The following is a 139,228-nucleotide window of genomic DNA, read 5'->3' as shown; positions in this document are numbered from 1 at the left end:
AAAATCAAAGCTAGGGCGATAGACGTCAGAGCCCCCCGGCGTCCCCTGCCCCCACGGTGTACCCTGCGTCCCCTACATCCCCGCCATCCCCGGCGTCCCCTGTATCGCCGGGTACCCCGGCGTCGCCTGCATCCCGGGTGCCCACCCCGACATCATCGGCATCCCAAAATGCATCCCCGGTCCCCCCTGACCCCCCGGCATCATCGTCATCCCGCGATGCATCCCCGGTCCTCCCTGACCCCCCGGTGTCCCCTGTCATCCAGGCATACCACCACCAGATGTCATCCCGGGTATCATCTGTTGCCAATGGTACATGTTGTAGTACCCGGGCATCTGATTCCATCCACCTCCCACGGAAACCGTGGGAGTTTGCGACCCGCTCGACCCTGAATTTGGCTCGTTGTTGAGATCCATTTCACGTTGTTGATCCTGTACAGAAATTTAGATAGAGAGATTACTCGTTAAAACAAGTGGTGCGAATGAAAATGTCGCGCAAATCACGTATATATAGTGTTTCGAAAATTAAAAAAAATTAAAAAAATTTGGCTCGCCGGTTCCTCGCCGATCGGGAGGCTGCAATAGCGGCGAGCCGATCGGCGAGAGAATCGGCGAGAGCCAGGGAATCGACGTTCCCTCACCGAAATTCTCGCCGATTTGGCGCTCGCCGGCTGCAATAGTTCGGCGAGCCGCTCGCTAGCCGACCACTGGAGATGCTCTTATAGTCCGCGATATTATGTTGGACAGGCAGCATCTGATTAGAATTGTTCTTTAACGGATGCAGTAATTATACTGAATATTTATGGTAAAAAAATTTGTATCAATCGGCACTAACTTCAGAAATCATTATTAAACAATTTTTCAAATACTAATTCGGTCCAAAAAAATAGTCTTCATTGCGGCAAGAGAGAAATAAAGTGAAAAAGTGGTTTAAGTGTTAGTAAAATATGGATTTTACCTCATTATAGAACTATTTTTGTGGATGGTCTAAAATGGAAAAACATGACTATTTTTTGTGAACGGGTTAGTATACAAATTCAGTATCTTCTCATAAATTATGTTTAGGAAGACCTTGTTTTCCATCGAAGTTTTTCTTTATTCTTGGCACTTATAATTATCACATCTCTATTCGAAGAATTTGTTTTATTTTGCAATATGAGCATCAATTGTATTTTTTTTAATGTACAACAACCTCTATAACTTGACTTTGTTGCGAGACGATGATGTTTTTTTTTCCTCAAACACCATCACGGCGGGGGGTTAAGGCTGACCCCCAACCTGTCTATATCAAAAATCATCAAAAGAACATACATCAACCAAGTCCAAAAGTGACTGGTCCGCACGAGAGATACAAATCACAAGAGCTACCAAAGCTACTATTGTATCCCCACAGACCGGTTACTAACCATCTAACTAACGAAAAAACAAACATAACAAAGATATACATCAAAATAATGACAAGGATGAAGGCCAAAAGTTGGCCAAATCCAAAGGAAAACAAAAACCATAAATCAAAACCACGAACCATGTGAAGTAGTCATCCATCTCGATATCTGAATCTGAAGTTCGGATAGCCCAACTGGTCCATCCTGATGAGCGACTTCAAATATCGAGGCGCTGAATCCGCATCAAAGAAGGTGATGGCAGGGGTCTGGACCCCCTACCTGCCAGAAAATCGGTCGGTCGGTTGCCCTCTCGATAGATGTGAGAGCGAGATGATGATGTTTGTTATCTAGTAGTTAGTTTTTTGCCGTTTGTTACGTTACTTTTGATGTTGCTATTATTTATATTATCACCCCTTTATGGTGGATGATGCTCGGCAATTTCAAACTTTCAGCATTTTTTTACTGTAAAGAAATTAGTAAAATCGATGAATTAGGCCTTCAAATTCTAAAAGGAGGGTGAAGATGTTCATGAATTTTGAGTCATTAGACGATTTTGCTCAATTTTATGATACTATAATATGTGGGGAACTTCTCGGAATGAAATAATTAGTAAAATTATAAACTTTTATATAAGGATAAATTTGCATTCGTATTTTTGTACTAGTATAATATGTATGAAACTTTTGTGAATGAAATAATTAATGTTATAAACTAGTTTATTCGTTTGGGCAATTTCTAGATTAGGCAGGTTTTGATTTAGGTAAAAGTGCCAAAGTTCCATTGCTAAAAAATCATTGATCTGTTACAAAAAAAAAAACTACTTTTTATTTGGTTATAAACAAAATGACTATACTACACGCAGATTAGTGTTATTATAATTTTATATATAAATGATAATTTTGGTATTGTTCAAATGGAAATTAATGGCATAATTGAAAATAAGAAATAATGCATGAATTATAAGAGCATCCGCAATGGGAACGGATGTCCCGACGGACACAAAAAAACACATTCTGCCACGTCATAAGGACATCTCACTGCACTGCCACGTCATAAGGACATCCCACTGCACAATAGCGGACATCCTCAAGGACATCCCGACGGACATTCACAATAATAAAAATTCACAAATTCACAAATATGCAATTTACGGAATTAAAATTTCGACACGAACATGGAGAAAATGCATCGATTTTATTTAAATAGTAAAAAACATACATAATTATTTTTTAAAAAAATACATAGTTAAAAAAATCAAAAATCTGAACGTCCGCCGGGACGACCGCCGTGGCACTGCAATGGCCGCAGATATTTGGCATCCGCCGGGGACGTCAAAAATTATCATACCGAATTTCCGGTATACCGGAAATTCGGTACGATATCGGTATGGAATTTTGACATACCGTAATTTCCGGTACGGTATGCGGTATGACACGGTCGGTACGGTATACCGTACCGACCCACCACTAGATTGGATTGCTACTCTAGCAAGAAGTAAATGAAGTTTAATGCTTGGCAGGGTTAATAAAGACTCAAATCTCGAAAAATTAAAAATTCAGAGATAAGAAAATGAACCACACATTAGGTAAATTGCATTTAACTAAAAGAACCCTCATTTAATTGACAAAATTAACAATAATTGATGTAGAATTGATGCTAAATATACACTTTTCATCAGGTCGGCACATGTATTACATGGTGCAGAAATGTTTAGAAAAAGGTTGGGATATGTTAATTTTTAAATATATATAGAGAGAGTTGGGATCATACATTATAATAGTAATATTATTCTTCCACCTACGCTATTATGGATTTATTTCAAGAAAGTCAATGATCCACCCTATATATATAATTGTTTTTTGGGGTTATTTGTCAGTTTTTTATAATTTCATTCACTAATCTATAGTCGAGCTAGATAAGATCATTTAGGGGGATATAAATATATTATATGTATGTATAAAATCCGTGACATCAGATGAAGTCCAAAGAATATTTATTTTTGTTTTTGATAAATTGCAATAAAATAATGTTACACATTAAAAAGATTAGGCTAATCTGTTTATTAAATTAAATTATTTTTCCTCTAGAAGATAAACTATTTTTCCCTAGTTCTAAATTTTCTGTTAGTGTTAGGATATAGCTGGTCAATTAGCATGAGCTATGTCTATTATTTTCCTCATAATTTATACGTCTTTGCTTTGCTTAAATATTAGACTAAATGTTTATGCTTTAAATATGGTCAAAGATTAGCCGCCTCATGCAAGTATTTTCTTCACAGCCATCTATTACTTTTATTTGTCAAAAAAAGATAGTACTATAACTACTATTCAAATATTGACGAATTTATCGCATAGATTTAAGATAAGAGTGATGATATTCGATCATATTGTCGCTGTTCACACAAAATATTTTTAGATAATTATTTTAAAAGTAATCAATTTTAAAAAAATTGAAATGTAAAATTTTAGGTTTTAACTTATTAAAATTAACAATTACATGAATAAGAATTACTACTATCAATTTATGTATATCTACTAAAATATCTAGCTATGGCTCCATAATTTTATTGTTAGGATATATACTGCTATGTTATTTATTCTAGCTATGGCTCCATATATATACTACTCTCAAATTATTAAAAATGTTCAATATATATATTTTCTATTCTGCCCCTATTTTGAGTTGCCATAGATGTTTTTTTGGAATTGATTTTTTAGTATAATTAAATTAAATTTTAAGTGTAATGAGACATCACTTAATAAATGAGCTCTTAACTTAATCTAACATATTAATTAAATACATTAATTCTAACTTAAACTATAAATATTGTAAGTAGTTTGTGACGAGCCGAAATGGAAGAGTGCAAGTAACATGAGATTAAGGGAGTATGCTAAATTAACTATTCCTACTTCAATAGAGAACATATGTTTTGTATATTTAATGATGCGAATATTTCTGAAATTACTAATGGATAAGTAAAATTCCAATTGATTGGTAATTATTATTTTAAATAAAATTATAAATAAGTAAAGTTTTGGTAGCTCTAGTTAGGCTATCGATTTGGTTAGAGGATACATCCCCATCAGTCTACGTATTACTACCGAAAGATGCGTCACATTTTCCCAATATTTTCAGTCATCTTCAACTTTATTTTATGGCGTTTTATATAATCAATCAACTATTACACCAGAAAAGAATAAACAAAATCAAATTACTACTATTATTTTATTTTATCATGGCAATGGGGTCGCCATGGAAAAAGTAGTTGCAATTATCTTGTCCATGATCATAATAATAATAAAAACAATAATATAATAATTATGTACCATGTATTTGTATGAGTCATCTCCATGTGATTATATTGTTACTTTGTAGCTTGGTTTTGGAATCCCAAAACCCTTTATTTTTTTTAAAAAAATCATCGAAATGGATCTCGACTTACAAATTAAAGGACCTACGTCTGCCCAAATTCTTCAATGCCCTCAACAATCCCTACAAAATTTCTTCACCTACACATCCCCACTTTATTTTGTTTTCTTTTTATTGTCACTTTTAATAAATAATTAACGATTTTTTCGCATCCTATGACTAAATTTCAATATTTATATTTTTATTATTAATTCTAACATGGGATAGATTTGTTGGGATCGCCATGATCGATTATGGGATGTGAGTTCATCATTCACTATCGGTCCGTAGTGTAGAGAGTGTGTGTCTTATTTCAAGATTTTAATTCGAATATTTGATGTTAGTTAACTTTAGCATGTGCATTAAGAATATAATTCTGATGTTGATTTTCTTTCATATTATGCATATAGCTTTTATAGAGGATCGAGTTTATGTTTTAAACAATTTATCGATATTTATTAATATTTGATTATTGCATGATAGATTATGTATTTTTTTTTATAAATTTGGAATTTTTTTTCTTTTCTTTACCATAAAATATAATTAATGTATTTATAAATAATTACTATAGTACAAGAAAAAATTTGACATGTTGAAATGTGGAACTTGAATGTATTAATTAAATACATCAAGTCTCAAAATATTGAAGTACTACCCTTTTGGCTTTTGTCAATTTTAATTTATTTCTCTATAGAAATGGAAAAGAGGGAAGTTTTTTGGAAAGTGTTATTTATAAATTCTATTTACAGTGATAATATAATACTATGGGACATTCATATTTCATCATTTGATTGTTGAACTTTGCATGACACACATTAAGGTAAGCCACTCAAACTCAAGCACTTTCATATTCATCACATATAATTTTTCCTTCCATACTTAAATTCTACTCAATTCATTCTTTGAAATTTGGCACTTTCGAGAATGGAATAGAAGGAAAATGGAATAAAAAAAAGATGACTTGGTTTGGAAATTCCACTCATCACGTGCTTGTTGACACGATTAATTTTAATATGGAACGTCTATCATAATTCTGCACATAAAAATATACTGAAAAAGTGGAAAGTTAATGGCGAAGCTTAATTGGATCGATTAAAAGTAATGATTTGTAAGAATAATAAAAGGGTAAATTCTCATAAAACATCTAATTTCTCCAAATTCTGATATTTCCTGTATTATTTCATAAAAAAAGTTGGTAGAGTTATATTTGATATAGCTACAGGTGAATTATATGTGAATATCTTCGACGATGATATGTTAAACGATATTATCTATTTATAAAAAAAATTATTTTATTAAAACATTAATAATATTACATGTCAATGATCTTATTTTTTCCCCTGAGAAGACAAATCCAAAGTAGCTAGTAATTTTTAATATTGTAGTATACACCAGAATTTAACTAAATTTTATGATTTTTAACTATCAGCCTTAATGAAACATAGTGCTTTTTCATCATTTAAGCCACTTAATTAATTACAATCTATTTGTTTCATTGGTGGGGTATTGTTTATTTCACCGGTTTAATTACCTAATTAACTGCTCAATGAAAAGACCTAAACCGAATATCCACCTTTTTCTCATCTTGTCTGCAATTTCCCCTTTAAAGATTCACTATGATATGATGTTAGTGGTGATGGCACTAATTTCACACCATTTGAGTTAATTCTTGATTTAGCGCCCTATTTATTGACTAAATCCTACTCTCTATGAAACATATAATGATAGTGATAAAAACTTAAGATAAGATTAAGACTAGAATTTGACTGGTGCACTTATATTGGCTTTACCTCAAAAAGGCCCAACACTACTTTTCAAGACATAAAATCAATAAAATTTCATCTCTTATTATTGTGAAATTAGAATAATCGATCACCTACACTAATAAAGGTAATTTTTTCCCAATGGGTCCAACCAGCTGGCCTTTATTTAGGTCGGTTACTTCTCTGCTTCAATCTTTTCTGGATTTTTTTTATTGAAAAGATATAATTTTAATGTATTTTTCTTATATCAACAAAAAATAATTCAAGCAATTAAATTCTGACGCAATTATAGATTGAATTTGGTAGTAAAAAAAGGATTAATAGTCATTTAAGTAGTTAAATTCTAGTATGTCCCACGAATTTTAAAATTGGAATATTAAATCACAAAGTTTTAATTTTTCTCAATTGTCTCATCTATGCATAAAATGTTGTCTTTTAACGATATTCAAAACGACACGTTTAATTAAATAAGTATTTTTTTCTTTTTTTTGTATTCGTTTATTTCTTATTTCGTTTTTTATTGAAATATTGTCGTTTTTAACATCACAAAAATATGTCGATTGTGCACAAACTTCGTGATTTAATATTCCCATTTCAAAGCTAATAGGTCAGACTAGAATTTGACCTAATTTCGTGATTTAAATGGATATTATCCCTTTTAAAAATGTCGTTTGTTCGGAACTAATTGATCTGATATAATCCTAGATTACATGTCATATAACTTGATCAAGATTGGCAAGACAATACTAATTTTGTGTGACAGTATTAGCATATTTTTTTCTTTATAATTATTTGTTTGTAAATACATTAATATTTCGATATTTTATAGTTTTTAAAGATTCATAAGACAATACTAATTTTGTGTGACAGTATTAGCATATTTTTTTTCTTTGTAATTATTTGTTTTACATGAATATTTCGATATTTTTTAATTTTTTTTTCTCTTGAAATTTTATTTAAAATCTTAGTACATGAATTATTGAGGTTTATTAAATTTTCTTGCGAACTTTTGAGAGTTTCAATTTTCCCCACTACAATAGATTTTTCTCTATAATCATTTATTTTTTCGCACTTTCTTTGAAATTTGGGTATATGTGTATTAATTTGTATTTATCTAAATTCCGTGATAATGAATTTGATGCAATTTTAGGAATAATTTAGGTATGTGCATTAATTTATATTTATCTAAATTTAAAAATAATGAAAAGTATGTAACTTGATGCCAATTTTTACTAATAATTCTTAATCATGTCAAATCACAAAAGTTAAGTCTGAGTAATTATTGTAACCAAATGCAATTTTAAAATCACAAATATATGAATAAATTTAAATATCTAAATATACAATATTTCATACAAACTGTCATTCATTCGTGACATTAGTCACAGTCTATATAATTCACAAAATAGTTGTTGTCCACAAAGTGACAAAACAACTATAATTTGATTGAAATTGTTCGCTTGAAAAAAATTAGAATATCTCAAAGTCCATCCATTTAGAATGAAAAAAATAAAAATTCAAAAAAAAATCAGAAAATATAGAAAATTCATGTATTTACATACAAATAGCTTGTAACTGCGTATTAATTTTAATTTATTTGAATTTTTATCTCAAAAAATATATAAAATCTTAAAATTTATATATTTAAATAAAAAACTAGAGGGAAAACTAAAAAATAATATTTATATTTATATACAAATAACCATTTCTTTGTACATTATAGGGTAGAAATACTAACTCACACAACTCAATGGCAAATAGGGATTGCAGAAGAACTTATATAGGATCTCCAAATATCACAGTTTTCCACTACATATTTATTTAAACGAACGTGACAATTATGAGTGTAACATGCGGTCTTAGTTCCCAGATTTGGATGTATAAAAAATAAATATTACACTTAAAGAAATGAATAATTAAAACTTATAAGAACCTTACATAAAATTGAACCCAACACTCTCCCATCCCAAATAAGAAAAGGGAAAAAATAGAAAAACACAACAAATAATTCTTTCCATTTAAAAAGATTAAAATGTGATGGCTGCAGAGTGATTGTATCCCCTGATTGGGGTTGAGGAGAAAAAGAATGAAGCACCAAACATTTTACACTTTTAAGCATTAAGTCAAGAATTATTCATCCAGTTAGATTATTTAACTTCCAAAATAAATATGTAAATATAACATTTAATAGTCGCTAAAGGGAAATTCATGACACCAAAGTTTTTAATAGTCGCTTTTATTTCTGTATTTTTATTTGAAAATTATAAAGAAAAAATCTAGGTTGACACAGTACTTAAACTAGCATTACTTCTAATTAGTGTTATCAAAAGCGCGCCCGAAGCACAACCTATATTGCCTAGGTGAGTGGGATGAGCAAGATCTCGGGCGAGGGAGGGGCGACTTCTTTAGTTTTAAAATTATACGTTCTTCTGTTTTGAGATTCGAGACACAACGGTCTTTTGTTGTATTTTCAGGTGACTTTATATCTCTTTATATTCTGTTGGTGATTTTATATCTCCTTATACCTATCCTATGTGATCTTATATCACTTTGTTGGATTTATAATTATTAATTTAAATTTACAACTTGCAATTTTATGTTTTTTATGACGTTCTTATTAATTTTAAATTTAATTTTTGGTAATGCTACCTAAGGATGAATATAAACAGCTTCGTCTAACTACGTCCCAGTTTGTGGGGCGCCCCACGCTTCTAACAACGCTCGTTACTGTCAATGAATAGAGAATATTACCGTAGTTGTGTGTGTGAGTTGACCAAACGATAGAGTAATGACTGAGGCCAAAGGTCTCGGGTTTGAATACACTATGATGTACCTTTAAATTTACATTAATACTAATTTACACATATAAATAAAGAATAGTATTACTGTAGTTTTCGGCTTTTTACTAGTTGGTACATGTATCATGTTTATTTGTACAAATGAATCTTGTACTAATTGTCAAACAAAATTCTTAAATTTTCTATATTTTGAGTATAGATTAGGTAAAGATAGTGTCTATGTTATTTGAATGAACTATAAATAAAAACCTACCAGAGATTTGACTTTCAAGTAATACACTACTTTATTGACTTTGAAAATGGGCCTCATTTTGGGCCCATTGTTACATTGGAGTATATAGGATTAGGGAGTAGTAATAAGCTAAAAAAATGTTTTTTTAGTTTATATGCATCAAGTTCTTAATATACATCTCATGACGTTTATTATAAATTGTAGTATGAAATACATGAGATACAACACAAATGAAAAGTTACCAATATTTATACCCTCTCAATAAAATCCTTTTATTTATTGTTTGTTACGTGCTAGCTAGTTTAAGACTGAGCAAGAAATCGATAATCTCTTATGTAAAATACATTCACAAGCCACAGGTTAGAAAAACCCATCATTTCTGGAATTTTCATAATCTTATCAAAGTATAGGAAAATCTTAAAAGAAAGTTTTAGGAAAAAAAAATCGGTGATTTGTTAGGTTTGGGCTTTTGGGAATAGGCCAGTGGGCTTTATACATTTCCGAATCTCTAGCCTATATAAAGAAGAAATTATAGGCCCAAAACAAAAAAAAGGAGTACTACAAATTTTCACCAAACAAAAATAAACTACTAGTAATAATAATTAACTCCTTTAAAGTATTTGATTGTACAGATTAACATTTTTAATCGTTAAAGCGTCATCACTAAATATATGGCCCACATCTAAAATAATTATAGAGAATTAAGTCCATCAAAACCTTTTTCATTAAAAAGAGAGAGATTTCATGGATTTATAGAATTCCACACAAGGAATATAACGCCGAAAACATTACTTATAATCATACTTTACAAACAACGGTTAAGATTAAATTGTCGGATTTGAATTGAGACAACAATAATGTACTGTTTAACTAAGAATCTTCCGGTTAAAGTCCCTATCCACAAATAGATGAGCACTATCTTTTAATATATTTAATATAAAAACTGTCCAGTTTCTAGTGTGAATCGACAAAATTAGTCGCTTTTGATGTTTTATGACAAAAAATAAAACAGTTCCTTTTGAATGAGAAAAATGCTAAAATTAAAGTCAATAAGAGTTCACTAAGAATAGTGATAATAAAAATAGTATCCGAGGAGTGTGGTCCAATGCTATGAGACTCGTCCACCCTTAATTAAATAGTCAGGGGATCGATTCCTACCTTTGGATATGGAACAACTTTCAATCCTTGGGCCAACTGTCTCACTCATTGAAGTGCCTACAAATCAGCACACAGATTAGTCATTGGGCTCCATGCGGACACCCTCAGTAATTACAAAAAAAATAGTACTCCCTCCATCCCACTTTAGGAGTTCTGGTTAGAATATTCCATAAATGATATTAGGCCCCACATTTCACTAACCTTTAATTTTATGTCCCATAAATGTTTTGAAGGTCTTCAAAACTACAAATATTTCACAAAGTTGCAACCCCTTTTGAAGTTTTGCTACATTTTAAATTCGAATTTATAGTTATATTTTTAATATTTTGTACTCCACAAAAGCTGGTCAATGGTATTAGTTGATTGTTTTTATTTGAACTCATATTTTATTTTCTGTTTGATTCGGCAAATGTTTTACCCAAAAATTGTAGGAGTACTAACACTTCAACAATGCATCACCACACAAAATAACAATTCACCACCTAGCTCAAAAGAGAAATCAACAAGGAACATGGTCGAATCACTTGATCCATCTATCACATGGGTGGGCCTACATGTAAAGGAGGAGGGGATTCAGCCACTAACAAATCCAATTTTAAAATTTTTTTATATTATAAAGTCAAAATATTTATATATATTTTTATTATATAAAAGTTTCTATTAATAATCTAAATTACTTGAAAATTTATTTTTAATTAAAATTTTGAAAATTTAGCATCTACTTTATTTCTGCATCTGCCAATGATTCTAACGTCTGACGAATCTTTAGTAATCAGTCTTGTAAAGGACGGGGACCAACTTTTAATCCACAAACAAATGCGTAAAGTTTTTTCTTCTCAATCATCAAATTCGACTGTAAACGTGACAGTGTAAGTTTATTCTTAATACTCCCTCCGTCCCGCACTACTTGCACTTATTTCCTTTTTGGGCGTCCCAAGTTATTTGCACTCTTTCCATTTTTAGTAACAATTTATACCTACAGCCGTAATTGTTGACTTTGTCTATCACTCATTCCTTAATCTCCGTGCCTAAAAGGAAAGGTGCGAGTAGTGCGGGACGGAGGGAGTAGTATTTCAGATTGACCAAGCTAATCGATGTCGTAAATATGGAGTTTCACAACTTCTTATCAAACTTGCGAAAATGAGCATCAGCCAAGAAAGGAAGCACATCGTCATCCTTTTAAGTAGACAAATTTTATAAGAAGTAGTATTAGTATATACTACAACTTTACTATGTATTTTATATCATTTTTACTAGTGTGAAACCAATATTCGATGTAGAATTCCGTCTTTCACAGAAGGAACATTCCTATAAATAATTCATAAAGATTCCACATATGTTGAAATAATTCACCTATTGAAACTTAACTTTAAATAAATTAATTGAAACGTGCAATAAGATTTGATTTGATTTGATTTGATTTTATAACACAAAAGAATAGGCTCAGCCTACCATTTAACATATACTCCCTCCCTCTATCCCATTAGAAATGAAACGTTTTCCCTTTTAGTCCGTCTCATTAAAAATGAAACGTTTCTAAAAATGGAAACAATGCTCTCTCTACTTTTTCTTCTCTCTTACTTTACTCTCTCTTCATTAACTCACAAAACAACACTACATAAAATCCCGTGCCGAAAAGCAAATGTTGCATATTTAATGGGACGGAGGGAATATTATTAATCACATTGTCGAATCTGCACGACCGAAGGAAAGGGTCCACCACCAATAAAGATGTCAAAATATGTACTCCATATACAACAATTTTTTCCCAGATCAATCTAATTCTAATAAACTCAATTTTCCTGGAGTAAGTTAAGTCATTATTGAGTCATGTCTTATTGCACTTATTTTATTTTATTTTTCATAACTGGATTTTGCTTACCGGTTGTAGTCGCACTACAATAAAAAAGGGCTAAAAACGCTTTTTAATACTATTAAAGATGCTAATTTGTGTGTCTAATTATACCACCAATGTTTCATAAGTGTCCTTATTGTTGGCGTCCCAACTAAAATCAGGCGATACAAATAGAAGCGTCCTTAAAATGCAAAAAATTATGATAATTTGTCCTCAATGTACTTTCTTTTGCGGCCTTAATTATTGTTATTTAAGAAAATTTTCAAATGCTAGTAATAGCGTGTCAATTTTGTATCCTTAAAAGATAAGATTTTTTTGATGCAATCACACTTCATTATATAATAAACATTTCCTTTGTTTTAAGTTAATCAATGCATATATTTTTGACATCATAAGTTAAATGAGTCATTATTAAAGACAAAATCAATTCTTTTAATTTCTCTTGTGTTTTATTCTCTTTTTGCTTATCTAGTTATTTCTCTTCATTTAACACATTAAATACTATTTTTTTAAATTTCTTATCAATAAAGAATGTTTAATTAATTTGGGATGGAAGAAGTATATAAAAGTGATATTAATGTTCTAATTACTATTCTTACTGATATTTTTTTCAAATTTTTAAAATCGTGTCAAATCAAAGTGAAATATCATAGACCAAGATCTTAATTATTTGAACATTCGTCTCACAAAATGCAAAAAGAAATAAGTTGGCATTGATTTGGCTCCATATGGTGGTTGGTGAAATTTGGCATTAAAATGGTTTGGTAGACAAATTTTAGGGTAGTTGGCTACTTGGCTTCTCCCTCCCCCATATAGCATCTTGCAAATTATGCTTAATAATAATAACTGGTCACTAAGTTCAATGGTCCCACATTTAATATAATTTACTCTTTACTAATAAATAATGTCCATCCTATTAATTATAATACCAATTTGCCCTTGCCCATGCCCATGCCCATGCCATATTCCCTAATTTTAATTGACAAATTAACTAATCTCTCATCTCATGTTACTTGAACTCTCATATATAATATGGGGAGCGTTATTCTTCTATTCATCCCTTAGATCCTTTATTCTTCTTAATATGAGCCGTTAGATCTCATTCATCAACGGTCCAGATGATCTGCATTATTACACTATAATGGTGCATTATTAGCCGGTGTGCATTATTCAACTGAAAATCTGCATTATTACACGATAATGGTGCATTATTAGTCGGTGTGCATTATTTAACTGAAAATCTGCATTATTAAATTACACGTGGCACCAATCTAACCGTAAGATGACAAAATCGTGGGGCTGAGATTAAGAAGGAAATAGGAGAAAAGATACAAAAAGGAAATGAATACATCCCTATATATATATATATAGGGTCTTGTTAGGTTGAGATTTTTTAGCTTAATTGAGAATTGAGATGCATTTTCAGCCACTCATTTTGAAATGTCAACTGCAAGTAGATTATGTCAACTAAGGGGTATTATCGTCATTTCATTTCAATAGCCAGAATATCAAATGTCAACAACTCGTATTAAAATGTCAACAACTAAAAAAAATTTAATTTTTTTATTTTTTTTAATTTTTTTTTATTTTTTTTTTAAATTTTTTTAAATTTTTCGCGCGATGTCAACTACTGAGACATTATGTCAACTACGATGTGTAGTCTGCACATCAAATGTCAATAGCTCTGCACATCAAATGTCAACAGCTTATAATTGACATTATATATGTGTAGTTGACATGAATTGTATATGTAGTTGACATTATATGTGTGTAGTTGACATGAATTGTATATGTAGTTGACATTACATGTGTGTAGTTGACATGAATTGTATATGTAGTTGACAAAAAATAAAAAAAAATTAAATAAATAAAATAAATAAAAAAATAAAAAATCAAAAAAAAAATAATTTTTTTTAAAAAAATAAAAAAAATATTTATTAAATAAAATATATGATGAAATTACAAATATGCCCTTTCACAATTAATTAATGTAAAAATATTTTCCATGTGGCAAATTCTGGACCACTCATTTAATAAAAATGAGTGGCTTATAATGCATCTCAATTCTCAATTAGGCTAAAAAATCTCAATTGATCACAACCCTATATATATATATATATTCTGTGTTTTCTACGGTGCTAACATGCAATTATAAGTCCAGGTGCGTGAATTATCTGCCAAACTCAAGAACGAAGAACAGTTACTAGGGCAGAGGAATAGAAGAGAAAAAGTGAAGAAAAAGGAGCGAAATCCTCAGGGCACAATCGTCAAATCAAGAAGACTGTTGCCCTAGGGATCCGAGCCACGCCTATAAATACCAGGAAGATTGCGTAAAAGAGGGAGACACTTAGTTAGAAAATTTCCTTGGTTATTTCGGCTCTCTCTCGAAATTCACTCACTTAGCTCACGCACTTGGTTCAATGGGAGATCTGGGGTAGTTAGTTGGTGTTTTGTTTTGATCATTTGGAAGGTGTAATACCACTCCGAGAATGAGTGAAGAAATAATTTATTTTCTGCACGTACTCTTATCTCGCTGATTTCCCTGCCGGAAATTTGGCTATTGTTTGTGACTCGTTTACAGTTTATGGTTAATCCAGTTTCATTTTCAGTTCTCGTTTGATTCTGATGTTTACTGCTCTGATTTACTGTGTTGGATGCTTTTCGCAATTGGTTTTTTGATCGGAGTTGAGATCGGTGTTGATCGGAGTTAATCTATTGAATTGAGATTGAAGCGGAGTTGGAATGATGTTGAAAGTTGTGGATTTGGTTTGTTTGGTGATGATTCTAGTAGATCTAGCTTAGATTTCTGTTAATTGTTCGAATCTGAAGTACGTGTGTTTGGATCAGCATGGAAAACTATGTTGCTGCTTATTTACTTAGTCTAGTAGATTAGATCTGATAGCTGATAGTTTAATTGAAGTGTTTATAGTTCAATCTGAAGTATGCTCTGTTTTCATGTTCTGTTCTGTTTATTTTCGTGCTTGCTTGTTGGAGAAGATGAAGTCGATCGGTAGTTATAGTCGAGACGCTTTAGTTTGTTAATTGCAGCGTTATGTCAGTAGCCAAATAGAGAAATCTGATATTGTCGTTTACTTTGCGTGCTGTGTGTCTAACTGTTTTAGGAAACTCTTTTACTTGACCCAGGAATTTGGTGAATACTCTCGAGTTGCTTTTGGATACGAATCATGCATGCATTTATGTTTTACGTACTTTCAGTTCTTCAGATCTGGTAGTTAGAATATACTAGATTTCAATTCCCAAGCCTAGTAGTTAAAACTCAATCCTCGTGTTGCGTGGCAGTAGCCAACCATCCAAAAGTTCTCTCTATGCATTCTAACGCTTCCATCCTCGTGGATTCGATCCCGACTTCCCTATACTAGCCAATAGTGTGGAGGGTTGAGGTTTTAAAGCGGGATTTGCTGTGACAACGACTGCATTCTGAAAGTTCACGATCTCCTAGACCCTGTGCTCTAGCGAATCATCTGGACCTAAGAATTTGCATTAAAGAAAGAGCTCTTAAAACACACATCCGATCATCAAATCCCTCGCTTCAGCTATTGACGATAATACCCCCGAGTTGACATAATCTACTTGCAGTTGACATTTCAAAAATATCGTGGATGAGTGACTGAAAAATGCATCTCAATTCTCAATTAAACTAAAAAATCTCAACCTAATAGGACCTTGGGGTATATATATAACTGATACAGAGATATGCCTTAAAATTTCAATTGAAAGCCATTTATGGTTCGATACAATAAATGTATGATAAAATTATGGATGGTGCCCACTCTGCTATTTGTCGCTTGTCAATGAGCCAAGTAATTGCAGTAGTTGTCGATTGACTAAAGGCTCATTTTGGTCCTTAACATATTGCGATTTTTTGATTTTGGTAAAAAATATTATCTTTTGAATTATTCGGTTCCTCACAAATAAAAACGGGTCACATTTGGTCCATTTTGGACGGTTCCGTAAAAAATTTGACAGTCAACGAATTTAAACCTATTTTGACCGGTTTAAGTTAATAAATATATTTTAATATGCATGCTTTGACTGGATTAATTAAAATGAATTAATTTACCAAAAATTTAAATATATTATTTACCAAAAAAATCTCATTCCTATCACTGCTCTCTCCCTCAAATTGAAAATAGGGTATTCCAAAAATTGATACTCCCTCAAGTCAGCACGCAAGTTTGGGGATCCCCCGTCGCTAAGAACGAACCTTTAATCGAAGTTTGGGGGCTATCGGACCAAGATGCGAGCCTGCTGTTCGAATAGCAGCGGCTATGGCGAGAGAACCAGCGAGGAGTTAGGGACTGACGGTAGGCAGCACCCCACAGCTGAAGCACGAAGGACACGACGGCGTTGGCTGAACTGCCACAGTCGAGCTTCATCTCCGATTCGCGATGAGGAATGTGACCACACTGCGTGCCGCCGCTCACCGAAGACGGGGGTGGTTTCGACTAGGCTGTCCGAGAGGCGCTGCGGTGAGGTTGAGAGAGAGAGGGATAGAGTGAGGGCAACTGGGAAAAGAGGAGGGAGGCGCCTCACTGCCACACGCCGGCGATGGACCAGACAAGAAGAAAGGCGAAGTAGCGGCTGTGGTGAAACAGAGAGAGTTTTGGCTCACACGCCGGCCACGGTTAGTGCCCCATTGGAGTCGGTATGAGGGCAGCGAACGACGGTCGGCAAAATTGACAGAAAGGGGTAGAGGAGGAGCGCTGACTTGAGGGATGAGAGATGCTTCATTAATTTCAGATCTATTTTAAGAAAAACAACGAGAATAATATTTTTTTGTTGAATAATAATATATTTTATTTTCTGGTAAATTAAATAAATTAATTATAACTTGTTAATTCAGTCAAAATAGGTTTAAAATTTGTTGACTGTCAAATTTTTGATGGAACCATCCACAATGGACCAAATGTGACCCGTTTTATTTGTGAGGGACCGAATAATTCAAAAGATAATGTTTTTAACCAAAATAAAAAAATCACAATATGTTAAGGACCAAAATAAGCCTGTAGTCTTATCAATTCATAACAACGACATTCAACAATTTTCCCTCAATAGATCATTTATGGATTCAAATTCATAATCTTTTATTTACGTGGTTATCCCTTTAATTTAAATATCAAATAATTTTACTTGGAAACTTTCTAATTCTTTCTAAGAGTATTAGCAACGCATGAGTTGGGTTGACTTGTTCCTAAAAGGGACGGGACAAGAGACAACTGCGAGCTGCGTTGCGGAGAGGTGGAGGAACGAGCAAGGTCACATGTGAGAGTTGTCTTGTCCCTTGTCCAACTTGTGTTCGATATCCGGTGCTAATATTTCTTTTACATTTTATGTTCCTTATTGATTTTTTTAAATTTTATTATTTCGTTTATTTTCACTTTCTCATTTTTTAATATTTTTGTTCTTTTTTATTCTATTGGAGCCAAATTTAAATCAATTCGCATACAAATTAAAATTTCAATTAAATTTAATTTGCTTGTGAACATAATTAGAAATTGAATTTAATTGGGAACTAAATTTAATTTAAAAGTATAAATGATATATAATTGAAAATTGTATGAAATAAAAAATGATTAAATGATAAAGGCCACGAATAATACAAGAGATGATATGAATATGAAGTAGAGTTGTGAGTGTTAATCTAGGTTATATGTCATCAAATTTGGATCCTAGATTGGATTATGATTCATTTCAAGATGGTGAAGTATTATTCTTATCAAACATCTTTCACATCAATTGTTGATATTTTGATATAAGTATGTTCTTTCTTTCCAATAACTGAAAATTAATACTCCCAATTAGAAAATTTGGCGAGTCAAAAACAAAAAATAATTACACAACACCCTTTATCATACTCCATATCAAGACTCAACAACATAACAAAAGATACAGACAAGCCCAAACATAGATTAAATCAATAAAAGAGGCATATAGTTCTTATTAGTTTGTAAAAGCTTTAAAATTTTAAAATGAATTAGTCCTTCCAATTTAATTTGGCAAGCAGGGACCATGATCATGTTACTACGTTTTCATCAATATTTTAAGCACACACTACACACTGCGTGCGTGTCCAAACTTTCTATTTTAGTGCTTTGTCTTTTCAATACTATTTGTATTTAACTGAATCCATACATCTCATCAAGTTGTGTCGTCTAAATTAAGAAAAAAGTAGGTGGTCTGTTATATCGTTTTAACATGATAAATTATAGTGTAAATTTTATAAAAATATATTAATGATTACTCATAAATTGAAAAATATAGTACTATATAATATGTAAATCTAGCTAATTTTTCAATTAAGATTTTAAATTAATTATATAATAAGATCTAATATGCAAAATGATTTTCCATTGGAACAACCGTGGTAGGTATTTGTTGGATTTATCAGAATGAAAATTTTATTTTTCATATTCATCTCATAAATTCATGAATTTCACTCTGGACTGCTAGGCCAGTGCAGTTGGTTCCGGAGGGGCAGAATTGCAAGAATGAGCAATGATCATTCCCACTACTGTCGTATAGTTGCAACATCTTTGAGGCACAAGTTTAAGGCCTTGGGAGGTGAGCAAGACAGTACGTTACAACCCTCCTTCTTAGCGGGTTCCTGTGTACCTTGATTGAACACCCCTTATAATACTGTCTGCCCGGGTTATGGATGGCCCTTGGAATTGAGGTTTCAACCATGGTGCAAGAATGGAATTCACTCCGGAATTTCTCGTACAATGATGATACACAAAATTCCAAAACAATATTCACATATAAATATCTATCTATATATTCATTAATTACAAGACGTACTCCCAAATGTAGTGATTGGTCGAGGTGTTCCGAAAAAATGATTAATTTAAAATAATATAATAATAAATGCATACTATGACATAAAATCAATCAAACCGAATATTTAATTAATTATCATATGCTATTTTTTAAAAATGGGACAGAAATTATTTGTGGAAGGTGGAGATTTAGAAGCCATTTTGAAATCTCACCAGTCAGTCAAACCTTTTCTGCTCTCACGAGCCAACTGTTTACAAACTTTATATTATAATTTTTATAATTTTAAAATTTACCTTTAAATTCTGGTTGATAGTCCAGCATTATGAAATTCGGTCTCAAGCCTCAACCTCTCTCTACATTCCCATTTCTACCTCTCATGTTCATCAAATTAGTCTCTTTAAACATCGCTGATTACTTCGCGATCGAATGGCTGAAAAATAGAAATCCACATCGGAGGAGGCGACCGTCGGGAAATGAAATGCGGTGAGTGGTTTCCATGCAATGTTTTGTCAAGTTAGCAGTCTGGCTTCTACTTTGCCTTTGCTTCATTGTCTGTTCGACCTTGAACGTCTTTAATGTTACTCTAAAACCCTAATTTAAGTTAGATAATTTTCCTCTTATACTATTTTTTTTATAAATGGATTTTTAATCTTTTAATTTGCCGATTATATTATGATTATTGTCACAAAAACTGATTATCTTTTCGCTTCTCCATTTTTGAGTCGATTTCAGTTTTCACCTACCTTTTCAAGAGTTAATTAAACGTTGCCAAATATTTAAATTTCCTCGAATTTTCTCTCGAATTAATTAAATGTATGTTCATGACTTCATGACTTATTCTTCTTCAAAAATAGTTTGTAATGATTTAAATTGTTATTGTTATATATATACCCCAATTTTTGTCGAACATATTTCAAGGTCGAGCAGCCTTCGAATCTAAGGTATAGCAAGCAATGACTGATAATTTGCCAAGGATTTGGCATGGACACCAACGCCTTATGCAACTGCATACAGAGACGGAGCTAAGAAATTATCTCAGCGAGAAAAATAAATATGAGAAAAATTTGAGAATTCAAGAAAGAGCATTCAATGCATAGATAAAAATAAATAAATTTTAGAAGGAGTTGGGGAAATTAATATGTGGGGGCATATGTCCCTCCTAACGATATGCTAGCTCCGCCCCTGACTATATACGTCTCACTAGTCACATCCCCCACCCGAAAATAGGAGCAAACGACCCCTTAATTTTAGCAACTTCGATTAACACTATATCATTGTTTGTTCTATGATCCTCGTTTTAAATACTGCAAAAGGTAATAGTACTAAGAAGAATTATATATGTTCTTTTGTTAGCATATGGTATTTTTCTTTTTTAAAAGTTCATGAATAAATTTTAAAATGATGCCACGATCTGACAAGGATGTAATATATTCTCCGTGTAAAGTTTGTACGTTATTCTTCATGCTCCATTCAAAATTGGGGTTCACAAAATCCCAGGTTCCATACTTTAAATTGAAAGAGACTCATTTTAATCAATTATAATATTCTTTGAGAAACCTCTTTTTTCAATCAAAATGAAGGACTTAATTAACCAAACTAAGTAAAATCAATATCAATTACAATAAATATGGGGAAATTTCGCATAAAAGAGACTTATTATTAGATCAATTTATGTTGTGGATGAACTTATAGTAAAATATGTTAATTTTGGAACTTATTATAATTCCCCATTTTTTCTAATATAAGGATACTTATTGAATATAACGGAGTAGCATCATTTATCACATACAACATCATTTCCTCGAATTAAATATGCAAAGCTATCTCATAGATATCACACCTGTAAATAACCAACACGTCACTTCCTCAATAAATATTTTTGGTGGGGGGATATTTGTACCTAAATATTGCTTATAAAAGAAGAATGCGTACTACCTCAACATAAATAGTCAGATTTTTTTATAGAAATTATAAATCTTGAACCTTGATTAAATTCATGCTTAGGTTAAAGAAGTGCGCCGCACACATGAAAACGAAACATAGATTATTTCGTTTGAAATTGTAATAGATTTAGAGGTAGAAATGAATGGGTTGGTGAAAATATTGTGAAAATTACAAATGCACAATCTTCACCGGTCGGTCAAACATTGCATCGATTTTAACCATTAGATTATTTCCACCCAACCCAAATATCTTTGGAGCTTTATATGTGTCCCTATAAATTCAACTCATCTACAATCAACATGCTTCCATGACTTTCTCTCTTTCTCACACACACATCTTATCTTGGACAAGGTTTGTAACTTCCTTCAATATCTCAGTTTTGACTTTTTTTTATCGAATTTTAATTTATCTAAGGTTTGTACTTGTTTTTTTTATTGGATTAGGGGTTTTCTCGGATGATCGGTCGGAAGTTTGAGGTGATCGAACGATCATGACGTGTATTGATGGCGTGAAACATGTAAGCGATTCCCGTATTATTCTTGTCAAGTCAGCCATCGCCTTAATTTTGCAGTTAGCCTTTGCTTCATTGTCTGTTCGACCTTGAAATTGATAGAAAACCCTAATTGTGACCTTATATTATGCACAAGATTTCTTCAATTGTTGAAATTTGGATCATGTATAGATTAACTAGTTCACATGAATGAATTTAAGGTTATGAAATTCTTCTAAGTATCGATCGAATATCAAATTAGGAATCAACGATCGATTTGGAGACTATAAAATCATAGAAATTTCAATCAATATATATATGCACTACATATAACACTATATATAAGTAGAACACTTAAATTGTGATATATATATATGAATGGATGTGGATGCTATATATTGAATCATAAGAGGAAATATATATTTATAAAGATGAAGAAATAAACATAGAATATTTAGGAACTTGTATTTTCTGACATGGCTGATCATACAGATTTTGCTTGGATCCTTCTAGTATTGAAACTGCTGTATTTTTGTCATCTACATAATAAAGCCAACTGTAATTCTCACCTTTTTATAATTTCAACTTTCGGCCTTAATCCACAAGCCCGGTCGAGCAGGATTAGTCGAATTCCGCCAAAAGGCGGATTCGGTACACCTGTGGTTAAACCAAAAAAAAAACTAAATATCTCTACTAAATAATGATATGAATACATAGGTTGATTGGTGTTGGTGTAGGGTATGGGTAAAAGTGATTCATTTACTATAGTTTTAAATAGGGGGACCATGGAAGCCCATTGCATATTAATGTGTTTCAATTAAAGGTACCAAACTCTTTGGAATTGAATTTGATGAATAAATCAAGAATTGGGAGTGTTGGTGCATGTATCTTGAAATATAAATAAATAAAAATTGGTGATGATTTAAATCTCTGTATAAAGTTTTTATATGAAATGAGAGATGAGATTGAAATATGAGTATGTGGTAGATAGTTTGTAACAATTAGGGAATTAAAAAGGGTGTTTAATTAAGATTAGTTTAAGGTTGAACAGCAATGAAGCTAAGTTATAACTTGCAATTGACTGCTGACTTTGCCAAGGTTATGTATGGAAATCGATTAATCAATCGAATAATCAATTGCAGCAGAAAAGGGTAAGAAATTTTGCAGTTTCAGATTGTTGTATATTATGTTTTTAATTAATTATTTATTTATTTATAGGGTATGTATGTACTAGAGTAATAATTTAAAAATATGAAATTATATATATGGTATTTCGTTATACTTAGTTTCTATATCATTGTGTGCATGTAATGTCTATATCATGTACATATTGTGGATGACCCTCGATCGATCGATTTTGTTGTTAATGGTGCACGACTTGTCGCTTTTGGGGGCGATTTTTTTTATTTCATTTCGTTTTTTTTATATTTTAAAGAGTAGATCTGAGCTATGAGTTGTACAAAATGTGGTACTCTCTACTCTATTTATATGTACAATAGTTTGTCAATTATAAATGAATTAATAGGCAATTACTACTAAAGATGTTAGAACTTTGACCAAAAGAGCCATGCCTAAAAAAATCTAAAACTCGTGTTTCATTTTGTTAGAAGGGCTTTATTGTAAATCCACATTTATTAGTTAATTTGGATATATTGGGAATATTAGGAACTTTCTTTTGAATAGTAGTATGAATTATGAACTACATTGGGTGAAAGATTTTGACTAAATGATATATCCATGATATTTTTTTCCCGTGGAATAATGCATATGTATATGTATACTATGCAGACTTCATGATAATGTGTTATAGGCTGCAATAGGGTTTTGGTTATGATCTCTAATATTTCACATTGATTATGAATGATAACTTGTGTAAGTTTATAGATCAAATGAGCTTTCTCTTAAGTCTTAAGATACTAGTCTTTTGAAACAAATTATCTTGTTTGCCAGTGGGGATGAGATCTAGTAACCAAAACTAAGCTCCATGATCTTGAGTAAATGTTCAAACACATTTTGTATATGATTTGTCTTTATGCAAATTATTGATTTATTTACAATATCAATTAAAATGAACATATATTACCAGAAAAATAATGAACTTTAATCAAATTTCAGTCCGTCCTGCAACTTTATAAAAACCACGAACTTGAACATTTTTTTTCAATTAATGTTTCATGACGAAATATTCAGATTTTATTTTTGTAATATGTTGATGATTTGACGCACATATATTTATTTCCTAAGTTCGTTGAGAACAATGATAAAATTCCACAGGCGATCTATTCCTTGTAGACCTTTTCGGATGCCAAATTAGATACTCCCAATTTTCACCCAAATTAGACCATGTGGGAAAATTGACAAAAATTTTAAATTTATGATTTTTATTGACGATTATTAAAGTTGACAATCATTAAAGTTGCGGGACCGAACCAAAATTTTATCAAAATTCAAGATTTTTTTGAAATTTTGACCTTAAAGTAATCAATTTTTGTATATATAGCAATAGTGTTTGTTTTAATAACCACCATATATCGATTATACAAGATCTATACATATATATTGTATAATTGGTTTTATATCTTCTATGAGGCACCGTACTTTCTTTGTATTGTGTCATTACACTAGTATCATTTTTTTCATATATTGATGTAGAAAACTAATAAGCTAATTGAGAGTAAAAACTAAAAACCCTAAGTTTACATCACCTTCCGACGTAGGCACACATGGTAATAAACTTGTAAGCAGTATTCTTAGATTGTCTAATGTTTTTTCTTGATTGTTTCTTTTTAACTCAACACGAAATTAATGTGTGAATGAAGATATTTTTTTGCAGCGGTGGCTTCGTGACAAGTGGAATGCAATGGGTGAATTTAAACTAAGCGAAGAGAAGAAGAGATGATTTACTGATTTAGATGTTGAATAATCATTTGGTTTAATTCCTTTGTGTGCAAACTAATTAAGTGGAGATCTCAATTCTCAATACACTGATGTTGATGATCTTAACACCGCAATTGCATCTGCTCCATTTCCAGCCATAACTCTATTTGACAATTATATCATTTTAAAGAGAGTGTAAGAAAAGTAGGTGTAAGAAGTAGGTTGAAAATTAGTATATTTATAAATAAAACTAGAATATTAAAAGTAAAATTAAATAAAATAAATAAAAAATTGCATGTCGTCTAACGCTACTCTATTGCTAATGCTCTAAAAGACAATTACATCTTCAAGAATACACACACTCACAATCCACCAAATAGATCACAACCCCACAAGCTATTATTGTGTTTTTGGAAACAAATATAACAATTACATCTTCAAGAATACACACACTCACAATCCACCAAATAGATCACAACCCCACAAGCTATTATTGTGCTTTTGGAAACAAATATAGTACATATCAATAGGTGGTTTAGTCAAGTGATGTGAACTTTTATGGTTAGAATTTCACTAATAATTACAGGTTATTTTCTTTATGACACTTGAGTAGGGGTCCTATAGTGATAGTGGGTCTGAGCATCTTTGAAAAGTATGAAAAATAGAAAAAAAAAAAGTTTTTTTATACTCCCTCTGTCCCGGACTACTCGCACATTTCCTTTTCGGCACGGAGATTAAGGAATGAGTGTATAGCAAAGTCAACACTTGCGGCTGTAGGTGATAATTTTTACTAAAAATGGAAATAGTGCAAAATAACTTGGGACACCCAGAAAGGAAATAAGTGCAAGTAGTCCGGGACGGAGGGAGTAATATATATGCCTATTGGGCTGGACTTTTTTGGTCAGGCTTTAAATTGGACCTTTTAAGAACTGGAGGCTTTAAATTGGACCTTTTAAGAACTGGGCCTTAATATTCATGGGCTTTTTAGTCTCAAAATCTATTGGTTTATGGCCTGAATTAATATGCCAAATAATAATTATTGTTTTATTTATTTTCCCATATCAATGAAGATACTTTGCTCTTGCGATCAGTAAAAGATATCGGTCAAGAATTTTAGTTGTAATTAGCTGTCTTATCAGAATTACGTGCAATTTATTTTTCCTTCTTTAAATTGTTTTTGAAAAATCATATTTAAAAGTCGTTAATTACCTAATTTCCACTTCCTTAATTACGTATGATTAGAAATGACAGTGACAGTTTGAAGTGGGCCGGGGAAATTTTTAAAGCCCGTTTCCAAATACTTCGGATCTATGATCATAGCTTTTTCCCACCATCCCTAACTCAATTATCATTACTCCCATCTTTTTTTGTTTTGGTAAATAGTAAAAAATGGCACATAGTTGATTAAATTCTGATCTATTTCCTAACTTTCAAAAATGACCAATGAATTGATTAGATTCTGTTGGCAATTGAAACTAAAAATATAACATATAACTGTTCCACATCGGTGTCAAGATAAAACTGAAACTAGTATATAAGTCTCACGGGCCCCTCCTCCTATCACCAATTGGTTTTAGGATGGAACCCATGGATTTCTATCAGATTCTGTAACTTTCAAAAATGACCAATGAAATCATAACTTTGACGTTTTTCTGAATTGTCCCAATGAGTTGAATTTGGGGAGAATTGAGCATGAGTGGAGGCGGACGCCGGGAACATATGATGTGGTTACCAGAATCGAGCATGCTTTTTGAGATTTTGGAATATTGATGTATTACGTTCACGCCTTCAAGTTCAATTCAGAAAATCATCAAAGTTATGATTTAATTGGTCATTTTTTAAAGTTACATGATAGACTAGAATTTGACCAAACTTTGTGTATTTTTGAATATTTGCCCTTTGTTGTTGGGTATATAACTAATTCCGACTATATAAGACGACATATATGAAGTTTATAGATTAAATAAACTCTCCGTCTTAATAATTTAGCTATTCTTTTGAGAGAATTTGTTTTCTAATAGCATCTATATAATAAGTTCTCATGTTTAATCTGCCATATATTCAATTCTAAGGCATTTGTGAATGTATATCAAAATCTCATTTGCTTTTTTTTCGGAAATAAAATGTGGATGTTACATTCGAGTGGAATGTTGATGCCACAAAACATTGCCAAAAATAATTTGCATATGAAAAAATATTTTTGATCCCTTTCTCTACTTTATCATCTGGACTAGGCAATTTTACAACAAAGATGGGGTTGTCCAAATTTTCTTTTAGAGAATAAAGGAATTTAACTTTATTCCATCTTCATTTGCAGATTCCGTTGAAGTGTGCTTTCCGTCAACTTTCCTCTTTCATTTATTTGTCATGCAAAACACTTTATTCTCGTAGACTCAATATATACATATATATAGAAAAGTTGAATGTATATACAACAACTGCAATCGACAAATAAGAAACCATCTTAATCATTGATCTGCTTTAATACCGTAACGTTATTGTGCATGATTATCTACATTTTCACAAATTAATGTCATCTATATATAATCAGTGGCAGAATCAGGAATTTAGCACTGAAACCAAGAATAATTTTAAATATCTAGGGGGCGTTCGGTTTGCAAGATTGTATCGGGGATTAAATTTATAGTGTGTTTGGTTCATGAGATTCAACCCCACAACTCAATCCTAGATGAATAATCATGGGATAATTAGTCATAACTAACCCCCTGTGACTAAAATAATCTCACAACTCAATCCTAGATTGTATCTTGCTATTATTTTATCTTGGAAACCGAACACCACCTTACTGTACTAATTAATCTCCATAATAGATGTAATATTAATAAAAAAAGTTACTCCATTAGTTTTTAATCAGTCCAATAATAACTAAAAATATACTTTTGTCTCATCGAGGAACTTCTGTGTATTTTGTATATCTAGGCTAAAAAATTGGACCACTATTTTTATAATGGGATTCGAAATTCATGTTCTTTTTGAAGTACCATGCTACCATTCACCTTTATTCCCCAACTTTTCCATAAATATATGCACTAAATCAGAATAGGACTTAAGTTCAATTTGAAAAAAACTAAAGTTCAATAAACTTAACTCAAATAATTGTTGTAATATCAATTTATGAAATTCAATAAATTTTGATTATATTATATTATATTATAGGAGTATTAATTATAAATAAATTATCTGGTTATTCGATTCACACAAACTAAAATATGAAAATAACACCCCATTCGTTCCATAAAAATAGATAATTTTTTGCCATTTTGAGTTGTCCCATAAAAATAACAACTTCTATTTTATGCAAACTTTTTTCTTTCTAATGATCAAATGAGCCTCATTTTCGACTAATAATACTATAACCAATATTTTCTCTATTTCTCTCTTATGTTACCAGCTAAAACTCGTGTTGTTCCAAAAGCAATTTTTTTTATCGAAAGAGGTAGCATATGTAAAACTCAATGCCCTCATAAGGAACATGCACAAAAAAATTCCCTCACCTCTTTAATCAAACATTCCCACATTTATATGTAGTAACATTGCAAGGAGCAAACACACATTGTCACACTCCTCCACCAAACCTCCAAAAACACTCAAATTCTCCCAAAATTAAAGAAATTGATCACCCCAAAAACATTGATCAATCATGTCTACTCTCAAACTCTTGCAAATCACAATCTTTCTTGCTCTACTTTCATCTCTAATCCAAGCTGATGAAAAACCATCAAGAAAGCTAGATGAAAATCCACCTGACCTAGAAAACAAGTGTGGAGATTGCCCTTGCGACAGCCCTTGTAAACCTCAGCCATCGCCGCCGCCTCCATCTCCAAAGTATCCACCGCCGAGCAACGACTGTCCGCCGCCACCCGCCGCCAAGAAACCGCCCAAGGGAACTAACCCTCCCTACATATACATAAATGGGCCGCCGGGAAATGTTTATCCGGTTTATCCGTATTATTCCGGCGCCCTCCGCAGCGTTTTGGTCGGAAAAATTCCGTTCTTGATTATAAGCTGTTTATTGTGGGTGGTAGCTTTTTGAAGATTTTTTTTGGACAAAAAAAGAATAATATTTCATGATCAATATTTTCATTTTGGATGAATAAGTTTGTTGGGTTCATGTTTGATGGAGTAAATTGAATTATTGTCTTAAATTGATGTTTAATAACTCATGTTTAGTTTGGTTTACTGCTTTATTTATAACTTTTTATGCTAGTAATTAATAAATATTAACGATATTTAAGAGATTATGTTACTACGGTTGTGATAGATAAAACATATCCATATTCATGCCTTTTTGTGGATTCTATTCCACAAATTTGATAAGAAGATGTGGATCTCTACGTTTCATATCATTTCTTGGGCAATCTAGAACATCCGAATAAAATGACACTCCAAAGGAGAGCTGAAAAGAAAAGACTTAGGTTGAGGATTGGATACCAACATCCAAATTTCCCCCTACAACAGCATTGTCGATTGATCAAATGAGAGATATCACAGATTGGAGTGAAGATCGACACTACTTTTGTTGTCCCCGATCCCTGATCAAATTGGACCACTATTTCTATTATGGGAATCGAAATTGATGTTATTTTTGAATAAATTAGATTTGGATAGATATCAATTAAATTGTATAAATGTTCACTTAACTTGAATGAATTAAAAAAAATACAGAACTATCAGAATGATGCCACAAACTACATGATTATTCATTCGTAACTAAGATAAACTAATCAATGGATTGAAAATTCGAAATAAAACTCAAGGATGAACTAAAATTCACAATTTGACTAATAGTAATATAGTTCAGGGTTTAGATCTTGAAACATAAGAAAAATATAAAACTAAAAGAAAACCCTAAAGGTAGGAAAACAATCAAATCGTTTATTAATATTGATCAATAATTTTCCATCTACTTGTTTTATTAAAAAGAAAATCTAACCGATAGAAAGAAAGCAAATCAAGTTATTAATATTAATCAGTCATTTTCCATATACTTATTTTATTAACGAGGAAAGCAATAATGGTAAAAAAATAAAAACTTTCAACCATCACCGTGAATACAAAACAAATATTCAATACATTTTGATTATACTATATAAATTAATTCTCGTTTAGTAGTTAGATTCACTCAATCTAAATTGGAAATACTATAGTACATTTAATCAAAATTTCCCACCTTTATACTATATAGGGAGTACTATTGAAAAGGGCAAACACACATTGTCACACTCTTCCGAAATTCAAGAAATTGAGAGATTGATCAATCATGACCACTCTCAAATTCATGCAAATCACAATTTTTCTAGCTTTATTTTCATCTAAAATCCTTGCTTATGAAACTAATCCACTTGATCTTGAAAACAAGTGTGGAAATTGCCCCTGCCACAAGCCTTGTAACCCGCAGCCATCTCCTCCGCCGCCTCCGCCGCCATCGAGTAAGAACTGTCCGCCGTCCCCCGCCGGCCCAAATCTTTATCCGGTTGTTATGTATTTTTCTGGCGGCCGCCGCAGCGTTTTGGTCGGAAAATTTACGTTCTTGATCATTAGCTTTTTATTGTGGGTGTGACCAATATTTTAATTCTAGTTAAATTAATTGATAGGTTTGTTTGAGTTCATGTTGGATGGAGTAAATCAATTCATTGCTTAAATTGCTCTTTAATTAATAACCCTTGTTTAGTTCGGTTTATTGCTTTAGTTATGCTGTTTTGGGTTAATCCGGTCTTTGATATTTAATTAATAAAGATTAATGATATTTCAATTGTGTTCTAGCTAGTTGTTGTCTTTATTGTTTGAATTTTTTTTATAAATTTAATTATCTTCATTGGATGATATGGTATATGAGTATTTAATTGTATGATTTTGTTGCAAATGAATTACATCGCATATCTTGAATGAATTGTGATGAAAAGAATAACTAAATCTTAATCATATATAGAGATTAAATCTGATCCATAAATCGAAGGCTAAATATCTCATAGTATATGATTTTATAGTATGTTAATATTAATTTAGGTCATTAAAGAATCATGATAATTTTTATTAATTAATTCATTTAAAGAAAACTAAAAACTAACGATTATGATAAGATGTGCTGATTTATTTTCCAAAAATAATTTGATTCTTGCGTATAACTATATAAGTGCAGTCATTACAAATTTTGATGTGTGTTTGATTTAATTCGAAATTTACTAATTTTGTTATTAATTTCTTTTATACAGTGCTTTATTAATTTTGATATATGTCTTCAAGAATCATGCCATTCATGAATAGGATATGGTTTTATTTTAGAACCGGATAATACTTTGAAATTTGAAATATTAGTCAGAAGGAAGAAATTAAATTAAATGCGAATTTTTTCATGAGAGAAGCGGAATTAAATTTGTGCTATAATCTCATGACAAAATTGACAATTTAGAAGTATATAGATATAAATATAATAGGTCCAATATCTCGTGGCAACTAGAATTTACATCATTAATTTTGCATCAAAAAGTATTTAACTCTGAGAGAGCATTGCACTAAACAGTTTGTAATCTTGTTAGATCTTATGGCCCTTTGAAGGCATTTTTATCTCTTTCTGTATTTCTTCCCACCAACCTACCTAGCTACTTACGGCCGGGGACGGCGGGCTGCTATCCGACGTCACTGTCGAATGGCAGCTCGACGACCGTGATTCATCAACATTCGTCTTTCGACCTCCACACCCTTTCTCCGTGCCTGCCTTCGAGCTTGCTCTCGACCTCTCAGAGATGCTGCTACGGCTCAAGCATTTTGTCGTTGGTTTCGCGTTTCTAGCTACGCGTCGCTGCGATGTCTAATAAACACAATCATCAGCCATATAAAAACCCTGATCAAGACTCGATTTTTATGAAATTTGTCAAGGGAGGAGTTGGTGAAGGCGAGGCTTGTTATTTACCTTGGTTTGATGTGGCTCGCGCTCGACTCTATGGTAAAACGAGGGCAGCGGTCTAGCATTGAAGTTCAAGGTTTTCCTCAGCTGCTTGATTTCAGCTTCTGCTTTTTGCTACAAACAGAAAAAGTCATAAATCTTGAGCTCATAAAGATATATAAATGTACATACACATCAAAGGTTCATTACCTGAATTTTTGCCTGAATTTTGCGTCTCTCGTCTTCTCTTGCACGAATATTCTTGTCTATCTTCATATCAAACTGCAAGAGAGAGTTCTCAACAACAGAACTATCTTTACATATCACTCGAATGAAGGAGAAACAACAACTTTTACGTCTCTCTGCAAGTTCGTTGCATTTGAAACTAAATCTAGAAGTATCCTGCTTTACATTTCGTTCAGGCACAGCACCTGCAGGCTTCACTCTACTGGAAACTTCCGTCAGAGCAGAGGGCCGAGGGACCTGAGTTCATTTGTTTCTTGATTCTTTATCACCCCTACAAAAAATGCAAGGCAACGAAAAAATGCTTTAGTTATGAGGCATCCACACTTAGATAACGAAGAATCTTAATATATCTATACCTTTTGATATCATTGACAACTTTTGCTTTTGATTCAGGCTGCGGATAAAAGGGAAAGACATTGATTAACAGCAAGATCAGAATCCAACTATTCCATTTCAAGATGGAAATGTTCAGATAATCAACAAACATGATTTACGAAAGTCAAGCCAACCTCGTGTTTTGGGGATTTCTGCTTTGACTCTTTGCCCTGAGCAGTAGCTTCTTTGATCTTCTTCTCAGCTTCCAATATCTCGTTGGCCTTCGAGGCTCCCATCTTCATTCTCCTCAACTCCATGATTATCACTAAGCAGGGCAGTGGACGGACTTGATACATCAGCCACATCTGAATTAGCAGCATCAAGATCAAGAGCTTCGTCCACTGAAAGCACACTTCCCGGATTGTCACAATCCTCCTCCTCCACCATCCCACGTTCAGAACAACAGTCGAAATCTCTGGCATCATCACATGAATATTCAATCTGAGCATCTAAACTCGATGAATCAGACACTTCTCCTTGTACCCTCATTCCATGCTCACTTCCACACACACAACTATCCATCCCTTCATCAGGTTTTGGCGAATGTGTACGCGCAAACTCACCATCATAAAACCTCTTCTCCGAGGCTTCATTCAAATAGTTTTGATACTTCATTTCAGTGGTTAACTACTTCATTACATGTGGTTATAACTTCATCCAGTACGTTATTTAGTTCATTACAAATATAATTTTTCGCAAACTATGCATACAACACGGTTCAATTCATATTACTTCATTACTTGATGTTATTACTCCATCAAATGCGTTATTTAGTTCATTAAAATTATAATTCTTCACAAACTATGCATATAATACAATTATGTTCATATCACTTCATTATTTGAGGTTATAACTTCATCAAGTGCGTTATTTAGTTCATTACAATATTAATTCTTCGCAAACTATACATACAACACAGTTCTCCAACTGTTCTTCTCCACTCCCCAAATTCCTTCAATCTACAGCGACGATTTCCTCCAGAAATCCTTCAAAATCAAACCGGATGACGATAAATTGTTCTCGAAGCTTCTCTACCCCGAATCAAGCAATATATGCATTTCTTTTTTGAATAATTCTCCCAAGTAGTATTTTTATTTTGCACTGCATGCTCGCCAGTAATATGCATCACAACTAAACAATTATCTCCTTTTGCATCTCCTTATTCACCACCTTCCCTATGTTGAACAACAAGTGCAGCACCATGTTATCCACCATCCTCCCCGTAACCACCTCCCAATACGCCGACATCCTCATCTTCACGCCCCATAAATGCGCGATGTTGAATTCCCCAAACCTGCTCACCGCCGCCAACGGGAAATTGCAGCGAATCTGTTCCATGAATCTGTTTTGCTCCCCCATTAGCTTGTTTCACAATGTTGTGTATGCCTCGCTGCACGTGTAATGGGAGAGCTTCTCCATCTCCACCAGATCGGAGATCCACTCCGCAGAGTGGCGCTTCTTCCTCAACTCCGATGTAGTGGGGCGGGGATACAGCACGAAGGAGGTAGTTGGTGCCGAGGACAGGTGAGAGAGAATTGTAGAGAGAGAGAAAATTAGATTGGATTTGGGAAGGGAAGAAGAGGTGTATACACGTAACTGCATTATTTTTTGTTCCAAAACTACCCTTTTCTCAATTTAATTAATAATCATTAGATGTGAATAATGGGTGGATGAGATTTGGTCTCTAGTTCGGTCTTTAAGATTGGTTCGACATTGATCACAACTCTCGAGTTAGGGATGTTACAGACATAATTTCACACATCCTAGAACTTTTGAGTTATAGCGAAAATCTTAGTGTTGAAGATAATATATTAGTCGAAGTGTCAAGTGTCACATTATAGTTATAAATAAGACTACAAGAGTGAGGTGGTTGTAGGCTAAGACAAGTCCACGTTTCTACTTTTTTACCAACTTTACTTCTTCCTAGAATTCTTAAGCTCAAAGCTTATCACTATTCCGAATTTCTTAATATTTTGAACCTTGTGCAGCTAAGTTTTGTTGATCTTGCTAGATATGAACAAGTGATGGCTGGTTCTTCTAGTGGTCGGTTGAAAGAAATTCAGAGCATAAACACATCGCTTTTTGCCCTCAGATGAGTTATTAGTGATTTATCTTCCAGCAATTCACACATTCGTTACAGACAAAAACATTGATGCTTGTCAACGTATCCCTGGCACAATCTGATATGGACGAGACCTGCAACTCTTTAGTATAAGCTAGCTTTCCTCTTACTTAACTAGGACTAAATTATTAAGTAAAGAAACCAATCTACAAATTTACATCCTCATATTTTGTTGTGGTTATAATGGTTTGTGGTTTGCGCAAGATTAATGCAGTTAGTTAAAGGCTTAGTTAAATTTTATGTTTATAACTTAAGTCTTTATAATGCAATGTCCTAAGGTTTTGGTCTTAGGTAGACTTCAAAGCTCAACTAATACTGATAGTTTTAGGTATAATGCATGTGTAGATGCACTTAAGACGACAGAAATGGTGGAAATTTGTGAAGGATTACGCAAGCCGATGGAGGATGATCATTTGGTTCTGGTGCATTGACCAAAATTTCTTGAATTTTATGGATCTATTGCATCTCTAGCCAGTCTTCATTTTTTACAATTATCAAATTGATGGTAGTCCTAATAATTCAATCTCTTTTCCCTGGCTACACATATTGGCTTAAGAAATAGACAACAATTATTTACTATCCCATGTGGAATCAACACATTTTTTTGTCGATATACTCCCCCCGCCCCATTAAATATGCAACATTTCGTAATCGACACGAGTTTTTATGTAGTGTTATTATGTGAGTTAATGAAGAGGAAGGAAAGTAATAGAGATGAAAAAGTAGAGATATAAATGTTTCTATTTTAAGAAATGTTTCATTTTTAATGGGACAATCCAAAAAGGAAATCGTTTTATTTTTAATGGGACAGAGGGAGTACAATTTTAAGGAGTCTTATTTTATTTTAAGGAGTATTCCCTCCGTCCGCGAATAGGAGTCATGTTTTTCCATTTTAGTCCGTCCACTAATAGGAGTCCCAGTTCACTTTTACTATAAATGGTAATAGGGTCCCACCTTCCACTAACTCATTCTACTCACATTTTATTTAAAACTAATATATACAACTGAGACCCTTATTCCATTAACTTTTTTCCACCCACTTTTCTTAACATTTCTTAAAACCCGTGCCGCCCATAAATGAGACTCCTATTGGCGGACGGAGGGAGTATGTTTTTTTTTTCAGAAACCATGTGATCTTAAGTTCGAGTGTCGAACATATAATTAATTTAGCTACAAGTTGATATCCTTCAAACGGTACGAAGTAATTTGACAATATAACAATCTTTTATTACATATCAAATAATACAGCACATTCCTATAAATATAATATATAGTTTTAGTAAGAAGATGGTCTTTCCAACTTGAATAATATGGCTGCATCTAATCTCTAACACTCATAAATCATTGGTTAAGAACGAAGATGATCACACTGGATGAAACTTGACATCGGCCTACCAAACCCTAGAAGCACTCTTGACAAAATTTGCAGGTACTTTAGCAACTTCTTTAAGTGGTTTGTCCGTGAATCTGATCAAATTGTACACAAATCCGCCCAATACTGTTCCCAAAATTGGGCCAATTATATATACCCAGAGATCTGTATATTTGTGTAAGATCAAAGCTGGTCCAATTGTTCTTGCAGGATTCATTGAACCCCCTGAGATCGGCCTATACCAACAATAATTAATTAAAATATTTAGAATAATTATCCTAATTAGTTATTGCGTTATTAAACTATTATTACGTACCCAGCAATAAGAACTCCGATTAGTAGAGTCATTCCAATGGCAATTCCTGCCATTTCTCCGATCTGAAAAAGGGCATAAAAATTGGATGAAATTGTTAGTTAATTACATGGTTTAAATTTCCGGGGTTAGATTCTTACAGCTCTGTTATCGGTTGCAACACCAGAAATAACAAACATCAAGAGAAATGATGCAATAAACTCCATTGCAAGGGATTGCATGGCGGAACCCGTCGGTGCAGTATCAAAGGAAGTTAGATCAGTCACATCTAGCAATAGGTACAATGTCCCACTTGCAAGAAGTGCCCCCAACAATTGTGCTAGCATGTACAATGGTACCTACCAAATCATTTATTAAAAAAAATAGACAACTTTCTAGAATTGCCCTAATGAATCCTAGTATGATAATACGATAGGATAACAATGTTGTTGTATCAAGAAGGAAATCCAAACAGACTCAAAATTTTTGGGCAATACTAACGAAAATGACACTATCAAACTTTACTACTAATTTTTGAGATATTCATAGCTTGTGCTTCACACATATATATCTTGAAAATGTTATATTCATAATCCATTAAAAAAGAAAAATATATTAATAACAATTAAATTAAATCAAAACAACTCAGGTTTAACTATGCACCCCTAATGCAATTCAATAAGATTATTCGAAATACGTACTTGTTTGATGGGGAACTGCCGAAAAAGGGCCATCGTGATGGTGACGGCCGGGTTGAAATGAGCCCCGGAGATATGGCCAACCGAATAGATCATGACCATAACAGTCACCCCAAATGCCAAACATACTCCTGGAAACGTTATCGTACCATACATTTTATTCAAAACAACCGAACCACACCCTACAAATATCAAGAAATATGTCCCAACCGCTTCCGCAATCACCTAATTAATTCCCACATTAAATTAGTAAAGTTATTTCTCATTTAATTGAGTTAATATAAATAGTTTAAATAAAATCATACTTTTTGAATCAAAGCAACAACAACAGCTGAGGACCAGAAGCCGGTGCTTTCCTCATCGTTTAGACTTTTTCTGTATTGTTCTTCTGCTGATCGAACGCCGCCCTCTTCAAGACTGTCGTGCGCAGCCATTTTCTACTTCTTTTTTTTTAATCTCAAAATTTCCTTTTTTTTATTTTTTATTTGAAAATTTGGGTTAGGTTTATTGGAAAAGCTTAAGAAAAAAGAAAGAATTTGAGAAGAGCTTTTAGTTGGGATATAAATTAATAATGTAGTGTAATCGAACAAATCGGAGATGCATGGATGGTAATGCTGATTTGAGGAATGGCTAAGGACGATAGTGTTTTGCTAATTTGTTTTGTGGTTAATATTCCAACATTTAGTAGTGCTTGAATGTAATGTGATAAAATATCACTTTTGGATTATGTTTTAATACCCAATTTTTCCATACATATAAACCAGTGATAAACTAAGAGCATCTCCAATGCCGGCGTCAAAATCGCGACGCCGATTTTTCGCCGACGCCGGTTCTGACGCCGAACCATTGGAACCGGCGTCGGCGAAATCGGCGTCAAAATCGGCGTGGCCATGCCGATTCGCGCGATGACGCAGGTTCCGACGCCGATCCTCACGGCGCCATTGTGGGTCCCGGATCGGCGTCAAACCGGCGTCAGATTTTATTTTTTATTTTTTTTTTCTTTTGAAAACACTATATATACGCGCTTTGAACGTCATTTTCATTCGCACCACTTGTTTTAACGAGTACTCTCTCTCTACCTTACTTTCTGTACAAGATCAATTTAAGAAATGAGTAATGCCGGTGGTAGTGGTGGGGATGCGGATGAGTACGAGCGTATGCTGAACGAAGAGCTAGATGCCTATACGACAAAAACTTGATGCACTATTTATTAGCACTAAAAATACCTGCAAGCATACAGGGTAGATCTAGTATAGCTAAAGGTCAGTACCGGATATCGAACACAGGGAATAAGATTGCAACTGGCTATCATATACTAAGCGTCATATACTATTTAGAGACACGGAGAATTTTGTTTTTGTTTTTATAAACTAGACATAAATATGAACAAATATAAAAATAAAATAAAATAGACAAAGCAGGCTAAAGAATGTAGAGTTTTAGGATACGACTACTACGACCTAGTGATGATTGATCTCACAAAACCTTTACCTATAAGTGTCTCCATGATTATTAGGAAAGTCGTGATTCTAAGATAAGCCCTCTCTCGAGTGCACTTATCCAGTAGATTAGACTCTAACTATCAAAGTCTCCTTCCAATAGATTAGATTCTAACTCCTTATGGTTCCTAAGACTCAAGCCCTCACAAAGGGTCCCCTCTCTCGAGTGCAGATAAACCTATGTGTTGTACTCGTTCCTTTTACCACGTAAAACTAGCTATCTCTCGATTAATCTAGTTAACGAACATAGTTCTAAAGTTGGCCAGACAAAAGAACAATAAAAGCACAAGAACAAGCAAAATAATCACAAGAGCTAGGAAAAGGTTCAATTCAATCAATCAAAACATATTCATAATAATTTTCACCAAACAAATCTACAAATGATGTTTAACTACTCATAGACAAGTAGTAAAAACAAGAATAATAGCACTAGATATGAAAGAAATCGATAGAACCCAAGGTTGAATCTTCAATCTTCAATCGTTTCTTGCCTGGATCTGCAGAGCTCCGCTCCAATGGAAGATGGATGAGTTATGTGTGAGAGATGGAGTGGAAGAATGTGTAGAGGGAGGAGGATTGGGGCTCTGAGATGTGGGAGACGAAAACCCTCGGTCTCTTTTATACCCGGGGCGGAAATACAGACGTAAAGCCTCGCAGAACACATCGCCCGGTCGGGCGATTTTAAGTCGCCAAAATGCCCGGTCGGGCAAATTTTCTGGAGTTCGCGACTAAAACGCCCGGTCGGGCGTTTTCCCCATAAAAATCGCCCGGTCGGGCGTTTCCTCTGAAATCCTCCAAAAGCATGATCTTCGTCTTCGAAAGGGCTTCGCGTGAGTATCTTGCACGCCCCCATCGGAGTCCGGATGAGAGAGTTATGGCTATTATACGAAAGTCGCGCATTGAAGCGCGGATGACTTGAATAATATAGTGGGCGATTCTTCCTTCAAGCTCGTTTTCAAGTCATTTTCACCTGTTTTAGCTCCAAACACTCGACAAACTCGTCAAAACACTAATTAGTGTATGTGTGGATAAAAACCTAAATTAAACACCTTAAATCATCAAAATCACCATCTCATTACCCACAACACCATCCTAAATTATGAGTTTGTCAACTCCCCCAAACTTGCATATTTGTTTGTCCTCAAACAAAACAAGAGAAAAACTAATAAAGAAACACGGATGCTAAGAACTAGACTTCATAGTTGCCTCAAAAATTGTAACAAGAAATAAAGAGTTTGACAAGAATACAAATCAAATCAAGCAAAGCTTATTAGTGCATTTTCATTACTAGCTCGTTGATCACCTTGAAGTACATGCGCTCACAAGTGTTTAGAAGTGTGTTTATCACTCACTCACAAAGTGTATATTGGAAAAAGTATATGCTCTCAGATCATGCAACATGCAAAGTTTACCATAGGTTTGCTCGAAGTCTAATCTCTCCTCTACTTTATGTGATTAAAATCAAAAATCCGAAAGGTCTTTATTTAAGGTTATAATGTAGGCTTTTTGGTAAGGTGAGGAAATATGGCTAAAAAGTGACTAAACCCAAACATAGCAAAAGTGATCAATTTCTACTACATCAAACTTAGCACCCCACCAACAATTCATATCTCAGTAAATTCTAGACTTAGTCTAAATTTCTTCTCACTTCCCAAATTCCTTTGATTTTTTTTTTATTTTCCCTTTTTTTTTCTTTTGCACATCCTCTCTTTTTTTTTTCTTGTGCACGGCCAATTATCTTATTCAAACCACAGATGTCTATGCACTTTTCACAAGTAAGCACACTACTTTTCTTTCTACCTTATCTCTCCGACTCTTTTCACTAGATATGAACTAACTTTCTTCAAGAGTGTATGAATATTCCCCTTTATTTAGCTTTCAAAGAAAAAGGCTTTAAAGGCTCAAAATGGTTAGCTAGGAAAAATATTTTGAGTAAGGTCAATAATTTGGATATATAAAGTAGCTAAGAAGGATGGCCTAACGTCCTCTTTTATCATTTAAACACTTTGCAGACTTAAGCAGACTATGAGCAAATTCTAGAAACAAATACATGAATACAGATAAATCACACAAGAAAGAAATCTATGGCTCAAGTCTCACAAGGTTTATGCAAGATTCAAGGCAAACAAGCAATTCATTATTTATGCACATTTTCACTAAACCTTCAAATCAATGCATCAAGTCAACTCAATCAACACAAACATTTAATCGTAGGCAACTCGGTCTGATGTTCCTAAACATGAGTATTTCTAAATTTTCTTTGTTATGCTCATGACAAGATTCACCCCGGGATTATTAAAAAAAATTAACAAAAACAAGCAAAAACAACTAAACTCATGGTCCACCACTTCATCCCCCCAAACTTATTCAAAATTAAATTAAGAATAAGTTTGTAAAGTCGGTATGGACATGAGTAAACTAAGAAAACACATTAAACTAAATCAAAAAAGATAAAAATGATACCGATGTTGGGTTGCCTCCCAACAAGCGCTTGGTTAACGTCTTTAGCTTGACGTTCTTTGAAGCTCAAAAGTTAACCCCCATTCTCGGGATTTCCTTTAGGATGCCTTTTGTACAGGAGCGGAGGGTAATCCATTATTGTGCTCCGTGCTCTCCTCAAATAGCAACCCTTGTAAAAACAGATAAAGAGAAAAAAAAATCACAATAAAACTATACAAGATATTAAACTCTAAATTAGTATTATCAACCGTTCTACAATATCAGCTTAAAGCAATAATATTCCCCGGCAACGGCGCCAAAAACTTGATGCACTATTTATTAGCACTAAAAATACCTGCAAGCATACAGGGTAGATCTAGTATAGCTAAAGGTCAGTACCGGATATCGAACACAGGGAATAAGATTGCAACTGGCTATCATATACTAAGCGTCATATACTATTTAGAGACACGGAGAATTTTGTTTTTGTTTTTATAAACTAGACATAAATATGAACAAATATAAAAATAAAATAAAATAGACAAAGCAGGCTAAAGAATGTAGAGTTTTAGGATACGACTACTACGACCTAGTGATGATTGATCTCACAAAACCTTTACCTATAAGTGTCTCCATGATTATTAGGAAAGTCGTGATTCTAAGATAAGCCCTCTCTCGAGTGCACTTATCCAGTAGATTAGACTCTAACTATCAAAGTCTCCTTCCAATAGATTAGATTCTAACTCCTTATGGTTCCTAAGACTCAAGCCCTCACAAAGGGTCCCCTCTCTCGAGTGCAGATAAACCTATGTGTTGTACTCGTTCCTTTTACCACGTAAAACTAGCTATCTCTCGATTAATCTAGTTAACGAACATAGTTCTAAAGTTGGCCAGACAAAAGAACAATAAAAGCACAAGAACAAGCAAAATAATCACAAGAGCTAGGAAAAGGTTCAATTCAATCAATCAAAACATATTCATAATAATTTTCACCAAACAAATCTACAAATGATGTTTAACTACTCATAGACAAGTAGTAAAAACAAGAATAATAGCACTAGATATGAAAGAAATCGATAGAACCCAAGGTTGAATCTTCAATCTTCAATCGTTTCTTGCCTGGATCTGCAGAGCTCCGCTCCAATGGAAGATGGATGAGTTATGTGTGAGAGATGGAGTGGAAGAATGTGTAGAGGGAGGAGGATTGGGGCTCTGAGATGTGGGAGACGAAAACCCTCGGTCTCTTTTATACCCGGGGCGGAAATACAGACGTAAAGCCTCGCAGAACACATCGCCCGGTCGGGCGATTTTAAGTCGCCAAAATGCCCGGTCGGGCAAATTTTCTGGAGTTCGCGACTAAAACGCCCGGTCGGGCGTTTTCCCCATAAAAATCGCCCGGTCGGGCGTTTCCTCTGAAATCCTCCAAAAGCATGATCTTCGTCTTCGAAAGGGCTTCGCGTGAGTATCTTGCACGCCCCCATCGGAGTCCGGATGAGAGAGTTATGGCTATTATACGAAAGTCGCGCATTGAAGCGCGGATGACTTGAATAATATAGTGGGCGATTCTTCCTTCAAGCTCGTTTTCAAGTCATTTTCACCTGTTTTAGCTCCAAACACTCGACAAACTCGTCAAAACACTAATTAGTGTATGTGTGGATAAAAACCTAAATTAAACACCTTAAATCATCAAAATCACCATCTCATTACCCACAACACCATCCTAAATTATGAGTTTGTCAGCCGTGAGGTTGATCGATGGATGCAGAGTTATATGCAGCCGGAGGCACCTCGCCCACGACCAGTTATCCACCGTCGACAAGTGGTTGATCGTGATCATGAAGCTGCACATCAGCGTACGAGGTGGGGTACCTCACGATGAAGAAGCCCTCCTCCAAGCACATGCCGACATGCGTCAGACGGAGGCTCATATTCGACTCCAAAAGGATTTAGTTGAAGAGTTGTGGGCGCGGAGGATTGCAAGGCGTTAGTTTTTATGTAAATTTATGTAATTTTTTTAAATGTAATTTTTTTAAATGTATTTTTTTTAAATTATTGTACTTTTTGAAATTTTAATAGTATTATTCAATTTAAATGTATTTGTCTCGTAAATTAAATTTCGTATGTTGATACGATTGTAAATTAAATTATATAATTGTTATTAGTGATATATAATTGGATATGTAGTGTAAAGGCTATGTGAGGGCTATTTGATGTCCAGTTGATGTGGCAAGCTGATGTGGCAGGAGAATTGTAGTGCTGATGATGTGGCAGTGTGAAGGCTATGTGAGGGCTATTTGACGTCCAGTCTTACTGGAGATGCTCTAAAGTGTTTGTCGAGACGATGAAGCGCAGTTTTTCCTCCAATCAATAGATTGAGGGTCCCACGTAGATAGATGAAGAACCATTATTAATTAATCCTCTTTAAAGTGAAACAAATAGTAATCGTCCAAACTCCAAATGCACCTAATTATGCTTCATATTACTAAGAAAGTAAATCCAGAATTTTGAAAATTTAACATGTTGGATTGATTGTTTTTTTGAATTACTTTATTGAATTTGGGCTTATTTGGACTTATAAGCCCAAAAGCTATCAATGATCCATTTAGACTTGTCTTGAGCCGTTACGAATGATAATTTTATTCCAAATTAACATGCACTTGTATCACGGCAAAATTAATTTTGGGGATGTTTTATTATTTGAAATCAAGCTATAGCACCATTTAAATTTCAAGAGTTTGTATGTATATGATTGTATCAATTCTTATTGTGATTAAATTGTAGTATTATCTGAATTTGCTCAGAGCATTTTTTTCGTGTATCAGTTCCAGTTCTTAATCAAGAAGTTGATACAGTTATAGTAACAATAGCAAAATGGAATATTAATAGTTGGAAAAACTATTAAGTTTAGTCAAATTTTGGCCTAGCCTGTTATTTTAAAAATTAGTTGAAAAACTATAAAGTTTGGTTTTGTTCTTAACTATACCATAGTGGGAAAAAAAATGGTCACCTACATGTCATATACTAGTATTGATGTTTTCAACAAAACAATATCATGCTCTTATATGAATAGAGACATTGTTTAACTCATCAAGGCTGACGTCCAAGTATGATTTTTCAAATACCTATCATATATAATCTCACTAATTAATAAATTTCAATATGAGATATTAATTGTGAAACAAATCCAACCTTTATAGTTTTCCCGCGATTCGCCTATAGCAAAATCCCATAAAAGTATCAGAAAATAATATGGGAACTTTACTACAGTTATAATATTTAAGAAAAGATGAAGTAATTATATACAAATAAGTTTGATTAGAACATGAGTTAAGGTGCACCATGTAAGTAATTAATACAATTATGGGACATAATTAAAGCGGGAAAAAAGATAGTAGCTTCTATACAATATGATATCAACACTACTTGAGCATATATATGTTTCCATTAATTCTTGCTATCATAAGATAATTAGTGCCTCACTAATTAGAAATTAAATCAAAGCTAATTACTTAATTATGTATTACTAAATGGAGGCGTGGCGGTTGTGACACGCTCACAGCGAGGACACATAGTGAGGGCGGAAGGCAGCGGCGGTTGACGGCCGCCGGGAGGCGGCGCTGCCTTGATGAGACGGAGCTCCTCCACCTCCTTTTGCAGCTTCCTGTTCTGCTCTGTTAGTGCTCCAAGCCATCTTTTTAGGTATTCACACTCTATTTCTGTTTGCTTTGTCTTGCTCCTATTTCAATTAATTAATTATATAAGATAATTAAGATGAGCTAAATAAAAAAAATATAGGATTATCACTTCACAAATATAATTATCGTGTCAAGTTAAATAGAATTGATTTTTCAAACAATGTATTTCCGATTTTTGGCAAAACTTTAAGTGTACACAGAAAAACGGATAAGGACATTTTTTATTCAATTAAGAATGCTAATTCTGTGTTTCTAATTACACTATCCATGCTGAAGAAATGTCTTCATTCTTGGTATTTCAACTAAAATTAAGAGATATAAATGGAAGTGTCACAAGCAAAACATTAAGATGCAGTTGACAAACTTATCTTAATTAACATAAGAACTTTTTCTTTATGCCAAAATTTTAGCCACTTTAATAGCTTTGCATTTTCAATTTTGTATCGTTATAAGATGAGTTTGAGCATGCGTTTTACATTCAATTATCAGCCAATTAAAACTATGTGAAAGTGTAATTTACTTCGATTTTTTTTTTTACTTTTGAAAACCCTAGCATATTTCCAGTCCTCACATTCTAAAAGTTACCAAAAAGAAAAACAATTTACTTTAGATTAATTCTCGACTCATTTCCATTTCTCAATCTGAACATTATTGACACGTCCTAATTAAATTATTGGTGATTGAGATTTCTTCATGTAGAAATTAATCACTTTCACCCTATGATTTTGACCCAACAACATGTGCTGCAGAATCTGATTCAGGTTACAATACTAGACCTACTTGGCTATATTCCCATAATTATTAACATTTCCACAAATATTATTTTCATTTTCCCAAATTATGTAGTAAAGTAAATAATTGAATACCTTGCTCTACGATTCTGAAACCACACCTCCACTTGCCTTGGATTCAATCTCAACTCCATTGCCAAAGTCTCCTTCTCTTTCTGCAGTGTCAAATTAAACATACTTAATTAATTTAATTAAACTCTACAAACACACACACACACACACACACACAAGATTAATAGACATACAGGGTTTAAGGTTTGATTTTGTAAGAAGCTTTGTTCGAGGAGACGAGACTGGTCTTTTGCAAGCCGGAGTTTCTTCCTCCGAACCGGGCCACCTCCAACTTCATCTTCGTCTACCACACATTCTTCTTCTGATCTTGATGGTGCTTCATTTATGTCTAGTAATTTGATTTCACCTTTTGCCTCTATATATATCGTATTTCTTGTTAAATTTGGCAATTTATTTATATATATAAAAATTCTCGTGACAAAATTTATATATTATTGATTTATTCAAGAAAAGTAGTGAATCAAGCCATCTAATTTATTATTTTATAGATATGGTATAGGAGAATATTAATAATTTTGTGGAATAAGAATAGGAGAATAATAGAAGGGTTTCACTCGTTTGTGATTGGCTTCCACCATGCAAGAAATTAAACCAACTAAAATATGTGTCACCTCCTTAGAAAAAAAAATTTTATCACCAACAAAAAAGAAAAAAGAAGAAGAAGAAATTAACATCAAGAGGGAAAAGGGGAAACTTGTAGTAAATGTTTAGTTTCAAGAAACCCTATTTTATGTCAATAGGATCCAAAAACATAGTTACAATGAAAAATATAAGTATTTTTTTAAGATTTACACACATGATATCTAAAAACCCTAATTCATTGATTGGGAGGTAAGCATCTAACTAATTGAGCTGCGATTCATCGTCTGAACAATCAAAGTCTTAAAACTTCAAGAAATCGAGAGAGAGAGACTCACCGGAAGATGGGAAAGAGGATAAGCCAGGCATGGCTATGGATAGTTCCAAGCTAGTAGAATTAGGAGGCAAAATCTCCATGAAATCTGCAAATAATAATTAGGAGATATTGGAGGAGGAAGACACAATAATGGGTGAATTTATATTGTGTAGAGAGAGACAAGAAGAATTTGTGGGATCTTGAATGATATATATTCAGACAAAAGCATAAAAATAAAAGGAGAATGGAGACAGGAAATGCATAAAGGTAAGTAAGTGTCAAAGGGTCAAAATTATAATAAGGGAGTTGTTGAAAGAGAAATAGATTGGAATGATTAATTTACATAAATACTATATGATCAATTCAACACTTGATCATAAACCGGTTTTCTTGATTTGATCGCTTTAATTTGCCTGCCCAATTAGCTCATGGGGCACTATTTAATAATTATTGCAACTTTTTTTATTTTCAATTTGGATATTAAAGTTGGGTGTGACATAGCATGAGGGTCCCCTTGTTTAAACCCGATTTGTCGGTCCATTAGTCAGCTGATGAAATGATTTGCAAGACACCATACAAATCTCCAACTTCAGTTTTGCCTCTTGTGTGTGTTGAGGTTGATATAATTGATGATATTTTATATGTTAGTGGTGGTGTGTACACTTTTAATATCATTATCTAGGTATATATTTTTGACTTGTTTAGGTGACTACTGATTAATAGGTTTTTATAATTTATGTCTAGCTTCGTTATCGAATCAGCATGGTAAAATCGTATACACACTCGGTCGGTTAAGAATTTGCTCGACATGAACACAAACACAACACGAACATAGCAATATTGTTCAAGTCGTGTTAACACGACATCGCAGTTATTAATAGAGTTTGGAGCCTGAAAGGAAGTAAATCAATCCACTATCATAGCAGTCCAACGACAATTTGAACTTTCGAACAATATATATTTAGGCTCAAACTCAATTCTTATTATCACTCTGACTAGGGTTCACTGCTTTTCTTGTAGTAGTATATATTTGTTCTCTCATTGTATATTATAACAAAAAATTATATAGTGAGATATCTAGTGCGACATCGTTCACGAACGTAAATACATATTGTATCGAAGTTGATAAACAATTTATGTGTTTATTTGTGATAAGTTCTATGATTATTTTCTAGCAGCATGAAATAATATTGTATAATACTCCATTCATCCCAAGAAACATGTCTCATTCATTAAATAACACGAAATTTTATTAAATACAAAAAGAATAATATATATTTTAAAAAGTGTTTCATTTTAGAAATGAATCATTTTATCTGGAACACACATGGGAGTATAATATATAAAGATTAAATATTCGAATGGTGCGTTATAGAAAAACTGATTCAAATTTTGAATGGCATGTTGACAATTTCAAAAGAAAGAAAATTCAGCTAGTTTGACGCTCGAACCTATAAACTTGTGACCTCTAAAAAGTAAAAAAATACACTTCTCTACGACCAATTTATAAGAGGCCACATATATAAGTTACTCATGTTCATATTGAAAATGCATGTAACTAGCTCTAAACAATATTTTCTTATAAGACTTTGAATTCCAATGATTTCTTTCTTCTTAATTTTGGTCAAACAAATAAATATTTTCATTCGTTTTTCTGAAGGCAGCCTTGGGAACCAGTCAAACAACCATATCTCAGTTTCTTGACCTCACATTATTTAATTCATGAATGTGGTATTTTGATCAACTTAATTTCGATCAAACTAATTTTTGATTAAATTTTCAAGTGGAAATTAAGTTACAAAAAGAAATTACCACGGTTGTAATATATAATTACTGCTGTCACGGCAAAATTATTTTCCTAGCTAAAGTCCAAGTAAATATGAATTGATATCATTTTGTAGATATCAATCGGTCACGAAAAGTGGTTGTAATTTTGTTTATTTCTCAACAAAAATATCGTTTCCCTTTGAACTTTAGTAGTACTTTTTTAAAAGAATAATTACACTTAAATTTAAAAGGATATGTTCATATAGAATTATTCACACACATATTTATCATATCACGTATTTATCTCAATTTTATTTTTAGTAGTATACCACGTATGTTGTTTCAATTTTTTTTAAGTATTATATCACATATATGTGTCGTCTCAATTTTATATTTAGGAAATCTCAACAAATGAACTTTACTATATGCAGATGATTATTGTTGTAAGACTCAACTTCCGCTTTTGAAGGTGCTTTTCGAGTCACTAAACATAATAATATGCGTACCCTGATTGAAACCCCTCACATGATGTCGTGCCGGAGTGTAGGGGCCGCCAAGGCGACGGAATCGCCTTTTTTGCTGCGATGTTTGCCGGCATTTCAGAAATATAGTAAATCATTAAATCCAATCTGCATGCACATGAATAACATCTATATATATCATGAATAGTGACATAAATTAACCAATATAATGCCCACAAATTTTAAATTTGATTGAATCGTATCGAATCTCATGCGGTACAAAAAATTTAATGTATTTCGAATGCAATGACTTACTCGGTGCATTTTTTTTAATAGCTGTAATAACTACGAAACAATAATCGTTAAATTAACCTAACCCCATAATCTTACTTAGATTATCTACAATAAATATACCTCACATTCCATTAATTAATCCAGCTCATATAATACCACTCCCTCGTCCGTCAATTAAAGATATATCCTGACTCAGCATAGATTTTAAGAAATTATTTGACTTTATAAAGAAAGTGAATAAAAAAGTTGATTTAATGTAGGCCCACTTTTATTACTAGTATTCATTTTATAGTAGAATGTGAGTATAATGAGTTACTGAGTATGAATTCCATTTATTAAAAGTGGAAAAAAAAGGTAAATAAATTTCTTTAAACGGCGGATAACTCAAAATAGCAAAACGTGTTAAATTTTGGCAAATGAAGGAAGTCGTATATAGAAATGGAACTCAGATTTTATCAACTTTTTCGATTCATTTTTCTTATGACTCCTATTCCTGGAAGATGAGAAGAAAGCATTGATTATAGTTTTTGGTAAATGTGTGAAACTATCAACAAAATAGGATGGTATTTTATATTTAGGCGCACCAATTATGTAATGATTAGTTTGACATGAGATAGTGGGCCAATCACATAAAATTAGGGAAATGGGGCCCACGAATTGCTCTTGCTTTACATGGCAGTCGGCAGCCCACAGTAGGCCCAACAATGCAGCATCAGTGGATAACAACTGGGCCCACTTCAACCCTCCCTTGTATTTATATTCTATTTCTAATCACTAAAATTTTGTGTTAAACATACTTGCATATAAAAACTGAGAGATAACCTTAAACACTCTTTCAAAAAAAAAAGAACCTTAAACACCTTAATAACTAACTAAGATTCACCTTTTTCACACCATTAGATTTTCACAGCAGTTTCATACGTCAGCACTAGGTGAATATGACGTCATACATAATTTGTACCCTCTGCTTCTGAATTTGTACCTACAATGCACTTTGCTGCCATTGATTTAGTCCCCAAGAAGACAAAGCGGCTGTCTGATGCTAAGCTCAGCTTTAAGGTCTGGGAATTTCTTCAGATCATTAGAACTCTCTAGAACTTTCTGCAACCACCAACAAACATAGTAGCTTTGTTGAGTATTTTTCAAGAATTTAGTTAGAAATTCACTCAGTCACTCACCAATGCTGCAAGATGAGCTTCCTGAAGAATGTTTCCGTCGATCTCGAGCCTCGTAACGGGGAACTCGGGAAGGTGGCCCGACTGTTTCTTCCCGAGCAAGTCGCCGGGCCCGCGGAGAACAAGGTCCATGTTTGCGAGGTAGAATCCGTCGGAGGATTCCTCGAGAACCTTCAACCGTTTGAGGCTGGAGTTTGTGGACGGCATTAGGATGCATTTCGACTTCCTCTCTCCGCGTCCGACTCTGCCTCGGAGCTGATGCAGCTGCGCTATTCCGAATCTCTCTGCATTCATCACCACCATCATGGATGCGTCGGGTACATCGACGCCCACTTCAATGACTTGTGTGGAGAGTAGGATTTTCGTCTCGCCGGATCTGAACTGCCTCAGTGCTTCGTCCTTTTCGTCGCTTTTCATTCTACCGTGTAGCAGCCCGCAGTTGTAGCCGCAGAACTTGTTGGAGATAGCTTCGAAATCAGCTGAAGCTGCGCGGAGTTGAGGCAGTTGTTCGGATTGATCGATTACAGGATACACGAGATACACTTTCCCTCCTCCTCCTAGCTCCTCCATCATCATCTGCAATAATCAATGCAGAGAATTCTTAACACATTCATTAGTCATCATTTGAAGTAGAGTGCAGGGAATTGAGGTGTTTCTGCTACAATGTTTACCTGGTAAGCCTTATCATATCCAACTTCGTTTCCTTCGATAACATACGTCTCAATGGGCGTTCTTCCGGGAGGTAAATCTGTGATCTTCATTTAAGAACATGGAAAGATAAATGTCAAACTACAAGAGTACAAGATATGAGAAGATCAATTCACCGACGAAACGTTCAGATTTTGAAAAAAAGATAGCTTGGGATTTTAGAGGCTTGTGAAATTTTGCAGCAACTAATTGATAATTTAAAATGGAAGAGCATATACCTGTGTCAAGGACATGTCGCCATACAATGCCAGAGCAAGCGACCTTGGTATCGGTGTGGCTGACATCGCAAGAACATGGGGTGCCATGTTGACATCATTTTTTGCAGTGTCACTCGAACTAGTTGACTTCAGTTGGGAGGTTAAATTGTTGAAATATAACTGCAAAAACACGAACTTTTTTCAGAATTGCAGTTGCATATTCATGAACAAAATATGAGTATTTGACATGATCAATGGTCTAAGAATTTCTATAGAAGCATTCAAAACTATTTCAGCAAGTTTTGAAGCAAAGAGATACCTTGCTGTTGAAGAGTCCTCTCTGAACAACACCAAAGCGATGTTGCTCGTCTACCACAGCTATGCGCAAAGACGAAAATTCCACCTTTTCAGCTATTAAAGAATGAGTCCCAATGACCATGGAGATATCCCCAGTTTGGAGACCCTAACAAAATCATTGCAAAATATGAAATGATATGTTATGCAATGCCAGTGAATAAACGAGGATGGTCCGCAATTACCTGTCGAATTAATCTTGCTTGCTTCGTTGAGGTTGATCCTGTCAATAGAGCAACTGAGGGCTTTCCATTGGAATCTTCAATTTTCTCAAGCAAGCCAAGGAGGTGTTCGTAATGCTGGACGGCCAGTAGCTCTGTTGGAACCATAAATGCTGCCTGGAGATAATTTAATACAATCATACAAGGCACTTCGCAACGTAAAACAAAAAATTAAAAGTAGAAGTCATGATCACTCACCTGGTATCCAGAGGCAATTACCTCCATGCATGATAAAAACGCTACCACAGTCTTCCCACATCCAACATCACCCTATGAAGGCTCCAAAAAGAATGAGGCAAAAACAAGGATGAGAAAACAGAAGAGGCTTATGAGGGTCGAAGCCTCCTTTACAAATTCTATACAGGGAATTCAGAGGTCAGAAAGGTCATCTTGGTTAAACCCCCCTTGAGATGCACATGGTATCTTCAGAAAATGAAAAATATTTTTTCAAGAGAAATAGAAAGAAGAGTTTAGATGAGTTTAGATGAATAAGACAAAACCAAACCTGTAGCAGCCTATTCATGGGAACTGGTCGTTTTAGATCCCATATGATTTCTGAAGTTGCTTGTAGCTGACTGGTCGTAAGCGTATATGGAAGAACCTTCATAAAGTTTTTCGTAAGACCGGCCCATTCTTCCACAAGTCTAGTGTTGAGTTCTGGCTTCGTGTACCTCTCAAGCAACCCATCTTTCTCTAACTTCGTACCAAGACCCTCAAGCATTTGGAATAACTTTCCCAACTGGAACAAAAAAAATCAGAAAGTACTATCATTGAAACAACAAATATATTTGTATTTTTCAGTGATAGCAGGAGGGAACATGGTCTCTGGAACACCAGGTGAAGGATAATTTCATATGTATATAAACTTAGACAGTAGCCATGGCTTGATATTGTTAATCCAATATGAATCTCGGTTTGATATTAATCAGATGTCCACAGGAAAACGAAAAATAATAATAAAAAAACATTAAAGAAGGACAATGGAGTAAATGCTAACAGAAAAATGTTACAAATACCTGAAGATAGAAAAACTCATCAAATATAAGCCTTCTACGAGCTAAGTCGGCCATTCTAAAGCTAGTCGGCTGGTGGATCCCAATATATGCCTGCATCATATACCAATAGATGCAGATGGCATAAATTCAAAATGGACAACCGATGATGCAGGATTGCAAAGTAAAGCAGTATCTGCGAGCTTAGTCCTAGGTAGTTTCCAAAGAAAAGAAATATAAAATGGAATTTAAAGCCAATCAACATACATCAGAGAGTGTTGGTAGCTGAAATTCCTGAATAATGTCCTTGGGAAGAGGATCAAGATAAGCCGGCAACATCTTTAAAGCTCTGAAAAATTATACATGTTCACTGCATTAGAGAAAGAATACAAGCTTCAACCAGATAGCATTAAAAAAGGAAACATAATTGATAATAGATTATGCATGCAAATACCGACTCTGCAAATGCTTAAGAAGTGAAAAACAATGGTAGGTATTTCTAGGTCCCAATTATTTATTATCTAATGCTATAGGTGGGTTTAAATGAGAAATGGATGAGAAATAATATGCAAGGAAAACAGAAGATGGGGCATAAATAGATCATAGAGGACCAACTTCAGCTGACCAACTGGTTTCTGGAAATATACATAACCAAGAGTATCTAAGAAACATAAATAGTTTAAAATGAGATAAAGATGCAAAAGACATACCTTGAAATAATGTCCCTAAAAACATCAGGGTTAAAACCTTTTTTGGAAGGATAAATGGGATAAGGCCTCCCTTTGGCAATATCACATGAATCTCCTTCGTTGTTAACCACATCGATACTGTACTCCCTCACTTCAAAGTGATCCTTACTTCGCATTGTGCGGACCTTCATAAAGTCAACATGTTATGGACAACTTTTTATGCACAAGAAGCAATTTGAAACTCATATGTTACTCATATAAACCAGTCCACCTTGCCACTAACGCACACAAGATCGCCCTCCTTGTGCTTTCCCTGAATACTTCTAAGGAAAGGCATGCATGTAAAACGAGCTCCACGGAAAAATTTCTTCAAATGCAAATATATAGTCCGTGCGCTCCTTTGAACTCCATCATCTGTTCCATTAGCATTGGGCTCAATATCTGCAACATCAGAAGCCACAATAACCTCCAGATATGAGAATGAACTACTAGCCCGGATACCCCTGCATGAAAAAGGTTGCTTTGTTAGAATCTAAATCAGATGTTCAACACTATGCTTTGGAGAACTTCAAAGGAACCATTTCAGTATCGACATAAATACATATGCGTGCAGAACTATATAAAGCTTACCTAGAAGATATTATTTTCCCAACAAAAATCATGTACTGACCATCGTCAATGTCCACCTCAGCATTCTGTAAATCAACATATGTCCTAGGAAAGTGATGGAACAGTTTCCGCAACTACAGGTAGATAAAAGAAGTATCAGGCTGTGATCTTAAACACTATTCAGCTGTAACGATCGCTGGACAACTCACTGTGTAAAAACCACAATTTTCTAGCTGACTGCACTGGCGTTTGCTAAGCCCAATGCAACTGATGCTTTCATCAAGAATTTCTGCCACAGAGACAGCAGGTAACTGGGTCTCAGAGCCAGCAGAGATGCAGGGTTCATCCACAGTCAACTGCAAAGTATTTATGGGTTCTGTGACTTCCACGATTTGCAGTTTATTTGCAGTCAACTGTGTCTCGTGATCAAGTGGCTGAGAGTCTGCAGTTGATTTGCTGAAGTCATCTTCCACGATTTGATTCCTATTTATATTTGAAACCTCTGCATATAACATTTCCAGGTTTTGGTAGATGAAATTTGGATCCAACAAATTTGCATCAATATGACTAGGAATGCATCCTTCATGAACTTGAGGCACCAGTGATTCTGTGGCTTGAGTATCGTATGCAGGCCCATCATACAATTCCACAGTTGGGAAGCAACCCAAAGAGATGGAAGGGAACTTCTTGCATGTCAAGGTGACATCAAATTCAGCACTTCCAGCTTTTAAAGTCTCTCTGAACTTCTCTCTAGATATATTATTCCCAATTAAGCCAACAAGACCATTGTAACCAATGAACACTGATTCCTAAAAGAAAAACAAGTAGTACCACCATATCAAAGTTCCAACACAGGAGTAAAAATTTCAAAATAAATTACACAACCAGCAGTTGACACTACTAAAATAAGAAATAATGATAAATATTCAAAAACAAAATGTCATCACTTTTTCACTGTTGACACAAGAAAACAATGGGAATCTAGAACTGGGAAGAGATTCAAGAGAGTAAGTCAGTTACTTGAGTAATTCATGCATAAAGCAAAAAAAACAAAGATGTGTTAGTTCAATTGAAAGGTAAGTAACTGAGTCAACTTTGCATTCAAGTATGTTAACCCAGAACTCCCGTCATGAGGTATGCAACCTTTGCAAGCGTCATACCTTTTCAGATCCATCTAAACTCTTCAACAACTTTTCAGGAAACTTATGCTTTGACCGAAAGCATGAAGTTAAATTATTCGGTGCAAGCAAATTGTTAAACCTGCATAGAAATGAAGTATCTTCATAAGATATTCCACCACAAGTCACAACACGAACTGCAGTAGTTTAAAGCCACTAACCTAAGACATCTGCCAAAGATACTCCTGCCTGCTCTCTCAGCTTCAAAATTCACAGCATGCCGCAAGCATTTATCACTGAGACCCTATCAGACAAAATTTAATTGTATAAGTTGCCAAAGCCTATCAAAAAGCATGAGTGGCCAACTAAGTTGCCAAACAAATTGAATCTTGGAATTATGATAAACGTTCAATGCTAATACAAGGCGGAACGATTTGAGGTTTGTTCAAGGCAAATCAGTTAGTTTCCTACTCCGGCTACAAAAAAAAGGGCATACTAGATTAGGCTCCGTGCATATGGTTTCACTAGAAGAAAATTGTGACACATTTTTGCATAGTTAAACAACATCATAATTAGGAGCATATAAAACAATGAGAGATTTGGTTAGCGTAGCAACTCCAACAAAACATGAGAAATGAACTCTTTTGGCACAAGAAGTTGACTACTCATAGACAGGAAGATGCTGTGTTGGTATTCAAGCGACAACACAGCTTTTTCGAAGTTGAAACCAAAGGGGAAAATGTAGGAAATACCATGTTGCACAATTTGTAAGCCAATGGTGTCACTGCCATAAATAAAAGGACAACAGACTGAAACAGAGCTGCCTAGATGATGCAGCCATTGAACCTGTAAATCCATTGAGTCACTTTAGATAGACAAAACTTAACCTATATGGAATAAATTAAACACAAATTAAAAACAAATTGTTATTGAATTAAGCTCAAACTAAGCATAGAAGCTGCTAATTGTGAACATATCTACTGAGACAACTGATTGCGAGGAAAAAAGTGAAGCGAAAAATGAATTCAACACTTCTTCAGATAAACAAATAAAGCTAAGGATTAAGCAAGACATGCAGAATGAGGCACATACAAAATACCAGGAGTTGAAATTGTGAAAATAAATTAAAAAATAAAGAATAAAATCACAAGCGCCATTGCCATCGCAGCCGTAATTTAAGAAAGATACTAACTTTGGGGAAGCTGGAGGGCTACTGAGAAATGAGAGCCATGGCTGGCGGATAAATGCTTCGGTAATTGCAAAGAAATTGGGAAATCCGTTCAAATTGAATCAATTGATAACAAGCAGGCTAATTAAAGGTTTCATACAAAATATTTTAACTTTGTTTCAATTTAATACAAAAAGTATTAAGTTTATATATTTCATACAAAAAATTTACTTAGTGTTACAAAATAATACATTCCGTTAAGTCCTTACTAACACCGTTACTTCCAATTATGTCATACATACAAAACGTTTCATTAATGTTTCAATTTTGTACCAAAAAATTTAAAATTAAAACTTTCCATTAATTATTTCAAACACAGTTAAAAAAAAATCACCACTCTTCACCATTAAATTAGCGAATTGCATTTTATTGTCGTGGTTTTCTCATGTAACAATGGAGAATACAACAAAAAAGATATTGAATCTTTTTTGAAAAAAATTAAATATTGACTTATTGACTATTTGAAGCTCAAATTAGTCATTTTGTAAAGATGAAATATGGACTTATTTTATATTGTGTTCTATAAAGAATACAATAAAAATAGAGTATATTGAGAGACATTTTTTTAAACCACGATCAATTGCTGGAAGAATTGATATTGAATGTTATTTTTTTAGAGTGATTAATTGTATTAAATCTCTAATTATTCTTTTATTATGATGATAAGTTGGACAAATTATAAACTAATTAACAGTGTTTAAAATATTTAACGGAATGTATTAATTTAAAACACTAATGTAACTTTTTGTATGAAATATGCAAACTTAATACTTTTTATATTAAATTAAAACAAAGGTTAAACATTTTGTATGAAACATGTAATTATCCCTAGCAAGCAAACACTATAAATAAATTTATTAAATATATATGTCTTCCAAAATTGAAAACTAGTCCCTACTATTTTAAATGATAGCTAAAGAGCCATTGAAATAATATTTTTATGCAAAAAGAGCATGACTATATTTTCCAATTTCGTCATTCGTGATTTTAGGGCTGGCAATCTTTTATCCGGCACGATAATCCGACACAAATCCTCACGAAGTTAACTCGACACGAACACGCACGTTTACGATTTGGGTCCTTATAGGGTCGACCCAATAAGAACCCGAAAATTTTAGAATGGGTTGGGTCGGGTTAGGTTATCCGTTAAGAAAAATAATAATTATTTTGATTATTTTTATTAATTAAAATAATATATTACACTTTAATTTTAATTATTTTTATTAATTAAAAAATATTATATTTTAATTTTATTAGTAAAAATATGATTAATACTATTATTAATTATTTTTTACAGTATGATAAAAATATATTACTGCATACTTAAATTTTATAAAAAAATAATTATTTTAACTTTATTATTTAGATTTAATTTTAATATACTTTAATTTATACCTTAATTTTATTATTTAAATTAATTATTTTAATTTTATAATATTTTATTTTATCGTGTAATATCAAATTTTAATTATATAATATCATATGTCGGTCGTTATCGTATAGCGTTAAGCTATATTGTATAGTAATAACTTACTATCACATAAGGTATATAGCATGTCATTGCTCGTATGCAAAATATTAATAAAATCATAATTTATCACTTACTAAAATTATCGTATTTTTAATTATGAAAACTTATTCACTATTTTCCTTAGTTTCTGTCCTTAGAGCATCCGCAATAGAAGCGAGCGCACCGGCTCGTCGATTTTTGGCGCTCGCCGGTCTGCTTGCCGAACTATTGCAGCCGGCGAGCGCACGCCGATTCCCTGACGCTCGCCGATTCGCTCACCCCTATTGCAGCCTCCCGATCGGCGAGCGACCGACGAGCGCAATTTTGTTTTTTTTTCGAAACTCTATATATACGCGATTTGAACTTCATTTTCATTCGCACCACTTGTTTTAACGAGTACTCCCTCTATCTTAATTTCTGTACAAGAGCAACAACGAGAAATGGATCTCAACAACGAGCCTACTCCAGGGACGAGCGGGTCTCAAACTCCCACGGTCCCCGTGGGAGGTGGATGGGGTCAGATGCCCGGGTACTACAACAACATGTATCATTGGCAGCAGATGATGCTCGGGATGGCATCGGGGGGTGGTATGCCGGGATGACAGGGGATGCCGGGGGTTCCGGCGATGCAGGGCGGGCCGGCGGTTCTGGGCGGGCAGGGGGTACCGGGGATGCAACCCGGGATGCCGATGATGCTGGGGTGGGCACCCGGGATGCAGATGGCGTCGGGGTAACCGGGGATGCAGATGGCGTCGGGGTAACCGGGGATGCAGGGGACGCCGGGGGGAACAACGTCTATCGCCCCACACTTGATTTTGTTACTGCTTCTTCGCACACATCGACCCCTACGGCGACGCAGTTCACTAGCTTTGAGACCTTCTCCTTAGAGGAGTTGGGACTAGATCTCGGGGATGCGGGCACTCCCGTTCAAACGGGGGGAGTATGGCGGGGTCGGGGCGCGCCCAAGAAGAAGAAGGGGAAGAGGATGGTCGGCGAGTCATCGCAGCCAGCTGGTGACGACAGCCAGCCACGGAGGAAGTGGGCGGACGCGGAGAACTTCGCGTTGTCCAAGGCGTGGGTGAGTGTTTGCGATGACCCCCTCGCCTCGAACAATCAGAGGATCCTCAACTTGTGGGCTAAAATAGCAGCAGCCTACAAGGCATTTTGCCCGGAGGGGAGGATACGCAGCGGGGAGGAGTGCCGGAAGGCGTGGGACCGAATCCGGTCTGGGGTCTCCCGATTTTTGGGGTTGTACACCAACGCCCTCCGAATGAAGTCCAACGGCCAAACTGACGAAGACTGCAGGAGGGAGACGGAGAAAGAGTTCCCCGTGCCAGGGCTTTACAAGGACTTCACCTACTGGAACTGCTACGAGGTGCTAATAGATTCCGAGAAGTTTCGGGCAGGTGTCGATGGGGGCTGGCCGAAGAAGCAGCGCCTGAACTATTCAGGTGATTACGCCGGCGGTAGCAGCGGCGGTTCCCACGACCTCCCCGAATATGCTCAGGAGACACCGTCCCCTCCCGCGTTTACTCGCCACACTCGCCCAGAGGTCCTAGGAGGTCCAGTCGGCATCTCCCCTGTTGGCAGCTCGACAGCCGACCTCGTCTTCTTGGCGCGTCAACAAGCGCAGGCTCAGATGATCAAGATCATAGATCAATGGAAGAATGCCCCGAGGAGAAGAGTTTTTTTCACACTGTGCTCGTGAGTATGCGAGAGGGTTTGAATCCCGGCGCAGCACAGGTGGGGGGCTCCGACGCAGGCTCAGATGCCGCAGATTTGGGGGTCCCGGATAGCGGCGACAACGGTGACGACGGCGAGGAGTGAGGCGGCAGCGGAGGCGAGGGGGCTCGTGCATGGATTTGGAGTTTTTTTAAGTAATGTAATTTTTTGTATTTGACTTTTTTTAATTAATGTACTTTTAAAAATTTTAATATTATTATTGAATTTTCCCGTATATATGTCGTAAATTTAATTCCGTATTTTGTGTGATTGTTTATCTATTTTAGCCCACAAGTTGAGGATCCTTCGATTGTTCGAGGCGAGGGGGTCATCGCAAACACTCACCCACGCCTTGGACAACACGACGTTCTCCGCGTCCGTCCACTTCCTCCGTGGCTGGCTGTCGTCACCAGCGGCTGCGACAACTCGCCGACTCGCCGACCACCCTCTTCCCCTTCTTCTTGGGCGCGCTCCGACCCCGCCCTACTCCCCCCGTTTGAACGGGAGTGGCCGCATCCCCGAGATCTAGTCCCAACTCCTCTAAGGAGAAGGTCTCAAAGCTAGTGAACTGCGTCGCCGTAGGGGTCGATGTGTGCGAAGAAGCAGTAACAAAATCAAGTGTGGGGCGATAGACGTTGTCCCCCCCGGCGTCCCCTGCATCCCCGGGTACCCCAGCGTCATCTGCATCCCGGGTGCCCACCCCGGAATCATCGGCATCCCGGGTTGCATCCCCGGTACCCCCTGCCCTCCCAGAACCGCCGGCCCGCCCTGCATCGTCGGACCCCCCGGCATCCCCTGCCATCCCGGGCATCATTTGCTGCCAAGGGTACATGTTGTTGTAGTACCCGGGCATCTGACCCCATCCACCTCCCATGGGGACCGTGGGAGTTTGAGACCCGCTCGTCCCTGGAGTAGGCTCGTTGTTGAGATCCATTTCTTGTTGTTGCTCTTGTATATAAATTAAGATAGAGAGAGTACTCGTTAAAACAAGTGGTGCGAATGAAAATGAAGTTTAAATCGCTTATATATAGAGTTTCGAAAAAAAAAAAAAAACAAAAAAACAAAATTGCGCTCGCCGATCGGGAGGCTGCAATAGGGGCGAGCCGATCGGCGAGCGCCCGGAAATCGGCGTGCACTAGCCGAAATTCTCGCCGATTTGGCGCTCGCCGGCTGCAATAGTTAGGCGAGCGGACCGGCGAGCGCCAAAAATCGGCGAGCCGGTGCGCTCGCCTCTATTGCGGATGCTCTTATTTATCTATTTTTTTCTTATTTGATCACAAATGAAACTAATTTTTGTAAACAGACTTATTTTTCTTATTTAATTATAAATGAAACTAATTGAGGCAGTAGTAATTTTTGCCCGATACATAGTATTATTTCTGGATAATTATTTTTTGGACGATCAATGATATTCATCGACAAGAGAGAATTCATGCATCAAAGACTAAAAGGGAAACTATATTCATAAATAAAGATTAAAAGCCAAGAAATAAAAACAAGTGCAAATCTATTTCATGACAGCATCTCATCAATCATCAGATGTCTAGACGAATTGTTCAATCGTTACAATGCAAATTACCCAAACAAATTTAAAATGATACACACACTTTGTTGATGTAACAACAATAACAAAACGTCCATAAATTAACAATCTTGCACTCCTCATCAACCAACTTATACATAATAGAAACGCTGTCACTATCAAACCTACGCCCCGTTTGCTCGATAATCGAACCTACGTTGATAAGGAGGCGACACGGGAGGCGATTGCACCTGATCGAAGAAACAAGATGTGTGGATGATCAAGGCTGATTTCACTCAGGCATGTATAGTAGCAAGTAATATAACAAGACACTAACCTCATAGGTAGTCTTCTCCTTGCACTCCGATACATTTTGAAGCGCTGATGCTATCGCTTCTTAGCAAGCAACGGGCGCTGTAGCACAATGTCTTATGATCATTTGTCGGCCTAGCTTTTGCACTCGCGTTCGGAGCTTCTGATCTTTTGATATCCAATGAATTCTTGGGACTCCTTAGGGCGGGGCGTGGAACTGGCACCACTGCTCGGCTTCTGGAATCACTTTGGTCAGGTTCATCGTCAATGAGCCCACACACGCGTTCTCTGCCACCAACACCAAATCAAATCAGGGCGTTAATTGGGGTTTTAAACGAAACATGATGGACACCATATTCAGGCAAGGCGCTTTACCTGGGCAAGGAAGCGTAGCGCCTCCTCATTGGCAGCCTGCCTGCTTTCCCGGCTTGTCCCTCCAGTCGGAAGAATTGTTGCTTAAATTGATCGACTCCACTGAAAAACCATAGACTCTCAAGTTTAGAGGATAATATTAACGTAACCACAACGGTGATCTCCTAATCATACATTCACTTCAGCATATACTTCACATACGGACACAGAAATCAATTTATACTAACATTTAACGTTTGAAATGACTCGTTGCAGGAGGAAGAAAGAAAATCGAGAGAGATGTATATGACTGGTAATTAATTAGGAACGATAAAGCGCTTGGAATTCTCTTGTGTCAAACCAGAGTTAACACAGATTCCTTTTAATAGCCCGACCTTGGATACATAAAGTGAATCTGATCCACGCCACGGAGGTACTCCTGGAGCATCTGGGGATGATACTCCAAGATCTGTTTGCTTAATTAAGATACAGCGTAAGTAACAGCTAACGCAAGTACAATATCATTCACACTTCACTAGTAATGCTCGTACCTCGCGGTAGATCAGTTCCCTCACGTCTTCTTTTGTCAACTTTCTTCTTTCAAACTCAAACTCGAATTTTGAGATGTGTTGAGTTGACGGTTCTTCTTCCACATTTGCCAGCCCGTAAAAATATGGATCTGACAATGCCTGTACAAATATGGTGTTTTTTTACCAATGCCAATGCAAACACATCCGTCCTCATGATGAAAAATTATTATAGCAATACTTACTTCTTCAGCAGATGGACGATCTTTGGGATCAAATGCAATTAGACGCTGAAGTAAACGAAGAGCCAGGGGATCAACATCTGGGAACCTTTGCGACAGAGGTATGGGTGCTTTCCTTCTCATGCCACTCAAAAATCTCCGGGCCTTCTCATTTCGAATCTATGTGTGAGAAAAAGGATTCAACTTGTCAAATGATAAGTTTTGTCAATTTCAATTTGTCTACCATGATTTCATTTTTCAAGCAAAGAGAGAAGTTTAGTCATGACGAAGGAACAAACCCTCGAGATGGCTTCAGTAGAAGGTGTGCCAAGAAGATCGGTTATGAGTTCCAACTGGTGGACTACGTTCTTCCCAGGAAACAATGGTTTTCCAGTTATCATTTCTGCAAATATGCATCCTATGCTCCAGATATCAATAGCCGGGGTATACTGTAATAGGAAACAACATTAAGGAAATCGAACACACGGATATCTCAACATCTTGTATGCTTTCAATGAATTAACCTTTCTTGTAATTCAGTAACTAGTCTACACAATCACTTTATAGAGAGATTTTCATAGACAGCACAAAGTAATTTCCAGACACGGGAACTTACTTTGGAAAAGAAAGAACCACAAAGTTCAGGAGCACGATACCACCGGGTAGCCACATAATCCTTCAGATAAACAACATTTCAACAAAATTAAAATATTAATAATTAAATAATCTTGACCTCCATGAAATCACAGCATAATTACTTACAGTCCAGAAAACAGCAGATGGGGCATCACCAAATGATGCACGAGCTAGCCCAAAGTCGCATATCTTCAACTTGCAGTCAGCGTTAGCAAGGATGTTTTTGGGCTTCAAATCCCGGTGGAAAACGTTTGCTGTCGAAAATAAAAAACGGATTTATTATTGACTGCAGAAGTGCAACGAACTGAAGGAACTTAAGTAGATAAAACGCCTACCCGAATGGATATATTTTAAAGCTCGAAGCAACTGATACAAAAAGAATTGATGATGCCCAGGAGTAAGGTCATCATTTGTCTTGATAACATGATGAAGATCTGTTTCCATCAACTCAAAAACGACATATATATCCTTGAATTCTCTCCGACACGGAGGCAACATGATATGCTTAATCTCAACAATGTCCGGGTGCCGAAGCAGCCTGAGGAGCTTGATCTCCCTAAGAATGCGAGTAGCTTCACAGACATGCTCAAAAATGTCATTTATCTTCTTTATAGCCACCTTTTCTCCAGTGTGGGTATCGACTGCAGCGGCCACAACACCGTAACTTCCCTTACCAACAACCTCTTGGATTTCGTACAAATTCGCTTCACCATACTCGGTGAAGAAGTCCTTGAAAGGCATGTTCTGACAAGCCAAAAACAAACATCAGGCACTTACTATAACATACATGACAAATTCAAATGGGAGAATAATAAGAACTTTATCAAATGAACAGAAATTGTAGTGATGTTGTGACAATACCCAAAAAATAAATTGACTACAATTATCAGTAGTATAATTTATAATTTAAAGTTTAATAAGGTTGGTTGCGTTCATTCATCCTAGACTTGCAAAAAGTTTACACTATCAGCAGAATTCAAGAAGATGAGAGAGCAAGTTTATACTGTTGAGCTCTTGAGCGAAGACAGAGGCCATAATCATTGCAAAGGACATCACAAATAATCATATTAACTTGCAGCCAATACAGCATTCCCTACATCCAACTCCAAAGAAGTGAACGATATAATTTCATAAAATGTAATTATACATCAAAACATTAAAAAAACAAACTCCCCTATTTGTGCTACACAAAATTCAAAATAACCCCAAACTTCAAAGGGGGGGAATCACACACCCACAAAAACAAAGATTTAAAAAAATCTCTTTTCTCAGATGGCTAAGCAAGATCCTAATCATAACACAACGGGCTATTGATTGAATCATGAAAGATAAAATTACCAGAATTTTTTTAAATTTCTTTTGGAACACAAAAACCAGATCTGCAATCACACATACTTACCTGAATCATTAGTTTCCAAGAGGAGAATAAGAGAGATAATGAGGTTTCCTTCCGGAGAATGGCAGCTCAAATTCACAGGCAATCACAATTCCATTCAAGTAGGATACTTATATTTATACAACCTACACATAAAAATGAGTTGACATCTTAGGAAATACAGTTATTAAATGCAATTGAAAGGGCAAATTTGAATACCTTATTAGGAGTATATAATATCAGAGATAAGATACACCATGTGAAAAATTATGCTTTCTCAGCTACAGAGCGGTGGGGCTCTTTAATTTATACTACTACAATTAAACACACGTCGCAGTTAAACTAATTCAAGATTTGATTTTTTCCCCCAACCAGTCGAAATTGAGATCTACTACAACACAAGAAATGCCAATATTCGAGGTCCATATAAAATATAATGGCTATTTAATTTATACAGTATACGATTAAACACATGTCGCAGTTAAACTAATTCAAGATTTGATTTTTTCCCCCCAACCAGTCGAAATTGTGATCTACAACACAAAAAAAATAATAAAAAAAATTTGAGGTCCATATAAAAGAAAATGAAGCGCCTTCCACAAATTGTGTGTGAACTGGAATCAACTAGAGCGAGTGAAAGAGATGGAGATATCAATCAACCAATTACCAATAAAATTCACCCCAATTTGTGAAGTTGATAAAAAAGAAGCCCAGGATTGGGGAATTGAGAAATGATTAAATAGAGCCAATTAGGTAAGAGCTGGTGAAAGGAAACCGTCAATGAAGAAAATGGCCAAGAAATTCAATGTACATACAACCTCCCCCGCGTCCATTCGGCCGTGGAAAAGGACAAAACTCAGTTAATCAAATATAAAATAATAATGAAATCATGCTTTGAATTGCGAGCCTTATCTATCTCGTGCGCGTGAAATTCACTCCGGAAAAACGCACACACCCGTGTGGGTGCGTGTGTGTTTGGCGGCAAGTGGTGAGCTTTACTTTTCGTCGGTGGATTGCGTGAAGATTGAAACGGCGGCGAATTTGGATATATGACTTGATCATATGACAGACAATCTACGCAACCAAATTGCAGAATTTTTATTTTCTTTCAAACAGATGTGATTGGGTTTAGCTATCCTGTTTCTTTACACGCAAAATGGTCGATGCATGTTTGAGGTTTTGATGATTACTGTTTGATTTCGTTTTATTCAATGTTTAGGAGCTAATAAATTGGGGTTTTGCTTTAAATATTCAACTACTTCCTCCATTATACTACAATAAGTGGAGATGTTTTATTTTTGAATTATGTTAAATGAATTAATTAAAAAAAGAATAAAGTAAAAAATAAAAAATATAAAAAAATGAAATTAAATAGAACAAAGTAAGATTAAGTAAAGTAAGAGAAAACAATGTGTAGAAAAGGAAATGACTCCTCTATTATAGAACGGAAAACATAGGAAGTAATAATATACGATCATTCAGAATTTTGAGACATAGAGTTTGATGACTACTTAGCTTTTATCATCATCAATCAAAACAATTTTACGTTTTTTAATATTTTTTGAAAATGTATAATTTTATTTTTAAAATTATAATTTATATAAATTTATATTAAAGCTAAAATCTTGATTTGTTGCAAAATATAATAAATTAATAGATTGGTAATTTACAAATAAATTTTAAAATTAGTATATAAAATTAAAATTTGAATTAATTACAAGCAAATACATCATTTTTACTCCCTAGGTCGCCAAAAAGCTAAAGGTTTCCTGTTTTGAATTTTAATAAGTTATTTATTTATTAAGTGGAGTGAATAAAGTAAAGAGATTAATATTTTTATTTTATGAAATATGTCACTTTTAAGTGCAAAGTTCCTCCTTGCAAGGATCATCACGTCCCGTAGCACAAGCACGTTCTCCACCCCGTTTCACCTTGGGACGAGCTATACTTCCTTGGCTCCTTTTCCCGCGATTACACTTGTTCGTTCCTCTCCTCTTGAGTTCGGAACTCCAGCTAGAGTCGGAAGTGTCACACGTTGGACTAGAACTAGCGGTGGGGCTAAGGCTGGTCGTACGAGCAATCCTCTGCTCGTACCAACCATCATAGTTCTTAGTAATGGTGCCATTTATAGAAAGCCTATTCAAATGGTGGTTAAGGAAAGCATCATGAGCCCAAGCCAAATCCTTATGTTCCTTCAAAATAAACCTACTTATTCCCCCCTCATCACAACAACCCCCTTCCTCTTTCAACTTCTTTATTGCATCCTCAATCATCTACACAAAATATACATAATTTCATGTTGCAATTACCCAATAAATACATTTAAAAAAATGCACATGCAATTAATTCATAGTAACATCATAATTAATTAACCATCATCATCATCATCAAAATGCATGATTGAAACAAGATTTGTAGAAAATGGGGAAGCAAAGTAGTACCCATTGATCAGGAGTGTGGATAGTGGGGACTGATTCTTGAAAGCGCTTCTTGACGAAGGTGGTGTGTTGGAGGGAGAGCGATTTAGATGAAGATGAAGCGATGGCGCATTTCAGCACTAGCGATTTCAGATTTTCAAGAATAGATAGGGATATCTATTTAAATAATGTAATTTTAGAAAACATTTAACTATGTAATATTTGATATTTAATTAATGTAATTTTGAGTTAGTTAATTTAATTTTATAAATAGTAATAATTAAAATTGGATGATGAAAAGCATGAAACTACAAAAATCAAGTTGTGGTGTGGAATTACTAGAGTGGTATATCAGAATTTGAAGAAAATAATGATGTGACAAAATTATGGCCTGGTCTGAGGTATGAGTTAAGAATGCTCTTTCATAATTGAATAGATGATAAATAAAACACTATAAACTCTTAATAACTCAATTAGTTAAAACTAATTAAATTTTTGGGTTGGCCAATGGAGACTTTTTGACAATAACCCACTAACAAAAAATCCATTTTGCAGCACATGAAAACACAAGTAGAGAGCATAAATCTAATTATATGAAACACATAAAAACAATAGTAGTTTATTGAGGAATCATTTTTCTTAGAAACCAAACAGCAGCCTAATCTGGAAGTTGATGCCCCATATACATTTACAATGAGTCCATGCTGTAATAATTATAACAAATTTAAATACAAACAACAACAACAACAACAGCCACAAGAAAAAAGAAGAGGAAAATAAGGTGCAAAACAGACAAGTGTAATTTTCACCATTTACTTGAGTAGCATTTTGTAGCTTTTCCAGCAGTGAAATAAGGCAGGAAATGTTTCACAACTTCCTCGTACGTCGGCCTCTTGTAGTCGACTGCCTGCTCAACGACGTCCTCGGGTGTAGCCCATTTCCATTCTGAGAATTCTGGATCTGTATCACCATTTGCTAAATTGATCTCACTCTCTTCCGCTGTGAATCTCATCAGAAACCTGTCCATTACAACGAGACGAGGTAACTTTTATCAACTAAGTCATTGGTGAGGATGTACACTATATCACCATAGTGATAACATATCATTCAGTCGCACGCTAGTGCTCCAAATTTGCAACGAGACGAGGTAACTTTTTCGTGCAGATAGACATCTCATTAGTGACACCACATAACTAAACATAGCCTAGGCCGTTTTGCATCAATAAGAACTCAGAAAATCAAGATTTCTTGTTTGTTGGTGCGTGAAATCTAAACGAGACGTGCTTGTTTAAGTAGAACAAACCATCCCAAAATCGACTCTTCAACGTTTGAACTCCACAAAACCAGACATAAACAAATTGGGAGATACTACACTTGTTAACCAAATGCAACGAGTCGTGAACTTACCATTTTTGTGCCTGTCCGTGCCATTCTCCACCCCATAGTCGATTCACTTTTGACTTTACAGCCGGAGGGAAGTCATACGTTAGCCATTCTGGAACCTGATGATTCATTCACAAGACTTGAGAAACGAGCAACAAACTTGTTCACACTTTTTAAGCCAAGAATTAGCTTCAGTAGCTCGTTTCTTCAATAGTTATCGCATATTGAGAATGAACGAAAGACACGCTACTAATAGGCCTTCAACTCACAACTTGGAAAAAAAACTTGCAGAAACATTCAATAATCGAAGCAAACATCACAGTAACATGACATCGACTCTAACAAACCTCGTCTACTACTTCAGCAGACACGACTCCAGTTTCTTCCCTCAATTCTCTGATTGCTGCGGACCTCGGTTCCTCTCCTTCTTCAATACCACCCTATGAAAGTTATGCACAAATTCTTCAATTGATAATGCATATTCAGATAACAAATCAATGTATTTCGAAGAGATTTTAGTCATATAATTCGACTACTGGTGCCTTCCACACAAGCAAGCTCAACAAACAGAAACAAGCTGACACTCTCAGTGAAAGATTATAGCAACTATCGTTAAATTGAAATTTAAGTGAAAAAACAAAAGCAGTCACAAATAATGCTCTATTTTAAAGTTCAAACTAACTGTGGCTTTACCTGAGGCATCTGCCATGCTCCAGGAACATTAAGTCTAGAAGCCACAAACACCTGAAAATAATTAGATATTCATTTAGATATCAATTTGAGTTTGTATTTACAAAATGTTAAAAGGGGATTTCCTATTAAACATGGGCCTAAATAAAAATCATGAGTAAGAGAAAGAAAATACTCCAAAAAGCATATAAAATCATATAAAACCCCTACTATAAGAGGGTTTTGGGATAAATCAAATAACTTCAGAAACTATCACAACCAGTCAACCACAAAAACAAACAATTTTTCCCTCAAATTGTTAGCAAAAGAGCTTCCAACCATTGAAAACTATTTCATCTTTTGAGCTATCAAATGAAAATCACAAGAAATCTCTCCACACCCTCATTATTCCAAATCAAACAGGATAAAAAGATTGCATTTTGATGACATGAAACAACAAAACAAACTGAAAACCAACCACCCATTATCAAATCACTCAAAAACTGCACAGACACCAACACCAAAACTAAATCAAGAACGCATTTTTTTCCCATGACAGCAACAAAGATTGTGTTTTTCTTCTTTAGCCCTTTTCTACTTACCATATTATCATCATTGATGAGACAAACTCCAACGTTAGGGCGATAGCCAGAGGGCAGACCCTCCATTGTTTCTCTCTCCTTAGCTGAATTTCACCTGTGTCCAGGGGCGTAGCCACATGGGCCTTTGGTGGGGCATTTGCCCCTCCTCAAAAATTTGTATATATACTAATATTTCTTCAAATTTGTATATTTGTTTAAATTCCTTCTTAAATTCCCCTGCTCAATTATTTAATTATTTACTTATACGTGATTTTGCCCCTCTTAATTTTAATTCTTGCCTCTGTCTCCAAATTTGAGAGAGAGAATCTCTGGAAAAATACAGATCACTATCAGAATATCACTTTAGCAGAAAGTCAAACACCCTCTTTTCCACTGTTTTGAATGTGTAAGAATGAGCTGATGATGACGTGGAGTGCGTTGAGATCAGAAGACTTTTTCGTGCGCATCCAATTCTTGAAAGTTTTTTATTTAATCCCAAAAATTTATCCCACATTGACCCGGCACGAGTTTTAAGAAATGTAATGAAAAGTGAATTGGAAAAATTAGTAGATTATGAGACCTACTTTTATATATTACTTTTATAATAAAATGTGAGTATGAATGAGTTGGTGGAATATGAGGTCCACTACAAAAATGGTAAAAAGTGAAATGAGACAAATTTTGAGGGACGGATGAAAATGAAAAACTGAGATAAATTTTCAGAGGTAGTAATTAACTTCAATATTATTATTACTACTAATTTAGTGGAAGAAAGATATGGTGATGAACATCCAATATAATCTAATCTTATCCTATCTCTCATACATTAGGTCTACTTCATAATTGCTGATTTTCAACCATTCATTCCCACTGTTAATATTAAATTTCAAGAGCCGTTTCCCCTCAAAAAATTGATACTATGATTCTTATTTATAGTCACTTTTTATATATAATGTTTTTGTATTTTAATACTATAAATAGTTTGGTGGGAATCTCACATTTCCTATGGGTTTTATAGATATTGAATATCAACATAAAATTGTGATGGAGAAAATGAAAAGGATTAAAAGAATAAAATTTCAATACTCTAATTAAAATTGCAAGTTGCCGTTGAATATATTGGTATATTTAAAGATTTGGTTTGAAGTGGAATAAATAAAGGTGAAAAGTGGTGGTGGGGGAAAAGGGTGGCGTTGACATTTGAAAAGTTAATGGAATGAAGAATCTTTATATTCATGGAATTTCTGTTCAGTTGCATTGTAATTTATTAGTATTAATTACTTATGATAAGGTTATTAGTATATTTTGTTTAATAGAAATGTATAAAAGTAAAAAGTTATGATAGTCTTCTTCAGGGGCCATATCTGAAGAGTCATCTTTTTTCTCCTTTGACATTTTTTTGAGATAAAGCTCCACTATTTTTATAAAATAATCTATTTCTCCATACAAGTAGAACCCAATTTTGAATTGAACATCAGTATGTTTTTAAGATTATTTCTCATCAAGATATTGAAATACTTATCTTCTAATTCAAAAAATTCCCAAGAAATATGAAAAAACCTTTTTCCAAGGGACTGAATTTGGGCCTCTTGGCCCAACTTAATTTGGGCTTAGCCCATGTATCAAAACATTTTACTATGAAACATTGTGTGTAAATTAAAGGTGAATCTTTTTATTTTGTACTATGATGTGATTAAAAGAGTAATCTTTTTAATTCATTAACATATATAGATAGGTAAAGAGCCCAACTTTTGACAAGTCGGCTGTGGAATTCTGCCTTCAATAAGAGAAGATGACAACATAAATGCTACATTGAAAAACAAAGGAAAGGAAGAGATTTATAATGCATTGGCCTCTCAAGATTCATGATACAATCATACACAATTGGATGAATTGCTCTTGGTTGATAAAAGAAGGGAACCTACTGCTTCCCCAACTGTCAAGAACAGACCATCAGGCCTCGTCAACTCTTTCGTCTCGTCGGATCTCTGGAGTTTCTCCATCACCTCCCCTAATGGATTCACCAACACAAGCTGTGTACAAGAAGAAGCAAAAGTTACACAAAAATTATACTAAAATCATATCAAATTACAATGATGAATGGACACAAAAATGTAGCTCACCTCCAAGTTTTTCTTGTCCAATGCCATCCTCAAATCCTTGAAAAATGAGACCCCATTTGTGTCCAATGCACTCACAGCTGAAAGAGGAGGAAAGAGTGGCTAAGCAAGTGAAGAAGATGATTAAAAATTGTGATCAAAACTGACCTGATAAATCAAGAATCACATATTTGAGTTGGGATTTGTTTTTGGTGTCATCATTTTCTGCATCATAGTCTTGAATCCATCTTGTGATCCTGAGAAATGATGGTGAAATGTGATGTGTTTTTGTCATGAAATGTTTGATCATTTGAATTTGAGTTAAAGGCAACCTTTCTTTAAGGTAAGTTGTGTTGGCAAAATTTATAGGAGCATCAATGCTGAGAATCAAGAAGCCGGGGACGTTGACAGCCTCTTTATAATGCTGAAGATCGCGGTATATATCGGTTCCCGGTATGTTCCCCAGCATCATTGTTTTGGGCCTTGTGATCTGCATCAGAATCTTGAAGATAGACAATCCAACCTACACATACATATGTTACTACTTTTTTTTGTAATTTGGTTAATTTTCACAAAGTTATATGATGATTGTGAGAGAGTTGAGTAGTAACTGCTATGGCAAGGCCTTGCTCAACAGAGATGAAGAGGACACCGAAGAAGGCACAGAGCATGACTAGGAAGTCGAATTTGTCGATCCTCCATATCTCACAGGCAGCCGGGACGTCTATTAGGCCTATGACAGCCGTGACGATGATGGCCCCCAAGATGACATTGGGAGTGTACTGGAAGAGTGGCATCAGGAAGAGGAGTGTCACCATCACTGTCACTGCCATTACAATGTTAGACACCGCGCTCTTGCAGCCCGCGTTGTGGTTCACTGCTGATCTCGAAAATGCACCTATTGGAAATGTTGGATTGATGAATTAGTACAAGTTGAAGATGATTGAACTAAATTGGATTTAATTGAAGTAATTACCTGTTGTGACATAGCAAGAAGTGGAGGAGCCAACAATGTTCATCAATCCAATAGCAATCATTTCTTTGTTTCCATCAACTTGGTAATTCTTCAATGCTGCAAAAGTTCTCCCAACTGCAATTCCTTCCTGTTTTCACACTCCCATTTCAAGATTTGATTTTTAATATTGAAAGTTACTAGTATAAATTATAACAACATGGCACTTACTGTGAGTGATATGATGCCTGTGACAAGGCCGGTTTTTGCCACGAGGGACAAGTAGCTACCGTGTAAACGCAACATGTTCCACGAAGGCGGATTCAGTCCTTCTTGGAGCTTCCCAATCTACAAAGCAAACGATTGATTCGTGTAACGAGGAACGTATAATAGGTCACTTGTACTGAACCTATATCGCGAATTCGAGGTTTTTATTTTATTTAAATAAAATGTAAAATGTGGATGAATACTTACTATAGTGATGCCATGGCTTTGAGCTTTCATTGCAAAAACCAGCAATGTTGCAATTATTACAGAGACTAGAGGGGCTCCAGCTGACACCCAAAATAGTTTAGGTTTCCTCATGCTCTGCATAATCAATCACCGTCACTTATTGTATAATTTCGAGATAATAGTAATTTATATCATGAGAAAACGAAATATTAAATAACAAAATTTGAAATATTCTCTATTGTCTGATCCGTGTACAAAATGATGTATTTTGGTAATGCTCAAAGCAATATTGTTTCATTAAGTATACCTTTTTATGTTTTTTTTCTTATTATAATTAAACAACGCTCATTTGGTACATGCATGTGTGACAATTGAGAAATATTAAAACTTCATAATTTGATATTTGGTATGGAACTAATCATAATTTGACCAAACTCTGTAATTCAAATATTATTATTCCTATAATTTTAAAACTCAATAAATTCCAAAATTCAAATATTATTATTCCTATAATTTTAAAACTCCATAAATTCCAAAAATACATAAGGGTTTAGTTTAGATACCAAATATTTTATTAAACAAACATTAAATATTTTCACAACTAGGTCAAGTGACTGTTTACAATGATTGATTAGAGATAATTCTGTTTTGTAGGTTTGCTCACTTTATTAGAGACTAGGATTAGACTAGACTGTATACAAAACGACATATGATAAAACAAAAATATTCCTAACTTATTTAATGGCCTTCATTGCTTGGACAAATGACTTACAATTATATCTGAAAAAAGCGATTTCTAAAAGCTATATATAGTCCAAAATTAAAGGTCTACACCTTTTGACATAGCTTTCCTTTTTCACTCTCACATCTAATCTACAAAACTCATTATTTTTATTCAGTTACCACATCCTCCACCCTCTTTAATATATTATCCAAAGTCACAAGAAGAAGAAAAAAATTCATAATGGAGAGAGAAAAAGAGATATTATACTCACAATATGTCTTGCCATAAGCAGCAAGACTAGGAAGCAAAATCCCATTAATATAGTTTGCCATGACCACTGCAACCAAAATCAAAACCACAAAAATGAGTTCAAACTAGTAAGAAAATGATACAAATTTCTCTCGTAGCCCCATCGTGCTATTGAGATTTGAGTCGTATTCATCTTTTGATCGTCTCAATGTAGTTCAGCCATTTTCCACAAAAAGTTAACACACTTAATTCTCTTATTTTATCATCTCTTATGTTTTACTACCTCTTCATTTATTTATTTTATTCTTTATTCACTTATCTACTTTATTATTTTACATCTGTTTAACTTATTGAATAGAACAATTTTATTAAATCTCGTGCGTAAAAGAAACGACCCAACTAAGGTGAGACAGAGCGAATAATATTCCAGACAGGAACAAAAATATGATACTAGTATTTGAGACAAAATGACGTGCCAACATGTGCAAAATTTTCTTTACACCCTTTAATTTGTTTTGTTACGTTTGTTTATTAGTAAAGGAAAACATATCAACTTTCATAGGCATGAGAACATTGACTGACGACTACTTGGTTCACTTAATCAATCTATTCTAACTTTTAAGCAAAAAATATATTTTCTTATAGTTTAGTAACTTATATACTCCACAAAATAAAAGTTCAATAGCTTAAATTTCATACTACAAAATACTATAACTTTCAAATAAAAGTTAACCTCATGTATGTTGTGAAACACAGAGCTCATGACAGGAACTATGCCCATTTTCTTGGTGAAATTCTTGATTCCAAGAAGGCTCTTGAGCTGCTGAAGGGAGACAATAATGGCAGCTCCCGCCATAAATCCAATCAGAGTTGCTTTCGATAGAAAATCGATGATAAATCCAAGCCTGCAAAAAGGAAAAAAGAAAAAAGAAAAAAATGTCATTTATTTATGTAGTTGAATTAATTTTGTCTGTTTCTTTCACCAGAAGCATATTAATGACTGAGCTGCACTTATTCATGTAGTTGAATTTAATTTAATGTTGTAAGAGAAGACAATCAATCCCACCTTAAAAATCCCAAAGAAGCCTGAAAAAGTCCAGCAAAAAAAGTAGAAGAGAATGCAAGTTGAAGAAACAAAATGGGGTCTTGAGATGGTGAAACTTCTCTTCTCAACATATCTCCCATGATCAACGAAGCAATCGAAACTGGGCCCACCGCTAGATCCCTTGAGCTCCCAAGAACAGCATATATCAATGGCGGCACAAAGCTTGAATCTGCAAATCACACCAAACCCCTAGAACTCATGAATGCATGCACACGCATGAGATGAATGAAGCTTTTTATTTATTTATTTTTACTTTAACCAGGGGTAGAATTGTAATTTCATAATAATCAAACTTAGATTACTAAATGAGAAAATCGTGGTATTTTCCGACTCGACTCTAAAGAAAGGAGGAAAGTACTACCAAAGTCCTACAATTGTAATTTCATATGAACAAGGGAGGAATGAAACGAAACCTTTTTAACCATGGAAAATTTGCAATTTCATAATAATCGAACCAAATTACAAAATGGAAAAGAGTGAACTAAAAAAAATGTACATGGTGAATGTCATTTGCATATTTGGAATACCATCTAATGAAAGACTTTATTGCACTTGATGTACTTTTGCAATATTTTTAGACATTTTTGCCCTCCGGTGCAAAAATGTCTAAAAATAGTGCAAATGATATTGACCAGATACCTTTTTTTTAAGTAATTCATGGTATTTTCTGACTCGACTTTAAAGAAAGAAAGGAGGAAAGTACTGACAAAGTCCAACGATCGGGGGGAGATTGGCGAGCTTGGCGTAGCTGATGCCCTGGGGGATGGCGAGGCTGGCGATGGTGAGGCCGGAGACGACGTCGGATTTGAGGAGGTGGAGGCTGTACTTGGGGCCCCACTCGAGGATGGGGAAGACGTATTGGGCGCCGAGGATGAGCTGATTCCGGGAGGACTGGCCCTTGAATTGGCGGAGGGGGTCGTCGGAGAAGAAGGTCTCCTTGAGGCGGCTCCTCACCTTGTCGAGGGTGGTGCGGGGGGGCGGTGGCGCCACGCGGTGGAGCTCCGTGGCCATGGGGATTTCGATGGAAGAGGGGTTTGGTTCCATGTTGGTTTAATATTAGCTAGTGTACAAAACTACCCTCCCAACTTGGCTATGTATAAAATGAAGAAAGAGAGTTTTCTACAATTTGCATGGATGAGAACTGTGACTCTGTGTCAGTGCATGCTTTGCTTCTATATAGAGAGGGAATAGACAGGGAAATACATATTAGGTTAGACTCATTTTCCACTAACATATTGTTCTTACTATCTCTCTCTTATTTTACCTATTTTGCATTAGAATATGTGTCATTTCAAAAGTTTATATTTTGGGGGGACTGAGGTAGTATGTAATACTCCCTCCGTCCGCCATTAGGAGTCCCGATTCACTTTTACTATAAATGGTAGATACACATCACTTTCCACTAACTTATTCCACTCACATTTTATTAAAAAACTCATATATAAAACCCGTGTCGAACTCAAATGGGACTCCTAATGGCGGACGAATGGAGTACTTTTGTGCAAGATTTAATGTCTGATTTTAATTAGGTACATGTTTTAATAAATGTGATGGAATGTGGATGAAAAAATTAGTGGTATTTGATAATAGAATATGAGTATAATGAGTTAGCGGAAAGTCGGTACACTTACCAAAAGTTGTTAAAAAAAACAAATGTAGACTTATCCAAAATGACAAATGTTGACATTATTTCATGGACATATACACTTTCTTTTACCGTACGTCCTATAAAAATATCACATTTTGTTTATGGAAAATTACCATTTTTATGGATGGAAAAAAAATAAATACAAGTTTTGATTGTAGACGAAAGTAATGACATATTTTAGGTGACATGTGGAGCATATAAGGTATGAATTAATTAATGGTTGAGTTAGACAAAGTAAATGGCAGTATAATTTCTTAGTAATATGCAAGTCAATTTAGCTATTTAGTGTTATACACTCCACAGCATAATAGTATTATACCAATGGCAATTCCCTGCTGAATTACGATGTGACTGATTATAATCAGCTACCTAATGCTACTAGTATATACTGTACTTACCAAATTACTATACACGGTTAAAAAATAGACATAAGTTAGTACTGCGTCAATATTGATGGGACGCATTGGTCATGAATATGTAATTATAAGCTAAATCGACTTATCTCATTTCAATTATTGAAATTAAATTGGAGCTTTTTCCACCAAACAATTATCATCATCACGCTTTTACTCAGAATAGAAAAACTAATTATTATTCCGATAAATTATAAATATATCAATACTCTAAATTAATCTGATACAATAACGTAGACATAAAACAATATTGATCAAAATGAAACAATCTAATTATTTACTACGATTTTCATACAATTATTAACGATTTTGGCTACTATGCCTCGCCTCATCCGATTATTTACGATTTTCATCTGTTTGATTTTCAAGGGATTTATTGTACGTAACAAAAGATTACTTTTTTATGATGTGCAGAAATCAGAATCGTATCCATATGTGGAAGATAATATATATATATATATATATATATATATATATATATATAGAGAGAGAGAGAGAGAGAGAGAGAGAGAGAGTGTCACTATGTGTGTGTGATTGTTTTGTAATTAAGCAATAATTAATTTGTTCACGTGCCTTACCAAATAATATTCCCTGCAAATAATTTGGCATGATTTTGGATTGATTTGCTGCTATAGTTTATTGGACGGTGCATTACTATTGTTTTCAGCATTCGATGAATATATGCTCTAATTAGGCAAAATTTTAGAAATTTTATGGGACAGTAACTTGACCTTAATTTTGAATGTTGCTAATATATTCAACGGACTCTACGAGAGAGAAGATTGCAAGTTAAATATTTTTCTCACATAGGAAAGAATCAATGACCAAACATACATATTTTATTTGATTAACATCCTTTCTACTTATAAAAAAAAAGTCTAGTAAGTAGAAATATTTTGAGGTGAAATAAGAATATGACTCAACGGACAGATGGAATATCATTTTTCTTCTTAAAAAAAGAAAAAAATATACGATGGAGTATCATTTTTCTTTTTAAAAAAAGAAAAAAAATAGGAAAAGGAGAAAAAGAATATCATTTTTCTTCTTAAAAAAAGAAAAAAATATACGATGGAGTATCATTTTTCTTTTTAAAAAAGAAAAAAATAGGAAAAGGAGAAAAAGAGCGTGGTCGGCAGGATTCGAACCTGCGCGGGCAAAGCCCACATGATTTCTAGTCATGCCCGATAACCACTCCGGCACGACCACCATCTTATGCATCTTTTTGGGCAATAACAAGTTAGTCATTAAGTGTTGTGAATAGTGGTTAAAACAAAATGAACAATGTAGGGTCCAAAAGCACGTGAATAATTTAGTGCTCGAGAGTTGTAGATGATAGATATTCACAAGGTTCTACCCTAAAATCAGTTGGTGATAGGAGGAGTGACTTATGAGACTTATATAGTGGTATCAGACTCCAATCCTCTCTTTACAGTTTACACTGACGTGAGATATTTTTATAATTATATTCGATTCATTTGGCACATGATATATTATAATAGTAGTAATAACCTAGCATAATACAATGTAGTTTTTACATTTTCAGTTTTTTATCTTCTGTATTAGTCTTTTATTTTTCGTATTGTATTTTCTAATAGTGGATGTTGTAAAGAAAAGCATGGCACTTGAATATTCTGGGGCATGAAATAAAGGGTCCATTGAAAAAAAGATTCTAGTTTGCCAATTTGAAGATTAGGTTTCACAATCACATAAAACAATATAGCATGTATCTCAAAGCCTAGTGGATCACTTGACCTTTCAATTTTTTACCTCCATCTTTCATATCCATCTTTAAGGACCATGAAACCGCACTAAAATGACATCTCCATCTTTCATATCTATCTTCATAGGTATATTACACTGTGTGCATGTTTGTGTGGGGATGGGGCAGGAACACTTGGGCTTTACTTTCTTTCATCCTCTTCTTGTCTTTAATTTGAATGTTTTCTTCTTTGTTGGGGTTGAAAATTTGAAATATTAAAAGTAATATGTACACAATCTTTTGTATCTATCTTGAATGATTGGCCTACTATTTAGGCAATCCCATCCCTAATTTAACTTCCCATAATGGCATGACAGACTATTTGGTTGGATTCGGTAAAGAATATGTATCATGAAGGTTTCAATAGATAACTATATAAAAGTCTTGTTTACTAGATAACTAATAAGATAATAGCATCATAATTCATATCCCTCTCCTTCTCTTATTCTCCTACTTTAATTCGAATTCTTCCATTAAATATATATTATTAATGGACTTTGAATCTATTACGTTTGCTCCCATCGCATGTGACTATGTATATGCATCACATGAAGACAAATGTGAATGATTTCTTTTTTTGTAACACGATTTGGCTCCACTAAAAATGATTTGAACCCATATTATTTGGTAGGCGATCTTATCACTATGGCCAATCAAGGCAAAATTTGTAGAATTTCCTCAAGAGTTATAGGAAATGATTTCATCTTAGAATTTGCTTTGAAAAATCATATCGTGGTTGTCCTTACAAATGCCTTGATATGAATGTAAGTACATCTTATTTCTGCACCACTCTTATTGCATATTCTTGGACCGTCCAAAAGCAAAAGGTTTTTAACTTTTTTGTTTGCTTTTTTGCTTTGGTTCGAGTAACTGGTCCTCTATTCTTGGCATGGAAACAATCTTTATAATGATTACCACACATATTAGTGGGAGAAGATTCGAGAATATGGTGTGGATGACTCGAATCTCAGACCTGTTGATTGGAGTACAGACGTGTTGTGTATGCTGTTAATTTGTAAGTTTTGTATTTAAACTATAAGAAGGAAAGAGGGTTGCCAATTGCCATAGTCGTTACAATATTGTGGTACATGTGTTTGATATAGAAATCTATTTTGATGTATAAACAAAATACAAGTGTGGGGTTTGTAGAAAGCATGCTGCAGGTGCACCTATAGACAAGTAAAACTTTGGTGGTCGCAATTGTATTGTGATGTCAAGTCCTAATTATCCATAAAGAAACTTTGGGAAAAAGAAAAAGAAAATAAAACTGTCTGAAATGGACTATATTATTAAGTTATTAACTCATGCGAGTTTAGTTAGTACTTAGTAGTGAGTTAATTTTGCAGAGTTATTTTATTGTTTCATGACACTTATCACTAGAATAGTGGAACTAATAAGTATTTTCTGAATTCCACTCAAATGGCCACAATTTTCAATGACATGAGGAAAAAGTAATTAGTTAATATTTTAATGATAAAAGTATGTTTTATTTGATAGAAAGAATATCTATGTTGGAACAAACTAAAAAAAAGTTGATATCTTAAGGGAGACGAAAGAGTTCCAACATAAAAAAAAAGTTGATATCTTAAGAGAGACGAAGAAGTATTTATTTGAATCAACCACATCAATCATATCCAAATTCATATACAAATACACAAAGACATGAGGATTTAATATCCTTGTTAATTATATATCAATAGTATGTAGCAATTTCCGCATTCCAATTTGAATTATCGAAAAAGCTCTAGCTTCGGCTGATTTATCCATTTCTTCTCACTATCTTCTTCTTCTTCGAGGCGACACTAGCGACATTAATGGAGGGGGTGACCGTAATGGTTTTCCGATGGGTAAGGGGAAATCACCCGTCGAAGGGGTCGGACGCCCCCTCCTGCCCGTACTAGAGGACAATTATTCAAAAGAAATCTCAACTTATTTGAATCTACATTGGGCCGACGCTTATGGACTTTGATTTGTCTTGGACCTCAGACGGCCCAAAACACATAAGTTGGCCCAATATAAAATTTCTAAAACCCTTGTGTAACCTATACCTGCTGCTGTTAGTCACTTTTTTTTTATTATTCCAATAAGCAACGGAATAGTATTTCATTTTTAGCTGCTGTTTTAATGATTATGTTCTGCTAGTTTATCTCTTCAAGAAATCAGTCATATCATTATCAATTTATCATATTGAAATTAATTATAGTGTGTATAGAAATAGAAAGCTAAGAAAAAGACTAACAACCGAACACATCGGGAGGAGATAAATAAATGGAGCAGTCAATGACATTTTCTACATTTTTTAAACACTTTTATATTCTTTTAAATATTAAAATAAACTATAAATTAGTATATGTTCTCTCTAATATTTACTCAAATAAATGAAATCAATTTTATAGTATTAATTATTCACACTAAACATTTTTTATTACTAATGAATGATGATAAAATCATTTTTAGGACTAATTTACAAGCATGTAACTCCTAGAAAATCAGTAGGTAATCACTATATATGTTAATTTATATAGTACTTATATTGATTTTATGGTAATAGGCTATGGAATTGTCAAATACTCCATGCTACTATAAAATGGTTTGATCATTAGATTGTGCACAAGGGTGGTGAGCGAGAAACATCATTTACTAAATTCACAATTAATTCATTAAATATATTTAATATAGTTCAATGTGAATAATAAATACAAATAGAGATGCATTAAAAAAGAAATAAGAGAAGTAAAAGGAAACTAAAGAAAAGGATTAAGCTTGACTAAAAAAAAGTGCATGCAAAATAAACAAAAGAAAATGATTGAAACGACGTCGTAATGCATTCCATTTGAAGTCTGTAGACTATTTGCATTTTGATGGCTCAAACATTTAATCAACTCATTCAATCTTGTGTAAAATGATGATAGTGACTCTGTGAGTGCATTGATGATCTTTCGTTGAGATGTAGAAATGAGGAAATTGCAGAATTTTCGAAAAATGTCAGCATCAACCTCGCCTTCTTCTTCTTCTTCCAACGTCTGCATGAACTCATTTTGAGATAAACGTCTGCATCAACCCCTTTCTCTCTCTCTCTGTCATTTCCATCTCCGAACAAACTACCGGAAATCGGAATGTCGTTACTGCTCAAGCTCCACCGCCTCTGCCTCTTTGCTCCTCTGCTTTACGTTTTAGTCTTGTTGATCTACATTGAAACGGTGTCGTATGATGTTGTCCCTGTAGTTGAGCTTAGAGTATCCACAGTGGGGCGGATGATAGTCCGCCCGATGCATCGGGCATGCTATTGTCCGCCACTGTAGCCATGCGGATGATGCCCGACGCATCGTCCACGGACGTTGGCGTCGGAATGCGCATCGTCCGCGGTATCGTCCGCCCAATTGCGAACGATGCAACGCATTTTCACTTTTTTTTTAAAAAAAATTAATTTCTTTTATCTATATATACCTCACTTTTCATTCTATTTTTTTACACTTTTCCCTCTCATCAATTATTTTTTCCCCATACACCAATCTTTCTCTCACTAAAAAAATAAGACCCGGCGACGATTGGAGTACCTCAGAGGGCATTACTAGGGCCTTGACTCGGGCCTTGTTCGATTGCGTTCATGAGGTTGCGACGGAATGCTCGGCCGAAATGGAGTGCGAGCGGGAAGCGGCGAAGCAGGTCCAAGCGGAGCAGATCCAGAGGCCGATTCGCTGTCAGACGTTTGTCCGCCCGCGAGCACGACATAGTTCACCAACGTCTGTTCGCAGAATATTTTGCGGAGGAACCACGGTGGGGCCCGACGGTTTTTCACCGCCGATTTAGGATGAGGCAAGATCTTTTTCTCAGCATTGTCCACACGTTGGAGGCACGTGATCCTTACTTCCATTATCGGGAAGATGGCATCGGCAGATCCAGACTTACGCCGTTGCAGAAGTGCACGGTTGCGCTCCGGCAGTTGGCCTACCGCACCACGACAGACATGTTCGACGAGTACCTTCACGTCGGGGAGACAACTGACCGCGAGTGCCTGAAGAAATTTTGTAGGGGAGTTGTGGAGACTTACAGCGACACATATTTGCGAAGGCCGACTACTGACGATTGCCAGACCCTGATGAAGATGCACGAGACGGTGAACGACTTTCCTAGAATGCTAGGGAGCATAGATTGTATGCATTGGGAGTGGAAAAATTGTCCGACGGCGTGGAGAGACCAATTTACTAGTGGATACGAGGGCAGCCACCCGACGGCTATGGGAAAAGCACTTCTATCTATCTTGCATCTGGAAAGATATACAACTCTGAGAAGTATATGGCTCCTCTCCTGGAAATGTTTCCATTATTACAAACCAAAGAGGTCATGATTCAACAGCTAACTTTTTTTTCATTGAACTTATCATAATCGCAACCAATATATGTTTCTGAACTTATCTACATATTTCCAGAATTACTCTTCCAGAATGGCAGCTATAGACTACACTGTTTGCCTTGACAGTGAAGTTTTTGTACCAACTCAAGGTGGGAACTTTCTGCAATTACTGCTTGGCCATCGAAGATACTTGTATGGTGGACATTCGACGACAATCAGGCCAGACAAGCGGAAGTTGGCATTGTTATTTGACAATCCAAATATTGGGTAATCAAGTGTCTTATTTTCTGGCTGCCTGATTTCATCAAACTCATTTACTTGGTTGGTTGTTTTCCCAGGTGCCAAAACTTCAAGAGGCAGATGGTAAATATGCGTGTATATACTGTCTCGAAAGGCTTGCAGTTGAAGAGACCGAAGGATTCAATATACTCGTTCCCCTGCCCGGTTTGCATGTGCAAAGCAGACAAGAGCGGAGATGCAAGAGGGCCACCGGTAAGGCGATTCCTCTAGGTGGTAGTACTAGTACACGGTAGCTACAGAAGCAGAGAGTTTATATTTGTGCTGGTTTTTCTTCGATTTTGGCGTGGCTATAGGTATTCTTTGACTGGTTAAAGCAAGGGATGTGATGATTACCCCTAATTTTAATGGAGGATTTAGCTGATCTACACAGACAAACACTAGAAGTTGAATACATCTACTTGTACAATCAACACTTGTATCTAATTGAGGTCCATTGGCTTCATCCAACTCCTAATGTTAGTTCTTGTTTAAAATGTATTGCTAATATTCGTGCTTGGTCTACAGTTTCGAGAACAAGTCTTCAATGTCTCGATGACAACTGATGAGCCTCGATGTATTGATGATATAATTTCCTCTTCCGATTTTCCATTAATCTTCTTGTTTATATTTCAGGATAACTGGATAATTAAGAAGAAAGGTAGAAGCTGAGCCTCTGTATGTTTTCTAGGTTTTATAATAGGCTGAGTTACTAAAATTATATGTACTAAATTGCTTATGATAGTAAAAGAAGTGGAGACTTAATTTTCTTTCATCCAAATAATCCTCCTTACTTCTTCTAATTCTGTACTGTTCCTCACTTTGTAGTTTGTCTTATATGTTGCTATTTTCATTCATTCAAAATGCACAAACAGTGAAAAATACAAAAAAGAAAATACAGTGAACCAAAATATAGACATAATGCTGCACACAAGGGAGCATGTCAAAGAAATATGACAGATTTCAAATTTGGTGAAAATGAATAACAAAAGCAGTGCTGCAAGAAAATAGACAAGTCTTTATGGTGGTGTCATGCTTTTTGTCTAGGTGAGACATGGCAGCACAACACGTGCAACTTACCACCAAATCACTATAACTACTACTCTTTCCGTCTCAGCCTAATTGAGACGTTTCTATTTTGGCACATGAATTTAGGTAATGATGTTTAGATAATTAAATCATTAATAGTAAAGCACATGATAAACCAAAATTTTTAAAATTTTGTGATTTGTTATTTAAATTTTAAAAAGCACAGGATAAACCAAAATTTGAGGTGATTTTACATGCAATTAACCATATTATGGAATCCAAAAAAAGGATGACAAAAACAGTTTCCCCACTTTTTATGTGGTCCAGAAACCCTAAATACTGAAAAGGAAAAAATAGTAAAGTTCAAAAATTAAAAGAAATTCGAAAAAACAAGTAAAATGCAATTCCATTCCTCAACACACAACAAAGTGTTGGTTTTGAAACCTTAGCCCGTTCCACAAGTTTCGTGTGACTTTCAAGTCATTTCAAAACTGCGATCTTTTCAACTTCGTCGATAAGATAAGATAAGATAGATAGATAGATAGATAGAAACACAAAGTAGATGTAAGTAAATGGTAGGTAATTAATCAACATGGTACATATATATTGAGTGACTAACAATAACATTAATATTGTTACATCTATAACACTAGAGTAGAATGAAAGTTTCAATTCTTGATTGGAAGAAACTCAAAGAAGCTAGTAGGTGTAAAGGTATGATGAATGTGACTGTCTTCTAGTTGTGGGCTGGGAAATAGGTGAAGAGTTGTTTGATTTTGATGGCTGATGCCATAAAAATAGGGTTTGGTATTCTCTTGTCCTTTTGAAGAAGAAGAAGATAAGTCCAAATCCGACTGCCATTCATTCCCTACAGTTACAACCTTAGCCTTAGCTTCCAATTCCTCCTTGTGATTCCATCCATCTGCTGCAATCACTGCACCTTGCATTGATGCAGAATCCTGTAAATTTTTCACATAATTAATGAAAAGCTGAGTGATTTTTTCACCTAAATCGAGGAATTCTCTAACAAAAAGTACTTTTATTCAATTTCTTGACCTTATGCTTATGTCACATATCCAAAATTAATTATCTAAGTGAAAATAAATAATCTTATTGCAGTGTACCTTTGAAGGTGTGCAGCAGTTTAAGACCTTATGTTGTTCAATTTCCAAATATCCCCTGATCAGTCCTGCAAAACCATATCAATTTTATTTTTAATTTATTGTAGCATATACAAATAGGCAAATTGCCGGAAAAATAACAAGGTTAGATCGATTTCTGGTTAATCTCACAACTTACAAAAATACTAGTACTATCTTTAACATTTTTTGTAATTGTACCATGATTTCGGATATAGAGGAAATAATGTATATAATGTGGCAAAATATTTAGCTACTTAAATGGCGTTGTTTAATACACTTAATCAGTTACGTCTTTAATTTTTACACATGTATATATGTGCCATGTCAATAAATTCAAAGTGTCGACGTTGACAAGAAATTAGCAAATTTGATCATTTTCCGGCAATTTACCATTATAATACAAATTAATGAATGTTAATAAAATAAAGTTAATTAACGTATGTTTGCATCATTGCATGTAGCATCTTTATCAAACAAGTTAATCAACACTGATTTAATCATTAATGGATATTCATTAGTGAATAATGAATTAATTACCAGGTGGCGTAGGGTGGATTGTTCTGGCGGCGAGCTGACGACGTTTCTTCTGCCTCTCTCTTGCCTTGTGGTTTTGAAACCAGTAGAAAACGTTCTTCCCTCCGATTTTCCCAAACCGCCGCAATTTCGCCGCAATATGCTGAATCTGCTCCGCCGACGGAGTTCTGATCCCGCGTCTGTACATTTCCTCAAGTGCTTGCAGTTGCTCCGGCGTAGGGTTCCACCTCGTGCTCACCAACGGCGCCGCCACTATCTCTCTCTCATGATCACCTGGTGACAACTTTTTTAAACTGAGAACTTTGATAATTGAATATTAATTGATACATTAATATCAGTTGACATCATAAAATATTAATCAGTTTTAGCGAGCTGATATATTTTATGATGCCGACTGATATTAGTATCTTTGCAAACTGATATAGTTCTATAGAATTGAAGCAAAAAATGGAAGAAACTAAGCAAGCTTGTGAGAGGGCTTACTTATTGAAACAAAATTAGGGTTTCGTAGGCCGTAAGGTGGAAAAATTGGGCGTCGCATCGGAGGTCGGAGCGGCTTCAATTCTTGGGCTTCGTTGCGGTTACTATCCATCATCGCCGTCGTCATCCTCATTGATTTTGGTTATTAGTATATAGTACTTAGAAATGTAGACAAATAGGTTATTGAGAGAATGGAGTTTTGCAAAGAAGAAAGAATAGGTTGACTATGCTACTTACTAGTAGTATATATTAGTGGTGAAAATATAGCTGCAGTTTGGAATTGAGGCTTGAAAATTGGAAGTTGTTTTTTGGGAGATGGAAACATAAAAGCGACTTGACAATGATGAGGTTATGAGGACTGTGTCATTGGGACTTCAATGTCTTGCTTCACCTTTTTTCACATTCCATTCTGCCTCTGTGTGTGTTTTTGTAGAATTGAGTTAATTAATTCTTTGGTTAATGCTCAACTAATTTTCATACCTGCCACAGTTTAATTATCTTTTGTCTCTTCAATACTTATCTCCAACCCTATTAATGGCCTCTTCTTCAATAGTAATTAGTAAGTACATTTTGTGGATGAATTATTGGTACTGTCTACTACACTTGTTCTAGCTACATTTATGCTTTTGTGCATGCAAAACCATAGGTATATTATCCACATTATTAATTTTTTCATCTCCCAGTTTTATTGCTAGCAATGTTTCCAACTACCTATTATTTCTAGCTAGCATGCATGATTTTGTGATGGGCTGTGCGTCTGTGACTTAACATAATTGTGGCATTTAGTGATGGGTTGTGTCACAAAAATTATAAATATTGTAACAAAATTAGACAAATTCATATGTTTGGTGTAATTAAATATTGTTATTGTTAGTGGTGTCAATAAAATCATATCAATATCAAAGATTAGTTTGGCTGTAGTGATATATACTAGTATACTAGTAGGAATATGATCTCAAATGCTATTTATCTTGAATTTGCTAACTTCTCAATTATACATATTACCAATGTCAACACGATGCTATTAATATGTCAACAGAAAATTAAGTGACATACTTATGTTTCTGTGTTGACAGAAATATATGTCAATTTAATTTCTGGTGACATATTAATAGCATGATAATATTGACATTGATAATATATATATGGTTGACAAGTTTGTAGAGTTAGGAATTTAAGATAGTAATTAGCAACCTAATAGGATATAGTTATAGTACTATACATATGTGATTATCCAAAATTAGAATTAGAAATAGTATTATTGCAAGTTTCTTTGTGATTAATCTTTTGGCACCGGCCTAGCCCCCTCAACATGAATGTAGCTGGAGCTAGGTAGTCAGTAAGTCATTTTTAATAAATATTGAATTTATTAGTGATGTTGTAGTGCAGTAAAGAATCTTGATGTGGAAACCACTCAAATAAATACTAAAAATTTATAGTTGAAAAGTATGTATCATATGGTTAGCTAGCCAGTATTTGAATACATATATATGCACCTCTACATATACACTTTGACAGTTAAAGATATAAAGATGCAATTTATGTGAATTGATCCTCAGGTTGTTAGCATTTATACATGTTCCCATTATTATGAAGATTATGATTCTTGCTAATTCAATCTTGTGTCTCATTTGGTATCCATGTGTATAATACTAGTAACTATACTATACCTACAATTATTGGCATGGCCTAAGCATACATATATTTTTTTTAATTGTGTCTACTTAAGCTATTAGTAGTGATTAAATAACTGGACTGCATCAAGTTATATCTAAAATACTGTTATTCCATTTGGAACTAAATAAAATACACTTGAGATTGATTGTGATATTATTCAATTCTACCAAGCTTATTTAGCTAAAATTAAGCAACAAATGAATGCAGGTGATGTTTACATTAGTCTAACTGTCTAAGAGCTTGTTGCAAGTGGTGACTCCAACAGCAGCAGCAAGGTGCCAAGCAGCATGCAGAAACGGAGTCCGGGGGAGCAGATCGTCTGCCACGAAAAACGCCCCTCCTAACAACGACGACATCTTATGCACATTATGAGCCACCCTCAAATCTGGATCCTCAAATGCCCTCTTAGCAAATGCAACCTGGTACATGTATAATTATCCTAAATGCAATGTTTTAAGCTCAAACCTCCTTTCACACCGCGTATATCAAGAGAAGTTAGAAATGGAAAAACTACCTCCATAATCCCTGTGTGGACTGCTGAAACCATGAGGGGTTGTATAGGCAGAAACAAAGCAGATGCTGTCATCAACAGCTTGGGATTCTCGTTCCTCAGAGCTCTCGATAAACACTGTCGAATTGAACCAAAACACACCACAATCACAAGCCAAGTTAACAACAAGATGAGCATTCTGTTAGAGTCCAATTTCACTAGCTAAGAACAATCTTCGTCCAATTAACAAACCGAAGAAACTAGTTTCGTTCGAGAATATCAGCTTAGTTTTGGGACTTACGACGGTGGCTGTTGCGATCATGGTGTAGTCAGCCCATCTGAGATACTTCCTCAACCTGCCTCTCGAAGAATGGTACAAACTCGATGCAAGTCCTACTCCAATCAATGAATTCGCGTATATTTTACAGTTGGCATTCTTCCTGCAGGAGAAGCTATGAATATGGCAAGCAAGACACATATGCAATGCAACTCAACTTATCGAGTTATATATCACACCTTGGGGCTTGGAGCCCAATGGCAATAAAGGGGAGTGAAGTAAGTACATTAGCCACTGTTTCGGCTAAATGTTGATCACCTGAAAGAGCAATTGGTTCAATATTACTACAACAACAACAACAACAACAACGAAGAAAAGCCACAGTTACGAGGAGCTAGTTGGATAGTGTGAAGTACCAGTATGAGTACAATGGATGGGCCTCAAACAAGCAGGTCTTTCTTGCCAAACTTTCCTAATCAACATATAATTAGTATCATAATTAGACACCTAACCTTGACAACATTTTGGTGAAAAGAATCAAGCTATAGGCACCTTCAAAATCTCTTCACTTACTGCACGATTCGTCGTTGGTGGTTGCTGCTGCCGGTGTTAGAGGCTCCACAAGCTATGTCACCATGTTTGGTTATTTCTTGAAATGAAAATGGTGAGTGAGAAACCAATTGCACTCCATGAACTCCAGCCAAGGCTTGATTAGACTTCTCATGACTCATTTTATTTTGAAATTAATCAGTCAATCAATGTCTGCCAAAAGGATGAACAATTCTAGAATCACTTAGATTGATTATTTTACAACTTCATTAAGATCATACCAACAAGCAACAATAATACTTCATCCATCCCAAGTTAATTGATTCGCATTCCTTTTCAAAAGATCCCGAACTAAATGACCCATTTCCTCTTTGACAAAAATTAACTCTTATTTTCTCTCCTACTTGATTATCTTCCATTTAACTCACTAAATCGAAGGGACTATATACTCATGATAAATTAGTACTACTACACCATTAATCACTCCCATTTCAGTAACATACATAATTAATTTCTTATATCATCGTCTCATTCCAAGATACATTCCAATCATATACAGAATTCTCAATAGAGGTATAACTATTCCCTAACAAGACAGACACTTTTTTCAGAGGCAAAAAAATTCAATCTTTTTAGTAGAGAACATGCCAATTTGCTGTTTTGCAGCAGTATAGAATCCGTGACTTTTTTGTAGCTTATACAATAAGATTAAATCCATATAATTAAAAGCGACATCACCTTAAATGCGACAGAACAACAAACCCATAATTAAAATTTGGAAATTTAAACCGTCACATAGATTTAAAAAAACGATCTTTGCAACACGAATTATACCTGGATTAATATTTAATGGCAAATGCAATGCGCAGGAGAGAATTTAGTGAAGTGGTGGAACGAAAATGGAGGAATTAAATTGAGGAAAATATGCGAATTTGAAAATAGGAATCTTCCTTAAAAAATGCGAAATGCATCGAATATTCTCTTCGTTTGCGTATATAGTACATATACCAATATCAAATTTGGCTCATTTTTGTTTATATTTATTGGACTTAGTAGTAATCGGCTAATAAATAAATGTTTAAAAATTGAGGATATTGGAGTTTAATTTTGAGGCCCAAAGCCTCTATAAAGTAATATAGGCCTAAAAAATTACCAAGCCTTATCTAAGTGTCAAATATGGCCCAAAACCTCCTACTCCGGCCCACAAATATTTTGAACCTTGTCCTAAAGTCGTTGGATTGAATTGCCTAGAGTAAATACTCCATCTATCCCATTAAAAATAAAATATTTTTTTTTTAGTTGGTCTATTAAAAATGAAATATTTCCTGGAATGGAAACAACATTATCTCTACGTTTTCATCTCTCTTATTTTTTCTCTCCTCATTAACTCACAAAACAACATTACATAAAATTTCGTGCCAAAAAAAATGTTTCAATTCTAATGAGACGGAGGAAGTGTTAAACTTATACACTCTCCGTCACCTAAAAATAAGGACGACACGGGTTCTAATAACAAGGAATTAATAGGATAGATGATTCATCTATTTATTAGAGTTATTGACCGAAAATAAACTAAAATATGTATTATTTTTATGTTTTGTTTATTTATTTTCCCTATTAATCTGCCTTTATATTTTTGCTATAAAATGATTCTCATTTTCACAATATTTACATGCTACCATTTGGACCATCCTTAACAAAAGAATAATTACTAGTATATGTTGTGCAAATCACATTCACAAAGCCCACTATATTTCGTTAAATTTGAGAAAATATAATAGAAATAATTTATTTATATATATTGTCCGTAGACAGCGGCTATTAATACTTTTGTCCGACCAACCACAATACATGACTTTCTACATATATAGACAACAACCACATTCCCAAAACCTAATCACCATTACAAGCAAAACCCCAAAACTATTGCATTTAAAAACACAACATATTCAAGAAGAGTTGGAGAAAGTAAGATATTATGCATAAGAAGCTTCCATGATTCAAGGGTCAAGATCATGTGCCTAAACCCTTAAGATAAGGACTCACCCCTCTCTCCCTTACTCTCTCTCATCAATAGGGTTTAGAATATTCCATGATACACAAATATAGCATCACTAGTGAAGAAGTAAAAGTTGGTGGTCAAAAAAATGTCAAGTGAAATTGGGAATAAGAGAAGGAGGAATAGCAATTCTAGGGCAAGGATTGTGCTAGCTTTTTCATTAACATTCCTCTTCTTGTTACTCTCACCACTCGCGGCGGCGGAGTTGTCTCCGGCGAGAAAGATGCGGCTCCACCACCACCATGCAAGAGGCTCAACTCCATCATCACAAAAAGTGTATGAAGAAGACAAGAGATTGATACACACAGGGCCAAATCCTCTTCACAACTAATGTGGTTAGTTAACTTCAACCAAAAAAAAAAAGAGGGGCTATTTCTGCATTGTCTTCTTTTATTCTTTTTTTTTCTTCTGAATTAGAATTGAATATGGCAAGCCCCCTTTTTTTAATAGCTTTCTCAGTGATTGTTAAATGAGGGGGAGGAAGAAACAAGGCTAGAAGCCTAGCTACATGATGTTAATGCCATTGTTTCTTCCTTTTGCAGTTTATTTTTTTAATTTTTCTGCACCTTCTGTTGAACATTAATGCTGCTATATTAATTGCTGAAATTACTTTTCTCCATCTACTCAGCCTTTTTTAGTATTTTACTACTATTATTTGCCTTGTGCTTATTTTTTTGTTTCACCTCATTATTATTTACTGATTACATTTCGAATCAATCAATTAACAAAATGAAAAAATGCCATGGTTAATTTGAAAAAGTTGGGGTCGTGGATGATAATTTAAGAAGGTTTTGGGGCGAATTTGCAATGTTTGTAATATAAACATTGAATAATAGAGGGATTGATTATTCCTAGAAGTGTAGTAGATGTTTTTATTGACTTGAATGCTTCCAATTTCTCCAAATGTTAACATATTAGATTAAACATAATCAATAAAATATTAGTAGTCAATATTTTATGCATTCACCTTTTCGTAGAAGAGGGTTGATATATGTTCTCTAGGAGTGATCTTAATTAAAAATAAGGTATTGAAATCTCAACTTTCTTGAAATTGGAAGGTTCTTACCAAACCCATAAGCGATGGTTTTGAGGAGGAAAGATTCTTTCTTGAAGCTCGAAAACTGTTAAATATTAGTATGAATGTTTGGCTAGATACTAAGACATATGTTGATCATAAATATGAGTGGAACATAACACAGGGTGGAGATGATGAACAGGCAATTAATGAGAGATAAGCTAAAGCACCCAACACCCAACAATGTTTATATTAACATGATGATGTTATATATGTATGGTTGGTGGTTGGTTATTTTGAATAATTTGAATTATATTTTTTTCTATCAAATTTAAAGAAACTTGCCAACTCAAGAAACAAGAGTTTGAGAAATATATATCTTATTTTTAAATTAAAGGAATTTTTATAGCCTCGAGTTAATTACCCCCTCCGTCCACGAATAGGAGTTCCGTTTTGTCATTTTAGACTGTCCGCGAATAGAAGTTCCGATTCACTTTTACCATAAATAGTAATAGGATTCCACCTTCCACTAACTCATTCCACTCACATTTCATTTCATTTAAAACTAGTAATATATACAAGTGAGACTCTTATTCCACTAACTTTTTTTCACATACTTTTCTTAATATTTCTTAAAACTCATACCGCCAAGAAATGAGACTCCTAATAGCAGATGGAGGGAGTATATCGAAACAAGCCTATATATTTGGGACATCCAAAAAATTAAATTTATGTAAACGGAAAGGGGACGAAAGGAGTAAAAATAATACTCCAGTGTGACAGAAATCAGTTTACCCTTATACTCACACCCTTTGTATATTTTTATCCATGATTATGTTTATTGCTTTTACCATAACGTGCTCCAGCCAATATTAGGTCATAAATTAAATTTGCATTGCTTGGATGATTGCTACTACAAAATATAACAAAATACAAGCTCACATTCTAAAATTAAACTGCAGATATAAAAGAGATTTTTTTTTCACAAAGTCAACGCTCCAGATTTACAATCAATTCCTGAAAATATGAGTAAAATATTGGTGGTTCGAACACATTATAATATGATGATGTCTAATTGGCTAGACACGTCATATAGCAATATGTCCGGTCGACAAAATTATTATTCATTTGTGATTCTACTTGTAGGTGGGAATCTAAATGTGCAGATAATGGGAGCAATGCCACATTTTGCGACGAGAATTGTTTTATTTCAAATACCAAGAATAATACAATTAAGTGAGGTTGATGAATCACATCGAAATCGAAATTGGTGAAACGGTTCATTTTCAATCATAGATTAGAGATTTGGGTCATAAAGCAAAGAGGTTAAATTGAATATTACTATCTTTTTCCGCGAATAGGAGTCCTGGTTCACTTTTATCATAAATGGTAGTAATATGGTCTCACATTCCACTAACCCATTTCACTCACATTTCATTTAAACTATACAGGTGTAATCCATATTTCACAAACTCTTTCCACCCATTTTTCTTAACAGTTCTTAAAATCGGTGCCGCCAAGAAATGTGACTTAGACGAAGGGAGTATTAGGCCATTAGCAATGGGGCGCCCTAAGGCGCGCCACGTCATCGGTTTTATCCTCCTACCCCCACTTGCAATGTGACGCCATAAGGCGCGCCCTATGCATTTTCATTTTATTTGAATATTTAAATAACTACAAAAATTGAGAAAAAACTTCATTTCATTTATAGAAATTAATACATTACAATACAAATTAAAAAAATACGCTAACTCGGCGACGGCGGTTACGGGCCCACACTTCTTCAATCATGTCGTTCATTAGCTGAACATGGTCATGTTGGTTGCGCATTGAGGTCTGTCTAGCTAGAACCTCATTGAAGCCCAACGGTAATCCTCTAGCGGGGGGCTCGGTCGCCGTGCCGGATGAGCTAGATGCACCGTCATCATCGTTCCAGTCGGTGATGCTCCCACCCTCATGCTCGACTATCATATTGTGCATGATTATGCACGCATACATGACATCGGCGATGACTTCCTTAAACCAGAGACGAGCCGGCCCTTTCAAAATTGCCCACCGTGCTTAGAGCACACCAAATGCCCGCTCGACATCCTTCCGCGCCGACTCCTGCTTTTGCGCAAAAAAGCCCTCTTCTCACCAATTGGGCAGCTGATCGTCTTCACAAAAACAGGCCACCGTGGGTATATGTCATCGGCCAAGTAGTACCTCATGCGGTATTGGCGCCTGTTGGCAGTGAACTCGATGGTCGGGCTGTTGCCATTGCATTGCTCGGTGAAGAGGGTGGATGAGTTGAGGACGTTAATGTCGTTGTTCGACCCGGCTACGCCGAAGTAAGCATGCCAGATCCAGAGCCGATGGTCAGCGACGGCTTTGAGGATCATCGTCGGGTGGCTGCCCTTGTATCCACTAGTGAATTGGCCTCTCCACGCCGTCGGACAATTCTTCCACTGCCAGTGCATACAGTCGATGCTCCCTAGCATCCCAAGAAAGTCGTGTGCCGTCTCGTGCATCTTCATCAGGCCCTGGCAATCAGCGACAGTCGGCTTGTGCAAATATGTGTCGCCGTAGGCCTCCACAACTCCCCTACAAAATCTCTTCAGGCACTCCCGGCCTGTTGTCTCCCAGACGTGGAGATACTCGTCGAAAATGTCCGCCGTGGTGCCGTAGGCCAACTGACGGAGTGCAGTCGTGCACTTTTGCAACGGTGTAAGGCCGGGTCTGCCGACGCCGTCTTCCCGATACGTGAAGTATTCATCACGTGATGACAACGTCCGGATGCCGCCGCCGCCGCCGCAGCCTCCTCGCGCTGCATTTGGGCTAAGCATTCCGTCATGGCCTCTTCAACGGCTGCATCTAAGGCTTCCGAGGTGGCCGAGGTCGAACTACCCGACTCCGAGGAGCTAGAACTAGTGGCGTCATCGTCGTGGTTCATTATGGTATTTGAGAGAGTCAGAAATGTGAGAGATGAGCGAAATGAGAGAGGTGAGATGTTCGTACGAACAAGTGAATGAGAAACGAGGTTTAAATAGCCATAAAAAACGCGTGCCATCGTTCGCCGAACCCGCAATGGGGCGCCCTACGTCGCGGACGATGGCCTATCGTCCGCGCCATTGTCCGCCGAGCCCACAATGGCGCGGACGATGGCGGGCACCCACAATGTGCGCATCGTCTGCGCCCGAGGACGATGGACGCCATCGGGCGCCCCATTGCAGGTGCCCTTAGTGATCATTTTAGAAAAATAGTAGGAGTACTATTCCTAACATTATGATTTAGTTTAATTAGTGTCCAACAATGACAATAATAGATCGATTTGCTTTAGCGTCATGGGCCTGAGGATTGAAATTTGAAACTGAGTGGATTTAACAATTCATTTGATTTTTATGATAAATAAAAGTGTTAAAAGCTAATTTACTTACTAAAAGTCAGTAGTTATAATATAAGTCGTGTCACTATTTATACACGTCTTTAAACTCATATATGTGTGTCAACTCAACATCGCATTTGTTCAAAAAAATAATCTTGGACAAATTTCTAAAACTTCTCAATTTATTGTTGACTAAAGTCTTTTTTTGTCCTTAACATATATCGATTTTTTTATTTTGGTCCATAACATTATCTTTTGAATTATTCGGTCCCTCACAAATAAAAACGGGTCACATTTGGTCCATTTTGGACGGAACCGTCAAATTTTTTACGGTTTTAATTACCGGGTCACAAATCCGTCACTAATCCGTCACTAAATAAAAACATTAAAATCAATAATATTTAAATTTAAAGCAGAATCCTCCATCTCCATCGCCGATTCCCACCTCGCCTCAACCCCCAATCCCATCAAACTCCAAGAATTCAACTACAAAGATCTCGAATTGGCCACCGACAACTTCTCCGCCACCACTCTCCTCGCCCGGGGCAGCCACGGCCTCCCTAGATTGGAGAACGAATTCGACATCTTGTCCAAGCTGTAGATCCCTAGATTGGTCAATCTCGTCGGATTCACCAAGAATCCCTCCCAAGATCGCCTTTTGGTGGTCGAATTCATGAGCAACGGTACACTTTTTGATGTTTTGCATTCCACCTCACGGCCCCTGAATTGGGGGTGGAGGATCAAATTGGCTTTGCAGATTGCTAAAGCTGTCGATGTGTTGCATTCTTTGAATCCACCTGTGATTCATAGAGATATTAAATCTGCTAATGTTTTTGATTGATAGAAATTTCAATGCCTGATTGTATGTATTTATTTCAAGTCTTTTTTTAAAAATTTTAAATATTATTGATTTTAGTGTTTTTATTTAGTGACAGATTAGTTTCTCTCAATTAGTGGCGGATTAGTGACGGATTTGTGACCCGGTAATTAAAACTGTCAAACATTTGACGATTCCGTCCAAAATGGACCAAATGTGACCCATTTTTATTTGTAAGGGACCGAATAATTCAAAATATAATGTTATGGACCAAAATAAAAAAAAATCGCTATATGTTAAAGACCAAAAAAGAGACTTTAGTCTTTATTGTTTAATTTTTGGGAAGTACGGAACTAATTAAAGTTTGATCAAATTTCTGATTTTATAAGCAATATATTAATTCTAATAAGTTTTTGTATGGATAGAATACTTGACCTTGATAAAATTGCAATAAAAATAATTAATTCAAAAATTGGTTAAGGACTATCTTCAACTTCAAGATAGTCAGTAGCCTTTACGATTACGACTGTTATTAACCTTTACTTAAGCTCATGGTTATTTTAAATTTGACCTATAAATAAAATAATCATTTCATCCCATTAATGGTAAAATAATTACTGTCAGATTAAAATAGTTCTTCTCTAATTAAGATAGTCATAATCTGTTAATCTCAGATAATTTGACTAACAAGATTTAAAAAATGATAGTTGGAGCATCCGCAGCGGTGCTTGCGCCGACGGACGGCGTCGGTGCCGCTGGCACGGCGCTGCTCGATGCATCGAGCACGTCCGTGCCAGCGAGCAGCTGACGTGGCGTTTCCTGATTGGCCAACGACAATGCCGTTGGCAATTTCTTTTTTTTTTTAATCGGATTTTAATTAAAAAATTCGAATAAATATAAAAAATATTTTCCCACTTCTCAAAAAATTATATCCGTTTTCTCCCCACTTTTAATTTATTTTTCAATTTTTCCCCCCAAAATTCACATTTTCATCTATAAATAGTCCTACTTCCACACAAAAAATTTCAGACCACACTACACAATTCTCATCTAAATTCTCTCATCTTCTCTTATCAATTCTCAATCTTTCACTGTTACTTACAAAAAAAAATGTCTGTCTCCGGAGATCACCCCTCCGACTCACGCGGTTGGAACCACGAATGGTTCGGCTCACAACCATTTCCTAGTCCGGAAACGCAATTTTCGGCCCCTCCTCAAACCCAAGATTCTCAATTTTCGAGTGGCTACCGGCCTTACCCGGTGGACTACTAAGATGCCCCCGATGGGCGATACGAGTGGGCACCCGAACCCAGATCGGGAGGGAGCGGCGGCGGCGGCTCTCAAACTCCTCCCCTTCCTACTCCTACTCCTACTCCTCGTGGTGTCCGCACCACGTACACTTCGGCGGAGATGGATCAATTATTCAAAGCATATTTGATTATCTCCGAAGATCCGGAGATAGGCACGAACCAAAGCGGGGATAGGTTTTGGTGGCGCGTCTCTCCCCGGTACAATGAAAACCGTCCGGCTAGAACCATCGAGTGCAATGAGAGTATGGTGTGCAATGCCATATTCAGAGCCAACGAAGAAATCCAAAAGTTCCAGGGATATTACCTCCAGGAAGAGCGGTCAGCGGGGAGCGGTAGGAGTGAGCTCGACATCATCAGTGTCATCTTGGCGACCTACCAATCCATAAATTACAAACCGTTCAAGTACCTCAGCGCTTGGCTGGAGGTGAGTGTGCATCCGAAGTATAGGGGAGGCGTATCATCCTCCTTCAACTCCTCCAACAAACGGTCGAGGTCGGTATCTCTATCCGACGCCGGCGAGGATGAGGTGGCTAGCCAGCTCGCCGGAGCTAATTTGGGTAGCCCCAACGCCGGCCGCAAGGAAGGAAGAAGGCGACGACCAACCGCCGTCGCGCCGCGACTCCATCCGCTCCCGCTCCCGCTCCCGCTCCCTTTGTGCCACCTCAACCCCCCACCAACTCATTGTGAACCCTTTTGGCCCAACTCAATTTGGCTGATAGGCCAAATATGACCCCCGAGCAGCTTGATTCACATTTGGCAATGATACGAGGTCTCCGAAGAACATTGAGGATAGAGCCAGAGGAATAGTCTTCCACGAGGGTATTTTTTAGCCTTTAATTATGTATTTTTTATTTTTTAGGATTTTAATTGTGTAATTTTAAATTTTTAGTATTTTAATTATGTAATTTTTAATTTTTAATATTTTAATTATGTAATTTTTAATTTTTTTTGTAATTTGTAATAGTATTCCGGATATTTTTAATGCATTTTAATATTATGAAAATATTTTTATTTAAATTGAATAATAGAATGTGGGACCCTTGAGCATGTCCTTGCGGAAGAGCATGAATGTGAGTGTTGTGCTCTTGCCTAAGAGCAATGAGTAAAAAAATAATAAAAGTGGGTCCAAGTCCATATCCGTGCTCTTTGGCAAGAGCACGGATGGGGATGCTATTAGGTGTAATTAAGATAGTCATTATCTGCCGATCTCAGATAATGTGACTAACATAATTGATATTTCAATTAACTAAATAAACAAAATCTCAGCAAATCTTCATGATAGGACAACCACACATGTACAAAATCAATAAATTTATTGTCACTTGAATTCATAACGTTGCATATGAGTAAAGTTAAAATCTAAGATGTACAAAATCTAAGCTTTGAGTAAACTATAAACATTCCATCCTCTAATTAAGAATATCTACATCGAACTTTCTATATTTAGAGGTAGTACTTTGTGTTATGTGATCTATACAGGACTAAATTAGGTCAGTATAAGAGAGCAATTAAGGTTATTTTTACTTCGTTTTTAATTTATTATAGGAAATTTGGATTTTTAAATGACCTAGGTCAATTTTAGATTATTTATTCATCTTAAAATCTGAATTTCCAATAATGAAGTAAAAATGACCTAGGTGTTCTCAAACTATATTTCTTTTTTGTTCTGCGTTCTGTATTTAAGGTGTTTTTTCGCTTTAAGCGACCTCGTGTTTAGTTCCATAATTATTTGTTATTATTTCTTCTGTTTTTTCACACAAAGACTAGTTTTTTCATACATCAAGTATTTTTAAAGTTATAGTTTCTCATTATCTATAAATATAATCATGCTAATCCAAACTTTTAATTTAGTAATTAAAGGAGAAATCTTTTTCAAACTGAAATTTATCGTCTAGTTGTGGGACAAAGATATTTATTGTCTAGTTGTGACTTGTGGCCTTGTGGGACAATGTATTCATTGTTATATATATATATCTTGATCTTACATACCTGCACCATGCAATAATTAAATCAACGTGTATCATGGTAAGCCAATTAATTATTGATACCCATTTATTTTATTCTCAAATAATTCGATCGACCTGTAAATATGTAAGAAATTCAATAAATTTAAGAGGCAATAATGCAAGAAAAAAAAACAAAAATAATTTAAATGACAGTGAGCAGTGTCCCACATTATCATCATGAAAAACTTAAAAATATAGGAAAAATGTGATTCTAGAAGCATTTTGAGGCCTATATGAAGAAGGGTGTGCAAGCTCATAATCACATCAAAACTTGCATATTTGTGATATTTCATATTTAGAAAAAGAGAGAGAATATGGCTGGGCTTAGTGGGAAGTTGGTTGATAAGATTAACATAAAATCTGATGGAGATGTGTTCCATGAATTGTTCAGAGAGAAACCACATCAGATCTCAGGCATTTGCCCAGACAAGATCCAAACATGTGATTTGCATGACGGCGAATGGGGCAAAGTCGGATCCGTCATCGTCTGGAACTACTTCCACGGTACGCAGAAAAAAATATCGGTAGAGGCTCTCGGTGAACCTATTTTCTTACATTTTACCAACATTTACTCCTTTTAGTCCCACATGTTATGTGTGTGTGTGTGTTTTCGCATGTGGTTTTTATTGTTAGTACTATGTGAGAACACTATAGTGAAAAAAGTGAGTTCGCGTGTGTAGATGGGAAGAAGAGGGTGGCGAAGGAGATAATCGAAGCCATAGATGAGGAGAACAAGTCGGTGACGTTCAAAGTGATAGAAGGGGATCTGATGGAGCATTACAAGGAGATAAAGCTGACGGTCCACGTGGACACGAAAGGGGAAGACAACCTGGTGACGTGGACCATCGAGTACGAGAAGGTGAAGGATGATACTGCTGATCCTCACACGCTCATGGAGTTCTGCCTCCACGTCACCAAAGATATCGAGACTCACCATCTCAATTAATAAATGCTCGACACTCAATTAATAAATGCTCTGTCGAGTATCATCTTATCTCTTGTTCGATTGTCTATGTAGTTATGGTGTGTGTTGTAATCTATGTGAGTGTCTGCCCTGTTTGTTGCTTCCTCAAATCAAACTTTCATATATTTATATAAACTATCAAGTTTGTGCATTTTCTTAATCTAGCTAGATCATCCAGTTTATTAGTATTTTTTTGGACTTAAACTATACAAAGTCTTACTTACTACTAATTGATTTCTATTAATAATCGAAACAAAAATAATTGACTGACCCAGCTATGGATAGGCTGATCCAACTTGATCAAAAAAATTCTAACATGTTTAATATTTTTTGAGGAAGGGTATTGACACAAATTTATGTCAATTTATACTAGTATGACTTAATTAGTAGAATTCGGCTGCAGTTTTATTCATTCCACTTCGTCTAATAGTTGTTTAAATTACTAAGATCTTGAGCATTATTCACAATTTTTAGCATTAAAAATTGAGGTTTATATCTCTAATTTCTTAGCTTTTATAATAATAATAACAATTAAATTGGTTTGCCAATACACAAAATAAATACTCCTTGATATGGCATTGATTAATTTAAAATAAAATAACGAAAATTACATAATTAATTTTTTTTACATAATTTCAGCAGGGCATTAATTTGGAATATAGTGGTATTAGTTGATCACCTTGATATGAAATTGGTTTAAGTCAGGGACGAAGCCACACTGGGGCCTGGGGGGCCACTGGGCCCCCCAGCCATGGGAACTTTTATTATATATATATATATGCTTTAGCATTACACTAATACTTTCTTGGCGCAGTTGGTCAATGGACCCTCCTCTCATCCTTGAGGTATTGTGATCGAATCTCCCATAGAACAATAGATATATTTTCTTCACTTAATTTTTTTTATACACACCACTTAAGCTATTCTATTTCAATGTCTTCCATTTATATATTCTGTTCATTTTAAAAATATTAATGTTAGCCACTTTGCAAAACCTTTTTACTTATAATTTTTATCATTCATAAAATTCTTATTTTTTTACACATCCACATCTACTAATTAATTTAATTTTAATGCTTATTATTTGTGACTTTGCAACATTTGATTATTTTAAAATTTAATTTCATAGTTGATAAATTAAATATTCTTAGACTTCTATAATATTCCTTAAATATGAAAATATTTTATACTAACAACTTTTAGTCTAAGAATATAATCCATAATCTTTATTCATTTCTTTATAATGATCATTCAATTTCAATCTCAAAGTTCTCTTATTCAAGATTCGCAGAAAATTAAAAGTAATCATTGTAAGATTTAATCATTAAATAAATGAAAAAATAGTATTTTTTATGGTATTTAGTCATCAATAAAAATATTTGGACCCCCCAAAAAAATATTTCTGGCTTCGTCACTGGTTTAAGTGGTTTCATATTCAAGTTATTCGTGAGTTCAAGCCCGCAAGAATTTGTTTCTAGATCACTCCCAAAAAGCCTCAAATTGATTGGGGTTGGACATGAATTATATACACCTTCCAACTTTCCTCATACTCCCAATGTAGGATGGGTTTGTCCTCAACATTTTCGAATTGAAATTTATTAGAGCACAATCATCACATGCTCAGGCTGCGGCAATGGTGTGTGAGCACAATCATGTGTGCTCAATACTCCCTTGAGCCCGATGATGTTGATGCTCTTATGACGTGGCTGATGATTAATTTAATGGGTTTAGATAGCAAACTTTGGTTTTCTAATTGCCAAATTATTGATTGGATAAATACAATGGAAGTTGTTTATTATTTGGTGAACTACTATAACACACTAGTCTCCCCTTATGTGGAGAAGATCTGTCTTTTCGAAGCTTGAGAAGTCATTGAACAAACAAAGAACAGTGTACAGTGTGAATATCAGAATTGTAAATTAGACATTATATATTAATCATATGCACTTGTGTGGAAAATGTGAGGAAAAAACTGGAAATTATGTAATAAGCTAAAATAGTGATATTGGATTAGGCATGGAGGCCTTTGCAGCCAGGAATCTCGATCCATTCAATCTGTAGTTGGACTTTGCCGCATTCGACCTCGTTGAGTCTGAGGATCATGTCTTGTGTCATCTTCCCGCCTTTGTTCCACACAATCGTGCTCTCCTCGGCCAGGCAGTTCTCCTTCGTAGGGTGCACCCTCTCCACCTTCGTCCCGTCGGGGAGGCTCGACAGCCCCATCTTCAGACACTTTATCAGCGGCTCTATGTCTATGTGCGCGCATCCCATGCTGTCGTCCACCGTGAACGTGTCCTTATCGTACACATTCTGCACACACACGGGTTGCTTATTAATTATTACAACGACAATCTTTTTATCTCGAGAATGCAAGAACACTGCACTGAACGTACATACCAGCACAATGGGAGAATCGAAATCCTTGATGTAGATAGTGAGCTCCTCGTTCCAGATGGGATTGCAGTTGCCCCTGACGACCTTGGTCTTCACCTTCTGGTTGGAGCAGGAGACGACGCAGTAGGGGTCGCTGCTGAGGGTGTCGCGGACAGCCAGGTTGATGCCGCGGCGCACCCTGATGCGGATGAGTCCCAAAACGTCCATGAGGCTGACGAGCCTGGCTTCAACGATGCCGCCCTTGCTTGAACCGGTCGGTTTCCCTCGCGATCCTCCTCCTTTCCTCGGCTTCTTCTTCTTCTTCTCCTTGTTTTCGAAACAAGTGTGTCGGAAGGGATAGGAAAAGACCTCCTCAAGATCACTGCAGATATTCAAGGAGACCCTATGCAAACAACGGCCAAAGACCATTACCTATTCTATACATTACGCTTATCAATAACCACCTTTTTCTCTCCTTTCAATCACAATCCCACCTCCATCCTTTCATTATATACATACATGTTTCCCCTCCATTTCCTCTCCAAACATTATTTTCTGTCCATTGCTTCTCTCCCTATACTTTCCACCATTCATTCATTTCATTTTCTAAATGTAGAATATGATCATCATTTATACAATTCTATTTATATTAAGACAAATTATCAAAAAAAAAAAACCACCAAGTTTGTTAACTTCTAATCAATAACGCAACTCTTAAAAATAGTCGATTATATCATAACCTTGCCAATTTTCTCATTTTTTTAGTCTTTGGGAAATTTTTCTACCAGGATACGTGAGGATAGACAAAGCAAGAAAAATTGCTGAAGACGCACTCTATTCATAAAAAATGAAGACCCATGTCAAAATTACAATATAATCAGTTATGTTTGAAATTACATGATTTACCATAAATTGATCAAAATAGCCGTTTTTTCAGGCATTTCGGCAAACGAAACTAATAGATATAGCAAATAGGAGTCTCTCACATAGCCGGGGTGTGTTAATGTCAAACCCAATCTTACATGTAAAACATCAATAATGTACATTAGATACACTAGTAATGTACATTTTATTGAAATATAATGTACTATTTTTTAATAATGTACATAATTTATATATTTTACATTATATGGGATCGTACATTATAGTACTTAAAATGTAGTACTACATTAAACGGCATAAAATGTACATGGTCTGATGTTTTGACAAAAGATATGGTTTTAATATGAATACATCCCCACACCAACATCCACAAAGAACTAAACAACTATAAATACAAGTATACAACAATATGACATAACCTAACCTATGAATTGTGACATCAACATTGCAAAATATCCAATGATAGGCTTACAAAGCAAGAAAAATTGCTCAAGCCAAACTATTCCTCAAAAAATGAAGACACATTGTCAAGATTTCAATACATCGGTCATTTTTTAAAATTGCGCGATTGACAAGGAATTGATCAAAATAGTCGTTTTTTCGGCAATTTTCCTAATGGCAAGACATAGCAAACGAAACAAATAGACATAATAATATCTCACATCGATATAAACAAAATAACTATGAATACAACAATAGTAACATAACCTAACCTATGAATTATGACTTCAGCATTGCAGAGGGGGGCAATGGAGGAGCATCGAGCTGGTACAAGTTCAAAGAGGGCCCCACAAATCGGAACAGAATCCATCCACCAATGACGATGAATATGGAAGCATAAGCAAATTTGTTGAGCCAAAACAGCAGACCTTTTTCGCCGACGTACAGCTCCATCGCCTTCTCATTCAAGCTCATCGAATCCCAATCCTTGGGCTGCTTTTCAACCGCTTTTTTAACTTCACCGCCGCCGCCGTCCTCCTCCTGCCTTCGCCTCCGTCTCGAGCCGCGTTTGAATCGGATTTCTACTGATTCCGGCGGCCGGATTTGCTGCGGTGGGCTGAGGTCGGTGCCGTTGTCTGGATTGCATCTGATTAGGGTTAGGGATCGGTGTTGGGGAGGGGGGAGGAGATGGCAAGGGAAAGCGGCTAAGGAGAGCATCGTCTGCTTCAAATTTGACTGCAGTTGCGGAATGATTTCATTCTCTCGATCGATAAAATCATTGTTTGTGAAATGTATTTGATAATAGAGTTGGTGATTACCTTGAGGAATCGCCGGATTTTGATATCGTGGCTGGTTTTGAATTGATTGGGTGAGATTTGAGGATTTCAAGATTGGGTTTTGGAACAAAACAGAGACTATGCTAAAAGCACTACTTTACAAATGAAAACGCTATTTATACATGAGTTCAAATTTACAATCAAAACTAGTACTTCTATTAAATGGGGGTATTAGAGCATCAGCAGTGGTGCGAAATTTCCGTCGGAATTTTCAGTGGAATTCTCAAAAACACATCCTGTCACGTCATACGGACTTTCCACTGCACTGCCACGTCATAAGGAATTCCCACTACACAGTGGCGGACATCCCGAAGGACTTTCCACAATTAAAAAAATTCACAAATTTACAAATTCAACAATTTTCGGAAGTAAGAAATTTACGGAATTAAATAGTAGACACGAATACCGAGAAAATGCAACCACTTTATTTTAAAAAAAACCTACTTCATTATAAAAAAAAATACATAATTACTAAAAAAAATTACATTATTAAAATAAAAACCGGCTTCTCACTCCTCGGATTCCCCGTCGCCGTCCCCGTTAATACAAGTGGTGTAAATGAAATGAAGTTCAACAGGACGTATATATAGAAATTTTAAAAAAAATATTTAATGCAATAAACGGGAATTCCGTGTGGACGTCCGTGGGAGTCAACGCAATGGCGGACGTCCGCGCGGCGTCGCGACGGAATTCCGCATAAACGCCGTTGAACTGCGGTGTCCTTGGCGGAATTCTGTATCCGTGCCTACCATGCACAATGGCGGACGTCCGCCGCAGAATTCCGGCACGTCGGTCAGAATTCCACCGGGACGGGCGCCATTGCTGATGCTCTTATGTATGGCAAATTATTGGAAAAAATCACGAAATTTGGTCAATTTTGATCATTTTCGGATTTGAAAATGGGAGAAATTGTATGACTTGAAAGCTGGTAAATGCTAGCGAGGAGTATGACTTTTGTTAGTGATATTATTAGTCTACATAATGGATTTTGGCTTCTGCATCGTACAATTTCCTCCAAATTCAAATCAATGTGAAAAATAAGATAAATATTAAAGTTATAATATGATCAACTATTTTCAAAAGTCACTGGATTGGTAAAAAAAATAACGAAACTTCAGGATTTTCCATCAATATAAGAATAACATGCCTTAAAGAGTCAATACACACCCTTTCAATAATAGGAGTATGAACTTTATTTCTTGATTATATTGGGCTTCTTCTATGTACAACATTGAAAAAGATTATAATCATTACTAAGCCCAAGTTAAGCAAGATTGAGAATATGGACTTGTTGGATTCAAATGTGTCACTGTTAATAGTGCGTGGGTTTCAAGTAACTTGGAAATATTCCATTTGTGAGAAATTGTTTGATATTGGAACTCTTTAAAAACTAAGTTGTAGTTATTGATTTGGTCATTATGATCGTATGATGATTACGTTGCATTCAATAAAAACTTCAAATGATTATGAGCAATTAATTGAGTAGTGCAAGAAAGAAGGAAGAATGAGAAAAAAAGTGGTCAATATTCATATTTCTTAGATTAAGATAGAATAATATGAGATGGAAATGGAATATAATTCTAATGCAAAAGGGACATTCTTTTGAGTGGAAGACGGCGGTGTTTTGTTGAAAAAAGTGATTTGGACTTCCCATCTAATTTTCCTTTCTAATTCCCCACTCCATCAAATATATGTCGAAACAACTATTGTGGGTGTTGAAAATTTTGCCCCATTGTCTTTAAATTGTCTTTGTCAATTTTGCATTTAATAATTGTGCATGCACACCATAGGCATAATTTCAATGTTTGCCATAACTTATGGATTCTTTAGTAATATTAATTTTTTATTAAAGAATTATTGGCACTTTAATAGTGTAATGTGAACTATGGTAAAAGAATGTCATTTCAAAAAATGAGAAAGTATCTTTAATCTTTTCAAAAAACTTTATTGTGAACATGTCATTATCAATCCCACGTAACTTTCACAATTAGCAATTATTAAATCTAAAGAAATGAGCTGGCTAGTGGCGAATCGCCAATAAGTGAAGTGTTGAAAAGTTGCGTTGTTAAATATAATTGTGCCGGCAACGATGACTGTTTTTGGAGTACTAATCTTTTGTTGAGTTACACAATCTAAAGTCTAAACGGTTTTGGGAATTAATTTATTCAATTGCAACAACCATAATGAAGAAATGATTAAGCAAGCACATGATGGATGTAATTTGGTTAGATTTTATTCCCTCTACTCAATCATAGCTTTGGAATAATTAAATATGAATGTAGCAAAAGATGCACGATAGAGCACCATAACCAATTTTAGGGGCGAATGTAGAAAAAAATACTCCTAATAAAAATAATGTTTTTCACAATTTTAATATTTTAAAGAAATTTAGCAAATAGCAATAGATGCTTTTCTATAACAATTTTACAAAAAAAAATCATTAAAAATATTGAAAACTCTAAAAAAAATAATTTTAGCTAGGGTTAAGCATCTAAGTTTCTCATTTAGGTTAGCCAATGGTTGTACTAAATATTGAAGTTTGGCCGAACGTTTGTTGGAGGACTGTTTCGTAATGATACAAAGACAACAGAAGCAGGGGTTTGTCGCAAACACGTGGTATGTTCTATTCTACTTGCTAACATTTGGTGTAACTTTCATGATTGATACAATATGGATATGGTTAGAGATATAAAATGATAATCTAGAAACTACTGCTTTGATCATGAGGAGATTTAAGGTGAATGTAAATTGTCTGTTCAATAGCCATCTATCATTACAGACAGCAGGAACAAAGAGAAAGTGACAGGGAACAAAGAGAAAGTGACAGGCATATAAAATGAAACCGCTTCCTCATTTCTAAGATCTAGCCATCTCGCGATTCCTATCAACCAAGCCTTCGAGAATAAACGAACTGGATCGTGTAACTTCATTCAAAAACGAAACTCTTTTTGAATTATTATTTTGAATTCCATTTTTATGGAATACTATGTTTTCCATTTTTTCGTTCGATATTTAAAAATAAAGCCTCTTCCTTGTAGCTAGATCCAAATTTGGATTGAGATCCAATCCAAGAATTCATTACAACTATTGATTCCATTTATTTTATTTTTTCTTCACTTTCTTTCATCGAATCATATTTGTTACCGGACAATTAAAAAATTCATTAAAATAAAAGGAGGGATTCGAACAAAAACTGACTGACAACTTATTGTTAGAATTTGTTACTATATCAGTTGACAATTTACTGTTAAACGATATCAGTGTAACATGTAACGGATTTCTTGTCAATTGTTACGGATTCAATTCCCACATCAGTTGTCTCACAACCGATGTGGGGTATATAGACTAAATGGGCTCTCTCTCCTAACAGACTAATCTTTTGGGATGAGTTTTCCTATTTAGTCTGTATCAATTGGTGCTTTCATTGAAAGCCCAAACGGCTCGGAGTGGTGACCGAGCAATGAACTCACCGTGACCAACGAGCGCGTTTGGGACCGCTCGGAGTGGTGACCCACGGAGTGGTGGCCGGGCAAAGAATCCTCTATGACCAACGTGGCCGTGACCAACAAGAACCCGGAGTGGTGGCCTGACAAAGAACCAGCCGTGACCAACGTGACCGTGACCAACGAGGACGTTGGCCCTTAAAGGAGGGTCGAATGTTACGGACTCAATTCCCACATCGGCTGTGAGAACAACTGATGTGGGGTATATAGACTAAATGAGCTCTCTCTCCTAATAGACTCCTAATAGACTAGTCTGTATATAGACTAAATGAGCTCTCTCTCCTAACAGGCTAGTCTTTTGGATGAGTTCTCCTGTTTAGTCTGTCATCAATCCATGCACACACATTCGAAATTCGAAAGGAAAGTGCACATTCTTGATCGTCCATCGACAAGTCTCGCTATTTGGCTTTCGTACAATACAGTAAGAAACACGAATGTGACGAAATCGAATAGAAACATCGAACAAAAACACATCCAAAGCATTATTATGAAAGCATCATCTCTTGGATTGGAATCAACCATTGAAGAGGAGCACTAGAAAGCAAAAGAAAGAAGAATGATGGTGTACTACTTATGAAAAAGCCATGGAAATGAAAACTAAGAACTAAGAAGCAAGTCTCCAAGCAGAGGTAGCAAAGAGTGGCCTCGTATGCCATCCAAGCATCAAACAACCATGCTTCTCCTCCACCCTATACCCGTCCCCGCCTCCGAAAAGCTCGAGCAGCACACTCGCCTGCTTATGCGCGTTCGACCCAATGTGCACGGCCTCAAACCCGGCCGCCCCCAGCCTCCTCCGCCACTGCCCCAGCGTCTCGTGCCTCTCCACCCGATCTGCGCCCTCGCACGCCACCACATTGCATATCTGCCTCCCGAGGTAGATCTCGCTCATCACCCTATCCTCGTCGCTACCGCCCCCGCAGCTCTCCAGTGAATCGAACAGCGTTGAGTAGTAATGCAGCGCCTCCGTGAACCGATCTGAGAACACGCTCCCGTTGTGATTCGCCTCCTGCTCCACCACCGTGAAGATCTCCGGCTTCACCTCTGTCACAACTCGCAAAACTGTATCGATCGCCCCCGGCCGAGCTAGCAACGGGTGGAGGTCGAAGATCGAGTTTACGGCTACCGTTTCGCCTTCTCGTCTCCCCACCAGCGCCGCGGTCAGATCCGCTAGCGAATTCGTTACCAGTCCTCTGTATTCAAACTCCACGTTGATTGAATTAGCTAATTGACCTAATTTCCGTCCGATTTCCTTCAATTGATCGGTGTTATCGGTTGACGGCGGCCCCACCGCCGTCAACCGGAATCTCGGAGGTCCACCCGGCCTCAGCGCCAACGCCTGGAGCAGCGGCGGCCACTGCATCCCCTGCTTCATACTGAAATCAACAACGTGGACTAAATCTCTACCGGCGAAGGATTCCAAAATCGCTTGATTCGCAGAGAAATGCGCGAATTTCAGATAGGGGCACGTCTCGTAGAAATGCATCTGGAGCAGATCGGTGAAGCCGGAGTCCGGATTCGCCGGATACAATCCGTAAATCCGTCTCGCCAAAGCTTCAGCGAAATAGGTCGCGACCTTCCGCATCGCTCCGGCTTGCGATACCGCTAGAAAACCGATGTTCTTCACCAGCGCTTCCGCCAATTTGAAATTCTCCTTCTGCACAGCCTCCGCGCACGCCATCAGCGAGTGAACGAGCTTGATTCCGTTCTCCTGCGAGTCAACCATCACAATCGACTCGCTCGACTCAGTCTCCTGCGGCGAAAGCTTCAATTTCTTCGCCGGAGATGGGGGTTTCGCCCTAGGGTTAGGGTAGACCGCTTTTCCCGGTATGGCAGTGAGATCCGACCCGAAATCAGAGTCCACAACCATTCTATTGACGCCGGAATCGAAATCCGGAGTAGGATTGAGGCCGGAAATCATGGATTCGAGCCAGGAGGAGAGATCGGAGGGGTTGTAGTGAGTGGTGTCGGAGGCGAGCTGAGAGAGGCCGTCGTTTTCAACGCTGCACATGACCTGCTCCAGGTGTTCGATCTTTTGCGCGACGTCGGCCATGTCTGAGGGCTTGACGCTGTAGCCGAGGACGGCGAAGAGCTCGTCGTCGGCGTCGCACGGCCACATCGGGGGCTTGGAGGAGGAGCTGCAGCTGCCGCTGCTGGAGAAGTTGTCGTGATTGGTATGCTCCCGCTTCATCCTCAGCTATTGCGGCGGCTGAGGCAGTGATTTGTTGAGAAATAGCTCAAAACAAGTGGTGGAGAAGGAGGAGAAGCGAGGATTGGAGAAGAGGTGCTTGGTTTTTTGACATAAGAGGTTTGATTTGGGAGCAGATGGAGAGTTTGTGGTGAGAAAATGGATGCTATTGGAGACTAGAAGAAGAGAGAGAGGCGCGAGGCTCAACACTGAATATTATTATTGCGGACTGTACATAAACAGATCGACCAGATAAGATTAATTTTTCCCTTATCCTCTTTTTACTGTCAGTAAATCTGTAAAGGCACGAATCCGTGGTTAGATCTGAACCGTTAATTTGATTCGTGGTAAGATTGAACCGGACCGGTGATTCCGGTTTGCAAACTACACTGACTTTTATGATTATAACTCGAACCAGTAGGAGTAGTGTTTATCAGTTTTCAATAATTTTGAATCGAGCTTTGGCCAAAAATTCGAGAGAATAAAGGGTAAATTTCAATTTTTATCATAAATATATGACTAAAATACGAATTTTATTTAAAACATTCACTATTTGAAAAACAGGTTCATAATAAATGAAAGTATTTACAAAGTGGTCCTTTTTTTACGGTTCCATAAAAAACCAACGGTCATGCCATTGTGTAATTAGCAGTGACCGTTAGTTTTTTGACGGAATCGTCAAAAAATGACCACTCTGACAATTTCATTTGTTATGGACTTGTCTTTCAAAAAGTGAATGTTTTTAACCAAATTCGTATTTTGGCCATATGTTTAATACTCCCTCCGTCCCGGGCTACTCGCTCATTTCCTTTTCGGCTCGGAGATTAAGGAATGAGTGTATAGGAAAGTCAAAAATGACGGCTGTAGGTGAAATTTTTTACTAAAAATGGAAAGAGTGCAAGTAACTTGGGACGCCCAAAAAGGAAATAAGTGCGAGTAGTGCGGGACGGAGGGAGTACTAAAATTGACCTTTACTCGAGAATAAAACATTAGGAAAACATAGAAAAGGGCTAAAACGGGTTAAAATGCTAGTTTTAAACCAGAACCGTCGATTAACGGTTCAAAATCGGGACTATTGAATATATTGACAAGCTGAGTCGGTTATGTTTTTTTGTTGGAATTGGATTAGATGAGAGTATATCTAATGGGTTAAGGTTACCGCTCTTAATTTTCAGTTATAAAATGGGTTGAAGGTAATGTAAAAGTTGCTAGCATCATGTGCATTTATTTTGATAAGCTTCGGTTGATATTTTTGATTCGCGTTTGTTTTGACATTACGAAAAATTCGACTAATAGAGTAGGAACAAATTAACAGGTTGGTTGAATGACTTTGGTGCCCTTAATTTAACACTCTTAATGAAATGAACAAAACACAACAAGGATAGTTTAGACATTTTATATTTTATCCATAATCTTTTTTTCAAAAGCGAACAAATAAATACTACTCCAGTAAATAAGATACGGTACTCCCTCCCTCTGTTCCTTGTTAATTAAGTCGCTTCTTTTTAACACGAAAATTAAGAAATAAATGTTGTGTGTTATTTGAAGTGAGAATAAAGTAAGTGGCATAATAAAATGTGAGAGAGTATTAATTTTTTAAAAAAATAAAAATAACTTAAATATTTTGGAACTTCTCAAAATGAAAAAAATTAAATGACTCAATTGACGAGGAACGAAAGGAAAGTTATAAATTTATACTATATTATCTATATTATGTCAACTCCCTTTAATTAATATTTTTTGCTTGTTCATTGAGTAATCCCTTTATTAAGTCTGAATCGAATCAGTGTTCAATTTTCCAATTACACTCACTTTTATTACGATTTTATTTTTCAAATTACACTCATTTCGATTATTTTAACCCGAACTAGTTTATTAGTTCCACCGTTCTGATTTTGGTTTTAACAATTTTGAATTGACCATCTATTTTGGCCCAAAATCGGAGAAAATTGGGAGGGGGGGGGTGTATTAAAAATTTGCAAGAAATGCTAAAATAGATTAAAAATACCGATTTTGGACTAGCATTGTCATTTATCCTTTCAAAATCGGAATTTTCAAATATGTTGTCAAGCCAATAATGATTCTATATTTATTAAAATCAGAACCGATGAAATTACATCAAATGGGGTTAAGGTTACCACTCTTTAGTTTTTAGTTATAAAATGGGTTAAAACTAATACTCTTAGGATCTTGTGTTTGTAAATACTACTACTATTAGCCTTTTGCATTGTGTGCATTTATCTTGATATGTATTGTAGTATGACAAAGGGATGATAAGTTGTTGTAGTTGACATTTTATGATTAGTTTATTTTGTGATACTAAGAAAAAGTTATTACTTTGGTTAAAAAGACTTGTATACCCTCAATTTAACACGTTATTAGTCAAATGAAACCAAATGCATGTTTGGTAGTCTAGGAATGAGATTTTATAAATATAAATGACTATTATCTGATTCTGTCTTATCAAACATACTACTTTTAACAGATAATACAACAAATAAGATGTAAGTACAATGATATTATCTTCACCCCAAAGTACTAGTAGTAGTAATTTACACCTCATTATATTATCAAAATTTTAAGTCAACTATGTTAATATACTTTGCTTAGTTTTAATTAACCACTTTATTAAGTCAACTGTGTAGTGTACTCAAAGGGCTAGTTTTTCACATTACTTTAGTAGGATATAGATTCGCAAGTTTTCAATAAGCTACTCTTTGACAAAAAAAATGGACATTGAATGCGACTAAATTATAAGTGGAAGATGTCGCACAATAATATTAATCCAATCTGAGTAATTTAAATAGATTTCATTTAATGTCACATTTACTATTCATATAGGTAAATTAATAAAGGCGGTCTATTATTTATTGCTACCAAATTCATAATAAGGTCCGATGTATCTATCAATCAGAACACGCGCGGTCAGGTGGCCGCCACCGCCACCGCCACCGCCGCCGCCGCATTTTGGAGCATAGTTTGTTAGGGAAACATGCATGCATGTATTGGATTTGAGGGCCACGTAGTTATGTGAGTCTTAAATGAATTAATTAGATCATGCATTATTGTATCTAGTACTTTCCGATTTATTACAAGTGGAAATTAGGTATAAAGTTTTTGATTGAGACGTGGCTAATATTTGTTTATTATTGAATACAGGGGTTCTACTTGGATAAACTACTTATCCATGGATAATAGTTTAAATCTTGAGTTTTAGTTAAGGGTTGTATTCGATTGGAATGGCATAGTTTTGATTGATAGATAGCGTGTTGTATTCTTGATCTCCGGTCTATATTTTTTCAATTGGTGTAAAAGTGCTTAAAATTAGGCACTAGCAGATAGAGTACACTGAAAGTGGTGTCAATTCAAACAATACAAAATCAACACAGTATACCGAAAGAACAACAGTGCCGTGTTGCTGATTGTTTTACTACTTGTTGTAAGGGCTTTAATTTTTGTTGTTTATCTGGATTGAAACATTTTATTATTATAAAAATATACTCCATATAACAATATCTTTGTCTATTTTTTTTTATCAATATATCGATATCACATCACATAATATATCAAAATAGTATTTATACCATAGACATTACAATCTCCTTTTTACAATATAGTTGAAAAGGGATATGATTAGCATCAAAAACGAGAAAAAGAATAACCAAGATGGCTAAATGAAGCATTTAAATATGACCTATATTGCCCCATCTAACAATAACTAGAAAATTTAAAGCGAACATGATCTAGCCACTTATTTGTTGGAACATCTTATTTCTTAAGCTTTGTTTTACCAATCATTTTCAATTGTACTAATTGTCAATGGATAAAATTCTCTTTTAACTTTAAGGTCACAAGGAGTGAACTATTTGATTAAATTCTCTCTAACTACAAGGCGCCACAAGGAGTGCACTATTTGATTAAATTAAAACTAAATACTTATAAAATCTTAATTTACCTTTTCAGTCTCGCTAATTTGCTCTATTTTATAGTACATTGAAAATTGGCATAATACGTGATTTAATATACATTGTATAATAATTAAATTGTAAATAAAGATGAATTAACAATCAATAATAAATATTAAATATGAAGAATGATTGATCAGTTAGAATTATTTGGCGCCGCTTATCTAATAGGCGAACATTCCTAACCACGCTGTCGGACTTTATAATGTGTTTAAATATATATAATCCGTATATGCCAACTCATTGTATATGTAAACAATGTTATATAATTATGAAACTTATATGTATAGAAATAAAATAGAAGAAGGCGCATACACTAAATCATTATTTTGTGATGTACTTGCACTTTTTCAGGCGTCCCAAACTAATTACACTATTTCTATTTTAATTAAGAATTATGATATTTAATTAGTATTATATTCTAGCTAATTAAAGGTTCCTATATTAAAATATTAATTTAATTATACGAAAAAATTAATCCGAAATTTATGACCTAAAAAAAAGTGCGAGCATGAGACGGATGGAGTAAATATAGTTACTCGATATAAGAAATATTATACTCCCTCCGTCCCATAAATATATGTGCATTTTCCATTTTTGTCTGTCCTATAAAAATATGGTCATTTCTATTTATGGAAATTTATCTCAATTTATTACTCTTATAATACATCAAGTTATTTACAACTTATACCACTTTTTAAATATCAATAATAATGTGGGTCTTACTATCTACTAATAGAGTAATAGTACTTTAAGTACCATTTTTCTCCTCTCTTTTACTTGACCTATTTTGTCTTAATTCTCATAATATATCATATTCATATGCCCATATTTTATAATTTACATAAAAATTAAAATTCAATTTGTTATTATATTCATTTATTTGAAGTAAGGAACAAATCGATATTTGATTTTTAAGTAATTTATAAATTAATGCCGTCAACAATAGTTTTTAAGATATTATAATAGTAACAAATAAATATATAAAACAAAACAAAAAGCTCAGATGGACTAAGCAAAAAAATTGTGCTTACAATTGGCGCTCAGTATAACATATCTCGATAAGAAATCAATTAACACGAGAAACACTAACGAAAAAATGCGAAATTTCCCAAGCCTATTTTGCATTGTTTGCTAAATAAGTACAATTTAAATTATAAGGCAATTAACTAGGCATAACTCTTGTATGTATGTATCTACAAACAATCACCACCACTCAAGAAAAAGATATATATACAATGCTTTCGATCCCATTTCCTTTAATAGTTTCTCCAACTCACCATATCTCATCTTGCATTTGCCTTTGCCTTTGCCTTTGCTAGATGGTGACCACAACTTTCGTCGTAAAGCATATTATTCCATGTTATTGGATACACAATTATCTTTTGACATTGTTCGGAATTTGGACAACGATAATGCTATTGGGAGAGGCTCAACTACATGTTCGGTTTGTTATGCGGGGGAGGCTCAAAACAAAGGATAAACTGCTCAGATTTTGGTAGTTCGGGAATTGAAAATGAGCAGTGTGCGTTGTGCAAGGAGTTGAAGGCTTCGGTACACATTTTCTTCAGTTGCAGAGTCTTTAGTAACTTTTGAAACTATTGGTTAAAAACTTTGGAACATGTTTTCTTCAGTTGTAGAGTCTCTAGTACGTTTTCTTTGATTCATTCTCAACTTTTTTCTCTCATGAACATCCTCTCTCGGAAAAATTCATCCCACTAATATCGCATATGCTTTTGGCGACATGAAAAATTCTTACCAAAACTGTTAACGGCTCCATCATCAACAAAATCATGGCCATGCCTTTGGAAGGGTGAGATGCAAGCAGTTTTATCACATGGTAGTTTTCTGATATCCTTACAAACATAGAGATAAAAGGCTTTTGATAAAGGTAAAGATAGTTTCTTGTTTTAAGATATAAAAGACACATTATACATTCTTCTTCTCTTCATGTGAAGCAAGTATCTCAGCAGTTGATCAAAAGGAAGCAACAACAATCTCAATCCAGACTGCTACAAGCAATGGCTAAGCAACAATCATCTCCCCTCATTGCTCTTTTCCATCCATATTTGATAAAATTGAATTATCTTACTTAGGTATAATATGTATGAACTAAAAGATTAACACTACTTTTTTCTGAAAATGAGAAGGTTGGCCTTTACTATTGTGGTGCATGGGATTCTTGAACTAATCTTATGTTGTTTGATAATTTACTTGTAGAGAGACCAAAGAAGTTGCTGCTAAATTAGTAAATTATGAATTGGATATACATGAAACAAATAGGGTGTGCTATTCATACTTCATAGTCCTCAGGTTGAGCCCATGGATACTTCAAGAATCCACCCTTAATCTCTGAAGGATTCTCTGGCACAGACCAAGGATACTTCATTGCTGGATCTCTAGGGAATTTTCTGAAGTTGAGGAATGGTGCCCAAAGCAGCACTCTGCCACACAACCCGAAAACAACGATATACGATAGATTTACAACCAAAGAGAACGTGCCATTAGTAGTGCACGAAACATCACTTACCCCGGAAAGAAGAGGAAGACAAACATGAACTGCACATACATCTCAAGCAGATTCCTCTTGTACCATCTCCTCCTCAGCCAGTTCATGATGATTGGCTACAAACAAACAATCACTCAACAATTCACACGCACATATATATATGTAATTGATGCTAATAACTCACTGGAGCAACAAGGAAGTAGATGAAGGCTGAGATTCCAGATTGGATCAGAATCCACACCAAATCTTCTCCTTCATTATTCATCCCAGTAACAGCAAAAGCAGGCTCTGCCACCTGTTCAAACACTTCAAATGTGAAAACAAGCTAATGAATGAAATGAAACCAAACACCAGAATGATCATACAGCTGTCAATGCTCCTCCAACTTGAAGGGCCAGGCCAAGAACTCTGCTTGTGCATTTTGAAATCTGTTTCTTTTGTTGGGGATGTTTTTGTTGACATGAAATGGTGAATGGATGATGATTGGGAGGATTGAGAGAAGGCAAGGCCTTGGGGATGCTGAAGCTCAGTCTCAATGAGCTGCTCATTTCTCAGCCAATTGTCTTCTTTCCTTATCTTTCTCACTTATATACATTATGTATTAAGAAAATAGCAATAAAGACTCAATTTTTAAGAAGAAAAATAAAATATTCTAGAAGCCATCTGTTTATTTATTTTTCTTTTGTAGAAACACACATTTCATTACTGGGTACCTAAAAAATCCTCTCTTGCAAAAACCCAATATCAAAGAATCACCGTTACCGTACCACTTAAACCCTGAAATCATTTCCTAGTGTTTCAATTTTGCTACTTTTGCTAACTCGATATGAGCTCTACAATCCCAACTCATTTGAAATTTAAACCCCCAAATCCCGTCTGCTCAGTTTTTACAAGACCCTCAGTGTATTGTTTTCGTTTTCAAGGAAGGAATCCCGTGCTATTTTGCTCTAGATTTTCTGTGCTAACAAGGGCTTGCAGCGATGGTGGTAAAGCTGAGATTTTTTCTCCCAAAAAGGTGTCTTCAGCTTCTGTAAGAATCCTACTCATTCATAGTTTACTTCGGCTTTTATCTGCTTGCATATTTCTTTATCTTGTGTGTATATGAATATGAATGATATTTGGCTTACTTGCCCCAATTAGCATGCTATTTTGATGATTCTTGTTCTTGTTATAAGGGTTTATCCACTGATAGCCTTATTTGGCGTAGTTAATCGACATATTTTTTATTGCTGGTTGTTTATTGGCTGTTTTGGAACCAGAAATAAAATTCACCTTTTAATTTCAGGATGATGAGACATTGAGAAACAGCTCATCAAGTTCCAGTGATGGTTACATTGCATTGTTTATTCGCATGCTTGGATTGGACAACGATCCTTTGGATAGAGAGCAGGCTGTGGAAGCTCTCTGGAAATATTCACTTGGTGGAAAGCAATGCGTTGATAACATCATGAAATATCCGGGAACTGTCAACCTTGTTGTAAACCTTCTAAAGTCGGACTCAGATTCTGCGTGTGAATCGGCTGCTGGTCTTCTAAGGGTTATATCATCGACCAATCTTTATAGAGACGTAGTAGCTGAGAGTGGTGCGATAGAAGAGATGACTGTCCTCTTGACACGTCCTTCCTTGTGTTCGAATGTATTGAAGAACCCTTGTGTTTGTATTTTGAAGCTCTCTTTCGTTGATTTATGGTGTTTGTAAAGCTTGAGCAAAAATCTGCAGGTGAAGGAGCAGACGATGTGTACTCTGTGGAACTTGTCCGTAGATAAGGAGGTCAGTGCTCGAATGACTAGCTCGGAGATCCTTCCTCTACTTGTCAAGTACTTGGAGGATGAAGATGTTAAAGTCAAGGAGGCTGCTTGTGGAGTTTTGACGAATTTAGCATTGACGCAATCAAATCATAAACTACTTGTTGAAGCTGGAGTTATTCCGAAATTGGTAAGACTATCTTCTTTGCCTCTCTTTAGCATCTTAACCTGTGGAATTGAGAATTACTCTGTGCCTTATTCAGGCAAAGCTGTTGACAGCTGACGAGGAAGAATCAAAAGTGGTTCGGAAGGTGGCACGAAATGCATTGCTAGAACTTGTTAAAGACGAGTATTATAAAATACTTGTCATGGAGGAAGGTCTAGTTCCGGTGCCCTTGGTAGGTGCAGCAGCATACAAGTCTTTTAGGCCAGCTTTGTATTCATGGCCTTCGTTACCCGATGGCACAACGATTGAACAGGGCTCCAAAAGTCCTTCTAGATATGGTGCTTCAGAGCTGCTACTCGGATTAAGTATCGAAGAGAAGAATTCCGACTTAGAGGAGGCAAAGATGAAAGCAGTTGTTGGACGAACGCAGCAACAGTTTCTTGCTCGTATAGGAGCAATTGAAATTGAGGATGATGGTAAATCTGACGTTGAATCTTCGTCCAGTCATAGAGTCACACTTTTACCATGGGTGGATGCCGTTGCACGCTTGGTTTTAATTCTCGGACTTGAAGATGAGTCTGCTATTGCCAAAGCTGCAGAGTCGATTGCTGATGCATCGATCAATGAGCATATGCGTGTCTCGTTTAGAGAAGCTGGTGCAATCAAGCATCTTGTTCAGCTAATTAACCATCCTTGTGACGATGTCAAAATGGCTGTAATCCGAGCTTTGGATAGACTGTCTATCAGGTACTACTATATTACTGATTTGCATAAGACAAGAAATACCAAAAGAGAGGACTTTTACTGTTTTCATCTCGTGCATAACTCATTTTCTGGTATACTTTATAGTGGTTAGGGTAGGAGCAGCAGCCATTTTCAGCCATTTTTTTAGTGTCGATTTTTTAAATTTTGATGTGATACATAACACGTCCTTTTTTCTGTTCTTGAATCATATTACTGTCATATGTTGATAGTTTGCGTTGAATCTGTTTCTCGACTTGACAGTGAGTTTCTGTGATGTTGTAGTGAGACTGTGAGAGTGGCTGGAAATGAACTTTTTGAATGATTCATCAATCCATTTGATCTTTCTCTATATTCACTATAATGAATCTTGCATTTGCATCTCAATCCAGCAATTATGTGTGCCGGACTATCCAAGCAGAAGGCGTTTTGCATCCTCTCATTAATTTACTAAAGCAGCAGTCTAGATCAGATATCTCCCATAGCTCGACTTCAACGGTAGTGCTCGAGTTTATCCTCTCTTGAGTAGTATTATATATGTTGGTTACTTAAGTAAGAATTTTTTAACTGCAGATTCTCAATATCCTCACTCGGATTCTAGACCCTAACAAAGAGCTGAAAGCGAAGGTCTGTCCGTTTTAAAGATTAATAGAAATATTAAATTATTTCAACAGTGTTCTTTTATGCAGCAGTTTCTCTTAAAATTGTATATTTCAGTTATATGAGGGACCAGTAAACGGGTTGAACAAGGGAGTGTGTTCGACTGAAACTCCTGCATCACTAAACACTCAAGATACGATCTCAGCTGAACCGATTTTCAGGTTTTCGCAAGCATTTTTAAACTTTTCCAAGAAAAACACAGTTGGTTTCTTATAATTATGCTACTGTTCTATATGTTATCAATACGCTCGTGAATTTAATTTATTATCCCATGTCATGAAAATGCGATTCTTGTTGATGTTATTGCAGCAGTGTCTTTTTCTTGCACGATCAATTTAAACGCACCTATATTAACATAGTTTTTGTACAAATAACCACTTTGACAGCACGGAGAGCATTGGCGTGGCAGAGCTGGTCGATTCTGGCTTGCTGTCTTGCCTCGTCGACATCTTGAAGACACCAACACCTGATATACAGAGAAAAGCTGCTTCCATCCTCGAGTTCGTTGTGGTGATCGAGGAGCCTAGTGCAGAAAAGCTACCATTGTCGGGTATTGTACCTGGCCTAGAAGCCGTTTTTTGCCAGAAATCTTTAATAGGTAAAATCTCGTCGTTACTAGTAATGCGATATTCATTTGGCAAAAGTAGCGAAATAACGATCTTGATTTGACAGAGGATGAGAATGGAAGAGAAGTGCACATCTTGGAAGTGGAAGAAGCCGGTCTAGCAGTATCTGCTGCGTCACGTCTGCTCACAAGATTGCTCGACTATCAACAGTTTTGCCAATCTCTGGATTCGGATAGTTTCACAAAGCTGCTTCGTTCAATCCTCGTATCGAGTATCCCCCTCCAATACAAAGAATGGGTTGCTGCCTGCCTCGTAAAACTGAGCTCTATACATCCAGACCCGTTAACGTTGAAGTTACGACACTGCACGAGAGGATCCCGAGGCTGATAGAAGAAATGGAGAGCTCGTTTTCGCCTCAAGTACAGGAAAGCGCGGTGATGGAGCTGAACTGGATAATATCTCAAGGGACGGTGGATTCCAGCAGAGCCGTTGCTCGTAGCGGAGGAATATTCGCGGTGGTGAAGCTGATGGAGACGGGGAGCGAGGAGGCGGTGGAGGCCTGCTTAGCCATACTGTACAACTTGAGCATGGACGCGGAGAACCACACAGCGATTGTAGCAGCCGGAGCAGTTCCCGTCTTGAGGAGACTCGTGCTCTCGGATAGACAGCAGTGGATGCGTGCTCTTCGCTTGCTTCGAACTCTGCCCACATCATATGATTAGCTTCTTAGTTAGTTAGTTACACATGTTTTTATTTTACCTATCATTTTGATACATAGGTTGTTGAGTTGTAGTTGGAGATATTTGGATGTGAGTGGGGTCCATATACATTCCTTGTGATTTTTTATCAAATAATCCAAAATTTTATCTCAACTTGTTATCATTCTGCTTGCTCACACTATGCATATCCTCCTCAGCTCTGGTTTAGTCACTAGATTTGAGGTTGTGGCTTCAAATAACCCTTCTTCTTCCTCGTCGCCGCCTTCTCAGCCTCAGCAGCAGCAGCCGCGTGGTGTTAAGATGAGGCCTAATAGAGTTGCCAACAAAAAGAAGCAGAAGCAGCAGCCGTCTGTTATGGAGATTGAACGGGCCATTGGTGCCGGGATTTTCCGGGAAAGAGATGTCAACAGGCAGGTATGGATTTATTTTCGGAAGAAGAAGGCGACGACGATGATGTTGATGGTTTGAGTTTTTTGCAGTGGAGGAGAAGGAGAGAAGGCAAATCTTGTTGATAATATACTGAAGAATTCAGTTGGGAAGAATGAAGGCTCTGTGGAGAAGAGGCTGAGGGAGACCGGGGAATGGCTTCTCGATCAAACCGAGACCAGAACTCGCTCTGCAGGTATTCATCTCTCTCTCTTGTTGGGTTGCAGACTCATCCCAAAGCGGACAGACAGTATCAAACTAATGTACAGTCGACCGTCCTAACAAGTGGTATCAGAGCCTGAATGATAACTCGGGTTTGCAAGAGTAGCTGATTAACTAGTTTGTGGTTTGCAGGAAAGCAAATCTTGATGACCATATTTGTATGGATTATACCTCTGTGGATAGCTGGATTTCTTGTGGCTGCTGGCATCATTTCACTGCCATTTCACACTCCATTTCTAGATGATCTCATTTCATGATTTGTAATGTCACATTAATGATGATATTATCATGTGGAGTGAGAGTGAATATGGATGCAATACACAGATTAAGTGTGTCAATATTATTTTTCCGACCTTTTACATATATTGATATTGGCTTAATTTAAGCCGGGGGTTCATTACTTCATTGTATTTAGATTTTTATCATTAATAATTGCTTCCTTTAATTAATTAATCTGATTATTAAAGTTTATAACTTAAATAGAATTAATTATTATGAATAGCTTAGAATTCGCAATTTTTATTTAGTATAAAAAAAACAAATTGCTTTTTATATTTAGTTTTATTCAATATGATGTATTGGTTAAATGAAAAAGCAATAACTAAAGAATACTATGAATTCACAGTGTTCCACAAAAATTCTATATAGTATTGCTTAATTATCTTTTTCTCAATGTATCTTCTTCATCGTCGTCCTCGTCCTGCATAATTTCAAACAACAATTAGTTATTCGCTCGTTACATAACACATTTAGATACTCAAATTCATTTAGAAAAGAATACCTATTATTCAGTTAAAAAAATCAATAAATTTGTACCTTATCAAAGTTAACCATTCATTTCTGTGTACTCCATTTCGTTTTTACCAAATCGAGGACTTTTCTATTAACAGTAATTCACTTCAAAAACACAACATGAATATTCTTTGTTCATGTTCTTGATCTATAAATTTAATAAATTTGTGTGGAAGAATTTAAAAGACTGCCAATCAAACTATTCCTAATCGATTCTGCAAGTTAGGTTTCGTTTCTTTATTCTGATTTAGCTTTGTTAGGTGTGGTTCTTAAACTAGGTCTGGTTTCAACAAGAAATATTATATCATATGTACGGCGCATGACTTTATCGCTTGGTGATATGATTGGGCCAAACTACAAAAGATTTTTACTTTTCAATTTCTTAAATGGTGCACATTGACATAACTCATATATATATATATATATATATCAAGCGATATGATTGGGCCAAACTACAAAAGATTTTTACTTTTCAATTTCTTAAATTGTGCACATTGACATAACTCATATATATATATATATATATATATATATATATAGAGTTGTGATCATATGATAACCCCCAAATCACATAATAACTCTATAATCAAATCTGAACCACACATTTATTCTAATCTTGTGGCTGAGATTCAAGCTTAGATTTACTACATAAAAAAAGGTGCATAGGGTAAATATGTCATTTCCCTCATTTAATTTCTGAATTTCGCTCCATTCTTTCACTCTCTCTCAGTTCGATTCTCTCTTCTCAGCGATTTAGTTTCCATATTTCTCGTCTATTTTATTTACATAGGCTCCAGATTTTCTTCCGATTTGGTTCATTATTCCATAATCTCCAAATTTTGTTTCTATATTTCTCGCATAATTGTGACCGGGAAGATGTTTTCAATTTTGCATATAAGTTGATAAAATTATACTTTAACCTGACAAAATGACATATTATGCATTGCCGATTATGTGTTAACATGATACTTTTGGCTTATAAATGTTAGGTTTACTGCATACAATGATAGTTTTGCCGGATAAAATGATACTCTGAGTTGATAAAATGATAGTTTTACTGATTTGTAGGTATGTACATTCATGTTTGTGATGATGCTTTGATACTTTGTAGCCAATGATTGGTATGTTTGAGTGTGAGAGAAATTGAATGCAGTGTTTAATTCACGTTTTCTTCTTACCCGCCTAATTTTATAACAAAATGACAATTTTGCCCTTAATATATCCGAAATATGATAGTTTTGTTAGATTTAATCCAGATCAGTGGTGGAGATTTGGTTATAGGGTTATCACATTGGAGTTATCATTATAATGTACCCCTATATATATACAATCCTCTCATATTCTAGAATTCAGTTTTATATTATTTTATAATGTTTTATATATATGTAGATTTTTTTCTATAAAATTTTAATATTTTTTAATATAATACTATATCTAGATAATTCCATTACAAAATATTTATATATTCTACTACGTAATTCTAGAGAAATCTACTAAACTATTTTAAAGTAAAATAAGCACCTAGAAGATCATCTCTTTCATAATCGACCTAGGAAAAATAGTAGCACTCTTATAAAAAAAATAGTTTAAACTAAAATCAAATTCATTTCTATTTAGGCAATACACTTTTTATTTCTCATACCATATAGCACTATCATTCACAAACTTTCATCTCGTTTTCTGTTTGTTAAAGATCAAAATATATGGTTAGTTATGAATTGTTGAATTTCAATTAATTTAATAGAGGAAGGATTAGTAATGTGGCGTGGATTAGTGGATATAATGATTTAGTCAGGTTAATATATTTATATTGATATTTTAGGTCATCTCATCTCTGTCTCTTATCCGTCTCTTAATCGTCTCATCTCTTCACTATTCATGGTCCCACTGTACTTTTCACCCCATCTCTTAACTAAAAGACAGCACTTGGATCCCTCCATCTCTTAACCGTCTCTTAACCATCTCATCCTTTAACTATTCATTCAATTTCACTTTTTATTTTTATTTCCAACAAATTCAATTAATAAAAACGCACTTCATTAAATAAAATAAAATTACAACTTAAAATTCTAAAAAAACAAAAAAAACACATAATTAAAATCCTAAAAAAATTAAAAATACATAATTTAAAATCTTCCGCTCACTCTCTCTAAATTCAAAATCTCAAAACTCAAAGAAGCAGAAGAAAGAGTTGTCTAATGACGATCATGTTCGTCTACTGGTTGCCAAATGGATCCATGAATGAATTAAATTTGGGAGAAGAATAATGTTTTGAGATGAAGAATGTAGAGTGTTTGAGTGAGAATAGAGAGTTTTTTTTTATGGTGGATTAATTTGTGGGAATGATTTGATATTTATAGAAGTGATTGGTGGCTTAAAAAATACAAAAAAAAATAAAAATTTGTAAAAAAACGGCTATAAACGGCTAGTATATTTTTGGGAATATTTTTTTCGAATTTTTCTTGAATTTTTTTTAAAAAAAAAAATATTTTCAACGGAAATTAAAGACGCCCACTCGCGGGCCGGCGAGTGGGCGTCACGGACAAACCAACGCTCGCCATGTGGCCAACGCGCGTGGTGAGCTGTCTCGTGCGCTGCCTCTCCGCGGCGAGACAAGGGATGGGCTGGGGAAGAGACGGAGCCCGCATCGCTGTCTCGATGCAGTCTCGTCTCGAGCCCGCATCGAGACGCGGTGCGGGTGCTCTAATATTGCTTTCCTTGGCATGCCCAACATAATTATGTAGTGAGCTATCATGAAAAGTGAAAACCATATGACCACCACAAGAGAATCTCGTAAGGGAACGTATAAGTTGAATCATTTCTATGAACTAGCTAATTATTAAAGTACTGTAATAAAGATTAAACACCATAATTAACCCATAATCATTATTCCATAAAAAAGAAGCTATAAGGTACTCTCATATCTTTTGTTGATACTAACCTTCAATTAATCGATGATGAAATGTAGCACAATTGATAAGTAATTTTTTTTTCTTTCAGGTAATAGTTTAAAAATTAACAATATTTAGCAAGATCATCGGAGACGACGGAAAACGATGCATGCCGGGCAACTTAAATTAGACTTTAGAATGACGATGAAGCAGTAAATGGTAAACTATTATTGAATTAAATGTCTCAAATATCGAGCAAACAAATTTAATTTAGTAAAAGTATAAATAGGATGGGAACAATGGCATTTAAAAATTTTCAAATAATTCTATGGATCTTATCTTATGTTATCTTCTTCTGCAACTGTATTCATATTTCAGATGTATAAGTCCAATATTTTCAGATGTACTGGTCCAAGACAAAACTACAATAATTCCTGCAAGAATAAATGCAGTTTCCAATGATTCAAAAAAAAATAGAAGAGATATGTTACAAAATGGTAATGCACGGATTCATTAAATACATACACACATTAATTAAGATAACTCACATTAATTAGCTTGTCTAACAAAATGATAATTATATAATTTTAATTAATTAGGCAGTGATGTGACCTTAGTAACGAACATATTAACCAGAGCTAGCGCATTGCTAGTGACCTCCTTGACCTTGAGGATCCGTGCCGACACGTCAGCCTTGACGGGGCCATCGTCCACGTCATCGAGGCCGTCGACGCACGTATCCTCATTGGTCAAGGCGGCGCTCATCCACGTCTGCACGTTGCTGAGCTGGAACCTCAGGTCCTCAGCGGTGCGGCCGGTCAGGCGGCGCATCTGCTTGAGGGATCCCCGTATCTGGTCGACCGCGTCGCCCAGGACGGAGGAGCAGTCGTGCAGGGCGGCGGCGGCCCGGTGGTCGGGCGAGTAGTCGGCCTGGCGGGTCAGGTTGGCCACGTAGAGGGTCGTGCGCTTGGCGCGTGAGAGGCACACGCCGACGGCTACCCGGGCCAGCCTGGCCGGGTCGCTTTGTACGGCATTGGCGTACCCGGCTAGGGAGTGGTAGCAGAGGTCCGGGTAGAGCGTCGTGTCGCAGTTTGTGCGGATGAAGTCGGCCGGGGAGGCCGAGGCGATGGCGGAGGCGGCAGCGATGAAAATTGGAGCTAGGAGTACTAGGATTTTCATGTTGGATGTGAATTTAGTTTGAGTAATGTTATGGTAGTGAGAGAGCTCAACTTAGACTTATATATGTCCTTGGTTACATGCAATGATTATTGTTTGTCTTTTGGAAATTTAATTAACTAATTCATATAATTATTTTATTGTGTTTGTATATGGCAATCTTGAATTTGAATTACCTTTTGTTGCTTCCCCACGGCCCACCTTTCACTAACTAAACCTCCTTGCAATTATTAGCTATGACTAAATGTTTCTTGTCAGGTATATCTAATTCAACTTTTTTATAGTACAAAAAATTTTCTAGTACATAACATATCAATTAACGATTTTTTTCCAAAGAAAATGTAGAACTTATTTAGATGGCCATTTTAAGCAACTGTATCACTTCAATGAAAGATATTTGGTGCTACATCTTCTACTATACACACTATAAAATAATAGGGTCGACTTGTTATTTTATAGTGAGTCTAGTAGGAGATGTAACACCTTGACTTTATAAATGAAGATGCCTTGACAAAATTAATAGATCGTGAATCTCATTTTTATATCATTTTTTAAAAAATGTAATGTAAGTAATAATTTAGTGAAATATGAAGTTAGATTCGTTAAATTAGAAAAAGTAAATGCATATTTTAATCTTGGTCGTCCGAAAATGATAAAATTGGTCATTATACTATGGGTGGAAGGAAGGAGTATTTATTATCATGCATCGTAATTTAAAGCACAAACCTTCATTTAATTATTTATAGGTGATAAATTAAAGAAATTTATTAAGGTTAGTCAAATGGGAAGAAGCTTAGTCATTTTTCGTAGAATTTGAGTGAAGTGGGACTAAGAGCATCTGTAACCCTTGGGGCCGGGCCGCAAATTGCGAGTCCCGGCCCGTCCCATGCATTACACGGAAGGGCGGCACGGCTCAGGCCCGTCCCGGTGACGCGTGACCGGCCTGCGGAGCGTCCCGAGTCCCGGCCCGGGACGGGGTTGCACGGAGACGGGCCGCAAGTCCCGCGTCCCGGCCCAGCGTTGCACGGTGACGGGCCGGGCCGCAACCAAATTTTTTTTTTTAATATTTTAAATTCAAAATTTTTATATTTTAAATTCGAAATTTTTGTCAACTACGTTGTCATCGAGCCGCCCGTGCAGGGCCTTCCTCACGACATCCGCAATGTCATGGCTCGTTCAGCTGCGATGCGCCAAGAGGAACAACACACTCGCCTCCAAGCCGATCTAATCGAAGAAATTTGGACTCGCAACAACGTTTTCCAGCATTGACGTTATGTTTTCATGTATTTTATTTTCAGTTTGAAAATTTATATGTTGTAATTTTGTAGTATTCGATGAAATTAAATTTTCCGTGTTATAAATTTACAGCGTTTTTTATTTTACTTTCAAAATAGGTTGGAGTTGTGAATAGTGTCATTTATTAGTTGCGGCCCGGGCCGCAACCTGCAGGGTTACAGCAGTTGGGGCCTGGGCCGCAACTGTAGAGGAATGATGACGTGGAGGGGACTTGGGGCCGGAAATGGGGACGGGGTTACTGATGCCCTAAAGTAGTAGTGAGAGAGCAACACAATAAGTAGATGTGAAAGTTAAATGGTCATAACTAATTTTGCCGCAAGTTTCGGTTGCCCTATTTTTCCTGATTTTACACAGAAAACAGAAAAAGATTCAAAAGTAAAATTTGAGGATTAAAAAAAGTCAAGACATAATCATGTAGTATAACTAACCACATCCACACATGATAATCTTGTACCGCTAATCTTGGCATCACACTGCTAACTGCTGCATGCCTTTATCATCGAAAAACTTTATGCATGTCTCATCCAATGAGAAACTTTTAAAAATTATTCAAGTCTTCCTATCATTCGGTACAGATGCCATGTTTGAGAAGAGGTTTGAGTAAATGTTTTTGTCGATTGTTTTTTGTTTGAGAGTGTTGAATTAATTTGAAGTTTCAACTACATTCAAATTTTAGTACTCCCTCCGTCCCATAGTAGATGTCACACTTGAGAAATTGGCACGAGATTTTAGGAGGTGTTGTTTTGTGTGTTAAGTGAAAAGAGAGAATAATATATTTATATTAATGTGAGAGAGAACTTTTTCCAAAAAAGGAAATGTGACATTTTTTGTGGGACAAACTAAAAAGGAAAGTGTGACATCTACTATGGGACAAAGGGAGTATTGATTTTAAAATTTAAAACTTTAAGGATATGTAATTTTCCATCTTTTTAATAAACTAATTTTCACTTGTTCTACGTAATTGTGGTCTATGTACATTATGGTCGGGCTCAAAAAAAATGAGAGGAATGATTACAGTTGTCAATTGGGCCCGGCTGGGTCGGGTTGGCCCATCAGTGAAACAAAGTGAACCTGGGCTCATTGGTTCAAGTGGGCTTCAGTTACGCCATTTTATAAACCTCGGCATGGGTCCAAGCCCAGACCCATATGAAGCTTGGCCTAGGCCTAGACCCAGGTCCGGCCCATCAAAAAATGAGGGGAATGTCTGAATGCTAACGTGATGGGGGATAAAGATGACGAAGGGGCATCCATTGTGGATGCTCTTGACACATGTATAAAGACACTTGCAATCTCTTTGATGGGATAAACCTAGGTTGTACAAGGAAATAGAAAAATGTTTATAAATTTCTAGTATAATTATCCATGATTTGTTCCTGGGATTCTTTTCCTTATATTTCTCCTTGATTTGTGAATTGCTAAAAGTTCAACTTTCCGAAATCAAAGGCCTAATTACTTGTGAGAACAAGTACTCTTCCCAAATCTCGGTAAAGTTTGTATCAGTATTTTATAAAGTTGAGTTTCTATTAGTTTGGTTGATTTGTTAATAGTTTGGAATAGCATCCTAAACCACACCTAAAAATACAAATAAAAATAAAATAGATGAATATTATTCCATAGATGCGTGATCAAATACTAACTAATTTACAGTAATAACTAATATCAATTTTGTATGTTAAATTTATGTTTTTGTGTTGATATTTAAATTTACATGTTGTATTGATATAATTATGTCTTTGTGTTGATAATTTTAATACACAGAATGGAAGATTATTAGTTATTACTGTAAATTAGTTAGCACACTAACGCAACTCTTATTCCATAGATGAATATCACCTAAATACAATTGGGCTAATAAAAAGTAGCCCATGGGCAAAACTTAGTTGGGCATTGTATAGGGCGATTGAGCACATACATACATACACTGTGTTACTCGCACGTTTGCTTTTCGGCTCGTCACAAAGTCCTTACACTATTTATAATTTAAGTTAGAATTAATGCATTTAATTAATATGTTAGTTTAAGTTAAGAGCTCTTTTATTAAGTGATGTCTCATTACACCTAAAATTCTTTTTTAATTACAAAAAAAATCAATCCCAAATTTACGGCCTAAAATAAAAAGTGCGAGTAGCATGGGACGGAGGGAGTATGTTTATAAGTAGAAAAAAATGGTTATCCACTTTTTCGGTCAAAAGCAAATCTATAGCTACCATTACAATGTAGCTTTCTGTCTGCTTGACGACGAACAAACCCTAATTGCTTTTCTCTTTTTCTTCATTCCTAAACTCTTTCACACGCATGTCATATTTCTACAAGATTTACTCTACTACACATATGTATTTATTAGATCTAAAACACCACAAAACTGTTCATCTTTATTCGATATTGATAAAATCAAATTTACATGTCCAAATGCAGTTTTCTCTGTCTATCTCACAAGATTCATCGATCCTACCAAATTTCACACCATCCGAAACGGGACTAAAGATGAGCGGGTCCCACTGAAATTCACTTTTCAGGCTCTGCATGTGTTGCTCATCAACTGGCGGTGAACAGAACCACCTCTCTCCCCCACTCTCATCATCATTTTCAACCTCCCTCTTCAGCCCACACCGTTTCTCATTAAATTTCACCTACTTCCATCATCATTTTGTCAATACTTCACTTCATCTATAACACATTCCGTTGATCACTCCATATAGTCCTCACAATATTTGGCCAAACAATTTTTTATCCGACACGAATACGTGCGAAATTAATAGATTCTAAGTTCAGTCTAATTGAATTTTTGTCCATATTAAGTCGATCGGTAAGGAATCCAATAATTTGAGATTTAGTTCGTGAATTGGATTAGATTAAGGTAACCTGCTAGAATAATAGTAATACAGAGTAGTTGTACTACTTTTTTATTTTTATAAAAATATATTTAAATTTACTTTCTATATTTGTGTAAATTATATTTTAAAGCATGTAAAATTAAGTTTTTATAGTATAAAATATAAATTAGGTTAAAATTTTAGGTTTTAATCACGTAAATCAGGTTTGTGTCACCATGTTGTTATAATGACGTGTCAAATTGTATTGTATCGTGATGTTGAAGGAATTCTGTCAGTTGTAGGTCATGTACGAGTTTAAAGGTAGGAAGCGAGATCTCAAAGATATAAAAAGTCATGTTGGGGTTATGTCGTTGGGATTGGGTCGTTATCAGGTTGAGTCGATAACAATTTAACTAACAGAATTTGTCTATCACTAAAGAAAAAATAATCGAAATTTTATCTGCGTGGTTCATCTCTTGTGATTATCGAATATGGAAGGGGGCAGAATGCCGATGGGTATAATTATGTTGAATAAAACTACTGTATAAAACTACATGCATATTTTTTCCACCTTAGTTATTTTTTGTACCTGGTGTTCTAATTTCAATTTTATCTTTGTTGTTTCATAAAACCAATGAAACATAGTAATTTATTTTTTTACCTTATCTGCTTCATTGTTTCAATTTACTTTTTGTACCTGTTGTTCCAATCTAATCTACTACTATTACATTGTTGCTTTCTATAGACTAAAGGCTTATTTTGATCCTTAACATATTGCAATTTTTTGATTTTGATCCAAAACATTATCTTTTAAATTATTCGGTCCCTCACAAATAAAAATGGGTCACATTGGTCCATTTTGGACGGTTCCGTTAAAAATTTGACGGAAACCCTAAACCCAAACCTCCCTCACCACCTCCGCCACGGCGTCCACCTTCCATCATCCCTCAGCCTCACCCACCGTCAATGGCGAATCCAGGAACCAAATATCGTGGGGTCGGACTAGAAAATACATATTTATATTAATTATTTTTATAAATATATATAGTATTAATATAAATAAATACTGTGAGAATTATCGATATTATGAAAACAACATACTCCTCCGTCCCACAAGAATATGCATACTTTCATTTTTAGTCCGTCCCATAAGAATATGCATTTTCCAATTTTAAAACTTTTTTTTTCTGGTAAGACCCACTCCTACTAACAATACTTTAATTAATTTTTTCTCTCTAACTCTTTCTTACATTAGTAATTTTGCATTAAAACTCGTGTCAAATTCAAATTGTATATTCTTTGGGGATGGAGGAAGTACAATTTTTTCTGTAACATCCCAAATTTTGAAATTTTAATTTGAATATGAATAATAAGGTTGTAAACTAAATTATAAAAATAAAAAATTAGGAAATATTAACTTTATATTTTAAAGTATTTGTTTATTTTAAATAAGTTTAATTTGTTGATATGTAAGAACTATTTTTACCCTTAATTGAAATTATTTGGCGAGAATTTATTTGAAATGGAATTCTAAGAATTAATACAAAGAAAGAAAGAAAAATTCACAGCCCATTTTATATTTAGATACACCATAATTCGAGATATTTAATCTACGGAGTACTAACTTTAGTTAAATTGTGGGGTAAAAATTGTAAATATTGAGAAAAAGAAATAATAATGACAATAGAAAGACTTTTCGTATTCATCATTTCCATTCTCTATCCTCGTCTCCCCCCCACAGTGCCAAACCCAGTTTAATCTCTCTCTCTGGAAACAAACTGAAAGAATTCTCTCCATCTCTTCATTCTCGATAATCGCCATCTCTCCTGCCGTGAGGCCGCCGCTGGATTCCGGACGTCATCTCACACTACGTTGAGGTGGGGTCGAAGATGCGAACGTTGTGGGTCGGAGTGAATAGAGCTTTCCGGTGGCACTCCGGGGCCGGTGATGGGGTCGGCCGACCCCACTCGACCACACCTACATCCGCTGCTGCCCACCATCGTCACCGTCTCATCCCTCAGCCTCACCCCCTCCTTACATCATCTCCCTCACCATGATTAAATATCATATATCTGATCGACACGAGTTTTAAGATATTGTTTGACTGTATAAAGTAAAGTGAGTAGAAAAAATTAGTGAAAGCCTACTTTTATATATTAGTTTTATAATAAAATATGAGTGAAATAAATTAGTAGAATGTAGGGTCTAATTACTAAATATATTAAAAATGAAATGAGATTGATGGAGGGAGAAAAAAAAAAGGGACATTTAATAGTGCAGGGAGTATAATTCCCCATTTTCCAGTCAAAATCAGTCAACGAGTTTACCTGTTTTATAAGCTCAGTCCAATGAGGTAATACCACGTGTCTCCCGCCCCATGAGGAATCCGATGACACCCATCACCTTTTCTCCTATATATAATAATAATCCGGAGCCCAATTCCTCTTACTCGAGCCCCGCCCCGACCCGACCAACTTCAATCACAATGGCGCCAAATCCTCGCCGCATTCCGCCATGTTTTCCGCTACTCTCCGCCCATCTCTTCCTCCTCCTCCTCCTTCCCCGCCTCTCCTCCGCTTCTCCCCCCAACTACCACGACGCTCTCCGCAAGAGCCTCCTCTTCTTCGAAGGCCAGCGCTCCGGCAGACTCCCCCCCGACCAGCGCCTCCGCTGGCGCAAGGACTCCGCCCTCCACGACGGCGCCTCCGCCGGCGTAACTCTTCAAATTCAACCTACATTTCATTTTTTTGCCTTTTTCAATTCCTTTTTTGTCTAATTAATTTGCGAATTAGGTTGATTTGACCGGAGGCTACTACGACGCCGGCGATAACGTGAAGTTCGGTTTCCCGATGGCGTTCACCACCACATTGCTGGCGTGGAGCGTCATCGATTTCGGCAGAATCATGGGGAGCGAGCTCGGAAATGCGATTAAGGCGGTGAAATGGGGAACGGATTATCTGTTAAAAGCGACGGCGCACGACGGTATCGTGTACGTGCAGGTAGGGGATCCGTTATCCGACCATAACTGCTGGGAGAGGCCGGAGGATATGGATACTCTGCGAACGGCGTATAAAATCGACGCGAATCACCCTGGATCTGACGTGGCAGGGGAGACCGCCGCTGCTCTCGCCGCGGCGTCGATTGTTTTCCGATCGCGCGATCCGGCTTACTCGAGGCTGCTGCTCAGCCGTGCGATCAAAGTAAGTTTGTTTGACATTTTTTTTGCCTTTTTTGGAGCATGAGAATTTCTTAATTTGCAGAGACATGTGCTTTTGCGTTTTAGCTTCACATGAATGAGCAGAGCTCGCAGTCTAGTCCAATTCATCGTTTCAGTTTTTCAATGAGTTTTCCCGGTTTGATGTTGAGAGGTGCAGACTGTGTTTACAGCCACTCGTGTTTGGTTGATTTTTGGTAAATTGATTAATTAATTAATTAATTAATTAATGAAAAGAAATCCACGTCACAATTCTGTTAATTGTACAAACGTCAATTTAGGAGTAATTAACGCATGTTTTATGGCCGCTAAACATGATTAAATATAATATGAAAAGCATGATTAGAATTGTACTATCGGTAGCACTAAAATTAAGCGAATATTCATTTCACTATTATCTTGTCTAATGAAATAACGTCGTCTTGGCTTATCCTTCTCTGTTTTGAAAAACGGAAGGTGTTCGAGTTCGCAGACAGGCACCGTGGCGCGTACAGTTCGAGACTAAGGCACGCAGTGTGCCCGTTTTACTGCGACGTGAACGGCTACCAGGACGAGCTCCTCTGGGGTGCGGCGTGGCTGCACAAGGCCTCCCGGAGGAGAGTGTACCGAGAGTACATAGTCCGGAACGAGGTCGTCTTAAGAGCCGGGGATACCATCAACGAGTTCGGTTGGGACAACAAGCACGCCGGCATTAACGTCCTCCTTTCCAAGGTTTACTTCACTTACACTCTCTCCGTCCCGCATTACTTGAGTCGTTTCCATTTCGGATTATTAAAAAACAACACATTTAATGCAGGAAGTACTAATGGGAAGATCCAGTGATCTCAGATCATTCCAGATGAATGCAGATGGCTTCATTTGCTCAATACTACCTGGCATATCCAATCAAATTCAGTATTCACCAGGTAGATAAATCCATTATGCAAACTATCCACCTAATTTAATCATAATTTACTAACTAAATCTATGATTTGAAAAAAAAGGTGGGCTGATATTCAAGTCAGGGAGTAGTAACATGCAGCATGTCACATCCTTTTCATTTCTGCTTTTGGCTTACTCAAATTATCTCAGCCACGCCAATCACGCTGTGACATGTCCCCACACCACTGCCTCCCCTGCTCTGCTCAAACGATTGGCCAAGCGTCAGGTCTCTTTCTATCTCCATATCTCTTTATCTATCTCCAATTGAATGGGGTTGGTTGGTTGAATCATGTTGGTTGGATCATGTGCTTGTAGGTGGACTACATTCTTGGGGATAATCCGCTGGGAATGTCGTATATGGTGGGGTACGGGAGGCGTTATCCGGAGAGGATCCACCACCGGGGGAGCTCACTCCCCTCGGTGCACGCCCACCCGGCCCACATTGCATGCAAGGAAGGGTCGCGATACTACTTGAGCCCGAATCCAAACCCGAACATATTGGTTGGTGCGGTGGTTGGGGGGCCTAACAGCACGGACGCCTTCCCTGACTCGAGGCCGTTCTTTCAGGAGTCCGAGCCAACGACCTATATCAATGCGCCGTTGGTCGGCCTTCTGGCTTACTTTGCGGCACATTCATGAATCATGACCACAATTTGAAGCAAGAGTGGTTGGCAAAGCTCACCCTCTCTCTCTAATCCATATTTTTAACCTTGAATCAAGCCATCTATGATCTATATCCTTATTAATTCTATCTCCATAGGCTTATTTTTTCCAAAGCAACTATTTATATCTCAATCCACATCTTTGGTATTGTGTTTGTCTGTGGGTGGTTAAGAGTTGTCTCCTCATTCCCCAGATGACAAAAAATTGTGTTAAATATAATATCGCCTTATTATATGTTACTGGTCTCGGATTTTATTCATCTTTTTTGAAGAATCTTTGCAATATAACCGATTATCTTAAAAATATGGTAATTTTGTTAAACCTTGGATTCATATTATTAATTGTTAAAACAATTTATAGTCGAATCCCCAATGATTCTATTAATAAATGCAAAACAAGTTGTTGAACGTTCCAGTCGGTAATTATTAAACTCTCACTTGACGTATCCTCCTTTGTATATTAAATGCTGGCATTTATCAATGAACCATGTATAGTGTGAGAATTAACAGCATCAACAATTAGCTTTATTCAATCCAAACTTCAGCAAATAATGACATTTTCACTTAATGACTCACTTTCGCAGGCATTGTAACAAACTAATTAAATGAAATGTAAATTACAACGAACTAAACAAAATTAATTGTAAGTTGCGTCGAAAGAACACTCTTTCTGCATGACACATTATGTCATGGCAGGTGCTATAGAATGGACATAACATATCTATTGCCTTCAAAGATAAAACGATTTCCTTTATTTTATATAATAGAACTTGTCGCTTTCAAAGATAAAGCGATTTCCTTTATTTTATATAATAGAACTTGTGACTAGCTAATCATCTTTATTTCCTTCTTCCATTTTTCTACGCCCTCCTTATACCTGTTTGGCTATCACATCACAGTGTATCACTATAGCTGGCATCGATGACTTCTTTCAATGTGGAATATTGTGAATATGTAGTAGGTTACTGGCTTGTCCTTAGTACACACTCAAATGATAAAATGATTTTCACGTCCATTAGCAGTGGTGGCTGATGCGGAGCATATATCTTATACTTTTCCCCTTAAACTACACACTTTTATGTTAATTATAACTCATCAAGTTGTATTTGTATTGAAGTTTAGGAGAGTTGGAAGCTGGAAGTTCGCCGGGTGAAATTGGCAAAGCATGTAGAGATAAGAAACTTCGCCCGGTCGGGCGAAACGCATGAGGAGTCCAGAAAGTTCGCCCAGGAAACGCCCGACCGGGCATTTTATGTCGTATAGAATCGCCCGGTCCCGCGAAGCCATGCAGAAGCCTTTCGCCCGGTCGGGCGATTCCCTCTTTTAATTTCGCCCGGTCGGGCGTTTCGGAGCATAACTGCAATTCGGCAGTTGGATGATTAAAAGAAGGAAAAGGCAGACAGTTTGGGGGGACGATTTTAGATGGGAAAAAAAGAGAAAAAGAAGAAAGAGAGGAGGAAGAAGTTCCGGCCAACATTCCGACGATCCGTCTCCAAATCCCAATTCCACTCAACGAGAGCATGCTTTCTATGGCTTTTATTGTTAATATCACCATGTTTTTAGGCTAAGCTCTTTATGTTGCCCCAAGTTGTAATCTAGGATTTGTATGGATGTTTTTACACCATTGAACTCATGTGTTTGTTTCCGACAATGTGCTTAATATTATTCACTATGTTTTTTGGCTAATAATGTAGTGTAGCTTTGTCCTTTGCTATTGTCTCTTTAACGTAGTTTAGGATTGATTGATTGTTGGATTGCTATTGAATTAGAATTGTTTAAAGGATAATTTGATAGTGGATTAAGTATGTGATTGTAGTAGATGTTTATTTCTCTAGCGCTTCCGTAGGAGTTTCTAAACATTGAAGATTAGTTTATGGAACAAGTGTTCAGCTGACTATGAACTATACGTCGCAAACATGTTCAGTGCAAGCGATTGGTTTGATTAATTAATCCCAAATATGTGCTTTTGATATAGGTGTAGAACCATACAAACCTAGTGAGCAACTTGGAGTGACATATCTTTCCCATTTGAATAGTCTTTCTTTAGTTATTGGTAGTTCTATTTGGTCTTTAGCTTTTGAAAATCAAACCTTCAAAACAAATCATCTTTTTGTACGTCTTCCCTTTGTTTTAGAGTTAAGTAATCAATTCCTTCCCTGTGGATCGACACTCGAAGTATTACAATCGACACTGTATTCTTGCAGTATTGCTGTAATATTAGAGTTGATTAATTAAACTTGATTGATCTTGCATATAATGTTTAATCTCTAAAATTACACACCAGTGACCGATCGCAAGGGCCGAGCAATCGGCCACCACATATGCCCTCAAAGGTCACCATTGTGGAGAGAGGGCCTATCTCCATGCCCCATCGCCTCCGCCTCAGAGCCGCTGCATCGGCTGAGCCGATGCTCATATCGGCCCTCATCGGCCCAACGATGGGCCTCCATTGCAGGGTTCGGGCCGATGATGGAGCCGATATCCCCTCCTTTTTAAAAAAAATTAAATTCAATTTTTAATCCACTATATATACCTTATCCCCCCATCAATTCACATTCATCCCTTTCCAATCTCAATTTCAATTTCAATTTCATTACTTCTCTCCACGATTTTACGTTTTCTATCTTTATCTTAA

General features: G+C 35.8%; 19 protein-coding genes, 1 long non-coding RNA gene, 1 other non-coding gene and 1 pseudogene across 33 annotated transcripts; 6 read left to right on the top strand and 16 right to left on the bottom strand.

Annotated features, from left to right (window-relative positions):
- Window positions 1-25: 25 nt before the first annotated feature.
- Window positions 26-414, bottom strand: LOC121779223 (uncharacterized PE-PGRS family protein PE_PGRS20-like). Its single transcript, XM_042176543.1, has 2 exons — window positions 348-414; window positions 26-297 (listed from the first exon to the last, which is right to left on the bottom strand). Exons 1-2 carry the CDS (start codon window positions 412-414, stop codon window positions 26-28), a joined length of 339 nt encoding a protein of 112 aa, XP_042032477.1.
- A 19,322-nt stretch (window positions 415-19,736) lies between these two features.
- LOC121778149 lies at window positions 19,737-24,831 on the top strand. 2 transcript variants are annotated; one of them, XR_006045629.1, is made up of 3 exons: window positions 21,314-21,689; window positions 21,782-22,979; window positions 24,662-24,831. It is a non-coding gene; the product is annotated as an uncharacterized LOC121778149 (long non-coding RNA). The 2 variants fall into 2 exon arrangements; XR_006045628.1 differs by having other exon boundaries at window positions 19,737-21,689; window positions 21,782-24,831.
- Window positions 24,832-31,148: 6,317 nt separating this feature from the next.
- LOC121779332 (protein WVD2-like 7) lies at window positions 31,149-32,879 on the bottom strand. 6 transcript variants are annotated; one of them, XR_006045784.1, is made up of 6 exons: window positions 32,365-32,879; window positions 32,212-32,249; window positions 32,021-32,126; window positions 31,820-31,891; window positions 31,637-31,744; window positions 31,149-31,534 (listed from the first exon to the last, which is right to left on the bottom strand). XR_006045784.1 is itself a non-coding variant. In XM_042176653.1 (6 exons), the coding sequence occupies exons 4-6, from the start codon at window positions 31,883-31,885 to the stop codon at window positions 31,322-31,324; spliced, it is 387 nt and encodes a 128-aa protein (XP_042032587.1). In that variant the 5' UTR covers window positions 31,886-31,891; window positions 32,041-32,126; window positions 32,212-32,249; window positions 32,365-32,879; the 3' UTR covers window positions 31,149-31,321. The 6 variants fall into 6 exon arrangements, 5 of the variants coding, with proteins under 5 accessions (XP_042032587.1, XP_042032584.1, XP_042032585.1 ...); XM_042176653.1 differs by having other exon boundaries at window positions 32,041-32,126; XM_042176650.1 differs by having other exon boundaries at window positions 31,960-32,879.
- Window positions 32,880-35,671: 2,792 nt separating this feature from the next.
- LOC121779402 (probable aquaporin NIP-type) lies at window positions 35,672-37,210 on the bottom strand. The gene is made up of 5 exons (XM_042176737.1): window positions 37,020-37,210; window positions 36,718-36,939; window positions 36,178-36,375; window positions 36,041-36,102; window positions 35,672-35,960 (listed from the first exon to the last, which is right to left on the bottom strand). The coding sequence occupies exons 1-5, from the start codon at window positions 37,146-37,148 to the stop codon at window positions 35,744-35,746; spliced, it is 828 nt and encodes a 275-aa protein (XP_042032671.1). The 5' UTR covers window positions 37,149-37,210; the 3' UTR covers window positions 35,672-35,743.
- A 6,795-nt stretch (window positions 37,211-44,005) lies between these two features.
- On the bottom strand, window positions 44,006-46,308 carry LOC121778829 (homeobox-leucine zipper protein HOX3-like). The gene is made up of 4 exons (XM_042176232.1): window positions 46,128-46,308; window positions 45,384-45,565; window positions 45,214-45,293; window positions 44,006-44,388 (listed from the first exon to the last, which is right to left on the bottom strand). Exons 1-4 carry the CDS (start codon window positions 46,204-46,206, stop codon window positions 44,166-44,168), a joined length of 564 nt encoding a protein of 187 aa, XP_042032166.1. The 5' UTR covers window positions 46,207-46,308; the 3' UTR covers window positions 44,006-44,165.
- Window positions 46,309-49,407: 3,099 nt separating this feature from the next.
- On the bottom strand, window positions 49,408-55,979 carry LOC121780302 (ATP-dependent DNA helicase homolog RECG, chloroplastic-like). Of its 2 annotated transcripts, none has more exons than XM_042177859.1 (18): window positions 55,883-55,979; window positions 55,443-55,536; window positions 54,912-54,994; window positions 54,733-54,832; window positions 53,782-54,381; window positions 53,594-53,706; window positions 53,235-53,466; window positions 52,985-53,148; window positions 52,542-52,623; window positions 52,299-52,388; window positions 51,788-52,021; window positions 51,481-51,552; window positions 51,247-51,399; window positions 51,027-51,170; window positions 50,729-50,887; window positions 50,474-50,557; window positions 49,806-50,378; window positions 49,408-49,728 (listed from the first exon to the last, which is right to left on the bottom strand). In XM_042177859.1, the coding sequence occupies exons 2-18, from the start codon at window positions 55,479-55,481 to the stop codon at window positions 49,636-49,638; spliced, it is 3,015 nt and encodes a 1,004-aa protein (XP_042033793.1). In that variant the 5' UTR covers window positions 55,482-55,536; window positions 55,883-55,979; the 3' UTR covers window positions 49,408-49,635. The 2 variants fall into 2 exon arrangements, with proteins under 2 accessions (XP_042033793.1, XP_042033794.1); XM_042177860.1 differs by lacking the exon at window positions 55,883-55,979 and adding an exon at window positions 55,783-55,872.
- A 4,661-nt stretch (window positions 55,980-60,640) lies between these two features.
- Window positions 60,641-65,169, bottom strand: LOC121779730 (mitogen-activated protein kinase 9-like). 6 transcript variants are annotated; one of them, XM_042177125.1, is made up of 13 exons: window positions 64,762-65,168; window positions 64,119-64,240; window positions 63,724-63,812; window positions 63,055-63,463; window positions 62,846-62,973; window positions 62,700-62,759; window positions 62,383-62,532; window positions 62,108-62,263; window positions 61,887-62,024; window positions 61,731-61,804; window positions 61,360-61,458; window positions 61,010-61,272; window positions 60,641-60,923 (listed from the first exon to the last, which is right to left on the bottom strand). In XM_042177125.1, the coding sequence occupies exons 4-12, from the start codon at window positions 63,458-63,460 to the stop codon at window positions 61,011-61,013; spliced, it is 1,473 nt and encodes a 490-aa protein (XP_042033059.1). In that variant the 5' UTR covers window positions 63,461-63,463; window positions 63,724-63,812; window positions 64,119-64,240; window positions 64,762-65,168; the 3' UTR covers window positions 60,641-60,923; window position 61,010. The 6 variants fall into 6 exon arrangements, with proteins under 6 accessions (XP_042033059.1, XP_042033060.1, XP_042033056.1 ...); XM_042177126.1 differs by lacking the exon at window positions 64,762-65,168 and adding an exon at window positions 64,314-64,746; XM_042177122.1 differs by lacking the exon at window positions 63,724-63,812 and having other exon boundaries at window positions 64,762-65,169.
- A 1,945-nt stretch (window positions 65,170-67,114) lies between these two features.
- On the bottom strand, window positions 67,115-69,380 carry LOC121778306 (nudix hydrolase 25-like). The gene is made up of 5 exons (XM_042175635.1): window positions 69,166-69,380; window positions 68,588-68,638; window positions 68,242-68,334; window positions 67,919-68,013; window positions 67,115-67,530 (listed from the first exon to the last, which is right to left on the bottom strand). The coding sequence occupies exons 1-5, from the start codon at window positions 69,229-69,231 to the stop codon at window positions 67,317-67,319; spliced, it is 519 nt and encodes a 172-aa protein (XP_042031569.1). The 5' UTR covers window positions 69,232-69,380; the 3' UTR covers window positions 67,115-67,316.
- Window positions 69,381-70,876: 1,496 nt separating this feature from the next.
- On the bottom strand, window positions 70,877-75,885 carry LOC121780041 (probable sulfate transporter 3.3). The gene is made up of 12 exons (XM_042177565.1): window positions 75,434-75,885; window positions 74,688-74,895; window positions 74,355-74,526; window positions 73,644-73,709; window positions 72,670-72,783; window positions 72,427-72,543; window positions 72,220-72,346; window positions 71,855-72,141; window positions 71,576-71,766; window positions 71,412-71,500; window positions 71,268-71,344; window positions 70,877-71,177 (listed from the first exon to the last, which is right to left on the bottom strand). Exons 1-12 carry the CDS (start codon window positions 75,768-75,770, stop codon window positions 71,019-71,021), a joined length of 1,944 nt encoding a protein of 647 aa, XP_042033499.1. The 5' UTR covers window positions 75,771-75,885; the 3' UTR covers window positions 70,877-71,018.
- Window positions 75,886-77,911: 2,026 nt separating this feature from the next.
- TRNAS-AGA lies at window positions 77,912-77,993 on the bottom strand. The gene has a single exon. It is a non-coding gene; the product is annotated as a tRNA-Ser (tRNA).
- A 4,799-nt stretch (window positions 77,994-82,792) lies between these two features.
- Window positions 82,793-83,685, top strand: LOC121779485 (protein ESMERALDA 1-like). The gene is made up of 4 exons (XM_042176814.1): window positions 82,793-82,887; window positions 82,976-83,166; window positions 83,238-83,391; window positions 83,493-83,685. Exons 1-4 carry the CDS (start codon window positions 82,843-82,845, stop codon window positions 83,523-83,525), a joined length of 423 nt encoding a protein of 140 aa, XP_042032748.1. The 5' UTR covers window positions 82,793-82,842; the 3' UTR covers window positions 83,526-83,685.
- A 1,102-nt stretch (window positions 83,686-84,787) lies between these two features.
- Window positions 84,788-86,740, bottom strand: LOC121778837 (WUSCHEL-related homeobox 3-like). Its single transcript, XM_042176239.1, has 5 exons — window positions 86,598-86,740; window positions 86,364-86,518; window positions 85,884-86,153; window positions 85,329-85,393; window positions 84,788-85,163 (listed from the first exon to the last, which is right to left on the bottom strand). The coding sequence occupies exons 2-5, from the start codon at window positions 86,491-86,493 to the stop codon at window positions 84,873-84,875; spliced, it is 756 nt and encodes a 251-aa protein (XP_042032173.1). The 5' UTR covers window positions 86,494-86,518; window positions 86,598-86,740; the 3' UTR covers window positions 84,788-84,872.
- A 1,388-nt stretch (window positions 86,741-88,128) lies between these two features.
- Window positions 88,129-90,296, bottom strand: LOC121778746. The gene is made up of 7 exons (XM_042176150.1): window positions 90,188-90,296; window positions 89,378-89,566; window positions 89,221-89,276; window positions 89,044-89,122; window positions 88,829-88,967; window positions 88,552-88,665; window positions 88,129-88,456 (listed from the first exon to the last, which is right to left on the bottom strand). The coding sequence occupies exons 2-7, from the start codon at window positions 89,533-89,535 to the stop codon at window positions 88,262-88,264; spliced, it is 741 nt and encodes a 246-aa protein (XP_042032084.1). The 5' UTR covers window positions 89,536-89,566; window positions 90,188-90,296; the 3' UTR covers window positions 88,129-88,261.
- Window positions 90,297-100,177: 9,881 nt separating this feature from the next.
- LOC121778724 (kirola-like) lies at window positions 100,178-101,039 on the top strand. The gene is made up of 2 exons (XM_042176130.1): window positions 100,178-100,428; window positions 100,605-101,039. The coding sequence occupies exons 1-2, from the start codon at window positions 100,239-100,241 to the stop codon at window positions 100,868-100,870; spliced, it is 456 nt and encodes a 151-aa protein (XP_042032064.1). The 5' UTR covers window positions 100,178-100,238; the 3' UTR covers window positions 100,871-101,039.
- A 1,726-nt stretch (window positions 101,040-102,765) lies between these two features.
- On the bottom strand, window positions 102,766-104,298 carry LOC121778768 (protein C2-DOMAIN ABA-RELATED 7-like). Its single transcript, XM_042176174.1, has 2 exons — window positions 103,286-104,298; window positions 102,766-103,198 (listed from the first exon to the last, which is right to left on the bottom strand). The coding sequence occupies exons 1-2, from the start codon at window positions 103,688-103,690 to the stop codon at window positions 102,899-102,901; spliced, it is 705 nt and encodes a 234-aa protein (XP_042032108.1). The 5' UTR covers window positions 103,691-104,298; the 3' UTR covers window positions 102,766-102,898.
- A 347-nt stretch (window positions 104,299-104,645) lies between these two features.
- LOC121778769 lies at window positions 104,646-105,301 on the bottom strand. Its single transcript, XM_042176175.1, has one exon. It carries the CDS (start codon window positions 105,299-105,301, stop codon window positions 104,864-104,866), a length of 438 nt encoding a protein of 145 aa, XP_042032109.1. The 3' UTR covers window positions 104,646-104,863.
- A 4,104-nt stretch (window positions 105,302-109,405) lies between these two features.
- On the bottom strand, window positions 109,406-111,324 carry LOC121780362 (DELLA protein GAI1-like). Its single transcript, XM_042177951.1, has one exon. It carries the CDS (start codon window positions 111,109-111,111, stop codon window positions 109,528-109,530), a length of 1,584 nt encoding a protein of 527 aa, XP_042033885.1. The 5' UTR covers window positions 111,112-111,324; the 3' UTR covers window positions 109,406-109,527.
- A 5,972-nt stretch (window positions 111,325-117,296) lies between these two features.
- On the bottom strand, window positions 117,297-118,279 carry LOC121779777 (NAD(P)H-quinone oxidoreductase subunit L, chloroplastic-like). Its single transcript, XM_042177193.1, has 4 exons — window positions 117,948-118,279; window positions 117,767-117,877; window positions 117,604-117,698; window positions 117,297-117,517 (listed from the first exon to the last, which is right to left on the bottom strand). The coding sequence occupies exons 1-4, from the start codon at window positions 118,128-118,130 to the stop codon at window positions 117,367-117,369; spliced, it is 540 nt and encodes a 179-aa protein (XP_042033127.1). The 5' UTR covers window positions 118,131-118,279; the 3' UTR covers window positions 117,297-117,366.
- LOC121779775 lies at window positions 118,278-122,333 on the top strand (annotated as a pseudogene).
- Window positions 122,333-123,228, top strand: LOC121779778 (probable NAD(P)H dehydrogenase subunit CRR3, chloroplastic). Its single transcript, XM_042177194.1, has 3 exons — window positions 122,333-122,590; window positions 122,660-122,802; window positions 122,961-123,228. The coding sequence occupies exons 1-3, from the start codon at window positions 122,361-122,363 to the stop codon at window positions 123,083-123,085; spliced, it is 498 nt and encodes a 165-aa protein (XP_042033128.1). The 5' UTR covers window positions 122,333-122,360; the 3' UTR covers window positions 123,086-123,228.
- A 3,711-nt stretch (window positions 123,229-126,939) lies between these two features.
- LOC121778576 (21 kDa protein-like) lies at window positions 126,940-127,707 on the bottom strand. The gene has a single exon (XM_042175944.1). The coding sequence runs from the start codon at window positions 127,688-127,690 to the stop codon at window positions 127,103-127,105; it is 588 nt and encodes a 195-aa protein (XP_042031878.1). The 5' UTR covers window positions 127,691-127,707; the 3' UTR covers window positions 126,940-127,102.
- Window positions 127,708-134,235: 6,528 nt separating this feature from the next.
- LOC121778794 (endoglucanase 8-like) lies at window positions 134,236-136,828 on the top strand. The gene is made up of 6 exons (XM_042176192.1): window positions 134,236-134,509; window positions 134,589-134,996; window positions 135,467-135,721; window positions 135,807-135,915; window positions 135,994-136,157; window positions 136,247-136,828. The coding sequence occupies exons 1-6, from the start codon at window positions 134,282-134,284 to the stop codon at window positions 136,568-136,570; spliced, it is 1,488 nt and encodes a 495-aa protein (XP_042032126.1). The 5' UTR covers window positions 134,236-134,281; the 3' UTR covers window positions 136,571-136,828.
- The last annotated feature ends 2,400 nt before the right edge of the window (window positions 136,829-139,228 follow it).

This window comes from Salvia splendens, chromosome 19, assembly GCF_004379255.2.
Source record: "Salvia splendens isolate huo1 chromosome 19, SspV2, whole genome shotgun sequence".
NCBI lineage: Eukaryota > Viridiplantae > Streptophyta > Magnoliopsida > Lamiales > Lamiaceae > Salvia > Salvia splendens.
This window is presented reverse-complemented; position numbering and strand designations above follow the sequence as displayed.

What these genes read in the sequence shown, in the direction of transcription:
- LOC121779223 (XM_042176543.1), bottom strand. Translation starts at nt 414, where the DNA reads ATGGATCTCAACAACGAGCCAAATTCAGGGTCGAGCGGGTCGCAAACT. An exon ending in TCCCACGGTTTCCGTGGGAG is followed by an intron (nt 298 to 347) that starts GTGGATGGAATC and finishes CATTGGCAACAG; the next exon opens with ATGATACCCGGGATGACATC.
- LOC121779332 (XM_042176650.1), bottom strand. Translation starts at nt 31,885, where the DNA reads ATGAAGATAGACAAGAATATTCGTGCAAGAGAAGACGAGAGACGCAAA. An exon ending in AAATTCAGGCAAAAATTCAG is followed by an intron (nt 31,745 to 31,819) that starts GTAATGAACCTT and finishes TTCTGTTTGTAG; the next exon opens with CAAAAAGCAGAAGCTGAAAT. An exon ending in GCGAGCCACATCAAACCAAG is followed by an intron (nt 31,535 to 31,636) that starts GTAAATAACAAG and finishes TGTGTTTATTAG; the next exon opens with ACATCGCAGCGACGCGTAGC.
- LOC121779402 (XM_042176737.1), bottom strand. Translation starts at nt 37,148, where the DNA reads ATGGCTGCGCACGACAGTCTTGAAGAGGGCGGCGTTCGATCAGCAGAA. An exon ending in TTGCAACCGATAACAGAGCT is followed by an intron (nt 36,103 to 36,177) that starts GTAAGAATCTAA and finishes GCCCTTTTTCAG; the next exon opens with ATCGGAGAAATGGCAGGAAT. An exon ending in ATCGGAGTTCTTATTGCTGG is followed by an intron (nt 35,961 to 36,040) that starts GTACGTAATAAT and finishes TTGTTGGTATAG; the next exon opens with GCCGATCTCAGGGGGTTCAA.
- LOC121778829 (XM_042176232.1), bottom strand. Translation starts at nt 46,206, where the DNA reads ATGGAGATTTTGCCTCCTAATTCTACTAGCTTGGAACTATCCATAGCC. An exon ending in ATCCTCTTTCCCATCTTCCG is followed by an intron (nt 45,566 to 46,127) that starts GTGAGTCTCTCT and finishes CGATATATATAG; the next exon opens with AGGCAAAAGGTGAAATCAAA. An exon ending in AAAATCAAACCTTAAACCCT is followed by an intron (nt 45,294 to 45,383) that starts GTATGTCTATTA and finishes TTGACACTGCAG; the next exon opens with AAAGAGAAGGAGACTTTGGC.
- LOC121780302 (XM_042177859.1), bottom strand. Translation starts at nt 55,481, where the DNA reads ATGGCAGTGACACCATTGGCTTACAAATTGTGCAACATG. An exon ending in ATCTTTGGCAGATGTCTTAG is followed by an intron (nt 54,833 to 54,911) that starts GTTAGTGGCTTT and finishes ATTTCTATGCAG; the next exon opens with GTTTAACAATTTGCTTGCAC. An exon ending in GCGACATGTCCTTGACACAG is followed by an intron (nt 50,558 to 50,728) that starts GTATATGCTCTT and finishes TCTTAAATGAAG; the next exon opens with ATCACAGATTTACCTCCCGG.
- LOC121779730 (XM_042177122.1), bottom strand. An exon ending in TTTAAAATATATCCATTCGG is followed by an intron (nt 62,974 to 63,054) that starts GTAGGCGTTTTA and finishes TATTTTCGACAG; the next exon opens with CAAACGTTTTCCACCGGGAT. An exon ending in ATCGTCCATCTGCTGAAGAA is followed by an intron (nt 62,025 to 62,107) that starts GTAAGTATTGCT and finishes ATATTTGTACAG; the next exon opens with GCATTGTCAGATCCATATTT.
- LOC121778306 (XM_042175635.1), bottom strand. Translation starts at nt 69,231, where the DNA reads ATGGAGGGTCTGCCCTCTGGCTATCGCCCTAACGTTGGAGTTTGTCTC. An exon ending in GAGCATGGCAGATGCCTCAG is followed by an intron (nt 68,335 to 68,587) that starts GTAAAGCCACAG and finishes TAACTTTCATAG; the next exon opens with GGTGGTATTGAAGAAGGAGA. An exon ending in CACGGACAGGCACAAAAATG is followed by an intron (nt 67,531 to 67,918) that starts GTAAGTTCACGA and finishes TGTAATGGACAG; the next exon opens with GTTTCTGATGAGATTCACAG.
- LOC121780041 (XM_042177565.1), bottom strand. Translation starts at nt 75,770, where the DNA reads ATGGAACCAAACCCCTCTTCCATCGAAATCCCCATGGCCACGGAGCTC. An exon ending in TGCTTATGGCAAGACATATT is followed by an intron (nt 72,784 to 73,643) that starts GTGAGTATAATA and finishes TTGATTATGCAG; the next exon opens with AGCATGAGGAAACCTAAACT. An exon ending in AAAGCCATGGCATCACTATA is followed by an intron (nt 72,544 to 72,669) that starts GTAAGTATTCAT and finishes TTTGCTTTGTAG; the next exon opens with ATTGGGAAGCTCCAAGAAGG.
- LOC121779485 (XM_042176814.1), top strand. Translation starts at nt 82,843, where the DNA reads ATGGCTCCTCTCCTGGAAATGTTTCCATTATTACAAACCAAAGAG. An exon ending in TTTGACAATCCAAATATTGG is followed by an intron (nt 83,167 to 83,237) that starts GTAATCAAGTGT and finishes TTGTTTTCCCAG; the next exon opens with GTGCCAAAACTTCAAGAGGC. An exon ending in GAGATGCAAGAGGGCCACCG is followed by an intron (nt 83,392 to 83,492) that starts GTAAGGCGATTC and finishes GCGTGGCTATAG; the next exon opens with GTATTCTTTGACTGGTTAAA.
- LOC121778837 (XM_042176239.1), bottom strand. Translation starts at nt 86,493, where the DNA reads ATGAGGATGACGACGGCGATGATGGATAGTAACCGCAACGAAGCCCAA. An exon ending in CCCTAATTTTGTTTCAATAA is followed by an intron (nt 86,154 to 86,363) that starts GTAAGCCCTCTC and finishes AGTTGTCACCAG; the next exon opens with GTGATCATGAGAGAGAGATA. An exon ending in AATCCACCCTACGCCACCTG is followed by an intron (nt 85,394 to 85,883) that starts GTAATTAATTCA and finishes ATGGTTTTGCAG; the next exon opens with GACTGATCAGGGGATATTTG.
- LOC121778746 (XM_042176150.1), bottom strand. Translation starts at nt 89,535, where the DNA reads ATGAGTCATGAGAAGTCTAATCAAGCCTTGGCTGGAGTTCATGGAGTG. An exon ending in CATCCATTGTACTCATACTG is followed by an intron (nt 89,123 to 89,220) that starts GTACTTCACACT and finishes TTGCTCTTTCAG; the next exon opens with GTGATCAACATTTAGCCGAA. An exon ending in ATTGGGCTCCAAGCCCCAAG is followed by an intron (nt 88,968 to 89,043) that starts GTGTGATATATA and finishes CTTCTCCTGCAG; the next exon opens with GAAGAATGCCAACTGTAAAA.
- LOC121778724 (XM_042176130.1), top strand. Translation starts at nt 100,239, where the DNA reads ATGGCTGGGCTTAGTGGGAAGTTGGTTGATAAGATTAACATAAAATCT. An exon ending in CGTCTGGAACTACTTCCACG is followed by an intron (nt 100,429 to 100,604) that starts GTACGCAGAAAA and finishes TCGCGTGTGTAG; the next exon opens with ATGGGAAGAAGAGGGTGGCG.
- LOC121778768 (XM_042176174.1), bottom strand. Translation starts at nt 103,690, where the DNA reads ATGGTCTTTGGCCGTTGTTTGCATAGGGTCTCCTTGAATATCTGCAGT. An exon ending in TCGATTCTCCCATTGTGCTG is followed by an intron (nt 103,199 to 103,285) that starts GTATGTACGTTC and finishes GTGTGTGTGCAG; the next exon opens with AATGTGTACGATAAGGACAC.
- LOC121778769 (XM_042176175.1), bottom strand. Translation starts at nt 105,301, where the DNA reads ATGCTCTCCTTAGCCGCTTTCCCTTGCCATCTCCTCCCCCCTCCCCAA.
- LOC121780362 (XM_042177951.1), bottom strand. Translation starts at nt 111,111, where the DNA reads ATGAAGCGGGAGCATACCAATCACGACAACTTCTCCAGCAGCGGCAGC.
- LOC121779777 (XM_042177193.1), bottom strand. Translation starts at nt 118,130, where the DNA reads ATGAGCAGCTCATTGAGACTGAGCTTCAGCATCCCCAAGGCCTTGCCT. An exon ending in TTGGAGGAGCATTGACAGCT is followed by an intron (nt 117,878 to 117,947) that starts GTATGATCATTC and finishes GTGTTTGAACAG; the next exon opens with GTGGCAGAGCCTGCTTTTGC. An exon ending in TCTACTTCCTTGTTGCTCCA is followed by an intron (nt 117,699 to 117,766) that starts GTGAGTTATTAG and finishes GTTTGTTTGTAG; the next exon opens with CCAATCATCATGAACTGGCT.
- LOC121779778 (XM_042177194.1), top strand. Translation starts at nt 122,361, where the DNA reads ATGCATATCCTCCTCAGCTCTGGTTTAGTCACTAGATTTGAGGTTGTG. An exon ending in CGGGAAAGAGATGTCAACAG is followed by an intron (nt 122,591 to 122,659) that starts GCAGGTATGGAT and finishes AGTTTTTTGCAG; the next exon opens with TGGAGGAGAAGGAGAGAAGG. An exon ending in GACCAGAACTCGCTCTGCAG is followed by an intron (nt 122,803 to 122,960) that starts GTATTCATCTCT and finishes TGTGGTTTGCAG; the next exon opens with GAAAGCAAATCTTGATGACC.
- LOC121778576 (XM_042175944.1), bottom strand. Translation starts at nt 127,690, where the DNA reads ATGAAAATCCTAGTACTCCTAGCTCCAATTTTCATCGCTGCCGCCTCC.
- LOC121778794 (XM_042176192.1), top strand. Translation starts at nt 134,282, where the DNA reads ATGGCGCCAAATCCTCGCCGCATTCCGCCATGTTTTCCGCTACTCTCC. An exon ending in TGCTCAGCCGTGCGATCAAA is followed by an intron (nt 134,997 to 135,466) that starts GTAAGTTTGTTT and finishes GAAAAACGGAAG; the next exon opens with GTGTTCGAGTTCGCAGACAG. An exon ending in TTAACGTCCTCCTTTCCAAG is followed by an intron (nt 135,722 to 135,806) that starts GTTTACTTCACT and finishes CATTTAATGCAG; the next exon opens with GAAGTACTAATGGGAAGATC.